General features: G+C 41.8%; 3 protein-coding genes across 3 annotated transcripts; 1 reads left to right on the plus strand and 2 right to left on the minus strand.

The window, feature by feature from the left end:
* The first annotated feature begins 247 nt into the window (after positions 1–247).
* Positions 248–79,756, plus strand: CDC20B (cell division cycle 20B). Its single transcript, XM_089688042.1, has 12 exons — positions 248–310; positions 393–464; positions 38,216–38,435; positions 46,131–46,267; positions 47,369–47,465; positions 64,355–64,450; positions 71,777–71,973; positions 72,053–72,147; positions 73,059–73,284; positions 74,462–74,587; positions 76,617–76,734; positions 79,650–79,756. The coding sequence occupies exons 1-12, from the start codon at positions 248–250 to the stop codon at positions 79,754–79,756; spliced, it is 1,554 nt and encodes a 517-aa protein (XP_089544168.1).
* Positions 5,464–28,832, minus strand: GPX8 (glutathione peroxidase 8 (putative)). The gene is made up of 3 exons (XM_089688085.1): positions 28,542–28,832; positions 25,018–25,279; positions 5,464–12,089 (listed from the first exon to the last, which is right to left on the minus strand). Exons 1-3 carry the CDS (start codon positions 28,746–28,748, stop codon positions 11,926–11,928), a joined length of 633 nt encoding a protein of 210 aa, XP_089544211.1. The 5' UTR covers positions 28,749–28,832; the 3' UTR covers positions 5,464–11,925.
* Positions 79,757–92,848: 13,092 nt separating the features above from the next.
* Positions 92,849–116,681, minus strand: LOC149453691 (granzyme A-like). The gene is made up of 5 exons (XM_089688086.1): positions 116,548–116,681; positions 112,606–112,759; positions 101,184–101,328; positions 99,684–99,947; positions 92,849–93,841 (listed from the first exon to the last, which is right to left on the minus strand). Exons 1-5 carry the CDS (start codon positions 116,600–116,602, stop codon positions 93,689–93,691), a joined length of 771 nt encoding a protein of 256 aa, XP_089544212.1. The 5' UTR covers positions 116,603–116,681; the 3' UTR covers positions 92,849–93,688.
* Between the last annotated feature and the right edge of the window lie 2,443 nt (positions 116,682–119,124).

The raw sequence follows: 119,124 nt of genomic DNA on the forward strand, positions 1-119,124 counted from the left end.
TGCACCAGGCGCCCCTTCCATGTGCCCAACAATGCAGCCGGAGGAGAGGGAATCCCTGTAGTGACGTCACCGATCCAACCTTTCCTCCTCGTGATGGGAACTCGGCCACCAATCAGAGCGCAGGACAGGTGATTCCCGCTGCTGAAGCCGCTTGTTCTCTTCCTTTATATAGAAGAATGGGACCCATGGGAGTATCATAGGGATCAGACAAAGGCAAAGGTAGACCCAGCATAGGAAGATCAGAAGGATGGAGTGGAAGCTGGAGAGGTTGTCAGTTCCTAAAGTCAGGAGAGAGGAGCAGGTGATGTGGGTGAGTGTGCAATGTCCTGCCAGCCTGGGATCATCCAGATTCTTCTGATCAATAATCAATAATGTGACATCATCTCTCCTAGGAAAGTATTATGAAAACGTTTGGAAGAGACTATAAGAGGAGCAGAAAGTCGGATTTACAGAGGATAAGTAAGGTCGGTGATTTCTCTTCATTTAAGTGATCACTGAGATGGATTGATCGATTGATTGATTGATCGATTGATTGCTAGGGTGAAAGTTCATGGATCTGCACAGTTATATGTCCACTTTATTATAAATAAAGGGGTTGGGAAAATATGTCAGATCTGTCATGTATGTCCTTCTAGCCCCTAATTGGAATAAATGTAGCACTTAGTGTTTAATTACCGTAGCAAGACTGATGACATACGGTTGTCTCTGCCGCTAACAGTCCCACCAATAACAATTCGTCCAATTCTCCAGTGTCAGGATCACTAAGGCGGGCCATACATGATACAATTTTCCTTTAGATTCCTTTAGACCAAAACCATATAATATGAGGCCTAACCACTTTCAGTCAGGCAGGCCCTTGCACTACATAATTGATGGTAAATCTAAAGGAAAGTGAATAAGAACATTGTATAATGTATAGCCAGCTTAAGATGCTGCATGTGTTGTCTGTTTATTCAGCTCCTATCACTAGAAATGGAGATTCAGCAGCAGCCGGGTCAGCATACAGAACGCCATCTCGCTGCCAGGGGATGCAGAAGGAGCGATTGCATAGGGACACACAGGCAGCCTCTTTAACGGTCCTGCCACTGGCAGCATTTTATGAAACCCAAAACTAAATATGTACTATATTGCAGCTTACCAGTCCTTAAATGTGATGGCCGCATTCGTTTTTTTTTCTTACACTTTTTTTCCCCTTTATTTTCACCTGGTGATCCAACCAGTAACACAATTCCTGCATTAGGGTGGCTCCACTCTGGATGGAGGAGCAATGGAGACACCCTTGGACAGCAGAATTGTCACTTTGGGGAAAAGGTGGTCTTGATGTAATAGCAGAATAAAGCTGGCTGTACACTACTAGAATTTTGTTTGAATATTTTAATTTTATTTGTATAAGTAAAGGCAAAACATTTTGTTTTTAGTTTTGGATAGAGTGGAGAGGGATGAGAACCCCTGTCAGTTTTTATATCTGTCTGTACCTCTGTACCCTTGTTAGGAGATTCACCATATTTGTCCGTTTACCATTATTAGTTAAAGTAAAGAAAATCCCACATTTTGGATTGTCTGTGGAAAAGTAATAGAGAGGAAATCTTCCAATGGGGACACCAGTTCTGGTTATCTGGGGGTCCCCAAGAGATTACCATTATTTTCAGGGATTTCCTCTCACTTCCTGTTTTGGTTATGGGACAGGACGTGAAGAGAAATCTCCCCAATGGGAAACGGAGGGCAAAAAATAGACTGATGGGGGTTATAACCCTCCTTTACTGGGGAAAAAAGTTTTGTCTGTAGTTCTACTTTAAGAACACATATCCAATTTTCTAACCATTAATGGGGTCAGATTGTTTGTTTTTGATCACAGTGATGAGAAAATTGGAAGGAGCCAGATGGAACTTTTTTTTTAAATAAATAAATTAATAAAGCACAGTAGCTTAATGCTTAGCACTTCTACCTGACAATACAAGGGTCGTTGGTTCAAATTCCATGTTCTCCTGTGCCTGTGTGGGTTTCCTCCCACACTCCAAAGACATGCTGGTAGGTTAATTGGCTCCAGTCTAAATTGTCCCTAGTATGTGTATGTATGAATGTGAGTTAGGCACCTTAGATTGTACGCCCCTTGAGGGTTAGGGACTGATGTGAATGTACAATATATATGTAAAGCGCTGCATAAATTGACGGCGCTATATAAGTACCTGAAATAAACAAATAATAAGGAATATGATTTTTCTTGGGGAAATTACAATCGAATGTTAAAGGCAACAAGAACTTTGTACTTTTGAACAACATGCATCCAGCCATTGGATGTACAAAGAATTTTCGTTTAAAAGTTTGTTTGAAAATCTACCAGTGTATTTGATTAACACATTAAAGCTGAACTCCAGCTAACTTTCTTTAAACTGTTACAGCAACTTTTGGGATAAAGGTTTTACATTAATTAAAAGAAAAAAGCTGACCATTGTAAGCACGCCTGTCAGTGGTAAATGTCTTGTCTCAACCCTCTAACAGCTACTTTGTCTGGAGAGCTTGTTCTGTTAAAGTAAGATGGAAAATAACAGATCTACTGGTCAGATCACTAGGTGTAAAGGATTAAAATGCTAAAAAAGAAGGCTAATGAAGCCACCACATGTAAGAATTGGTAAGCTGCAATATAATACATTTTTGTATTTAGATGCAATCAGGGGCGGACTGACCATTTGGAAATTCAGGCACTGCCCGAGGGCCCGGGGTCAGTAGGGGGCCCCATGAGATGCCCCTGGTACCTTTTTCATAGGCTTTTTTGAGTTTGGGCAAGGACACAGGGGCCCCATGATCCCCTATTGCCCGGGGGCCCCATGAGTTGTCAGTCCACCCCTGGATGCAATACCGTTTAAGATCACCAGAACGGTCCTTTACAATGGATTCAGGTAATCTAACATGGGAAATGGCATACAATGTTTTGAAGAAGGGGAGTATCCTTACAAACTCTATGTCCAGGTCAGTAAGGTCTCCAGTATATCTTTGAGTTAGGATGCTGCATGATGGGCTGGTGAGGCAGTGCATTGCTAGCTGGCTGTTGTCAGCTTAGAAGTGACAGTTGCTAGATGCACTCCACACTGTCCTACTTCCAAGCTGCAATTGAAGGAGCTCTTGCGCCATCTTGTGGAATGTGGTATATCTACAACATAGGAAACAGTAGTGATTTGTAATTGTATATTTAACTGTTAAATATAAATTCATGAAGATTTATATGCACAGAGAGATCCATTTTCAGGTAGGCAGTGTATTTTAGCTGGCTGCTTGTAATCCAGTCCAGCAGTCGCTGATACTTTGCCACCTGCATCTGAGAAGTGACCTCGCTGAACAGCTTCAGTATGCTGGAGTACAGTATGTGAGAAGAAGGCAGTGTAATGTTAGCTGGTCGGCAGATAAAATACATCAGTTAACTCGCATCTGCCATCTTTCTGCATGCACTTTCACCAAATACAGCTGAGTCTCCTAAATATATGTTTAGAATTAATCAGTTTTCCTTGAAAATGGGTATATTATTTGGACAGATCTAAATATACTCATATGTTGTTTTTTAATCCCAGTTATAAACTTAAAGCTGAACTCTGGAAAATAAAATTTTTTGAACATTTGCTTTGTAAAAATGTATTACAACTAACTTTCATTCATTCTGACACCGCTGTAAGTGTCAGACTTCCAGCTCAGAGAATTACACTCCTTGCTGTAGAATACTGCATACAGTGAAGGCTATGTGGGTTGATTGCACTCCACCTCCACCATTCATGAAACCGCTTGTATTCTTTTCACAGAATGCATTAGGGTTGATTTACTAAAACTGGAGAGTGCAAAATCTGGTGCAGCTGTGCATGGCAGCCAATCAGCGTCTGACTTCAGCTTGTTCAATTAGGCTTTGACCAAAAAAAAAAAGGAAGCTGATTGGATTCTATGCAGAGCTGCACCAGATTTTGCACTCTAAAAGTAAATCAATCCCACTGTGTTCTGTGATTGGACAGTTGGAGATCATGACACTAATTCACCCTCGTCCAATGACAGATCACCTTGTATGCCTGTGTGCATGAGCCCTCAATGTTACATATACACATCTGTGCATACATACTCCATGTACATTCACAATATAATACTATATGGTGGACAACTCCACCCAGAAGGAAGTTCTCAGGCTAGAGCTCTCTAAATATGACCTATTACATATCACTGCTGGTCCATCTCACCACATATGTGTCTGCAAATGTATATATGATAATATATAATATCTGTGTGGCCAGCTTCATTCATCAGGGTCACCCTTTGTGTGATCCAGCAAGGAAGTGAATTCAGACTCCCAGCACTGCAACCCCAAAAGGGCTCCAGGAGAATCATGAAACGTATTTGTTTTTTAGTTCTAGAGCAGGGGTGTCAAACTGGCGGCCCTCCAGCTGTTGTGAAACTACAAGTCCCATCATGCCTCTGCCATTGGAAGTCATGCTTGAACTGTCAGTCTTGCAATGCTTCATGGGACTTGTAGTTTGGCAACAGCTGGAGGGCCGCCAGTTTGACACCTGTGCTCTAGAGTATATTATTAAATGAAAAGTGGTTGGTTGCTATGGGCAGCACAAATGTTTGTTCTTCCAGATACTTTCAGCTGTGTGGTCTGTTCTAGCATATGGCATGAAAATATCAAAACAGTGTTTGAGGTTTTTTTTTAACCTATTACTTACATTATTAATACGGGCTGTTTAGCCCTATCAGTTATATCTGTAGTCAGTGCTTTCTGCGTGCTGTCACTGTGATTGTTAACTCTTTGGGGCTTGATCAGTAAAGCAGCGCAAAAAATTGACAGTGATGTGCAGAGTGTGGTGACCCTTGGAAATTGTTTTTAAAGTTTCATTTTCTGTACTAATACCTGTTATCTCATTGCTTTGAGTTACTGGATTCTGCACATCAGCGCTGCCTTATTAGGGTTGATTTACCAAAGGCAAGTAAGGTATTTACTTGGCAAGGGAAGTTGCGCTTTGCAAGGAAATTTTCCCTAGAGCTCAGTGTTGACATTTTACTTGGCAAAGAATACTCAATCATTTGCAAGGAAAAAAAAAAATAAAATGGCATTTTTGCTTGCAAATGATTGGATGATGGAAGTCAACACAGCTTCACCTCATTTACTAAACTCTGGGGAAAAATCCCTTGCAAAGTGAGCTATTTGCCTTTAGTAGATCAACCCCATTGAATCAAGTCTTATAACTTCACACACAGCCAATGAAACACGGTATAGTTTACTATGTGTGGTGATTAGGCAGTGTATCGTTAGTTAGCTGTGATATAAAGATCAGCTACTACCTACACTACCACATCAGCACACGTTATGTCTTCTGGAAATAGGGACATAGGTAATAGGAAAGAGTTGTGATGTTGTCATTGACTAGCCATTTCTAAAAACTGTCATAATTATTACAGGAGAATTTTAAAGACATGCAATAGATAAGCTGGTTTATGCAAAATTATGTTTATTCACTCTTCTAAAAGACGTATTTTGCTTTTTCACAAAATAACAGGCTCAACTGCAAAGATATGCACGTTTGTATTGGTTTATGAAAATATCTGAAATAAGAACTGTTTGTGTTAATACATCAGTCACTAAGTTTCCAGTAATCTATGTGTAGCCATATTGCAGGCTGAACAAGATAAATCACTTGATCCTTCCATCTAGGCTAAACAACATGGGGGAATGTGCAGTGCCGGCTATTGTATACAGACATGTGCAGCATCTGCAGCTGCCTGGATACCCAAACAGTGATTACATTGGTAAGATGTAGTTACTGTTTGTCTGACAATTTTTCACCCAGCTCTTTTAATTTTTCCATCCACTTTTGTGCAGCTGGGTGGTATCAAAAGGGCTACTTACAGTGCGAATTTCAGCTGATTCAGCAGAAAACATCTGAAATTCAAGCCATGTGTAGCAAGCTTGTCATTTAGTGCAGGTTTGAAGAAAAGGAAGTAATGACTGTCCTTTATGGGGAAACTCAAATAAGTCATATTGTAGAAAAAAACAGTTTTCTGTTTTAACAATTTGAATTGTAGTGCACATGTGGGTTCTAGTAAATGCATACCTGTGAATGTCAACAGGAGATCTTTTATATGTGGTCATTTGTATTTTGTTTCCTGGTACTTTAAATGGTATTGCTAGTGCAAATGTTTTCTTTTCTAGTTTTGGATGAGTAATAAATGGGTAAAGCTCGTCTTTCTTGCTATCTTTGTTCCACTGGATAGACTTTCCTTCACTTCCTGACCCAGGGAAATGACAGCGAGTCAGAGACCTCTTAGCCGTCCCATGTGGCGCGTTGCGTGGTTTTGCATGTATTTTGCTTGTTGTTGAGCTTTGTGCAAAGTGCAGCCCAATCATTTTAATGAATGATACAAAGAAGTACCTATTTGAGCTTTGTGCATTTTTTAGCCTTACATTTTGCTGCTTTTGATGCGTTAGTTGTCAGTAGATTTGCAGACATAAATAAAAACCTCAAAAAAATATGTAAGTCTCATTCATATTAAAATTAACTTTGACTGGAGTTAGTCTTTAGCCAAAATGTTTTCTTATTTTTTTACTTGAACCTGGCAGAGTTTAACCAGTCCCTGTCCTTTCTACCATGGTAAAAACACTTTAAAGTAGTAGTTAAAAAAAAAAAATCTATCTATCTATCTATCTATCTGTCTGTCTGTCTGTCTGTCTGTCTGTCTGTCTGTCTGTCTGTCTGTCTGTCTGTCTGTCTGTCTGTCTATCTATCTATCTATCTATCTATCTATCTATCTATCTATCTATCTATCTATCTCAGTGGCGGACTGACAACTCATGGGGCCCCCGGGCAATAGGGGATCATGGGGCCTCTGTGGCCTTTCCCAAACTCAAAAAAGCCTATGAAAAAGGTACCAGGGGCATCTTATGGGGCCCCCTACTGACCCCGGACTCCAGGTTAATGCCGTAACATGCTAGTATGCACTGCATACTAGCACATTGGGGGTTATTTACTAAAGCTGGAGCATGCAGCAACTATACACAGAAACCAATCAGCTTCCAGGTTTCATTGCCAAAGCTTAATTGAACAAGCTAAGTTAAAAGCTGATTGGCTACCATGCATTGCTGCACCAGATTCTGAGTGCATCAATTTTAGTAAATCTACCACATTATGGCAGATTTACCTTTCAAATGAAGCCCCTCCTGCAGTGCACTGTCACTGCTGATGGTGCTTCCATCTTCACCTGGTCTTCCTTTAGGATTTGTGTGCTTTGGCCATTTGAATGTCTGGGCCCGTGATGACGTCACTGTGTGCTGGTAATGTAGAGCGTCATTGTGCATGCACAGATGACATCATCGGCTATTGCCAATGTGAATAGCTCCTAAATAGTGCATGTTTAGCAGTTATTCTTATTCTAATTGTAAGCTTATCTGTAGATACAAGTTTAAAGTTTGAGTTTACTACTGCTTTAAAGCCCAAAAGTAAAGGGGTTATTTTACTCCTTTATAGAGCAGCTACATATTGTGCATCACTAGAACAAGCCAACAAACCCTGAGGGCTGTGTCTCTTGAGTGATATTTTAACATTGCCTGTAGTCAATGAAAGGAATGTTTCACAGGGATTCCAGTGATTTATGGCTTTTTCACTGAGCAATTGACTTTTTGCAGTGGTAAAGATGAACTCCATGTGTGATCTTGGTATGATGTTGGAACTTGGGCTAACGTTAGCATGTACATACAATATCATAGCAGTAATCATTGTGATCTTCTGGATCCTGTGCTAAGCAGCCTCCCTTTAGCACACTGACCACAGGGGGTCACTCATCTAGCACAGTCATCAAGGAGTACTCTGATTGGATGAAATGAAGAGGAGTGGCGGTGACATTATGATCTCCACTTGTGGTGCACCGAAATGAAAAACCGAAATTCCGGATGCCGAAACCAATTCTGGTAACGAAACTGAAATGGACAGTTTTTAAAGATTAATATCTATATTTTGGAAAACAATACACATTAATGATTCAAAAACCCCCACAATATATACCCCATTTTTTTGTAAAATATGAAAGATGATGTTATGGCGAGTAAATAGATACCCAGCATGTCATGCTTTAAAATTGCACATGCTTGTGGAATGGCGTCAAACTACGGTACTTAAAAATCTCCATAAGTGATGCTTTAAAAATTTCTACAGGTTAGCAGTGTAAAGTTACAGAGTAAGTCTAGTGCTAGAATTATTGTTTTTGCTCTGACGTTCATGGCGATACCTCACTTGTGTGGTTTGAACACTATTTTCATATGTGAAAGTGGCCTACGTATGCGTTCACCACTACATGCAAGCACGGGGGGGGATGGGGGCATTTTAAACATTTTTTTTATTTAATTTTTTTTTTTTACTCTGTTCCTTTAAAAAATATGTTAATCACTTCTATTCCTATCACAAGGAATGCATGTATCCCTTGTGATAGAAATAATTAGTGACAGGTTCTCTTTATGGAGACATATGGGGTCAATAAGACCCCACATCTCCCCTCTACAATGTAAAACATGAGATCAAAAAAAGCATTGATCTAGTGCTTAAAAATAAAAAAGGGCCTTGTTTACTAGGCGCTGCAAATGGAAGTGACATCGCTTTGGTCCTCCAAGGGCATAGAGAAGAGTGGAGGCCATCTTTCCTTCACTTATCTCTATGCTCAGCGCCGGGATCGTTCGGTGGTTTCTCAGGAAAAGCTGAAAACCACTGAGAGGCAGTGGGTGACAGCAGCGGTGAGGGGGCGGGGTTTTTTCAGCATTGTATCGGTGCTTATTTTCATATCAGCCAACGGCCGATAGAGGTGTTTTTGTCCGAAACGTTTCGGCCACCAAAATTTTGGTACACCCCTAATCTCCACTCATCTAGCTGGAAAATGCTTAGTATTCATTGAAAAAAAAATTCAAGGCATTCTGTGAATGGCAGCTGTGTGAGCCATCCCTTGTGGCAGAGTAAAGCTGCCTGGTACAGGACCCAGAAAATTGCACCAATCATGGTAGTAGCACCGACTACTTTAGTAATTTCGTCTTCCATAGTGGTCCTTGAGATATGAAATATGCATACTTACATTGTGCCAAACTGGAAGTAAGTATGCAGTTAAAGAGGAGTTCCAGGTATATGGAATATAGATATATATATAGATATTTCATATATAGTTATAATAGTCCAGCTTGGACCAATGTAAGTAGACACCACTAAGACAATGATCTCCACTTTCTTCTGGGTCCTGTGCTGGTGGCTGTCCTGCTGCATTCTGAACACAGGAGGTTGACTGCATTGTCCAACAAATTTCCATCTAGCTACTTCAACAAAAGTCGGTTGAAAATGAACTTTTGTCAAGTTGGGTGGTGCTGACAGGACCACCCATGGCTTGAGTTTCAGATGATCCAGCAGAAACTCTGCCACATTTTGATAAAGCAGTTTCCATGGGGGAAGATTTCCTAAAAGTGGTGCACTCAGAATCTGGCTCAGCTGTGCATGGCAGCCAATCACATTCTTCTTTCAGAACTTCAATTTGTTCAATTAAAGTGTTACTAAACCCACAACAGTTACATCAGTGTGTATATGCAGGAAAGCATGATTGTTATACTCACTGTGGAATCTAAGGGGTTAATCCTCTGCACTGTGTAAAAATGCTGTTTGATCCTGACTTCTCTGATCCTCCCTTTCTTCCATTGTCCCCCTCTTATCTCCTGATAAGACATATCGTGGAGACACTCTGCACATGCTCAGTTTAGTGTGTATTGCTAGAGAGTTTTTTTTTTCTTTTTGAGAGAGTGCATGTGATCAGCACAGGGCCAATCAGCACTATCCAGACAGAAAGTCAGGGGTTCTGCATCCTCCTAGAGCAGAAAGAAAATTCCTCCTGCAAGCTTTAACCAGTAAATAATTGCACTTCCATGTTCTGTGTACTGTAGGAGACCAGATATAGTGAATGCAGGGTCCTGGGTTTAGTAACACTTTAAGCTTTGACAAAATACATACCAATAAAACCTGGAAGCGGATTGGTTTCTAGGCAGAGCTGCACCAGATTTTGCGCTCTCCAGTTTTAGTAAATACCCCCATGTATCTACAGTTCTTTTATGACAGTCGCACCGAACACCTCAAATATTCAAGGGAACAATACTAATGATAAATTGTATATACAAAGTAAAAGCTAATATACTGTATAGTCTTTTCCTTTTTTTTGATAAAGAAATAGTAAAGACAAGCTTTATGTACATAATCTCATCTATGTTTCAGAACCCTTCTATTCTATTTTAAATATACATATCTGGGACCACCATACTCAGTATGTACCCGGGCTCTCCCCAGTCCAGGGGTGGACTGACCGTTTGGAAACTCGGGCACTGCCCGAGGGCCCAGGGTCAGTAGGGGGCCCCATGAGATGCCCCTGCTACCTTTTTAATAGGCTTTTTTGAGTTTGGGCAAGGACACAGGGGCCCCATGATCCCCTATTGCCCGGGGGCCCCATGAGTTGTCAGTCCGCCCCTGCCCCAGTCTATGGGTTTACCGACTTCCTGAAAACAATGCACTCTCTTTATGGCTGCTATCTTATCTCAACAATTGTTAAACAGATGACAGAGTGATTCAATTAACTCAGGGGTATCAAAGTGGCGGCCCCCCAGCTGTTGCAAAAACTACAAGTCCCATTATGCCTCTACCTTTGGGAGTCATGCTTGTAACTGTCAATCTTGCAATGCCTCATGGGACTTGTAGTTTGGCAACAGCTGGAGGGCCACCAGTTTGACACCCGTGAATTAACTCAATGAGTGCGCCCCCTCATGGCTAATTTACAAATCCTTATATTTAATGCAATAACCAAAGTATTGAAGAACAAGCACCACCATAATAACTCAAAACCGTTCTCAATGAAAATGCAGTATACTTTCCCTTTATGACTTTATTGTGAAATTTGTCAGAAAGGAGGAGTTAATGGGTTAGTTCACCTTTTCAGAAAAAGTGAAAAAAGTAAACACGGTACACCCTCCGCATCCCCCTGGTCCCCACTGTACTTACCTCTGGATCCCACATAGCAGTCCAGGGGTTTGAAATCTTCGTTCTTCTCCCTCTTTTTTCTGCAGCGGTTCTGAGACGGATCAGTGCGATGTTTTGTGCCAACACTAACCAGTCAGAATCAATATGATCTGTGCCAGAAGCCCTGCAGAAAGAAGTGGGAGAAGAACAGGGATTTAAAATCCCTGGACTGCTGCAATGACTACATGGGCATTGACAGCTCATCACCCATGGAGGCAAGTACAGCATGGGGGATGGAGAGGCTGTCGGCTGTTAGTTTGCCATTTTGTTTATTTTTTATAAGAAAAGGTGAACTTACACTTTAATGTTTTTCATAAGGAAACATCAATTTGGAAGACAAATGTAATCATGCAAATGTTTTAGGCCCCTTTCACATCTGGTGTTTTGGGATCTTAGGCTGATTCGCTGTGATTCTGCCTGCAATCTCAAGACGACACTGCAATAGTGGTAAAATGTACCACACAAGTGGTATCATTCATTTTCAATGGCATCTAAATGCTGTGAGGTTCTGCTGTGTTTTTTCCACACGATAAACAGTGCGAAAATGTATGTGCGTTTTGCCACTATTGCAGTGTGATTTGAAAACGCAGGCAGAATTGCAGTTATTCTGCCTGATATCCCATAACGCCAGATGTGAACGGGGCCTAATAGCTCCTTGCTTGACTCTCATCAATTGTGCACTATGGGGCAGTAAGTGGTGGGTGTGCACAGACATGGTGAGACCACCCAGAACACTAGACTCTATGTAAGTCACTTTTGGAGTTCATCCTCTTCTTGTCGAGTGCCATCACAAACTGAATTTTTGTAAGTGGATAGAGTTCTCCTGTATAAAACATCACAGATTCCCCTTTCACAGTCCACATTGCTCAGAAATTCAAAGGTCTTCCCTTTTCTTCTTGATAATTTCCCTGACCAGTGCTGCCACATCGCCTTTTATACTGTCAAAATGTTCCTCTGGTCTCCAGATTTTCACTACTTGGCCCTGAGGGTTAACCAGGTACTTCCAAAAATTCCATCGTGGCTCTTTCTTTGTGGAATCTAAATATAAAAGTAAGAATAGTGAGTTTTACATTCACCAGCTACAATTTATGACTCAGAAAATTAGCAAGTGAAAATCAATCTCAGTGCTCTTTGTCTCTTCTATCCCAATCTTGTACTGTATTAGAAGAATATAAAAGAAATCAACTTAGCCATACACAGCTAGAATTCTCTTATTCAGCCTGCAGGCCAAATTAAAGAAAATCAATTGATTCCCTCATCCAAACTAAATTGGGTAAATGGAAGAATCCCTAGTGAGGGATTTTGTATTTAGGCAGCACCCATGGCTGCCAGAATACAGGAACAGTGACTGTATCTGATAGAATACAGTCACTGTTCTTCCAATAATTCTACACATGGATCACTTAATTTTTAAATTGACTGTCATTGAACAGGATGGTGCTTGCAGGACCATTTATGACGCAGATCTCTTCATGAATATGTAAACCCTCGTCTTGCAAAGCAACTCATTTAGTTTAAAATAGAAATGAAAGGCAAAGCTTGTGTGTGTGTATACTGTATATTATATTATATATATATATATATAAATATTATAAATACCTTTTTTCATTCACATAGCCTCTGTTCTCAGCTGCATAAAGGGCTCTGATAGTTGGGGGTGGAGAAACATCAGTACACTGATCTTGTACCAACATAAACCAGCACTAAAAGTTTAAAAATTGTCACATTTGCTAAATTTCTCAGAATCCTTACGGTTCTCACCAGGTGTGTTGACTTCTCACATATGCGCCTCAAAATAAAGCTTGATTGAAACAACCATTGCAATGTTTCTTATTTCTTCATCTTGCGCTGTTCCTCCCAAGTAGTATTTGAAACATCAAAAATACAATATACTGTAGCATATTCAGACTGATCACACCAAAACCCTCAAACGACACAGTCGTGCCCTGGAGCGACTATGGCGCAAAACCAAATCCCAACAAGCCTTCACCCGATACAAATCTGCCTTCCACACCTACACCTCCTCCCTCCACGCAGCCAAACAAGCCTACTTCCTGACCCTCATCAAGGCCCTCTCCTCCAATCCTCGCCGACTCTTCTCCACCTTCAACTCTCTACTCTCGCCACCCCCACCTCTACCCAGCACCTCACTCACTGCCCTTGAGATTGCCAATCACTTCAAAAACAAGATTGACACAATTCGCAAGGACATTGCCGCAACTCACACGCCTTCTCAACCCGTCCCCTCTCACACAGCTACCCCCTCATCCCCCCTCCCCCTCGACATAACCCACAGGGACTTCGTCGCTGCTCAAACTCCCTCCAACCCCCTTCCCCCTCACTCAGCTACCCCCTCTACACCCCTCTCCCATGGCCCCACCACTGCTCTGACCTCCTCTCCCACCCCACCCTACATTCCTCATACTGAAGCTCCCCCAACACTCCGCACCTTTGACCTTACTACCATCGAAGAAGTCTCCAAGATCCTCTCTGATGCCCGCCTCACCACCTGCCCCCTCGACCCTATCCCCTCACAACTCCTACAACCTCCCTCCCCCTCCATCCTACGCTCCCTCACCCACATCTTCAATCTCTCCCTCTCCTCCGGCACTTTCCCTTCCCCTCTGAAACATGCACACATCACCCCCATACTTAAAAAGCCCTCCCTGGACCCCAATGACCCGAACAACCTCAGACCCATCTCCCTGCTCCCATTTACATCTAAACTCCTCGAGCGCCTAGTCTACGCCCGCCTATGCTCTCACCTCAACGACAACAACCTCCTCGATCCCCTACAGTCCGGCTTCCGTCCCCTACACTCCACCGAAACTGCCTTACTCAAACTCTCCAACAACCTGCTAACCGCCAAAGCTAATGGCCACTATTCAGTGCTCCTACTCCTTGACCTCTCTGCGGCCTTTGACACAGTCGACCACCCCCTCCTCCTCAAAAAACTACACTCCCTCGGCCTCAGAGATTCTGCTCTCTCCTGGCTCTCATCCTACCTGTCACAACGCTCTTTCAGCGTTACCTATAATGCAACCACCTCCCTCTCACTCCCCCTCTCTGTTGGGGTCCCTCAAGGCTCTGTCCTCGGGCCCCTTCTCTTCTCCATCTACACCTCCTCCCTTGGCCAACTCATACACTCTCACGGCTTCAACTACCACCTCTATGCCGACGACACACAAATCTATCTCTCAACCCCCCACCTCACCCCCTCGGTCTCCGCCCGAATCACACACCTGGTGAGCGACATATCAGACTGGATGTCGCTCCACTTCCTTAAACTGAACCTCTCCAAAACCGAGTTTCTTGTCTTCCCTCCAGCCCGGACACCACCCCCCATTGACTTCTCCATCATGTCCAACAACGCCACCATCAAACCCGCCCTGCAGGCCAGAGTACTTGGTGTCATTTTGGACTCCAACCTATCCTTCCAGCCCCAAGTCCACTCTTTAACAAACTCGTGCAGACTCCACCTCCACTAAACAGCTCATCCACTCCCTCATCATATCACGACTCGACTACTGCAACTCCCTCCTCACTGGTCTGCCTCGCCGCTGGCTATCCCCGCTTCAGTCCATCCTGAATACGGCTGCCAGACTCATTCACCTTTCCAACCGCTCCATCTCTGCCACCCCCCTCTGCCAATCCCTCCACTGGCTTCCGATTGCGCAACGGATCAAATTCAAAATCCTAACACTGACATACAAAGCCGTCCACCATACTGCCCCGAACTACATCACTGACCTAATATCCAAGTACCGCCCAGCACGCACACTCCGCTCCTCACAAGACCTCCTTCTCTATAGTTCCCTGGTCTCCTCCTCCCATGCCCGCCTCCAGGACTTCTCCAGGGTGTCACCCATCCTCTGGAACTCCCTGCCCCAACCCATCAGATTATCACCTACTCTCCTCTCCTTTAGGCGCACCCTGAAAACCCATCTCTTCAGGGAAGCCTACCCCGCCCCCTGCTAACTTGCCGACCTCCTCCACTCTTCCTACCACTCCATCCCCCACAGCTATCTCCTCCTGTGCCACCATCCCCTCCCTCCTAGATTGTAAGCTTGAAAGAGCAGGGCCCTCGATCCCCTCATGTTTTGCATTGTATTGGTATTGTTCTGTCACATGTTCTCTGTAATGTACAGCGCTGAGCGAACTATTGGCGCTTTATAAATACTGTATAATAATAATAATATTCTCATATGCCAATCTCATGAACCAAAATTAGTTTGTTCACATTCGATCGATGAGTGAGCGCCAAATAACACCCAGTGCTCACGGTTCTTCCTCCTGTCTCAAATACTCTTACCAAACACTGTCTCTTATCATATATTCCCATTCGCTGCAAAAAATGTTATTACTTATTTTATTAAAAAAAAATGTACACTGTATCTTTAATTTTCTTTTGCCTTCTTATTGCTATCATAAGGGATGAACAGCATTTCTTGTGATAGTATGGGTCATGACAGGTCCTTGTTATGGAGAGATCTGGGGCCATATCTCTCCTTTGACCTCCAAAGCATCTGTTCAAAAGAAGATCGGTTTGATCAGATGCTTGTTCAAGCCAGTAACGGCATTGTTTATATGAGACCAAAACCAGAGGGGCCGAAATTCTCGTCACTTCTGGTTTCTGACTTCACACTGTAGGAGGAACAGCATCTGTTTTCTCACTCAAATGCCACTGATTGCATCATTACCAGGCTCCCCGATAGCACAGGAGAGCCTGGTAAAGGTGGTGGGGGGGGGGACCCCCTTCTGCCACCTGTAAAAGTAATCCAGTGGCTTCTTACCTTTACATTGTAGGGAATTGCTGTCCCCCCAAAAACTGATATCTCGATCATAGCTGCAGCTGCAGAGATGACCGAGATATTACCCTTCCAACCCAGTAACGTACCAGGACGTCTCTGGACGGGAAGCGGATATATGATAAGATGATCTATTGTGTTTGGTAAGGGCATTTGAGAAAAGGAAGATTGGCAGTATTGTGAGCACTGGGTGTTATTTGGCACTCACACATCGATCGAATGTGAGTGCACGCATTTTGGCTCATGATATTGGCATATGAGAATATATTACACTAAATTATAATTTTGTTTTTGATGTTTAATCACTTGCCCTCCAAAGGATTTACCCCCCATCTTGACCAGGCCATTTTTTGCGATCTGGTGCTACGTTACTTTAACTGACAATTGCGTGAAATTTATGTCCTTTTTTCCCCACAAATAGATCATTCTTTCAGTGGTATTTGATCACCTGTGTGGTTTTTATTTTTTGCGCTATAAACAAAAAAGCCCGCTAATTTTGCAAAAAAAAAAAAAAAATATTTTTGACTTTTTGCTATAAAATATCCAGTAAAAAAAATGTAAAAATCAAAATTCATCATAAATTATGATGAAATTAGGCCAAAATGTATTCTGCTACAAGTGTTTGCTAAAAAAAATCCCAATATGTGTAAATTAATTGGTTTATGTGAAAGTTATAGCGTGTACAAATGGCAGTATAGATACTGGAATTTTTATTTTTTTTTATACTAGTAATGATGGCGATCAGTGACTTATAGCGGGACTGCAGCGGGCATTCTGACACTGGGTGGGAACTGACTAACTGCCACTGACATCCCAATGACACTAATACAGTGATCAGTGCTAATAAAAAGCACTGACACTGTACTAATGACATCTGGGGCGATCAAAGTGTTAACAGTGTGCTGTGTGTTTTACTAGGGAAATATGCTGTTGTGTATTTCTCTGCAGTGTAGAGAAATACACAGCAGCATGTCCTTGCAGGCAGGAGAGAGATCTGTGTTATTTACACACAGGTCTCTCCCCTGTCAGCATTGCACGGCGATCGCTGGGTACCGGTGGGAAATCTACGGCTGGGAACTGGTAATTGACATGCCTAGCTGCCAATGGTGGTGCGGGTAGGGTGGTGCGCTGCCCCCTACCTGGAAATGCAAATCTTATACATATACGTGATTTTGCTCAGCCCTGCTGCCCTGTAGCAATAGTTCTGCTATAGGCCGGTGGGCAAGCGGTTAAAAATATACAGGGGAGGAAGAACGCAAGATGAAGAAATAAAGAGAAGGCACACTTCGATGGTTGTTTTAATCAAGCTTTGTTTTGACCCATATATGTGAAGGGTCAACAAATCATGCTGTCATGCCTTCAGCATATTTTTATGTTATGTTCATTGTTAGTTTATTATGCTATGGAATGTAAGGTAAAGTGTAATATCGCCATCTAGTAGCTCTTTTGTATTACAGTTTTATAGATTATTTTCTGTAGTTACACATTTTGTTGCTTAAAAGCCACCGTAGTTTTCCCATCATCCTATGGTCTTCACCATGAGGTCTTAGAGACATTTCCTCGCAGCCATCTTACATCTCCTCCAGAGGACTCCACACCTAATCAGCTGCAGTTCTGTTGTCAGCCTATCGGAAACAACGCCGGTATGTTTAAAAACCCTTTCTAGCTAGACTAGTGTGTCAGGACTCTATATGTTGTATATTGTGTACACTGATTGAATGTTATTTCTTTCATTTGTAGTTTTACTCTAACGTCCCTGCAATAAAAGTTGAAAAGAGGATCTAGCGCCTGCATCAATGAGTTGTTAAGGGAGAAGGGTTATCTGTCTGTCTAATTATACCCCCACCACGTATAGCGAGGGCAGAACACATGCGAGAACCCTAAGGATTCAGAAAATTTTAGCAAACGTGCTATTTTATAAACCTTTACCACTGGCTTATGTTAGTACATCTTTGAACTTGGGTGACAATGCAGTTCCAGCTGCTCGCTGTGTGCTGATGTAAGAACTGAGAACACTGACCTTCCCAGTGAATGGCTGGGAAGAGGGACATGTCAGCACAAGTCTTACCACTGGAGGACAGGTAGGCTGTTCTCCCAGTACATTCAGAAAACTGACCACACTGAGATGGATATGCTCTCATGCAGGGGCGGACTGACCAGTTGGGAACTCGGGCACTGCCCGAGGGCCCGGGGTCAGAAGGGGGCCCCATGAGATGCACCGGTACCTTTCATAGGCTTTTTGGGTGTGGTTTAAGTGTGGGCAAGGACACAGGGGCCCCATGATCCCCTATTGCCCAGGGGCCCCATGAGTTGTCAGTCCGCCCCTGCTCTCATGCCTATTGTGGTCATTTTGAAATAGGAAAGTAGGAGGGCTGACAGGATCACCAGGTATTTTACACAATGGAGGCAATACAAAGAAAACAGGATAAGACACATCAGGAACATGAAATGCTGGGGTAACATATTCTGTAACTTTACACCATTGATGGCTCAAATTTCAGCTAATTCCTGCTGAACTGGCCAAAATTCAAGCCATCTGCAGTCTAAAGCCATCTATTAGTCTAACATAAGCCTGTCCTTTACCAAAGCAGTTGGGTGCCTGTGTGCTCATCTACATAGGGATATTATAGGTCTCACTCCTGCTGAAGGGTGGATCTTTCTTTTTTACAGGAGCCTGTAAAAAGTTCAAATGTTTACATATAAATACAAGGGTTATCAAGAAGTGGATGAAGCAACTCAGAGCACTTGAATAGGGGTTTGGCCCCTGTGAATTCCATACAGCTCCATATTAAATTTATTGAAAGGACCGAACTCTTCAACCTCCATATGTGAACATATATGCTATAAAGTTTTGCATATAAGCATACTCTGCATGATGGCTGTTATTAATTTTGCTAATCAGAAAAGTCCTTTTCATTGCCTTTATGTGACTTATGTTCACACAGTTACAGAGGTCTTAAGTAGGCCATAGATGAGTCAAAAACCGAATGAAAATTCTTGGTCATTCATTAATCGCATCATTAACAACCGCTTTTCGTGTCACAATTGAAAGTGCCTGATCCAACATGCTGGATTTTGTTTAGAAAAACAAAACAATGATACAATTGTTTGCCCCACTTTCGTTTTTTCAATTAACAGAATGATTGATTTTTGACTCGTCTATGGCCTGCCTAAAGTGTTACTAAACCCAGGACCCTGCATTCACTATATCCGCTCTCCAACAGTACACAGAACATGGAAATGCAATTATTTTAGTAAATATAAACTGCTAAATACCTTTCCTTGTCAGACGTTAGAGCAGTCTTGTGACTTTTATCAATGTCCAGCAGAGCACTGGTAAAGCTTGCAGGAGGAGTTTTTTTTCTGCTCTACGAGGATGTGAAATCTCTGACACTCTGTCTGAACTGTGCTGATTGGCCTTGTGCTTATCACATGCACCCTCCCAAGAAAAAACCTCTCTAGCAATACATACCAAACCGAGCATGTGGATGTGACCATGGGTTCAGTCTGTATCAGGTGATCATTTCAACAAGAGGAGGGGCAGAGAAGAAAGGATCAAACAGCCTTTTTACACAATGCAGAACATTATCCCCTTAGGTTCCACAGTGAGTATAACAAGCATGCTTTACTGCATATACAGACTGATTTTACTGTTCTGGGTTTAGTAACACTTTAAGCTCCCACCAACTACCATCTTCATGTTTTATTGGAAAAGGCATTGAATGGCATTTGGCAGTGATTGGTCATGTAGTCAGAGAAAATAAAAAATAAAGTAAAACTAAATCAGGATGGCACACAGAAAATGTTTTCCGGTTTTTAAAGATAACTACAGACATCTATGCGTGAACTTGGTCAGACAGGATATCTACATTTGAAATGATAAAATAACTATAAAGACACAAACCATTAAAAATAATAACGCTTCTAGTAATCTGATAGATGTACAAAATGACATTTTATTCACAGTTGTTTGCCTAATGCAATTAGAGCCTTTACCTATATTGATGTAGCCTGAAGGTCAAAGTCTGTCTTTCCTCTGGATCCACATGCTTGACTATGGCTGTGGTTGCACCTTTTATTTAAAGGGCTCATTCTGGTTACTTATTTACAAGGATTATAGTTGCTTTCTAACACCTTCCTATAGAACTAACCTGTATTAGGAATACCATCTGTTTTATTTATAACGAGGGTGAAACTGAGACTAATTACCACTGAATGATTTCAGACACTGAGAAAACATCCGGGACAGAACCAGCTTTTGTTCAGTTCTGAATAATAGAACATTGTTTTTTTTTAGATAAATGGTCTTTTTATTCCACCGAAAACAAAAAACCTGTGGCAAAGTGTACATACTACAAAGGTTTTCATAAACGCACAAAAGAAAACCAGGAGATGTTGTCAGCAGCCCCAAGAGACTCAGTATTCAGAGCAAGTGATTAAAACTTTTCCTGTGTTTTTACCTGCAATTTTTGAAACTGGTGACGGGGTCTTTTTGAAGAGCTTGTGTGAACTTAATCTTTGGAGTACATAGTACCTAGTGTACAGGCCAATGTAATTAAATAGAGGTAAAAATCTTTACAAAGTAATTATAGACCTGTTAGTTTAACTTCTATAGTTAGGAAGATACTGGAGAGTTTAATAAAAGACCACATAGATGAGTTATTGCTGGAAAAAAATATTTTAAACAACAGACAGCATGGATTCATGAAAGACAGAAGTTGTCAAACAAATCTGATTTCTTTTTATGAGGAGGTAGGCAAAACCTTTTACAGAGGGGTGGCAGTGGACGTGGTATACTTGGACAGAGGGGTGGCGGTGGACGTGGTATACTTGGACAGAGGGGTGGCGGTGGACGTGGTATACTTGGACAGAGGGGTGGCGGTGGACGTGGTATACTTGGACAGAGGGGTAGCTGTGGATGTGGTATACTTGGACAGAGGGGTGGCGGTGGACGTGGTATACTTGGACAGAGGGGTGATGGTGGACGTGGTATACTTGGACAGAGGGGTGATGGTGGACGTGGTATACTTGGATTTTGCAAAAGCGTTTGACACAGTTCCCCACACATGGCTAATGTGTAAGGTAAAGTCTACGGGCTTGGAATAATCCGTATGTAAATGGCTAGAAAACTGGCTAAAAGATCGTATTCAGAGAGTAGTGGTTAATGATTCATACTCTGAATGGTCTGGGGTCATGAGTGGTGTACCCCAAGGTTCAGTGTTGGGACCCTTACTTTTTAATACATTCATAAACGATATAGGGTCTGGGATTAAAAATCCCATTTCAGTCTTTGCAGATGACACCAAGCTGTGCAGTGGAATAACGTCCTTACAGGATGTCTTCAATTTACAAGCCGACCTCAATGCACTGTGTAATTGGGTAACTATGTGGCAAATGAGGTTTAATGTTGATAAATGTGAGGTTCTGCACTTGGGGGCTAAGAATATGCATGCATCATACATACTAGGGGGGGTACAACTGGGGGAATCAATGGTGGAGAAGGATCTGGGAGTTCTGGTAGATCACAAGCTTAATAATGGCATGCAATGCCAAGCTGCGACTTCTAAAGTGAGCAAAATCCTCTCTTGTATTAAAAGAGGTATAGACTCCAGAGAGAGAGATATCATATTACCCCTATACGAATCATTAGTAAGACCTCATCTGGAATATGCAGTTCAGTTTTGGGCACCAATTCACAAAAAGAACATTGGGGAACTTGAGAAAGTACAGAGAAGGGCAACCAAACTGATAAGAGGCATGGAGGAGCTCAGCTATGAGGAAAGATTAGAGGAACTGAATGTATTCTTTCTTGAGAAGAGGAGATTAAGGGGGGATATGATCAACATGTATAATACATCACTAGTTCATATAGTGAACTCGGTGTAGAGTTATTCACCCTGAGGTCATCCCCAATCTGCGGACTGGGGAGCATAATGGATCGGAATCCATTATGCTCAATCCCCAGATCCGATCCATCCTGCATGGATCGTCGGCTTGCTTTACAACTTACCTTTTCGTGGCGTGGGTCCGGTGTCACCCTGTTCAGCTCGCACCTGCCTAGGGATGCCCCTGTGCTATACTTTGATTAAAAAGAAGTGTTCCTTTAATTTGTTTTTGAGCAGTGTACAATCACTGGCCACTTTATTGGGTACACTTTGCTGGTGCCAAGAAAATATCCCCCCCACCATTACACCACCGCCAGCAGCCTGAATTGTTGATACAAGGCAGGATGGATCCATGCTTTCATGTTGTTTACACCAAATTCTGACCCTACCATCTGAATGTCGCAGCAGCCAGTCTGCCCATTCTCCTCTGACATCAACAAGGCATTTTCATCCACACAACTGTTGCTCACTGGATATTTTCTCTTTTTCGGACCATTCTCTGTACACCCTAGATATAGTTGTGTTTGAAAATCTCAGTAGATCAGCAGATTTTGAAATACTCAGACCAGCCCATCTGGCAACAACAACCATGCCACGATCAAAGTCACTTAAATCCCCTTTTTTCCCTATTTTGATGCTCAGGTTGAACTTCAGCAATTTGTCTTCACTGCATCTACATGCCTAAATGCATTGAGTTGCTGCCATGAGTTTGGCTGATTAGCAATGTGTTATCAAGCAATTGAACAAGTGTACCTAACAAAGTGGCTGGTGAGTGTATACTCTCCTGAAACAACAAAACCAAGTCATTCAAACATAACAAATATGACAAAACAAAATGATTTACTTAATGAATGAACCTGAAACAAATCTTTCTGTCATGTATATCTCTAGTCACGTGACCCCTCCCTCATACCCGAAATCTTTGAATTTAATGAGGGCTCTAGTGGTGCAGGAAAGTGGCATTACTTCCTTGCCCCTTAATGGGCAAAGTGACAGTCTTTTAGTATGAATATTTATATTTAAAGTGTATTTCCATCTTTCTAGTCAGATTTGACAAACCTCAGCTATTTGTTATGCGTTCCTATACACGCAGCATACCTAAAAATACTTAAACACATTTTTACCTTTCTAGCTGTTTCTTACATAGGATTCTATAGTCAGTTGGAAATGACTAAAAATTAAATTATTAAAAATACCTTAACATACAATGCACTGCTCGAGTCTTGAGATCATTAACCCTTAGTTAGGACAGACAGTGTACACATCTTGATTACATCTCATGAGATCTGCCACCATAGTACAGGTAGGGTTAATTATGGTACCCATAATTCCCCACCCCTCCTTAACATTACATTAGAAAGTATTATTTTGCTAAAAGTAGTTGATGCTTGGAATAGTCTTCCAGCAGAGGTAGTGAGTTAGTTATCAGTAAGTGGATTCAAACATGCTTGGGATAAACATAGATCTAAACTCAAGCAAAAAAGTAAAAAAAATATATATACCTATATAGTATTTATATAAAATTTGAAAATATTTTAAGATGAATGGGAACATGTAACACATATTAAAGTGGTAGTAAACCGCATAAAAAAAAAGAAAAGCACTCCCTGCAAGGCAATGGCATAATGTGCTAGTATGCATCGCATACTAGCACATTATGTGAAACTTACCTTAAAACGAAGCCCTCCAGCGGTGCGCTGTCACTGCTGTAAAGGCTTCCATCTTCACTCGGTCTTCCTTCTGGCTTTGCAAGCTCTGGCCATCTGATTGGCTGAGCCACGATGATGTCACTCCCACGCATGTGCACGGGTGTCATGGGCCACAGTACACTGCTCTGAAGGAATGGCACGAGTATGCCGTTCCTTCAGAGCAGGGGCGGACTGACAACTCATGGGGTCCCCGGCAATAGGGGATCATGGGTCCCCTGTTTCCTTGCCCAAACTCAAAAAAGCCTACTGAAAAAGGTACTAGGGGCATCTCATGGGGCCCCCTACTGACCCCGGGCCCTCGGGCAGTGTCCGAGTTTCCAAATGGTCACTCCGCCCCTGCTTCAGAGTGCATGTGCCAACTAAAAAAGAAAAAGAATTCTTCTAAACGAAAGAAAAGGAATATCTCCTGTATCTTCACCTGGTGTTCCTTCCGGGTTCACGAGCTCCGGCCATCTGACTGGCTGAGCTGTGATGACGTCACTCCCATGCATGCGCACGGGTGTCATGGGCCACAGAACAGTGCTCTGAAGGAACGGCATGAGTATGCCGTTCCTTCAGAGTGCCTGCGCCAACTAAAAAAGAAAAATAATATCTCCTGAAGGAAAGAAAAAGAATATCTCCTATATCTTCACCTGGTCTTCCTTCTGGTTTCACAAGCTCTGGCCATCTGACTGGCTGAGCCGCGATGACGTCACTCCCATGCATTCGCACGGGAGTTATGGGCCACGGCACACTGCTCTGCAGGAATGGCACAGGTATGCTGTTCCTTCAGAGTGCATGCGCCAACTAAAAAAGAAAAAGAATATCTCCTAAACAAAAGAAAAAGAATATCTTATATATCTTCACCTGGTCTTCCTTCTGGTTTCGCAAGCTTTGGCCATATGACTGGCTGAGCCGCGATGACGTCACTCCCATGCATTCGCACGGGAGTCATGGGCCACAGCACACTGCTCTGCAGGAATGGCACAGGTATGCTGTTCCTTCAGAGTGCATGCGCCAACTAAAAAAGAAAAAGAATATCTCCTAAACAAAAGAAAAAGAATATCTCCTATATCTTCAGCTGGTCTTCCTTCCGGGTTCGCGATCTCCGGCCATATGACTGGCTGAGCCGTGATGACGTCACTCCCATGCATGTGCACGGGAGTCATGAGCCACAGCACACTGCTCTAAACGAATGGCACAGGTATGCTGTTCCTTCAGAGTGCATGTGCCAACTGAAAAAGAAAAAGAATAGCTCCTAAACGGCGCACGTTTATGAGATATTAATTTTACCTACAAGTGAGCTTTATTATAGGCTTACCTGTAGGTATACATGAACAAAGTGGGTTTACTACCACTGTAAGTAGGTTTTACCTCAATTAGTCTGCAAAATAGGAAATATACTATAAATTTAAGTATTACTATATATAAGGGCTATCAATAACAAAGAAATTCACTTTCTTTCTGATGATCTGACACTTTTTATTTACTCACCCATGAGTGTTATTGGAACCTCTTCCATAAACCAATGTATCATTTGTGGAAGTCCTCTAAATAACAACGATTGAGAGGCTCATTCACTTACCCACAAGGAAGCGGAATGCAGGTTCAGCTTCACTCCCTAGGATCTTGATTTTGCTGAATATTGGGAATGACACTCCATACTTCCCTTTAGCGAAAGCTTCTATGTCCCGGTTTGAGTCAGGTTCTGACTCTCCAAACTGGTTGCAGGGGAAAGCCAGGACAGTGAAGTGGGAAGGCCCATACTCTCTGTGCAGATCCTGCAGAGCTCTGTAGTTTGCATCTGTGTGCTGGCAGCCGCTCGCCACGTTTACAACAAGAGACGCCTGCAGAGCAAAGACAACCAAAAGTCGTTTGTTTAACCCTCGGAGACATAGTGATGATGCTGATACAGTGCAGGGACTGTACACTTCCCACATTCATTTATCTATAGGTTTGGCTGTTACAGAATTTTGGCCAACAGGATCTGTTGAGTTCTAGTGTTCACATGTCTGTACATGGCCAGGAATTGTCACTGGTAAATGCCCCAGGCCACACAGCTATGAATCCACAGAGATTGCTCTGTGCAACTTCGAAAAGCCTAAGATCCGTCAGCTGTGATAAGAAGGGTGGAGGATTTCTTAGAGGCTCTAGTTTATAATGTTTCTTAATTAAAAATGCTTTATAAAATATTTTACTATGTAAGAGTGTAATTAAATGTTTGGTGCCCATCTCTATGTAAGTGCAATTATATCCTTGGTGTCAATCTCCATTCTAATGAATTACACGTCCTAGCAGTCAATGCATGGTGGGTGTGAATGGGATCAGACCCTCGTTTACCTATTATGTACACCCAATAAACATCATTAGCAACAAATTTGTAAAGGGCACATTAAGTGCGGAGAAACACTTAGCCCCGGTTCACACCAGTACAACCTGTCATGCGACTTAGAAGTAGCATTACAAGTCACATCCCATTATGGCCCCATTCTAATCACTGTGACTCAAGTCTCAGCAATTTTGAAAAAGGTTCCTGCACTATTTTTGTGCGACTTCATTGCAACTTGCACACAGAAAAGTTGGCTGTCAAAGTCACCCAACTTTAAAGCCACATTAATGTGAACTGGGGCTTACACTTAATTATAGAACACTGTTCTTGGTGTCAATCTCTATTCTAATGAACTACAAGTTCTAGCAATCAATGCATGGTGGGTGTGAATGGGATCAGACCCTCCTTTACCTATTATGTACACCCACCGAACATCATTAGCAACAAATTCAAAAAGGGTACATTAACTGTGGAGAAACACTTAGCACCGGTTCACACCAGTGCAACTTATCATGTTGACTTGTGGGTTCAAAGTCGCATGACAAGTCGCATCCCATTACCGGCAGTGGTCCCGTTCTAAACAGTGCGACTGAAGTCTTATTGACTTTGAAAAAGGTTCCTGCACTATTTTTGTGCAACTTCATTGCAACTTGCACTGATATCTGTTAATGAAGTCACACAGAAAAGTTGGCTGTCAAAGTCGCCCGACTTTAAAGCCACATTAATGTGAATCAGGGCTTACAATTAATTATAGAACACTGTTTTAATATTTGTTTTTATGTACATTTGAATACACTGCAGAAGAATTCAATTGTACGGGGAATTCAAGTATTATTATTATTATTATATAGGGTTTATGGAGCACCAAATGTTTGTGCTTTACGAAATAAAGGGAGACAGTGCAGGTACAATACAATACAAGTGGATTAGGAGGGCCCTTCTCAGGAGAGTTTACAATCTAAAAGGGTGGAAGTGAAACCAAGAGACACTGAATGTATAAACAGCTCTATTCATTTTATTTTTTAGTGTTGTTTAGTGATATATATATATATTTATTTGATATATTTGTACATAGAAGGTTTAGTGCTGCACTGAGGTTGGTTTAATTTGATTTATCAACTATTGCTCCCTGTGAGGTCATTTTTATTTATTATGGCTTATCTCCTAGATTGTAAGCTCCAAGGAGCAGGGCCCTCAACTCCCTCTTGTATTGAACTGTATTGTTACTGTATTGTCTCCCACTACAATGTAAAGCGCTGAGGAAACCGTTGGCGCTATATAAATCCTGTATAATAATAATAATAATTATCAGCAGAGATGGATGTAAGCTACAATCTCCCACCTATTGGATCCCTTGCAAAGCTCACATTTTCTCAAAATGTTATTTATTAGAGGTATTTATATAACACCAACAGTTTACACAGCTCTTTTATACTGTACATTCATATCAGTCCCTGCTTTCAAGGCACTTACAATCTAAAGCTGGCCATAGATGATCAAATTTTGGCCATTTCAGCAGGACCAGCCTAATTTTGATCCATGCATGGCCATTCCTGTTCAAACAGAAGTTGATCATTAGATCGACTTCTGTCGACCAGGACTATTGGAAAATGTCCAACAACTGCAGCTGTGTATTCTGACAGCAGAGAATCCTACTGTTGGAATACAATGGTCTGATTGGGAGGATTCCTCTATTCACATGTCATCTCTATATCACAGACACAAGGGCTAATTTAGACATGAACCAATGAACCTGCAAGCATGTTTTAGAAGGATGAGAGGAAAATGGGAGTCCCCAGAGGAAACCTTCTTGGGCACAGGGAGAACATGCAAATTCTATGCAGATAGTACCCTGAACAAGGATTTGAACCGGGGACCCCAGTGCAGCGAGGCAACTGTGCTTCTTCCCAATCTATAAATGATCATGTTGTAGTGGCTCTGAGGAAGTGGCATTGCCTCGAAACGCGTCAGACATTTGGAGGCCTTTAGCCCCCAACCAGACACCTTCCAGGGAGATTGGACCTTGCTGTATTTCTTATGATGTGCCTTTTGACTTTTATTCTTTTGTGAGTATATCACATTTTACACAATAAACCAATTTTTAATGGTAATGCATTGGGCCTATGCGCCCTCTCTTTGTCTTTTTGCATGCACTAGATGGTCAGTGGCTGGTCTGGATGTGAGCTGTAGTTCATCATCGTCTGACTTATGTGTCTTGAGACTAAAAAAAAGTTGCACACATTTTGTGAATTTGGCTGAATATTGTGATGGCTGTGTATGAAAACTTTAAAGTGTTCATGTCAGGAAATGTGATATATATAATATCTATATTGTCAAACTCCCATCCTGATAAGCCTGTAGGTAATTAGCTGACGTAGATAAAACATGCAATGACAATGTCTCTGACCAGAAGACAAAACATACAAGAAGGTCATTGTGCCCATCTTTCCTCCTGCACTGCTGGCAAAAAGTCATCCATTTCTCTTTGTTCGGTGATTGTGATCCACATTCATTACAACAGGCCTTCCTCATCAGAAAATAGCACACTACAGTACAGTATAAAATAATACAGCATACAGGGTAAGACTTATCATACAAACCAGCAAGATCACTCTGCACATACATATAGCAGCAAACCACAGCCTCATTGACATTAATAGCACATTATTTAAAAAAACAAATATCTGTCCCAAAGAGCTTGCAATCTACATCCTACTGCTGAGCAGCTTCTCCTTTCAGTTTGTTCAGTAAAAGCATGCAGGCTCTTGTAATGTACTTACTTTGCCTCTGTACTTGCTCAAAGCAACCGGTCTTCCCTTGGAATCCTTCACTTCATAGGAATAGAAGTCTTTTAGCCTGGGTTTGAAAAACTTTAACTGCAGAATAAATAGGGCCGCTGTACATAACACCATAGAAAAGAACACGAGGAAGACTTTAGTTTTTGGTGAAGAGGACTTCAAGGGGAAAGGAGGAGGGAGAGTCTCCATTTTGGAGATTTAGCAGGGAAGTTTGAGCAAGTCAGTGGAATGTAGCAGGGGAGGAGCAGAGGACGGAACTGGAGGCCAGATGCTTTCACAGCAAGACACAGAGGAAGATCTGAGGATTCGTCACCAGTCAGCTGGAGCTTCATTGTACTATGGGAGTTATGGGAGAAAGATGGAGGATTGCATGTGTCCATTCACCCTTCACATTAAAGACAATAGTATTCATCCAATTGACTCATTGCAGAAGGCATACCCTGGATTTAAGCAACATTCAGGTCTAGAATACAGCCAGATCAGAAATCAGTCTAAGGCTAGGTTCACACCTATGGATTGCCATTTCTGCATTGCATTTTGTGTTGTGTTTTGCTTTTTTTTTCTTGTTGCCAGGCAGATTTAAAATGCAAAACGCATCAAAAACATGGCAAAAACGCATCAAAAATACAGCAAAAACTCACTACCTGCTTTTCTGCAGCATTTCCATTAAAGTCTATAGAACCAAAAACGCAACTTTTTGCATTCAAAAGAGTCCCTGACCCTTTCCAAAAAACGCACCGGGTGAAAACGTGGAGATGTGAACATGTCCCATAGGAAATCATGTTAAATGGAATGTACTGCGTTTCTGTAATACCCTGCAGAAAACACTTAGGTGTGAACCTGGGGTAAAAGAACAAATCATACAGTATAAAATTCTGATCCATTTTTCAGATCCTTATACTATAAACAATAAGTACTGTAGGCCCTAGCAAACACAATATACTGAACTATTAAACAGTGTACCAAGAGTACTAGATGACAATAGCTCAATAATAAATACTTGTAATCAGAAGACAATGGGAAAGAGGAACACTCACAAATAGCAAACTGCCCCAGTACATTGACCAGGATTTTATACTGTATGTATCACACAGTTTCAACCCTGTAATAACTTTTAAGAAAATGTAGGCTGACTTTACTGCTGGTTCAAAAACGCATCAAAAATACAGGAAAAACTCACTACATTGCTTTTCTGCAGCGTTTCCATTAAAGTCTATAGAACCAAAAACGCAACTTTTTGCATTCAAAAGAGTCCCTGACCCTTTCCAAAAACGCACCGGGTGAAAACGCATAGATGTGAACATGCCCCATAGGAAATCATGTTAAATGGACTGTACTGCGTACCTTGGAGCAAATTTGCAGACAATGACTTCTAAAATTTTCCCATAGCTGCCTATTGTCCCTTATTTGAAATCAATTCCCTATTTCCCATTTGTCTCTTTTTAGTGTGATGGTTAGACCTCTATAGAAATTTATTGTGTTATTACAAAAATGGTATACTACATTATTATTATTATACAGGATTTATATAGCACCAACAGTTTTAGCGCTTTACAATATAAGGGAGACAGTACAAATACAATACAGCACAGTGGCTAAGTGGTTAGCACTCCTGCCTGGCAGTACTAGGGTCATTGGTTTGAATCCCAGCCACGGCACCACCTGCCTGGAGTTTGCATGTTCTCCCTGTGCCTGCGTGGGTTTCCTCCAGGTACTCCGGTTTCCTCCCACTCTCCAAAGACATGCTGGTAGGTTAATTGGCTCCTGATTAAATTGTCCCTAGTATGTGTATGTATGAATGTGAGTTAGGGACCTTAGATTGTACACCCTTTGAGTGTTAGGGACTGATGTGAATGTACAATATATATGTAAAGTGCTGCGTAAATTGACAGCGCTATACAAGTACCTGAAATAAATAATACATTTCAGTACAGAAGGAATATGAGGGCCCTGCTTGTGGAGCTTACAATCTAAAGGAAGGTGGAGGTGATAGCTGCGGGGGATGATCTGGTGGAGGTGATTCAAGTACAGTTCTTAGGTAGAGGTGGGGTAGGCTTCCATGAATAAGTGAGTTTTCAAAGACTTCCTAAAGTCAGACAGGGTGGGGGCTGACCGGACATACTGTGGTAGGGACTAGTCACAATATTGTGATGCTGAACTGTGCCAGTTACTGTAATGTGTTACATACAGTGATGCAATTTATTTATTTCAGGTACTTATATAGCACTGTCAATTTTACACAGTGCTTTACATATATATTGTACATTCACATCAGTCCCTAAACCTCAAGGGGTGTACAATTGAAAGTTCCTAACTCACATTCATACATACACATACTAGGGCCAATTTAGACAGGAGCCAATTAACCTACCAGCATGTCTTTGGAGAGTGGGAGGAAACCAGAGTACCTGGAGAAAACCCATGCAGGCACAGGGAGAACATGCAAACTCCAGGCAGGTGGTGCCATGGTTGGGATTTGAACCGGCAACCCTAGTACTGCCAGGTGGAAGTGCTAACCATTTAGCCACGGTGCTGCTCCTGCAATGAGCTGCCATTCATTCTGCAGTGCAATCATTTCTTTCAGCCTCTAATATTGCATATGGTATTTTCAAAAGCTGGTTTAAAGGAAAAGTAGCTGTGAAAAATGTACAAGTTTTGTGTTTCAATTGTTCATGGCATGTGTGACTAGGGGCATGGCAGGGCTGTGTCCTTTGCCTGCACACTTTGTGCTAAACCATGTCCCCTTCAGGAAGTTTGAAAGGATGTTTATCTGATTTTTCTGATCTTCCAAAAGTCTGCATACTTGTTCTGGATTAGTGACTCCGAAAAGGATTGAAACCAGAGAGTCAATATAACAGCAAGTCCCTGACAATCCTCTAGTTGTAGGAAAGGAAATAGACCAGCAACTGTCCTTATCTTTATTCCCAAAAATCCATCCCAATTATCTCATGACAAAGGCATCTTAACCACTTCAAGTCCAGACGCTTTTATCCCTTTCCTGTCCAGGCCAATTTTCAGCTTTCGGTGCTATCACACTTTGAATGACAATTATGCGGTCATGCACCCATATGATTTTTTTAGCATTTTTTTTGAGACAGATAAAACTTTATTTTGGTGGTATTTGTTCACCACTGGGATTTTTATTTTTTTGCTATATAAATGAAAAAGTCCAAACATTTTGAAAAAAAATATTTTTCTTATAAAATTTTGCAAATAAATAATCTTTCTTCAAAAATCTTGGCCAAAATGTATTCATCTATCTTTTTAGTAAAAATAAAATAACCCAAATTAGTTTATAACCAAAAATTATAATTTTTCTAAATTTATTTTTACATTATTATTTAATTTTTTTATATTGTTATTGTTGTTTTGTTTTTTTTCAAAACATACTCTCACTCTAGCAGTACAGTGTCACCACAGTACAATGTCACCATAGTGACACTGTACTACTTGTGGGGGGAGATGAAGATTTTTTTTTTTTTTTTTTTTACAATGATTGCTTTTACACCCATAAAGGCTGTAAAAGCAATAATTTCTCCTTCTCTCTGGCAGCATTCCTGCAGCCATTGAGAAATACTGTGTGAGCTGTGATTGGTCACAGCTTGTCACATGGTACAAGGCTGTTGTGAATAGCCTTGTACCATGTGACCTCTGTGATCACTCACAGAGTTCACACGTAGTAAGCAATGATGTCACAAGCGATATCTTATTTACTACTATTCATGTGATCACTGATTGGCCAATCAGTGATCACATGAATCAGGACCTCACACAGAGGTCCCGTACAGTGATCTGTGTTCTGTGTGCCGCACGCTCCCAGGGAGTGCACACAGGCAATGGATGCGGGGGCACATTTTGAAACGTCACCAGCGCTCCAGTCTGGCCATTTATCGACAATGGGCCGGATGGGAAGAGGTTAAAGTGGATGGGATATTTTAGGCTGTAAGTGAACATGTTGTCCCTAAAGTTGATATGTTGAAAGTAGAAAATATGGGCAAGTGTAAGGATTTGAGTGACTTTGACAAGGACCAAGTTGTAATGGTTAGATGACTGGTTCAGAGCAACTCTAAAACTGCAGCTGAGGTGGGACAGGCCCGGTCTACTGTGGTCAGGACCTCCTAGAAGTGGTCCAAGAAAGGAAAACTGCCAACAGGGTGATGGGCAGCCAAGGCTTTTTGATGCACGTGTGGAGCAAAGGTTGGCCCATGTAATCTGTTCCAGTAGAAGAACTGCTGTAGTTCAGGCTGCTGAAAAAGTTAATGCTGGTTCCAATGGAAACACAATTTGTTGCATAGGGGCTGCATAGTTGTGTACTGGTCAGGGTGCCCATGCTGACCCGTGTCCACAGTTAAAAGTGCCTACAATGGGCACGTGAGGATCAGAAGTAGACCATGGAACAATGGAAGAAGGTGGCCTGGTCTGATGAATCACATTTTCTTTAACATCATGTAGATGTCCGGGTGTGTGTCGCTTATCTGGGGAACAGATGGCACCAGGATGCACTATGGGAAGAAAGCAAGTTGGTGGAGGTAGTGTGATGCTTTGTTGAATGGAGCTGATGCCTCAGTGGGTCAGGGATGTCTTGGTGGCAAAAGGGAGACCTACTCAATATCACACGGGTACTCATAATGTTATGGTGGGTGGTCATAATGTCATGGCTGATTGCTGAATATACTGTAGAAGAACAAAATGGGACAAAGCTTACAGTTACAAATTAAGAACTAGAGATGAGCGAAGTATTTAACAATTCAATTCGGCTGATTCGGCGAATTTCAGGAAGAAATTCGATTCGATGCGAATTTATTCGCTACGAAGATGACTTATAAAAAGGGTTTCTAGGCTTCAGAGAGCCTTTAAATTAGTGCAGAACACTGTACCTTTAATTTAAATGCCCTTGGAGATGAGGAAGGAGAAGGAGAAGGAGAAGGATGAGAAGAAGGAGAAGGAGAAGGACGAGAAGAAGGAGAAGGAGAAGGATGAGAAGAAGGAGAAGGAGAAGGATGAGAAGATGGAGAAGGAGAAGGATGAGAAGAAGGAGAAGGATGAGAAGAAGGAGAAGGATGAGAAGAAGGAGAAGGATGAGAAGAAGGAGAAGGATGAGAAGAAGGAGAAGGAGAAGGATGAGAAGAAGGAGAAGGATGAGAAGAAGGAGAAGGATGAGAAGAAGGATGAGAAGAAGGATGAGAAGAAGGAGAAGGATGAGAAGAAGGATGAGAAGAAGGAGAAGGATGAGAAGAAGGAGAAGGAGAAGGATGAGAAGAAGGAGAAGGATGAGAAGAAGGAGAAGGAGAAGCAGAAGGAGAAGGATGAGAAGAAGGAGAAGGAGAAGGATGAGAAGAAGGAGAAGGATGAGAAGAAGGAGAAGGATGAGAAGAAGGAGAAGGATGAGAAGAAGGAGAAGGATGAGAAGAAGGAGAAGCAGAAGGAGAAGGATGAGAAGAAGGAGAAGGAGAAGGATGAGAAGATGGAGAAGGAGAAGGATGAGAAGAAGGATGAGAAGAAGGAGAAGGAGAAGGATGAGAAGAAGGAGAAGGAGAAGGATGAGAAGAAGGAGAAGGATGAGAAGAAGGAGAAGGAGAAGGATGAGAAGAAGGAGAAGGATGAGAAGAAGGAGAAGGATGAGAAGAAGGAGAAGGATGAGAAGAAGGATGAGAAGAAGGAGAATGATGAGAAGAAGGAGAAGGATGAGAAGAAGGAGAAGGATGAGAAGAAGGAGAAGGATGAGAAGAAGGAGAAGGATGAGAAGAAGGATGAGAAGAAGGAGAAGGATGAGAAGAAGGACAGTTCTGTGACAGTTTCTGTCTATTTCTGACAGTTCTCGGACATTCACTCCATACAGCGGTTTCAACCGCTGTATGGAGGGAATGTCATAGAACTGTCAGAAATAGACGATTTCTGACAGTTCTGGGACATTCACTCCATACAGCGGTTGAAACATTGTATCTATTTGTTTCCATAAATGGATCCATTTATGGAAACAAATAGATACAATGTTTCAACCGCTGTATGGAGTGAATGTCCCAGAACTGTCAGAAATAGACTATTTCTGACAGTTCTGGGACATTCCCTCCATACAGCGGTTTCCGGCAAAAAGTGTATGTGCAGAGTTCCTCTATTCTGCAGATACACTTAGAGGAGCTCTGCAGATACACTTAGAGGAGCTCTGCAGATACACTTAGAGGAGCTCTGCACATACACTTTTTGCCGGCTTGGAATTATTCTTATTTTCATCCTACTTCTTCTTCTTCTTCTTCATCCTCATCCTCGTCCTCTTCTTCTTCTTCTTCTGAGGATGAGGATGAAGAAGAAGAAGAAGAAGTAGGATGAAAATAAGATTAATTCCAAGCCGGCAAAAAGTGTATGTGCAGAACTCCTCTAAGTGTATCTGCAGAGCTCCTCTAAGTGTATCTGCAGAATAGAGGAACTCTGCACATACACTTTTTGCCGGCTTGGAATTATTCTTATTTTCATCCTACTTCTTCTTCTTCTTCTTCTTCATCCTCATCCTCATCCTCTTCTTCTTCTTCTGAGGATGAGGATGAGGATGAAGAAGTAGAAGAAGAAGAAGAAGTAGGATGAAAATAAGAATTCCAAACCGGCAAAAAGTGTATGTGCAGAGTTCCTCTATTTCTGACAGTTCTCTGACAGCTTCTTCACATGTACAGCGGTTGAAACATCTGTATCCTAAATGGAAACTAATAGATACAATGTTTCAACCGCTTTACATGTGTTCCTTCTGTCAGAGAACTGTCAGAAATAGCGGAGCTCACTGCAGGGACACTTTTGCCAGCTGATCGGGAAATATTCGATTCGCGCACCCGAAGTAGGCAAAATTTCGGATTCGACGCGAATCGAATATTTCCTGAAATTCGTATCGAATTCCGGTTCGCCTGGTTCGATTCGCTCATCTCTATTAAGAACCACTAGTCATAAACCCGCTTGTACCACTGCAATCCCAGCAATTATAATAACAATAATTCCTATATACAGTTTTAAATCCACCACTTTGCTTGTTGAAGACATTACTTCTGTGATAAAATGTGCAACACTCTTTTAACCCAATGAATGTTTTATTTATTAGTTGAAAGCCTATAATTAGAATTCTGATGATAGACAATGATGAGTAGCACTTGGGTGACAGAAGGCTGGAGTGGAAAAAAAATTACTGAATACTGAAAGAGCTAAGAGTACAGTATAGGAATCCAGATCAAAGATAGCATAGATTCAAAGTAAAAGAAAAGTATAAATAAAGCACAAAGTATATCAACACTCTTTATGTTTTGTCTTTTTATGTTTTGTTATTATGGTAAAACATTTTTTACTAATTAGTGGAAATTGTACAATGTATCAATGAAAAATTTGACCTGGCCCTCCCCCCTCCCCACTACCACCTGTCGATTCTACTGCGCACCAAGATACTCCAAGTGGCCAAAGAGCTATATCAGATCTATGTCAGAGGTATGTCAATATGTGGACGGTTTCTCCAAAATCTTTTGAATACCCTGGAGCAATGGTAGGCAACATTTGAGAGGTGGAGATCTACCTGTACAACATAAAAGAGATCAAATATCACCAGGGTTTGGATTTTTTTTTAAATAAATTAAATAGTGAGGCCTAGCTAATTAGTAAGGAAAATGTATAAAATATAAGATAAACCAAATGTCACTGTAAAAATATAAATTTAGCCTACCTTAAAAGTGGACAGAACCAGTCAGTAGTGCAGTGGACGGTGTCAGTAGGGCAGTGAATGGCAGCAGTAGAGCAGTGAACGGTGTCAGTAGAGCAGTGGATGGTGTCAGTAGGGCAGTGAATGGTGTGAGTAGAGCAATGGACGGTGGCAGTAGAGTAGAGGATGGTGTCAGTAGAGTAGTGGATGGTGTCAGTAGAGTAGTGGACGGTGTCAGTAGAGCAGTGAACGTGTCAGTAGAGCAGTGGATGCAGTGGATGGTGTCATTAGGGCAGTGAACAGTGTGAGAAGAGCAGTGGATAGTGGCAGTAGAGCAGTGGACGGTGTCAGTAGGGCAGTGGACAGTGTCAGTAGAGCAGTAGACATTGTCATTAGAACAGTAGTCGGTGTCAGTAGGGCAGTGGACGGTGTCAGTAGGGCAGTGGACGGTGTCAGTAGGGCAGTGGATGGTGTCAGTAGGGCAGTGGATGGTGTCAGTAGGGCAGTGAACAGTGTCAGTAGTTTTAAATTTTTTTTTTTTTTTTACCATTTTTTTCTTTTTTTTTTTTACAGATTTGTTAGGAGCCCCATGGGGGATTTGGTGAAATATCACTTTTGAGACAGAGAAAGAAAATTGAGGACACAGCCCTCAATCTCCAGCTCTGCAACCTTAGCTGTACAAAATTAGTGGACAGGAATATCTCTGTACAGAGCTTCCCATTCATTCACAACCGCAGCAACACAGTTTTCTGTGCCTGAGTTATGAATGGACACAGGAACAACGGGTATTGATCACTGTGTTCATTCACAAAACGAAGAGGCCAGTCAATTATATATTGAGTGGCCCTTCCCCGCTCCCAATTCTGAAACACCCAGTGGAAGCTGCAGTGCTGTGGGGGGGGGGGGGGGGACCTGGATAGCAGAAATAAGAGTAAGCTGGATAGGAGGGGTGATGAGGATGGCACATACCGTTACCCTTCATCCTTTCCTTGGCAGCTACATAAAAGGTTGTGTATGGAGATAAAGGGGTGGGGGGGGGGGCTGTGTTGGGGAATGGACTCTTCCTGGAGTAGTCAAATGTAAAGCAAGGAGAGAAGATAGACTCTTTTTCATTCTTTGGGCCTGCCACTTAGGTGTCCGTTTATGGACCAGCGGTAATATATCGCTGCTCAGTTCTCCGGCATTCTCGGAGAACACAGTTCTCCTGTGAATGCAGTTTATGAAGCAGTTCTCCAAACGCTGGAGAACGGTGTACAAACTCTGAAAAACGGCTCATTTTACTATAATCTCACGAGATTACAGTAAAAGATCAGTTTACTAAGCAGAGGTAAATTATCTCTGCTTAGTTTTCGGTCCCTCCGATTCTCCAGCTCTGGGCTGGAGAATCTGGAGGGAGAACACAGATCTCCAGTGAAGGGCTGACATGATCTCCTGAGTGTCATAAACTGTGAATGACCAGAGAATAGCTCAGATCTGTTGAATCGCAGCTATTCTCTGTGTCATAAACGGACACCTTAGTGAGATAAATGTTTATGTCAATCTTGAATTGAATCTTGAATTTCACTTCTAACTGTAATGTTAAATTGATCTATCTAATGCTATATCTGGGCTACCTCTTTTTTTTTTTTTTATTTCTTTCTTTTTTTTGGCTTTTTACCCACTCCAAGAGTCTGATACCACAGAGTTGTGCCTTTGAATTGTTATTTTTTGTGATTTGTATTTGTGCTGAAAACTTAAAATAAAGATGAAAAAAATAGAGCATGATCAAAGGCACTTTGCAAATGAATAAAAAAACAATTTATGAAAAAAGGAAAAGTGAGTATATGAAATACTTGATATTTATGGCTTTTACCTGCAGTTTCTAAGCCTTTGATGCATATGTAACACATGGTGTAACAAAACTGTCATACAATGGATATAAATTTGAATACACATTTGCTAGGTTGTTATTGAATGTTTTCCTAATTGAATCATTTTTTCTTCCTTTCAGACACCAGAATTTGGGAAAAGTTCTTACTCCAGATTCAAAAGGAGCATCTTAAGGCGACGTACATGTCAAGTTCCAGTTGCAAGTAGCCCAATAACCACTAGATGGCACAGCCATCAAACACAAAACTTAGACTGCACATTTTGCCATGGCTCTACTGAATTGTCTTCAATTTCCTCCCAGGACCACTGTGTGACACCAGAGCAGTTGGCGGTATTACCATGTGAGTGTCTTTAGAAACCACCAAATAAATGAACTTTGTTAAATGTCTGTTTTAGAAGCTTTTGGCTTATGTACTTAAAAACTCATAAAAAATGTCCTAGAAACTGTTGTTGAACCATTGAGGCTGATTTACTAAAGAATTTAAAAATGTTCACTAGACATGTGCATGCTAGAAATTTTTGGTTAGTTTCGGATGCATTCGTTAATTGAAGAATTTAATTTCATCATATTCGTTATGTTGAACCGATTCATTTTCAGAATTCCTTTAGTTTAATCTTTGGTCTGGGTGGATTCGAAAAACTCAAAAAATGTAACAGTTTTTCTGGAAGATTGCTATATATTCCACATATAATTGAATCAGACTGATTTGATATTTTCAGATGCTAGTCCAACCCACCAACAAAAATGGCATAAGCTGATTGGACAATATTGACTGGCGTCATGTACATCTGAATTAATGAATAGAACGAAGTTCGGATCCATATGTTATCTGAATCTGAATTTTTGAACGTATATGAAAATGTAATTCCTTTCCCCAAGGAACATACTATTGCATCATGTGATGTCATCTGAAAGAAACAAATTAAACGAATGCATTAGTTAATTTCATCATAACTTTTTTCGGATTCGTTGCCATTTGTTTGTGTCCATTCAGAGATTCGGATAAATCTGAATCTCCGAAAATGAAATTTCCATCCAAATAACGAATCAAAATGAAATGTATCGCACATGTCTAATGTTATAAATTTATGCACTTACATTACCTAATCATCCTTGTTTACTTATTCATCTGCAGCAATAACAAAACTATTTTTTGCATTTTAATTCCTCTTCTTTTATAATATTAAAATGGAAAAAAAGTCTAACTATAACTATTCTTAAAGAAGAACTCCTGGATAGGCAAAACAATCACCCACTAGTACACCCCTACACAAAACACTAAACAGTAAATACAATTTTGAAAATCCTTATTGTTTAGGAGAAAAGTCTCATTTAATTTTCATGAGCTCATCTCTGTAATTCAAAAGACAAAAACATCTGCTCTGCCAAGGAGGAGGTGTAACAGCAAAGATTACATCATATCCGCTCCTCTCTCTCTGCAGCAAAAGGAAACTACAGTTCCCATCAACCACAGGGAATTGGTAGTGAGTGTGGGTGGGTACACAAGGCCTGTTGAATGTGTCAGAGTCTCGGTCCACCCACCACCCAAGTGGGGCTGAAATACATCACTGGTTCCTGGGGAAGGAACTACAAAAGGGATGTGCCAAGACCAGTGGCTGGAGGAATAGGAGGCATAGCAGCAACTGGATTTACAAACAGGAAACTAAAGAGAATTAGTGGTTTGATTTGAAAATAAATAGGCTATTTCAGAGCAACTACTGAGTGAACCAGAAGATGGAGGACATGTTCAATGAAGGTAGGAAATCAGCAACAAGGACATGTAAAGACGATTTTGCCCAGCGTTCTGCTTTAACCACTTGCCGTCCAACATATGCACCAGAATCCAGGTATCAACATTTTCAGCCAGCAATGAGCTCATGTAAAAGTGATCCGAGCAGCTCAACAGCCTCCTAATCATTTTTACAGGATTTGGAATGGCCCCACCTCCCGCCACCATTTCCGAACTCTCCCATTGCTTCAGCAGCCTGGAACTGCTATAGACTGTCATGCTGGCTGCCAACAGAGGAGAAGGAACGTTTGTTCTTTTCCCTCCTCTGTGACAAATGAAGCTGGAAGTAACAAGTATTTTGTCACTTCCAGTTTTATTTATTAGCTGTTACCGGCCAGTGAAACAGCCAATTAAACCGAACTCCATTTGATCGGCTGCTTTGGAGGGCAGAGGAAAAATCAGGGGTCTAATAGACCCCAGATCTCTCCTTAATGAGGACCTGTCTTTGCCCCAGCAAAAGATGTTGTCACAAAAGATGTTGTTTATCCCTTGTAATAGCAATAAAGATGAATTAAAAAAAAAAAGGAAGGGAAAAGTGAAAAATAAAGTTTGTCATCATTTCTCAGGCATGCAAAATTTTAAATCTTGATATGTTTGGCATTTTTTTACTTTACACAACATTATATTTTAACAAAAATAGGTATTATATTGTGTTTGTGTGCAATAAAATGCATTTAAGTGTTTTTTTTCTTGCAAATTTGCATTTGATAAATGGCTGGGCAAATATCGTGTGACAAAAAAAATTGCAACCACCATTTTATTCTCCAGGGCCCCTGCTTTCAAAAATGATATAATGTTTGAAGGTTCTAAGTCATTTTCTAGCAAAATAGTGCTGATATTAACATGTATGTGAAAAATGTCACAATTGGCCCAGACAAGAAGTAGTTGAAAAGGTTGCCTTCCCCTTCCTCCTACCTATCATGCCTACCCTGTATAAAAAAAGATCTGTGTTCTTATCTATTTTTAATTCGCTCCAGTCTGGTCATGTGATCCCACAGCTTTGGCTCCCCTGTGTCAGTGAGTGGCTGCTGCACGGGAAAGGAAAATTCTCTTCTCCTTTTCTAAACCAACCTCAATGTTTGAGTTTATCTAAGCAGCTGTTCAGCAGAGATGTCGGGACACTCCTCATACAAACAGCAAGTAGAGGAAGAAGCTAAATATATGAAATCCATTCATTGTAATATCAAATATTAGGCAAACCTTGAAAGTCACGTGTAAATGTATTTTCAGATAAATGCAATAAAAACTGATGTATACTCATTTAAAGTTGTATTAAACCCAAAACCTTAAAAAAACCATAGTATATTGCAGCTTACCAATCATTAGATGTCATGGCTGTATTAGTTTTCCTCTGATTTCACCTGGTGATCTGGCCTGTAAAACTCTTCATTAGAGTGCCCCCACTCTGGATGAAAGAGCACAGGGGCACCTTTGGACAGCAGCATTGTCAGTCCAGGGGCACCTTTGGATAGCAGCATTGTCAGTCCAGGGGGAGGGAAGTGTGAGATGTACTAGTAGATTTGAATACAATAACAAATTGAAGGCAAACGCCAGCACACAGTGCAGTTACAGCAACAGTTTTTTCTTTTCGGATAAAGGTTTTACATTAATAAATAAAAGCTGATCATTGTAAGCACCCCTGTCAGTGGTAAATGGTTTGTTTCTACAGTGTTAACTGCTAAATCTGCAGGAGAACTTGTTCAGTTGAAAAAGAACAGACTAAATGGCCAGATCACCAGATGACAATAAAAGGAAGAAATCCTAATAAAAAAAAACTAATACAGCCACCACCTCTAAGAATTGGTAAGCTACAATACAATAAATGTTTGCTTTTGGGTTTAATACCACCTTAAATACATTGAAGAATGAACCGTAGATGGATCGGTGGCACTGGCTGAGATTCAAACAATTTATGAACAGGCTGGTTGTACTGAAGTCGATCCTTCAATTGATTTCACTACAACCAGCCTGTCAGATTGTTGGCATGCGATTACTGTCGCTAGCATTAATCGTGTTCTGCGGGCAAGGAAGGCTCCACACCAGCAGAACACAATAGCACAGCCATAGGGACTGACTGTGTTGATGGGGGAATCAAGAAATGTTTTCATAGTTGCAGGAAAGAAAAATCATCTATGGCTTGCCATATGCTGGCCATTCTCATATAGAACATTCATATGCAAATTGTTTGTACATTCAATGAATGGAAGAAAGTCGTTCAAAAATTTCACTTTAAAATGAACGTAACTTCTGAATGAAATCCACATACACTGTTTGACCCCACTAATGATTAGAAAATCGAACGCACGTTCTTCAAATTAAATTTTTTGCATGAAATCCTATACGTGTATGAAAAGCATTAGAATTATTCTTCCTCCCGAAGGCTACTTTGACATTGATCCCAGCAAAAACCTTTTTACAGTACTTGTGACGCAAAAACACACCAAAAACAGTGGCTAAATGGGTAGCACTTCTGCCTGGCAATACTAGGGTCCAAGACTCCAAAGACATGCTGGTAGGTTAATTGGTTCCTGTCTAAATTGGCCCTAGTATGTGTATGTGTGAATGTGAGTTAGGGACCTTAGATTGTACACCGCTTGAGGGTTAGGGACTGATGTGAATGTACAATATATATGTAAAGCGCTGTGTAAATTGATGGTGCTATATAAGTACCTGTAATAAAATGCACCGTGGGTGTGTTTTTGCTGCATTTCCCATTCATTTCAATAGGGAGGTGCATTTTTGGTGCATTTTTTTACCGCACCAAACATACAGCAGGCAGGATTTTAAAAAATGCACCTGACCCACAATGAATCAGTGTGAAGAGTTCCATTGGAATATATGGTCACAAGCTTTTCTCTTGTTTTTTAAACACAAAAGTGGAAGAAAAACAGATCAGTGTGAAGCAGCCTTAACCTGTGACTGGGTGGTGAGAAAAAGAAGCAACACTGGTGAGCTCATCCTGTTGTTACTCTGTTCTCTCCTCCTATCAGAATGTCCCTTGTTAGCACATGGGCACTGCAGCAAAGCTGACTGGCTCCTTGTACTGCTTTTCCTTCCCCCACTCTGAGCTCTGCTGTAGACAGACTGCAAGAGGCTGATATTAGGCTCCATGCACATGAAATACGTTTTTTGAGTGCTTAGAAGCTGTTATTAGCATTTATTCTGCTCCTGGAAGCTGAATAGTGTTATTCTATGTGTCCATGCACACTATTTAGGATAGTAGCATTTTTCAAACTTCAGCATTTAGGAGCAAAAAAAAAATGTTTTTGTAGAGTTTTTGGGAGCATTTTTCTGGCAGACAAAAAAATGCTGAATTCTCCTAAGGCTCCATGCACTCTAGCATTTTTTAAGCACCTAGAAGCTGTTAGCATTTTTTTGGCTCCTAGAAACTAAATAGTGTTATCCTATGTGTTCATGCACACTACTTTAGGCTATTAGCATTTTTTCTATTCAGCGTCTAGGAGCAGAAAAAAAGGTCTTTGTAGAGTTTTTGGAGCTGTTTTCCAGCAGAAAAAAAACCGCTTCAAAATGCTGTTAAATGCTACTAAAATGCTCCTAACAGCTTTTTTCTAGCTTTTTTTCCCCCATTTCCTCTATATGTACTGTAAAAACCCCAGTGTGCATGGAGCCTAAAACTCTCCTAACAGCTTTTTTCTAGCTTTTTTTTTTTACATATATACCGTAAGGGCCAGTTCACACTGTGGAAATGCAGTCCGGATGCGTTTCTGTATGCTCATTTTTTATTTGTTTTTAATGCGGTCTTGATGCGTTCTGATTAAATCCCCCCCTCCTCTCTTTTTATTAAACTTAAATAAGGACATGTGCATTCCAGTGTGTTTTTGGTGTGTTTAGGTGCATTCCAGTGCCTTTTTGGTGCATTTTTGATGCATTTTACTGTGTCCTAGTACAGTTTAGTGCAGAAAAAAATGCAGCGTGTTCTATTTTTTTTTTCTGGAACTGGAACGCACTGGAACTGACCGCACTGGTGTGAACTATACGATTGTAGACCACAGAACCTACTATCAACGATGCAGAAAAAACACACTGGACTGCAGGTGTAGTTCAGTTTGGCCCTTATAACACAAATAAAACACTAACACTCGTACATGCTCCTAAAACGCTACTACAAGCTGGCAAAAAAAAATGCTATTATCAGCATTTTTTTATCGAGCTCTTTTTTCTAGCTTTTTTTTAACTAAAAAATGCTAGTGTGCATGGAGCCTTAAAGTTAGGCACTTACGCTGCTTGCATTTGCATCATACATTTAGACTTTCCTGCCACCCTATAGCAGAAATACTGCCACAGGGTGGCAGGGGTGCACAGAATCACGTATATATATGTGATTTTGCATTTCCGGGTACCTGCACCACCATTGGCGGCCTCACCTGTCGATCACCAGCACCTAGTGATCGCTGTGTATCAGCGACAGGGGAGAGACCTGTATGTAAACAATACAAATCTCTTCCCTGTCAGCTCCTGCACACTGCTTTGTATGGCTCTGCATAGCAGAGCCATGCAAAGCAGTGTGCTTACAGTGAAACACACACACAGTTAACCCTTTGATCGCCAAGATGTTAACCCCTTCCTGCTCAGTGTCTTTAGTACAGTGTCAGTGCTTTTTATTATCACTGATCACTGTATTGGTGTCACTGGGGATGTCAGTAACAGTTAGTCAGCTCCCCCCACTGTCAGAATGCCCACTGCAGTCCCACTATAAGTCGCTGATCGCCGCCATTACTAGTATAAGACAAAAAAATCCCAGTATATATACCGCCAATTGTAGATGCTATAACCTTCATGTAAACCAATTAATTTACGTGTTCTTATCAGTGTCCAGTGGGGGTGCTCCCGGCCATTCTAGCTTTGCGGGGATGGCTGTTGTATAGTACCCTCACTGGTATGATGGGGGTCTGGAAAGCTAGTACCGGGGGGACAGAAACCGGGGAGCGCCACAAGTTAAGCTGGGGCCCTGGGAGTAATTCCCCTGAGAAAACTGGAAGGACCCAGTACCTCCTGATTTGAACGGATCTACCTTGTCTGGCCAGGGGCTGGGAAGGCAGAAAGTCCGCAAACATGGTGCCCCCTGAGTAGTCGCCTCAGGGGTGCTCTGAGTAGCACTTGGGTGTGGGACCCCACGTTGTGAATGAGCATATGGTCACCGCGTTTAAACACTTTTTGCACTGTGCCTCTAGGACCGGGCCTTTTAGCCAAGTCCTGGGCAATTTTTTTGCTACAGGCCTCAGGGCCTGGTCAGTGCACAATTCGGCACAACCACTTTTTTTTATTTTTATAGATTATTTATTTATTTATTTATTCTCACGACACGTTTGTCACTTTTACTTATGTGTGTGTTTTCTTCACATGATGGAGGGTGTGGGTCCTCGGGCCTGCCCTGAAGTCTAGGGGGAGGATGTGTGGCCTTTTGGTTCCTTCCTCCCCTGATCCCTAGGGGGTTTTCTCTTCGGGAGAGCCCCCTGACCAAGTACTGGATGTCCGGCTTCGGCTGGACATAAGGAACGGTGGTCCACCAGGCCTTTTGGCCAGGAGGACCAAATGGGAACCTTGTCCCCGTCAGGAGCTTCGTGCCCCAGGGGATCAGGGTAGTGGTCCAACCCCTTCGGGGGTAGGACAAAGCACACCCCTAAGTGCACTTTTTGTGTGGTGTTTTGCACTTGCACTTTTTTGTGATCACTTACGGGTTTTTCGTTGTAGTTTGCACGTTTGCGGACTTAAAAAAAGAATTAATTTACACGTATTGGGATTTTTTTTAGCAAAGACATGCAACAGAATACATTATGGCCTAAATTTATGACGAAATTAGATTTTTAAAATGTTCTTACTGGACATGTTTAATAGCAAAAAGTAAAAAATATTGTTTTTTTCTCAAAATTGTTAGACTTTTTTTTTTATAGTGCAAAAAATAAAAAACGCAGAGGTGATAAAATACCACCGAAAGAAAGCTCTGTTTGTGGGAAAAAAAGGACATAAATTACATTTGGGTGCAGTGTTGCATGACCGCACAATTGTCAGTTATAGTAAAGCAGCGCCATAATGCCAAAAATGGCCTGGTCAGGAAGGGGGGTAAATCCTCAGGAGGACAAGTGGTTAATGATGTATTAATAATACAATGTTGCATTAATTTGTGTCTTTTACATCTGCCTGGAGTTTGGCTTTAGTTAGTAATATTTGGTATTTGTTCTATTTGTGAAATGTTACTTTCTGTAATAATTTCTGAACATGTTTCAGACTTGACAGACGTGTCCGGCATAGGTGACAGCGACTCCAAACCATCTACATCAGACAATGCTCCTAACCAATCCTTCACCAAAAAATCCATAAGAAAGTGTCTGCATCAAAGCAAGCTGACATTTGTCCATCCCCAGGTATGTAATCAACCTAATATAAATTAACATTGTACAATAAATAGATCAAATGGCTGAAGGATACCACCAATAAACCTCTGACAAACATAAAGGCTGCTTCCAACCAAAATAAAGATTCAAATGAAACTGAAGGAAAAACTTTTTTTTTTTTTTAGTTTTGGATAGAATGGAGGGGATTTTTTATTGCTGGTAACTGTTATCACCAAGAGTGAAAATGAAGAAGCATTCAAATACTTGTTCTGGTGACAACTCACTTTCTGTTAGGACTATAGGGCAGGAAGTGAAGGCAAATCTCCCTATTGTATCCCAGATGTCAAAAAAACTGACAGGGGGTTCACTGTCTCTTATTCTATCCAAGCTAAAAAAGCTTTGGCTTTAAAGTGTATTTCCACTTTTGAAGTCAAATTTGAGAAACCTCCACAATATGTTTGTTATGTGTTTTTTTATTCACACAACTCACCTCAAAATTAATATTTTTTAGGTGTTATGGCAGATTCTAAGACTTTCTAGTCAGTTTCACATTGTCTTTGTCCCCACACTGAGCTATCCTTTATTAACTTACATTACAGGAGGGTGGTTTCTACATTTTTAACTCTTTGTTAGGACAGACAATGTTCAAAGCTAGATTACAGCTGATAAACTCAGTACAGAAAGGGTTAAATATGTTAAACATTACTCCACTGCCCCCTCCTAAACATTACATAGCAGGGAGAGGATGTAAGGATTTTTAGGCAAGCAAAAAGCACTTCAACAGGTAACTATCAATTTTGTTTTGTAATGTATGCTATATTAATGAAAACATTTAACAAATTTGAACTATGTATTACCCCAATTTGGCTGGAAATACACTTTAAGCTTTTGTTTACTGTTTTTTTATCTCATGGAAACTCACACTGACTTCACCACAATACTACAAAAAAAGCCACAATAAAGAGTTTAGTATTTTGAAACCAAAAACCCCCAAAACTCAATGGTTACCAAGGACAGTATAGACACATTTTAAATTGTTGACAATTTACTGTATGTTCTTGCATATGTCAATTTTAACAATGTAAGTCATGTTACATATAAGTCTCGATACCTTAATTATTCCAATTTCAGGCATTGCTTGGATCTGTTGAAGAACATAAGCGTGGATTACCAAAACAACAAGACTCCAGTATCCGAATATGTGAGGGATACACATGTACAGTCAGAGGTATTGCTTTCAGTCCTTGTTCATTGAGATGCTACAGGGGCAATGTACTATTTGTGGTCAGCAAGAAAGGCTTATCTATCTCCTAAGACTGGTCAGTGCTTCACAAATGGCTTTATCGCAGGGTGATCATTTAATATTTCAATGAGTACTTTTCAAATTAATAAAGAATAATCTACATAGTGCAGGGTTTAGGAGTGAGCTACGTACAGAGTGCAGGGTTTAGGAGTGAGCTACGTACAGAGTGCAGGGTTTAGGAGTGAGCTATGTACAGAGTGCAGGGTTTAAGAGTGAGCTATGTACAGAGTGCAGGGTTTAGGAGTGAGCTATGTACAGAGTGCAGGGTTTAGGAGTGAGCTATGTACAAAGTGCAGGGTTTAAGAGTGAGCTACATACAGAGTGCAGGGTTTAGGAGTGAGCTATGTACAGAGTGCAGGGTTTAAGAGTGAGCTACGTACAGAGTGCAGGATTTAGGAGTGAGCTACGTACAGAGTGCAGGATTTAGGAGTGAGCTACGTACAGAGTGCAGGGTTTAAGAGTGAGCTACATACAGAGTGCAGGGTTTAGGAGTGTGCTACGTACAGAGTGCAGGGTTGAGGAGTGAGCTATGTACAGAATGCATAGTTTAGGAATGACCTACGTACAGAGTGCAGGGTTGAGGTGTGAGCTATGTACAGAGTGCAGGATTCTGGACTGTGCTATGTACAGAGTGTAAAGATTAGGAGCCTGCATTTTACAGACAGCAGTGATCAGAAGTGTGTTATGTACAGATTGCAGGGATCAGGAGTGCTTTATGTACAGAGTGCAGGGATCAGGAGTGCACTAAGTACAGAGTGCAGGGATCAGGAGTGCTCTATGTACAGAGTGCAGGGATCAGGAGTGCATTATGTACAGAGTGCAGGGATCAGGAGTGCACTAAGTACAGAGTGCAGGGATCAGGAGTGCTCTATGTACAGAGTGCAGGGATCAGGAGTGCATTATGTACAGAGTGCAGGGATCAGGAGTGCACTAAGTACAGAGTGAAGGGATCAGGAGTGCTCTATGTACAGAGTGCAGGGATCAGGAGTGCGCTATGTACAGAGTTCAGGGACTAGGAGCATGCTATGTACAGAGTTAAGGGTTCAGGAATACCCTATCTACAGAGTGCAGGGTTCATGCATACACTGTGTGCAGAGTGCAGGGACCTGGAGTGCTCTATGTACAGAGTGCAGGGATCAGAGGTGCGATATGTACAGAGTGCAAGGTTTAGTAGTGAGCTACGTACAGAGTGCAGGGTTGAGGAGTGAGCTACGTACAGAGTGCAGGGTTTAGGAGTGAGCTATGTACAGAGTGCAGGATTCTGGAGTGTGCTATGTACAGAGTGTAAAGATTAGGAGCCTGCTTTTTACAGACTGCAGTGATCAGAAGTGTGTTATGTATAGAATGCAGGGATCAGGAGTTTGTTATGTACAAAGTGCAGGGAGCAGGAGTTTGTTATGTACAGAGTGCAGGGATCAGGAGTGCGTTATGTACAGAGTGCAGGGATCAAGAGTGCATTAAGTACAGAGTGCAGGGATCAAGAGTTATAAATAAATAGTGCCGCGCTCCTATTAACTCATATATATATCTCTTACTCCTAGAGGTGCATGAAATTTTATCTATAACAATTCATAAATCTCTGTGACCAATAAATACAGTTATTAAATAAAAATAAAAATAGCAGTAATAAATTAATAGTGAATCACTATGACTAGTGAATCAAGCAAATTATATAAATATAAATAAATCAAGAACCTTCATACATGTGACTGATAACAATTAATCCTAAAATGGTTGTGACTGTGAAAATAAACATATAAATTCAAATCCATATAATCTAAATAAGTGCCCCTCTGATCTACTGTGATCACTCCATTTATATTGTGCAAAAGCATATAAAAGTGTGCACGTGCATATAGTAAAATAATAATATTAAAAGTCTTCCAAAGTAAAGTGCGGTGTGCAGATGGATTCCTTATTCCCTCTCGCCGAGTGCTTAGTGGTCTCCCTATGCGCTCACCTTAATATTTGCCTGAATAAATCCAGGCAAATACGCTTTTAATCCTTCCAGGATTGATGGGATGGGATGATACTCTTATACAGGCTGTTCCAGAAGGTAGGTGTGAATCTATAGGGGTTCTCCTGTTCTCTCCTTTATCCCCTTGTGCAGCTGCTCATGAATAGATATCCTGACCAGCTCTCTAAGGGGTACCCTGCGGTGTGCTTCAGTCAGCTGATCGGTGAGGGTGGTAGACAGCAGGCAGCTGTATTCACGTGGGCTATGCTGGTGGAGGAAACACCATAGAGAGGAGCAGTCAGGACAGATCATACAGGTTATATATATTCATTAAATCGTTACGGTTTGTCAGGCATTTCCAAGCATCTGTCAGTCCTGGTATAAGGAGGATTGGAGAAGGTGATAACCCCAGGAGGGGAATTAGGAGATCCTTAGAGAGCTGGTCAGGATATCTATTCATGAGCAGCTGCACAAGGGGATAAAGGAGAGAACAGGAGAACCCCTATAGATCCACACCTACCTTCTGGAACAGCCTGTATAAGAGTATCATCCCATCCCATCAATCCTGGAAGGATTAAAAGCGTATTTGCCTGGATTTATTCAGGCAAATATTAAGGTGAGCGCATAGGGAGACCACTAAGCACTCGGCGAGAGGGAATAAGGAATCCACCTGCACACCGCACTTTACTTTGGAAGACTTTTGATATTATTATTTTACTATATGCACGTGCACACTTTTATATGCTTTTGCACAATATAAATGGAGTGATCACAGTAGATCAGAGGGGCACTTATTTAGATTATATGGATTTGAATTTATATGTTTATTTTCACAGTCACAACCATTTTAGGATTAATTGTTATCAGTCACATGTATGAAGGTTCTTGATATATTTATATTTATATAATTTGCTTGATTCACTAGTCATAGTGATTCACTATTAATTTATTACTGCTATTTTTATTTTTATTTAATAACTGTATTTATTGGTCACAGAGATTTATGAATTGTTATAGATAAAATTTCATGCACCTCTAGGAGTAAGAGATATATATATGAGTTAATAGGAGCGCGGCACTATTTATTTATAACATTGTATATACACTAGCAAGTGAGTCGGTGCAAGTGCCAGCGCACCAAACACATCATATAAGAGGATAACTATATATTACCCACTGAATACCTCATTTCATAATAGCTCACAAGTATTCACCATTTATATTATTTCACAGGGATCAGGAGTGCTCTATGTACAGAGTGCAGGGATCAGGAGTGTGCTATGTACAGATTGCAGGGACTAGGAGCACGCTATGTACAGAGTTAAGGGTTCAGGAATGCCCTATCTACAGGGTGCAGGGTTCATGAGTACACTATGTGCAGATTGCAGGGACCTGGAGTGCGCTATGTACAGAATGCAGGGATCAGAGGTGCGATATGTACAGAGTGCAAGGTTTAAGAGTGCGCTACATACCGATTGCAGGGTTCAGAAGTGTGCTATGTACAGAGTGCTGAGTTCAAAGGAAAGAGTTAATAATGGACAGTGCAGTCTCCATCCAGTCAGGTTATTTGGAAAAGGGAGGATAAGAGAGGAGCAGGAAAGTGCCTTGTCATCCCAGGCAATGGGGCTATGTGCTTCTATTGATGCACACAGTGTAGGGAGACACAGCTCTAGGCCCTGCATGCAAGGATGGATTTATAGCCTTCATGGCCCTAGCTTAAACTAGAAAATTAGACAAGGATTTAAGGAAAAGAAGTTGTATACGTAGCAAGTAATTACACCAACTGCTGATTCTACTTAAAACACAAGGGTTTAATATCACTCTAATTGTTTATTTTACCATTGACAGTCAGGTAACTAAGCTGGGGTGAAAGCTTTCAGAACGGTGTCCTCATATCTATGTGCCTCTGTCACACAGGCAGTTTGATGCCTAATTTATTCCCACTTTTGGGAGAGAATCTACCAAGTTTTAATGGGGTATCAAGGACTTGGATCTGCAATCCCACCATCAAGGACAATATTCATCCAAGAACAGTGTACTTCTCATTTTGGATAGGGCTGGGAAGAGTTTTTATTACTTTCTGCGTCCCTACTGGGGAGATCTAACCTCACTCTTTGTCTTGGCGATCATAGTTTTAAAATAATTTGCTTTAAAAAAGGCCTGGATTGTTTCTTAGATACACAGAATATAACTGGATACTAACATTTATAGGTAAAGTTCATCCAGGGAATATCTGATTGCCTCTCAGGGGATCAGGAAGGCATTTTTTCCCCTGCAGGAGCAAATTGGATCATGCTTTGCTGTTTTTTTTGCCTTCCTCTGGATCAACTGTGGGTATAGGATTATAACTTTTTTTTTTTAATGGTTGAACTGGATGGATTTTTGTCTTTTTTCAGCCAGACTCACTATGTAAATAAATTAAACTATATAGTTACTGGAAGAAAAGGTGATGGGTTGTCACCAGAACAGGAGTAGAGGCGATATTGTCCAATGAGGAAACCTGTGCTGGTGACAAGGATCAAAAAGTGGGTGTCAGAAGGCTGGCTCTGTGAAATATGTGACACAGCAGTGTCAATCACTAGGGCATAGTGACTACTGTTATCGAATTCTATGAAGTAAATGTGAGGGGATCTTCACAAAGTAAGTTTTCAAACTTTATTATATTACATTTTGACCATTATTTGCTCAAGGCGTTAATGGTTAATGGTTTTATGATGGCAGACTTTCATGACTTTATGATGGCAGTTCCACTTTATGTCCTCCTTCTACCTCCCTCTTTTGAACATTTTTATTTTTTGGGAGAGAGAAGGTTGTAACTAGTTTTGTTTCCAGTTCGATAGCCTAGTTGATTCCACCCGCAGTTTGGTCCCCCCTCCCTGCCTGTAACCATTCTGAGACACGATGCAGGTCCCAGTAGGCTGCAGGACCATTCACACAGCGTTGCTTGTGAATGTCCAGTGGGAAGCCGGCTGTGAAGCCACAAGGAGTCACAGCTGGATTCTTACATTAAAATGATATTAAAGGCTTTTTTTTTTAAAATAGCAAATATATCATACTTGCCTGCCCTGTGGTTTTGCACAGAACAGTAACAATCTTCCTCTTTTCAGGCATCCCGCCGGTGCTCCTGACCCCTCTCTCCTGCCAAGTGCCCCGATAACAAGCAGCTTGCTATGGAGTTACTTGAGCAGGCTCACTCCTGAGCCACTGCTCTGTCTATTCATTCAGACACAGAGCGCAGCTGAGCCCTGCCCCCACTCTCTCCTCATTGGTGCACCAGCTGTGATTGACAGAAGTGGCAGCCAATGGCTCCCACTGCTGTCTCAGCCAATGAGCCAATGAGAAGGGAGAAACCCCATAGAGTCACTGCTGCTGTGCACATTTCTGCATTGAGATGGGGCTCAGGTAAGTATTATGGGGAGGCTGCTGCACAGAATACATAAAGGTAAAAAGCCTTGAGCCTTTACAACCACTTTAAACATGCTGGAGCAGGGGACCTAAAGATGGCAAAGAACCTGCCCAGGTACAGAAAGCACTGGATCCTTGGACAGGTAAGTGTCCTTTTATTAAAAGTCAGCAGCTACAGTATTTGTAGCTGCATGCTGTTTTTTATTTTTTTTTCAAAAAAGCTGAAAAACCTTGTTAAAGAGTAACTCTACTTTTGTTGAGAAAAAAACATTCCCCTCTGGGTGATCTATGTACATTGCAAGGATTTGCTGCAGATTCCTACTTTTTGTTATTGTGAAAAAGTAGCTGTTTGTTTGTCGGTGTCCATGTGGAAAGTGAATCTGTATGGGAGTGATTTTATAATTATCAATCAGCTGCTGCACCTGCAGGGCTCTAATGCAGAAAACTGCAAGGCCTGCATCCTTTTGGATGTGATTTCCCTTTGGGAGTATCTCACCAAAAATGACATATTTGTTGCAGGGATGCCAAAAATCTGATTTGTATCTTGGTGCAGACTTCTAGGAAAACCAGTAAGCCAATCACTCAAGCAGGAAATAACATTTCTGGGGGGCATCTGAGTAGATTTCTGGGGGGCATCTGAGTATGTTTTGTACACCATTCGAGTACAAAATGTCTCCAGGTTGCCATATTGCATTGCATTTTACAGAAAATTACAACACTGCAGATTGAAAAGGAAAAATAATTGTTAATAACATTCAATTGTATATGCTATATTATTATTATCATTTTTTTTTTGCTATTTTTTTTCCCAGGAAAGTAGAACTACCCTTTAAGCTTGACAGCTCATTCATAGAATTCACAGTTACACCATCCTTCTTATCTGCAGTTATCAGCTGGTATAACTTGACTATTCATTCTACAGGAAGATGTAACAGAAAACGAACATACGCCTTCTCATTGCGGTCTGCCTGGGTTACGTGTCTTTGACTCATGAGTCTTTGATGTTTATCTCAGAATCTAATGGCTTCAAGACAGACTCCAGACACGACAAACTAAAAATCAATACAGTACCTAAATTTGATTTGACTTTAGTCTGCTTTTCTTCTGTTCTGCAGCTTTCAGACTAACAGAGGGAGGGCCAGTACTAGGAGTCAAGTTGGTGTGCTGCAGGCACATGTGCTGACCAGGGGCATATTTGCCACAAGGCAGACAAGGAATTTGCCTTGGGCGGCATTTTTCAAGGGGGCCATGCAGGGGAAGAAGGGACGCTGGTTCACCTGGGCATCAGGGCAGGGCTGCAGAACAGAGTGATGGGAAGCAGCCGTGAGACTCTTGGAAGGGAGCCGCTGTGATGTTGAGTCTCTCAGGGGCCGGGGGGGGGTTGACAGCAGGGGGAAGCACAAATTCTAAATACACTCCTAGTGCTGACAAGGAATACACTGACAGGAAGAGAGAGCAGAGAGAGTGGAAGCATGAGCTGCTACTCCTTTACAGTCCAATCAAAGGCTGGGGGGACGGAGGTAACCATTCTGTGCAGTGAGGAAAAGAACAGGCAGGATACCTGGCAAGGCTGGTTAAATCTCAGGACTCTGTATACAGAAATACTAATTTGTTAGCAGGTGAAACAGTGTATATATATATATATATATATATATATATACAGTGGGGCAAAAAAGTGTTTAGTCAGCCACCAATTGTGCAAGTTCTCCCACTTAAAAAGATGAGAGAGGCCTGTAATTGGTATCATAGGTAGACCTCAACTATGAGAGACAAAATGAGAAAAAAAATCCAGACAATCACATTGACTGATTTGGAAAGAATCTATTTGCAAATTATGGTGGAAAATAAGTATTTGGTCACCTACAAACAAGTAAGATTTCTGGCTCTCACAGACCTGTACCTTCTTCTTTAAGAGGCTCCTCTGTCCTGCACTCATTACCTGTATCAATGGCACCTGTTTGAACTTGTTATCAGTATAAAAGACACCTGTCCACAACCTCAAACAGTCACACTCCAAACTCCACTATGGTAAAGACCAAAGAGCTGTCAAAGGACACCAGAAACAAAATTGTAGACCTGCACCAGGCTGGGAAGACTGAATCTGCAATAGGCAAGCAGCTTGGTGTGAACAAATCAACTGTGGGAGCAATAATTAGAAAATGGAAGACATACAAGACCACTTATAATCTCCCTCGATCTGGGGCTCCACGCAAGATCTCACCCCGTGATTACAAGAACGGTGAGCGAACGGTGAGCAAAAATCCCAGGACCACACGGGGGGACCTAGTGAATGACCTGCAGAGAGCTGGGACCAACGTAACAAAGGCTACCATCAGTAACACACTACGCCGCCAGGGACTCAGATCCTGCAGTGCCAGATGTGTCCCCCTGTTTAAGCCAGTACATGTCTGGGCCCATCTGAAGTTTGCTAGAGAGCATTTGGATGATCCAGAAGAGGATTGGGAGAATGTCATATGGTCAGATGAAACCAAAATAGAACTGTTTGGTAGAAACCGAACTCGCCATGTTTGGAGGAGAGAGAATGCTGAGTTGCATCCAAAGAACACTATACCTACTGTGAAGCATGGGGGTGGCAACATCATGCTTTGGGGCTGTTTCTCCACAAAGGGACCAGGACGACTGATCCATGTACAGGACAGATTGAATGGGGCCATGTATCGTGAGATTTTGAGTGCAAACCTCCTTCCATCAGCAAGGGCATTGAAGATGAAATGTGGCTGGGTCTTCCAACATGACAATGATCCCAAACATACCACCTGGGCAACGAAGGAGTGGCTTCGTAAGAAGCATTTCAAGGTCCTGGAGTGGCCTAGCCAGTCTCCAGATCTCAACCCCATAGAAAACCTTTGGAGGGAGTTGAAAGTCTGTGTTGCCCAGCGACAGCCCCAAAACATCACTGCTCTAGAGGAGATCTGCATGGAGGAATGGGCCAACATACCAGCAACAGTGTGTGCCAACCTTGTGAAGATTTACAGGAAACGTTTGACCTCTTTCATTGCCAACAAAGGATATATAACAAAGTATTGAGATGAACTTTTGATATTGACCAAATACTTCTTTTCCACCATAATTTGCAAATAAATTCTTTCCAAATCAGCCAATGTGATTGTCTGGATTTTTTTTCTCATTTTGTCTCTCATAGTTGAAGTCTACCTATGATGCCAATTACAGGCCTCTCTCATCTTTTTAAGTGGGAGAACTTGCACAATTGGTGGCTGACTAAATACTTTTTTGCCCCACTGTATTATACACACTATATCGCCAGAAGTATTGGGGTCCCTGCCTTTACACGCACATGGACTTTAATGGCATCCCAGTCTTAGTCTGTAGGGTTCAATATTGAGTTGGCCCACCCTTTGCAGCTATAACAGCTTCAGCTCTTCCGGGAAGGCTGTCCACGAGGTTTAGGAGGGTGTCTATGGGAATGTTTGACCATTCTTCCAGAAGTGCATTTGTGAGGTTAGGCACTGATGTCGGACGAGAAGGCCTGGCTAACAGTCTCTAATTCATCCCAAAGGTGTTCTGCCGGGTTGAGGTCAGGTCAGTCAAGTTCCTCCACCCCAAACTCGCTCATCTATGTTTTTATGGACCTTGCTTTGTGCACTGGTGCGCAGTCATGTTGGAACAGGAAGGGGCCATCCCCAAACTGTTCACATAAAGTTGGGAGCATGAAATTGTCCAAAATGTCTTGGTATTCTGAAGCCTTAAGTGTTCCCTTCACTGGAACTAAGGGGCCAAGCCCAAGCCCTGAAAAACACCCCCACACCATAATCCCCCCTCCACCAAACTTTACACTTGGCACAATGCAGTCAGGCAAGTACCATCCTCCTGGCAACTGCCAAACCCAGATATGTACATCAGCTTGCGAGACAGAGAAGCTTGGATGCAGCTGCTCGGCCATGGAAACCCATTCCATGAAGCTCTCTACGCACTGTTGTTGTGCTAATCTGAAGGCCACAAAATGTTTGGAGATCTTTAGCTTTTGAGTCTGCAGAGAGTTGGCAACGTCTGCGCACTGTGCGCTTCAGCATACACTGACCCCGCTCTGTCATTTTATGTGGCCTACCACTTTGTTATAATACCACTAACAGTTGACAGTGGAATATTTAGTAGCAAGGAAATGTCACGGATGGACTGATTGCACAGGTGGCAACCTATCACTGTACCATGCTTGAACTCACTGAGCTCCTGAGAGCGACCCATTCTTTCACAAATGTTTGTAGAAGCAGTCTGCATGCCTAGGTGCTTGGTTTTATACACCTGTGGCCATGGAGGTGATTGGACCACCTGAATCCAATGATTTGGAGGGGGGTCCCAGTACTTTTGGCAATATAGTGTGTGTATGTAGTGTCAAGGGTAGCAATGGCAACCCCACCCCATGCTCCAGGGCGGCCCCCTGTCACAATCTGTTTTGCACTTGGACGGTGGGGGAGGCATATACAGGAACTCCTCTCCATTTCACTCCTGCAACCACTGAAATCTGGCTTCTCCTCCTCTCCCTCCTGCCAGCATTCAGTGCCTGCAGGAGGAAAATGCTCATTACAATTTTTAAAATAAAAAAAATTTAATTTTGAACCATTTCATTTTATTGTGGCCCCTGACTGGTTACCAAATCACTTAAAGGATAAGGTACCCTTTCATAACATGTTACATGTTACACCCATATTCAGGGTGTAACATGTAACATGTTGTGAATAGACTGGCCCCTGCTTCCCCCCACTCCCCCGCTTTGACAGCTAGCAGGGGATCTTCTCTACCCGGTAGCTATCAAAATAAAAAAAAAAACACGGCCATGCGGGCTCCGGCCGCGTCACTTATTCACAGTGTTCTTTGAATGATAAACAGCAGCCTTAATGACTTTTGGCTTGAAGTGCTCAATACACTACCACAGCACTGTGGAGCACCGTGGTAGTTCATTGATTCTTCTTGTCAGTATATCTACTTGCCTCTACATCCTGTTCAGGCAAGAAGATATACTGACAGGTCTGCAGGAGACCTGCATGGCACCAGCAGTTTTCTCCTGCAACAAAATATAATAAATGCACATTTTGTTACCTGCAAAAAATGTGCATTTATTATTTTCTAGCAAAAGGTGACTTTATCCTTTACGTGGCCCTCGCTCTTCAAAAGGTTGAGCGTGCCTGGTTTACACAGTTGGCTGTTAGTCTATAGACTTTTTTAACTTTGCTGCAATGTCTATAGACTGACAGCCAACTGTATCTGAAAAAAACTGTAGTAGTGTCTGAGACCCAGGGGAGGACTGACAACTCATGGGGCCTCCGGGCAATAGGGGATCATGGGGCCCCTGTGTCCTTGCCCAAACTCAAAAAAGCCTATGAAAAAGGTACCAGGGGCATCTCATGGGGCCCCCTACTGACCCCGGGCCCTCGGGCAGCGCCTGAGTTTCCAAATGGTCAGTCCGCCCCTGCTGAGACCCATAATACTGACTCTGTGTTTTGGTAAATTTGGTTGATTAGCAGTAAATTGCTGGGCCCAATTTGCACAAATCTTGATTGGATGTCTAATTCTAAATAAGAATGCTTGCTAAAGGTTCCCCCCACCTTCACAACAAGCGAGGATTTATGCTTGCTCAGTGTGAACATTTGCAGTATATTACAAAGATCATTCATTTGTTATATCTTGAATGATCCGGCAACCAATCATCAATCTCTGTCGGTAGCTTTGGTTTACCTCTCTATATATACAGTTGCATGCTTAAAGCCCAACTCCAGGATAAATGCAATGTAGTATACACTGTTACATACCCTGTTTCCCCAAAAATAAGACCTACCCCAAAAATAGGACCTAGTACTATTTTTGGGATTTGCATAAGTATAAGACTTACCCTGAAAATAAGACCTAGTTGTGATCAGAGCTTTTTTCCAGCTGGAACGTGGCGGAACGCGGTTCTGCCGTCTCTGGCACTGGCCCTGTGCACACCAATATCTACTGTCTCTTATAACACAGAAACGCTAGTGACAGTCCCTCGTGTAAGTGACAGCACCATCCGCTCCCACAGAGCCTTCCTACCTCTGTACTCACTGTGGGATAGGGAAGGAACAGATATCTGTGGGCACAGTGTGTTGCGGGGCGGGGCGGGGAATCTCCTCCTGCAGCCTAATGCATGGAAGCTGATGCCCCGGGGGTGATCGCAGGCCAGTGTGGAAGAGGTCTAGAAGTGAGTGAGTGCGCTTGGTGCACTGTGTGGGAAGATAGGATGCAAAGCGGGAGTTACTATAGAGAGGGGCCGGCTGCTGACAGCTGTGTTTTGCAAAGATAGCTAACCATATGAGGGCAGTGGAGGGGGAAGGAGGGATGTGCAAAGGTGAGCTGCAGTCAGGTGTTGCAGAGGTAAATTGACAGGTGAGTTGCAGACAGGGTGCATAGGTGAGCTGCAGCTGGGGGGTGCAGAGCTGAGCTAAGTTGCAACCAACCTCTGCACCCACCGGCCACAGCTTGCCTCTGCACCCCCTGGCCACAGCTCACCTCTGCATCCCCTGTCCGCAGCTTACCCCTGCACCACCTGCACCCTGTCTGTGGCTCATCTCTGCACCTTTTCTGAAACTCACCTGTCAATTCACCTCTGCAACACCTGACTGCAGATCACAACTGTCATCAGCCGGCCCTCTCTATAGTAACCCTCATCCACAACTGTCTGCAGCTCACCTCTGCACCCCCTGTCCACACCTGTACATTAAAAAAATAAGACCTACCCCGAAAATAAGACCTAGTGTGTTTTTTTAAGCCAAAAAAATATAAGACAGTGTCTTATTTTCAGGGAAACGGTATATAGTCCCCTCCTAGGTAGCTAAGGGGAGCTGGAATCCAATGGTTAGAGAGGGGCTGAGCAGCAGCCCAGGTGTAATAGCCAGAGTGGGATCAAATTGTGGTCAGGACTGAGAGGCTCTGCAGGCCAGCCCCTCTAAAACTTCCCCTTGCTCTAAAACTTTGGAGGAAGGCCTGGAAGCAGTGGGTGGATCTGTGAAGTGGTTGGACAATCCTTAAGGTTAGGCTCACACTAGCTTTGTAGGTAGGCGTTTTGCAGGCATTTAAGGGGCGTTTTTAATGCCTCTCAAACGCCTTTGAAAATTATACATATGGCAGCACACAGTGCTGTTCACACTGAATCAATAGCGTTGCATTGTGGCAAAATTGATGCCTTTTGTCAAGTCAGGAGGAGTTGAAGCCTTTCAATGCCTCCCATTTAAGTCTATGGTGACACTCCTCAAATTCCTGGCAGGCGTTTGCTGGGCATTTGCGGAGTGGTTTTAACGCTTGGAAAACATCTATAAAATGCCTCAAAATCCTGCATAGGGCATTTGGGGAGCGTTAAAAATTCTCACCAGAAGTTAAGTGTGAACAAGCCCTTAAAGTAACAGGAGAATGCGGGTGGATGAGGGAGAAGTGAGGTTAAAATGCAAGAGCCTGGGAGGGGCTGGAAGGGGCTTGCGTCCAGGAGAGATGCTGGAAAGGAGGAAAGCTGTGGACTTCACTGTCCCCCTGAGAGAGGACCACCTGGTGGCAGGGAAGGAGCAGCCCAGCTGATAAGACGGGTAGCAGCCACCGACCCAACAGCAGCCCAGGAGAAGGACTCAGTGAGTACACCTAAACCCCCTGGGCCAGAGAGGGGAGAGAACATTTGGGTGGGAAAACTAACTTGCTCTGCAGCTGGGACTATTGCCGTTCTAGTAGTAATTACTACTGGATCCCCTGTCCAGGGATTTCTCCATACAGCCGGATTGATGAGTATCTGGGGTTGGAGAAGTACATTGGGAGATGCTGGCTAACTCTCCAGAAGAGGATTGTTGTGTGCATAAAGGCTTGTAGTATAGTTCAGGAAGTTTGTCCTCAGTTGCCATTCCCTTGGGCACCCCATATACCCTTTACCCCATCCAAGTTCTACATCCCTAATAAAACTTCAAAACAAAGCTCAAGGACTGGTTTTCTGTCTCCTGGTGCAAGTCCTGGTGAAAATGTGTGATGCCTGGTTGTGCAGGACTATAGGGGGACCAAAATCTTTAGCAGCTTCAGCAAGGGGGTAGTGCTACACATAAAACTGGGAGGAGGGGGGCATTCTTTGGCCATGACTTAATGGTGCTGGTCAGTATGGGTACATAGTATTTGGGCAATAGACATTTCCTCCCTGTTTCAGTGGTTATAATAATTTACGTTAAGATATTTCTGTTGTCATTATCAGTATATTCACACATTAGATTGTGGTTGATAACAGAGTTACACTTGCCGCTTTCGTATCAGTTCTTGAGAATTTTCCATGATGATTAAATTATTCGTTGAACAGTATGACAGCCTTTCTGCAACATTTACAAAGATAATCTTTTGTTTTTTATTTGAACTGGGGAAAGCCTAATATACTCTATTATTACTGTAATATATATACAGTTGTGTTCAAAATAATATCAGTCAGACATCACTAACCTGATCAATCACTGTTTTTGGTAGAAATGATATTTCTGCCTGGCAAATAATTTACTAGCAGGTGTAGTAGAGTAATAGAAATCCAACAGACCCAACAGTCATGACATGCATGCTGCTGATTCTGTGTAATTGAATCACTAATTAAAAGGGGCATGTTCAAAATAATAGCAGTGTGGAGTTCTGTTAGTGAGGTCATTCATTCTTTGAAAAACAGGTGGCAATTATTGCCCTTATTTAAGGAAGGAAGGAAGGCAGCAAATGTTGTACATGCTGGTTACAGTGCATTTCTTTCTGAAATTCTGAGGAAAATCGGGCGTTCCAGACATTGTTTAGAAGAACAGCCTACCTTGATTAAAAAAGTTGATTGGAGAGGGGAAAACATATAAAGAAGTGCAGAAAATGATAGGCTGCTCAGCTAAAATGATCGCAAATGCTTTAAAATGGCGACCAAAACCTGAAAGACGTGGAAGAGAGCGAAAAACTACCATTCGAATGGATAGAAGAATAGCCAAAATGGCAAGGACTCAACAATCAGCTCCAGGAAGATCAAAAGAAGGCCTATCGGCAAGAAGCCCCCACAAAGTCCCACTGTTGAAAAAAATACGTGCTGAAGAGGTTACAATTTGCCAAAGAGCACATTGACTGGCCTAAAGAGAAATGGTGCAACATTTTGTGGACTGATGAAAGTAAGGTTGTTCTTTTTGGGTCTAGTGGCCGGAGACAGTTTGTCAGACGATCCCCAAACACTGAATTCAAGCCACAGTACACTGTGAAGACAGTGAAGCATGGTTGCGCAAGCATCGTGATATGAAGATGTTTCTCATAGTACGGTGTTGGACCCATTTATCGCATACCAGGGATCATGGATCCGTTTGAATACATCAGAATACTTGAAGAGGTCATGCTGCCTTATGCTGAAGAGGAAATGCCCTTGAAATGGGTGTTCCAACAAGACAACGACCCCAAACACACCAGTAAACGGGCAACATCTTGGTTCCAGACCAACAAGATTGACGTTATGGAGTGGCCAGCCCAATCCCCGGATCTTAATCCAATAGAAAACTTGTGGGGTGACATCAAAAATGCAGTTTCTGAGGCAAAACCAAGAAATAGAGAAGAACTGTGGAATGTAGTCCAATCATCCTGGGCTGGCATACCTGTTCACAGGTGGCAGAAGTTGGTTGACTCCATGCAACACAGATGTACAGCAGTTCTCAGAAACAGTGCTTATACAACTAAATATTAATTAAGTGATTCAAAGGAAAGCAAAATCTTCAAACATTTTTCAGTTTATATAGTGAATGTTTGAGTTTGTAAAGAAGAATACAAACACTGCTATTTTTTTGAACAGTCCAATATTCACTTTTCTTAAATTTTTTTAGAGGAACAGCACAAATTTTATATATTTTTCTTCATGTTTTGTTTTGGAATAGAATGTGTAGTTTTCCCAATGCATTTGTGTGTATGAAAATAAAAGCTATTAGAAGGATTTTGAGCTTTCTTCACTTTTTTCAACACACTGCTATTATTTTGAACACAACTGTATGTATATATACTCTATTATAAATGTGTTTGTTTCTTTTAAGGCTTACAGAAATCTAAATTATGAGCTATGGGTGGACATGGGACCAGGGGTGGATTGACCATTCGAGCACTCTGGCACTGCCCGAGGGCCCAGGGTCAGTAGGGGGCCGCATGAGATGCCCCTGGTACCTTTCATTGGCTTTTTCATAGGCTTTTTTGGGTGTGGGCAAGGACACGGGGGCCCCATGATCCCCTATTGCCCGGGGGCCCCATGAGTTGTCAGTCCGCCCCTGCATGGGACTATTTAAACACAGCTAGTTAATTGCCTCTGGGGTTCCAGTTCTCAGCAGGAGTTTTGTTTTATTTTTACAGGCAGCTAAGATTGCAGAGATATAGCTTTTCTTTTCTGCAATAAAGAGCTCGCCTGCAATATTTTACTCTTACAGTATATTTCCACTTCAAAGGCTAAGTCCACCTTTCTGGTTGTGTTTTATGTTTCATCCATATTTAGGGTGTGGCATTAAACATGGTCATAGTCTGCACCCCCAAACTACCCCCACCTGCTAATCCATGGTTGTTCTTCTTGCAGTCTTGCAGTCTATGCCCACACAGCTGAATTATTACTTCACTATCATTGAACAGACAGACTACAAGTCCCATCTGCCACCGCAGTGGAGGAACCTGTAGATCTCAGTGAAGCACAAGGGTAGTGGCGTCACCGCACCTGTAGTCCATTGATACTTCCATACCACCACAGCAGATTTGACCTGTACTGTACATCTCAATGGTGCACAAGTGTAGTGACCTCACCTCACTAGTAGTCCATTGATATTTCCATACCACCAAGGCAGAGAGACTTGTAGATCACAATGGAGCACAAGAGTGATGATGTCACTGCAGTTGTAGTCCACTGATTCTTCCATACTACTACAGTCAATTGATACCTCTATACCTTGGCAAGTACCTGTGGCTGAAGGAATAGTCCACAGGAGCCTGTGCACTGCACCCATGATCCATTAATTGCTGTTGCTGTTGCAACGCTCTGCAGGCTTCAATGAAAAAAAATAATAATGCACATTATTTTTGTAATCAATGTGGGGGCCTGTTTTTTAATATGGTGGTATATGCCTTTAATTGTACAAACCAACAAACAAGAAAAAAGAGAGATGGTTTCATGTTTATTGAACTATAACGAGCCTTCTGACTCTCAATATGTTCTGCAAACACTCCCTCCTATAGTTCATTAGCTAAATTTTAACACAAATTTCCAGAGGCGCTAGAGGAGGTATCAAAATAAGAAAAAGCAACTACAGTTGGTAAATCGTCCCTTTTACCCTTCTGCCTTAGGCTGTGGCTTATAGGTGCCATTGCAGTATATACAGCCCTGCAAAGCACTTAGGATTGATACTCGCATTGGCATTTTTGTAAAAAATAAATAAATACATTGCATTTCAATATTCTGTCTCTTTAGGCTGTCAAAACAAGAAGCAAAGATGTGACAATTCTTCTGACACAAATATGCAGGCTGAGATTAAACTGCACGTCACAGGACTACGAAATGATTACTGTAAGTCCCTGTAAGTTGTTTTATTTGTTTTATTTATTTGTTTATCTGTATTATAATTATTCTATGAGTTAATCATAAAATTATGATGCCTATGCATTATTAAAGTGTCAGGTGCAGTGATCTGAAGGGACCCTGGGTGCACTGTAAATAACCAGTTATGAGAAGGAGAAACTTTTCTTTTCTCTTTCAATAATTATGTTGCTTTAAGATCAGAAAAGTCTAAAACATTACATGTACATTCACATGTAGATTTCAGGAATTTAAAAGTTAACTAGCGTTAAGTGTATGAATTGTTAACAAATAATGTCCTGTGGAAGAAGGAAGAGAATAAGTTAAAAAAAAGAAGAGTAGAAGATGATAAGTGCACAATATATCATTTGAATTTCAATTAATTAATTATTGTTATTTGCAAGATATTGTACCCAAGGCTTCCATGTTTCACTGAATCTTGATTAAAACCAAATTGTCATGGGTTGTGATAAACAGAAAATTAAGTGCTATATTGAATAATAACATGACTTTATTCAAATAAGCTTTTTTTTTTTTTTACATGTAAATAGATGTGACTGAAGTTAGGTACAGGCTCATTTCAGCTCATTTTACAATTCCCAATTTAGTAAATTAGCCCAATTGCTTATCATTTGACACTATTTTAATTGTATTTTTTGCTGATCAATTCCTTCTAATGTTCCAGGTTAGAGACTGGTGGGGAATATCAAGACCCTAAAGCCATTAGAGTTGTTTTTTGCTTAAGTACTATCTCAAATTGTTTAGTTAAATGGTGAAGCTGCTGCTTTAACAAGCATTCTATCTAATTTGGGGGTATACTGACTTTCCACTCCCTTAAAGGGCTTGTCTTCCCCATGTACACCATGCTTCTAAAGGTTCTCAGTACTGATATCTTTTATTCATGTTTCCATATCCTCTCCTAGGCTCTGGGTAGTTTAAAGAATTATTGATCAGTTCTTCTCTTGTAGGGTCTGATTCATTCAACTGTGATATGTCATAGTGCATGCTAAAAGTGGCAAAATTTAGTAGCATTATTACATATGATAACTTAAATTTTCATGTGTTATTAACCACTTGAGCTCCAGAGGATTTATCCCCCTTAATGACCAGGCCTTTTTTTGCTACTCGGCGCTGCACTAATTCAACTGATAATTGCGCGGTCATGCAATGCTGCACCCAAACAAAATTTACATCCTTTTTTTCACACAAGTAGAGCTTTCTTTTGGTGGTATTTGATCATCTGTGCGCTTTTATTTTTCACGCTATAAACAAAAAAAGGCCAAAATTTTGAAGAAAAACAATATTTTTTACTTTCAGCTATAAAAAATATATAGTAAACTCAAAGTTGGTTATAAATTTAGGCCAAAATGTATTCTGCTACATGTTTTTGGTAAAAAAAAATCCCAATGAGTGTATATTGATTGCTTTGTGTGGAAGTTATAGCATCTACAAACTATGGTATAAATACTGCAACTTACACCATTTTTCTGCTATACAGCGCTGCACTAGTTTAATGGACAATTGCGAGGTCATGCAATACGGTACATAAATTAAATTTACATCCTTTTTTCCCCACAAATTGAGCTTTCTTTTGGTGGTATTTGATCGCCTGTGCGGTTTTTATTTTTTGTGCTATAAAAAAAAGGCTGACAATTTTGAGGAAAAAAAAATAATATTTTGAACTTTTTGCTATAAAACATGTCCAGTAAAAAAAAAATGCAAAAATCTAATTTAGTCATAAATTTCTGCCAAAATGCATTCTGCGACATGTCTTTGCTAAAAAAAAAAACAATACGTGTAAATTAATTGGTTTATGTGAAAGTTATAGCGTTTACAAATGGCGGGAAAGATACTGGGATTTTTAGTTTTTTTTTTATACTAATAATGGCGGCGATCAGTGAATTATGGCGGTGATCAGTGACTTATGGCAGCGACCAGTGACTTATGGCGGGACTGCGGCAGACATTCTGACATTGGGGGGTACTGACTTGGGGTCACTGATGTCCCCAAAAACACTAATACAGTGATCAGTGCAAAAAGATAAACACTGACACTGTACTAATGGCACTGGGGAGGAAGGGGTTAACTTTATTTTGCAGGGAAGGGTTATCTGAGTGAGGGGAAGGGTTTTACTAGGGGGCGGGGTGTGTGCTGGACAGGACACCGCTGATCGAGAGAGAGAAACTCTTCGGTCTCGATCAGCTCGTCCTCGAGCTGACAAGGAAGTGACAGACAGCACAGCTACTGCAGCTGTGCTCTCTGTCACTGTTTACCGCCGATCGCCGGGAAACAGTTGGCTGTGACCCGGCGACTGACATCTGCGGCGGTGATCGGCGGGACAGATAGGGCGGCGGCGCGCCTCGCGCGCGCCCCCTATCTGTTTACAAAACACACGTTTTAAAACGTGGTTTTGCCTGCCAGTGCCGCCCTGCCGCCGTGTTTCTACAGTGGCAGGGCGGCAAGTGGTTAAAACATGGCCACATGGAAGAAAAATATATTTTAAATATATTTTAAAAATATTCTCCAAAATATATTGACATATATTTGAAATGCTACAATTTTGGCCATATTCAATATATTTCAAAATATTTTTAAAAATAAATAAATAAATAAATATATATATATATATATACACACATATAGACATACTGCATGTTGAAATGCATTTTTATTACAAAATCTGTGAAAAATATTTTTAAAAATAAATGTAAAATATACTGTGTGTCTTTAAAAATACAAATCTACATTTTTGGAAAGCATTTACAAATATATGTAAATATATATGTTAAAATTAATTTTTTATATGTTTAAAAAATCTGAAGAATGTATTTTTTCAGATTTTTTTTACATATAAAAAAGTCATAGGCATAGTCAAAAGGCATTTCAACATGCAGCATGTCTATATGTATATACAGTATATATATATATATATATATATATATATATATATATATATATATTTTTTTTTTTTAATATATTGAATATGGCCAAAACTGTACCATTTCAAGTATATGTCAATATATTTGGGAAGAGTATTTTTAAAATATATTTCAGATATATTTTTCTTCCATATGGGTGACATCTTCCTTTGCAGCTTTAACCACTGATTCACAAAGAGTTTTCTACAAAGTCAAATTATTGATTTTGAGTGTTGTAGCATTTTACCTTCTATAGACAAGCAACATACTCTGTTGCTTGTCTGTATACATAATCACACTGGCGATTCTGCCACTGATGACACCTTACTGAATAGGTGTTGCTCCCTCACTAGCTGTAGAATGGTGATTGAGGGAGCAGCGGCAGAGTGACCTCTTGCTATTCCAGCCAACGAGGAAGTAACACTATAGGTTAAGTAATGCAGCACTGCCCCCATAGGAGTCGCTGAGTTTTCGGTCCCCCGAATGCTCTGCACAGCCAGGCAACACACATTTTCTTCCACACCTGAACGCTGAAGTCAGTAACCAGTCCTTGAGCTTGGTTTTAATGGTTTATTAAGGGGTTTTGCACTTGGATGGGGTTGAGTAATGCAATGGGATGTAATGGGATGCCCAAGGGAAATTCAAACTTGAGGACAAACTCCTTAGCAACTATGTACAGATACGGACAAAATAGTCCCTCCTATGAGAGCATTCCAGCTCTTTTGTGTACCTCCCCAGACCCCAGAAGAATCCTCCTCTTCAACCAGCTGCCTAAGAGGCAAGGGGACCCAGAAACTGCTGCTTTGCAAAACAGCCCCCCTGGTTACCCTCTCACCTTATTCAGCCCAGGGGATGTAGGATTATCCACTTTCTCCCCTGTGAGCTTGGTGTGTTGGTGGCTGCCTTCAGGCCTTCAGTGGGAGGAATAGTGCTCCATCATTATTGTCAGTGGGAAGAATCGTGCCCCATCATTGGTGTCAGTGGGAGGAATCGTGCCCCATCATTGGTGTCAGTGGGTGGAATCGTGCCCCATCATTGGTGTCAGTGGGAGGAATCGTGCCCCATCATTGGTGTCAGTGTTTGGAATCGTGCCCCATCATTGGTGTCAGTGGGAGGAAGTGCCCCACCATTAGTGTCAGTGGGAGGAATCGTGCCCCATCATTGGTGTCAGGGGGACGAATAGTGCCCCATCATTGGTATCAGTGGGAGGAATAGTGCCCCTTCATTGGTGTCAGTGGGAGGAATAGTGCCCCATCTTTGGTGTCAATGGGAGGAAGTGCCCCATCATTAGTGTCAGTAGGAGGAATAGTGCCCCATCTTTGGTGTCAATGGGAGGAAGTGCCCCATCATTGGTATCAGTGGGAAGAATAGTGTCCCATCATTGGTGTATCGGGGCAGCGGGACAGGAGGAGCACAAAGGGACAGGTGAGGGGCAGTGGGACAGGAGGATCGCAGAGGGACAGGTGAGGGGCAGTGGGACAGGAGGAGCGCAGAGTGACAGGTGAGGGGCAGTGGGACAGGAGAAGCATAGAGGGACAGGTGGGGGGCAGCGTGATGGGGGGGCATGGGACAGGATCGGGGCAACTGAACAGGAGTAGCACAGTGGGACAGGAGGAGCGCAGTGGGACAGGGGAGGGGCAGTGGGACAGGAGGAGTACAGAGGGACAGGTGGGGGGCAGCGTGACAGGGGGCATGAGACAGGATCGGGGCAGCAGGACAGGAGGAGTGCAAAGGGACAGGTGAGGGGCAGTGGGACAGGAGGAGCACAGAGGGACAGGTGGGGGGCAGCGTGACAGGGGGCATGGGACAGGATCGGGGCAGCGGGACAGGAGGAGCGCGAAGGGACAGGTGAGGGGCAGTGGGACAGGAGGAGCGCAGAGGGACAGGTAGGGGGCAGCGTGACTGGGGGTCTTGGGATAGGATCGGGGAAGTGGGACAGGAGAAGCGCAGAAGGATAGGTGAGGGGCAGTGGGACAGGAGGAGCGCAGAGGAATAGGTGAGGGGCAGTGGGACAGGAGGAGCGCAGAGGGATAGTTGAGGGGCAGTGGGACAGGAGGAGCGCAGAGGGACAGGTAGGGGGCAGCGTGATGGGGGGGCATGGGACAGGATTGGGGCAGCGGGACAGGAGAAGCGCAGTGGGACAGGAGAAGCACAGAAGGATAGGTGAGGAGCAGTGGGACAGGAGGAGTGCAGAGGGACAGGTGGGGGGCAGCGTGACAGGAGGAGCGCAAAGGGACAGGTGAGGGGCAGGGGGCATGGGACAGGATCGGGGCAGCGGGACAGGAGGAGCGCAAAGGGACAGGTGAGGGGCAATGGGACAGGAGGATCGCAGAGGGACAGGTGAGGGGCAGTGGGACAGGAGGAGCGCAGAGGGACAGGTGAGGGGCAGTGGGACAGGAGAAGCATAGAGGGACTGGTGGGGGCAGCGTGATGGGGGGCATGGGACAGGATCGGGGCAACTGAACAAGAGTAGCGCAGTGGAACAGGAGGAGCGCAGTGGGACAGGTGAGGGGCAGTGGGACAGGAGGAGCACAGAGGGACAGGTGGGGGGCAGCGTGACAGGGGGCATGGGACAGGATCGGGGCAGCAGGATACATATCATATCAGTATAATGGAGTACAGGGAAGGGGGGATATGCATTACTGTATACATGTCATATCACTATAATGGAGTACAGGGGAGGGGGGATATACATTACTGTATACATGTCATATCACTATAATAGAGTACAGGGGAGCTGGGATATACATTACTGTATACATGTCATATCACTATAATGGAGTACAGGGGAGGGGGGATATACATTACTGTATACATGTCATATCACTATAATGGAGTACAGGGGAGGGGGGATATACATTACTGTATACATGTCATATCACTATAATGGAGTACAGGGGAGGGGGGATATACATTACTGTATACATGTCATATCACTATAATAGAGTACAGGGGAGCTGGGATATACATTACTGTATACATGTCATATCACTATAATAGAGTACAGGGGAGGGGGATATACATTACTGTATACATGTCATATCACTATAATGGAGTACAGGGGAGCTGGGATATACATTACTGTATACATGTCCTATCACTATAATGGAGTACAGGGGAGGGGGGATATACATTAATGAGTAATGTATATCCCAGCTCCCCTGTACTCCATTATAGTGATATGACATGTACACAGTACTTACTCCTCGAGTCCCCCGCGGCGGTGGAGAGGGTGTCTCCTCCCAGCGGAGGAGAACGGACCTCTCCTGCACTTGTCCCCTCAGCGGGGGTGCCGCAAAAGCCGTAAACCGGAAGTTTTAAACCGGAACTCGGCTTCACAATAAGGCTAGGAGAGCAGGTGCAGTCACTCCAAGCTTAATCTGTGCTTTCTGCTCGCCACAGAGGAATTTCTCCTTGCATTTGGCGAGTGGGAGAGCGGCTTTTTCAAGCCCTCTATATATATATATATATATATATATATATATATGTATATATATATCAGACATTGATCATCATCATAAAAAGTGCAAATCAGTAAAGTACAGCAGTGTTCAATATGTGCTAAATTTACTGATAAAGTGCAGACCAAAAGTAGGATATTCTCACTGCAGCTCTTCTCCCAGAGACCCCCAGAGATTAACTCACCTTCTGGTTTTAAATACTCTTCCCAAATATATTGACATATACTTGAAATGGTACAGTTTTGGCCATATTCAATATATTAAAAAAAAAATAAAAAAAAATATATATATATATATATATATATATACTGTATATACATATAGACATGCTGCATGTTGAAATGCCTTTTGACTATGCCTATGACTTTTTTATATGTAAAAAAAATCTGAAAAAATACATTCTTCAGATTTTTTAAACATATAAAAAATTTATTTTAACATATATATTTACATATATTTGTAAATGCTTTCCAAAAATGTAGATTTGTATTTTTAAATCAATAAGATGGTCAAGCTAAGCAGATTTTATAAACTCCTCCGGCTGTGCAGCAACTCCACAGGGATGACCAGTGACCACTAATCTCTTTGCAAGGGACATAAAGGCTCATTGTGCAAAACTCTTTATTAAAAAATAATCCAAATCCACGTGAATTAATCCAATAAATCCAACCCAAATCCAAACCCACAAAAAAAACCCTTAAATCTTCTTGTGCTATCAGGTACAAGAGGATCACACTACCCTTTAGTTCAAACTTGTATGGAGGATATGGATTTGTATGATAACTATATATAACAATAGATTCAGTACCCATGTCACTGGATGTTCACTTCAAGGATATCTGCTTTTGAAAGCATTTAATAATCTTTTAGATCAATGCTGTAAATAACACTGACTTTTCTTTATACTTTTTCTGACACGTACATGTTTTTCTTTGCAGATCTGAATCTGCTGGACTGGAGTTCAGAAAATCTTGTTGCCATAGGGTTAAAATCAGCGACATATATCTGGAATGGAGAAAGCAATATTGTGATACAATCACTACATGTAGATTCACCGTCCACATATGTTTCTTCAGTATCATGGATAAATGGTGGGACATGTCTGGCCATTGGGACCAACAATGGAGAAGTTCAGGTACAGTTTTGTACATTTGCTTTATTCATAAGTATTCACAGTTTTCTATTAAATCAATGGCTATGTTATTATTTTAAAGTTGTGGGACATTGAGACCCAGAAAAGGCTCAGGAACATGCTGGGACATATGTCAGTAGTTGGAGCTCTGAGCTGGAATCAGCATATCCTCAGCAGGTAAGGAGTAAAATAAAATAGTACAAACAGAACTGATGCAATTATTTTCTGTTTTTACACATCTGCCTCAGATAATGATCAGTGAGGGAATCTACCAGTCTTGAAGTTCAATGCAAGAAAAGAGGTAGCATGCTAGAGATTTACTATGAAATTATAGTATGCTTTATACCTTCCCTTCTGTATTATTTAAAAGAAAGGTACCTTGACAATAAAATTTAATTCTGTTTTCTAAGTGCATGTATTTCAAAAGAGTTTTACAGTCTCATAGAAATTAGTCTCCATATATCTCTTCGCGTTGATCAGCAGGGGCTCTTCCCCCAATTTCCATGTACACCCCCTGGTCACATCAAGTCCGACTTTGAAATCGTGCGACTTACAGTGAAGTCACACCCTTTCAAAGTCGGGTGACATTCCGATTTCAGGTGCAATTTGCAAGACATCTGTCACAGATGTCTACGCAAATCGCACCAAGAGTAGTGCATGTACTACTTTAGAAATCGGTGCAGCTCTGACCAAGTCGGAACCACACCGATATGACCGCTGTAATTGCGGACATTAGGGTGCAACTTGGCATACAATTTGCAAGTCGCATGGCATGCAAAGCGCATTGGAAGTCACACCCAGTGCAACTGGGGTGGTAATCAGTTTTTTGAACTGCACTGTAGAGCTCCAAGGCTGCCAAAGCTTGGAGTGTCTTGTCCTTTTTTGATGTTGCGCTTTCCATTCTCAGACACTCATAACACCAGAAAACTAGCATTTTGAGAAGGAGGTGATCAAAAGCAACTTCTATATTTCTTTATGACAGTTTTTCTGTTAATATGGAATTATGCTAAGGCATATAAAATGAGAATGATAAAGCTGTTATCAGTTAAAAACATGCTAATTGTGCTTTATTGTCAATTATAATCCAGTGGCTGCAGGCTTGGCCATATACATCACCATGATGTTCGTGTGGCACAACACCAAATGGGAACATTACGTCACCAGCAAGGCATTTGTAGTCTAAAGTGGTCACCATCAGAAAAGCACTTGGCCAGTGGATCAAGCGATGGTCACCTAAATATCTGGCCATATGATCCAGGATCAATCAAGCTAAACACTCCTCTACAGAGCATCCTACACCCTACTGCTGTAAAGGTGAGATTGAGATATATTCTTGTTATCAGTTGACTAAGTAGACCATAATAAAGGACCAAGGACTAGGACTGGATTGAGACCTGGGTTTAAAAACAAATCCCACAGTGCAATTTTTTATGTACACATCCATCACTGTAACATTATTAATCTGCCCACAGTGGTACGATGGAGTAGGTTTTGGAGTAGCTATGATGTGTGCCATAACTACTTAGGTGGACATCATGCTGACAATACAAAATTGGGACACATAAGAAAAGACATATTTTTCTCATAAATATTTTTTTTTTTAACTTCATAGATATTTGGATATTTCTATAGTTTTCTGATTTTTTTTATGGACTATCTTTAAATGTGTGAACAGTTGGTCTCTTTCATCTACAAAACACAACAGATACAGTATGTGTTGTGCCACACAATGATTGCTCTTTTTGAGTATTTATTTTTTTTTATTATCCCCTCTCAAAGAATTTTCAAATTCACTTTAATTACTGAGCACCACAAACTGAAAACACTATTTAATAATTTTTAATATTCAAAGCAAACTCACTTATCCATCTATGTTTCCATGCTTTATGATGTTGAGAAATCACTTTGGAAAAAAAACCACTAACATTTCTAGCTGCAGCCAGCTTGAGTAAGGGCAGATGATTCACGTAGCATTTAGTTTATGGAATCCATCTGCCCTTGGCTCAGGCACACAACCAGGAGGGAGTGCTTAGCTGAGAAAGCCCCTCTTCCCTTCCAGATGAAAGAAAAAATGCTGGTGAAGACTCCTGAGATGTGTGACATAATTTGCATAGGCCAGAAACTAGGAAGAAACTGAAGAAGTGTAAAATGAGTAAATATAATACACCTTCCTTTGTATTTACTAATAATAGCATCATAAGGATTAAACATAGTTAATGTTGATTGAGAGAGTTTAGTTCTGCTTTAAAATGCAGTCATTGGTGCAGCCCTTCCAGTACTGCACATCCTTTCCTCAGTCTTTCTAGATCTACAACTACGCTCCCTGTCCTGAACTCCATTTACTGGACTTCGATAGAAAGCTTTCCTGCAAGTCCATAAACCTGTTGATGGATCTCACATCAAAGTCAAATATTAACACTGAGTGAGGCTCCAAACTTATGAATAATTATAATGAACTGCTCAACATTGAGACCATTATTATCTTCATCAGGCCATGAACTGGTGTCCTTGGCTCTCAGAAACTCTTGCTGTTGGAGGTGGAATGCGTGATGGACAAATACGCATCTGGGACACAAGTAGTGGAAAAAACACCAATTCAATTAATACAAACTCACAGGTAAGACACAAACAAGTTTCAGATTGTATAAATCAAAGGATTTCTTGCATCCTGTTGGGGCTTCACAAAAAAACCTGAATCCCTCCAAAAAGAGCCCACTACTACTGTTTATTTGCTGAGATGATAAAAAGGGAAGCAAAAAAAATTATTATATTTAAAGAAATAGATGGAGACAATAAAAAACGAAATAAATGGTGTTCACCAGACAATGCTTGGGTTCTGAACCCCCTGAATATATCAGAAGGTCAACACAGTGCCTTAGGCTGTTGGGCCTTGCTGGTGTAAATTCTTTCAATCATGAAGGGTCAACATCACATGGGGCATTACCCAGGGCAGTCTGCATATAAATGTATGGAACACTCATTCCTTCAGACTATCACATACCTATAAAGGCATTTTGATATGACATAACTCCTGCAAAGAGCCAACTGACTGCATGCATCAGAGTTAGGATATCTTAAGAGAAGTTCAGAGGAAAGGTCCTGTGATGTTTTCAGTACCCTATGTACAGCACACTTATGGCCTCTCCCCATCCATGATCTGCTCACATTGCAAAGAGAAGCCCAGAGACCTCGTTATGACATCACTGGGCCTAAAATAAGGAATGCAATTAAAATGGAAAGATTTTATTTAACAATGTTATTAGCATGTTGATGAAAGGGAGGAAACATAGAATTCAAAATATAAGCAGATTGAACTTCAGCTTTATGTTTGGTATCAGAAGCAAATCTAGTGCTATATTCTTTCAGGTGTCTCTAAATTTAACTGGTTCCCTGCCGTCCTTTAGCAAAGCTACCGCTATGGGACAGCAGGGTTGCTCAAAATCACATATATACACGTGATTTTGCATTTCTGGCTAAGGGGGCACGAGCGTGCCGCCCTACCTGTGCTACCACTGGCAGCTAGAACTGTCACTGAGTCCAGGCCAGAGATTCCCCACCGGCAACCACCGATCACCAAGGAACAGTGATAGGGGGGAGGTCTGTATGTAAAGAACACAGATCTCTCTGCTGTCAGCACTGACATGCTGCTTTGGATTGCTCTGCATAGCAGAGCAATACAAAGCAGTATGTTTCCGTAGTAAAACACACACAGCACACACAGTAAAACAACACACAGTTAACCCTTTGATCGCCCCAGATGTTAACCCCTTCTTTCCCAGTGCCATTAGTACAGCATGCTTTTTATTAGCACTGATCACTGTATTAGTGTCACTGGGGATGTCAGTGGCAGGTAGTCAGTTCCCACCCAGTGTCAGAATGCCTGCCAAAGTCCCGCTATAAGTCACTGATCGCCGCCATTACTAGTATAAAAAAAAATAAAAATTCCAGTATATATACTGCCATTTGTAGACACACTAACTTTCACTTAAACCAACTAATTTACATGTATTGGGATTTTTTTTTAGCAAAGACATTTAAATAAAAAATTCTAATTTTTTTACTGGATATGTTTTATAGCAAAAAAATATTGTTTTTGTTTTCAAAATTGCTGGTCTTTTTTTGATTATAGCGCAAAAAATAAAAACCGCAGAGGTGATCAGATACCACTGAAAGAAAGCTCTATTTGTGGGGAAAAAAGGCACATAAATTTAATTTGGGTGCAGCAGTGCATGACTGCACAATTGTCAGTTAAAGTAACACAGTGCCGTATCGCAGAAAATGGCCTGGTCAGGAAGGGGGGTAAATCCTCCGGAGGGCAAGTGGTTAATTAAATTGATTCTGAATTACTTAATTTCTCCTTTTTGCATTGCTCAAGCAGTTGCTGGGAGTTGCTTCTAAGGTATTAGGAGCTGTTCTGAGTTTCCAAGAGCTGCTTCTGAGTGATTTCAAATTGCTTCTAATTGATTTTGAATTCATATTATCTGGCATGCAGAAAAAAGTGTTGGTATCGAATGCTCATGTACATTAACCCTAAATATTACCTGGTGCTCCTTTATGTAAGCCAGTTGTAAAGTTAGTATTAACATATGAAAAAATCATTACATACAGTACATATTTTCAAACCTCTGTGACTTTTCTTTGACAAGATCTGTTCCATTCTTTGGCTTCCCGAAACAAGAGAGTTGGCCACCAGTCATGGGACACCGAGGAACCAGGTGACTGTCTGGCAGTATCCAACTTTGCAAAAACTGACAGATATATATGGTGAGTCTATAGTATATTCTATAGTCAATTCCATGAATGTAATGAAAGTATTTTAAAAGCAAATTCCCTTTTTAACTTCATGTATCTTTATTGATAATTTTCTCCACATGACATGCTGACCGAGCTGAGTACCCTGTTTGTGTTTGTTGTTATAAACTAATAAAAGAAAATCTGCATTTTGCATTTTTTAAACATTAATTTCTTCAAACATTTTTAAAAATTTTTGAAATATACGTATGTTTTTTGACAGTGCATTGACAGTGAATTCTTGGAACTAGGAATAGACACAACTGCATGTTTCTAGTTCTACAATATAACGTAGAGGAGTGTAAATCTAGAGATTAAAGTGGTTGTAAAGGCTGAAGGTTTTTCACCTTTATAAATTCTGTGCATGAGAGTAAAAAAACTACTGCTCTCCCCTCAGCCCCTCCGCCCCTCAATGCTTACATGACCTCAATCGCGATCCAGTGATGTGCCTGAGAGCAGTGGTTCCTTTGGGTCTCTTCCTCCTCATTGGTTGAAAGACAGGAGCGGGAGCTCCTGCTGCTGCCAATCACAGCCAGTGAGGAGGGGGCAGGGGGCAGAGCCAAGCCGTGCTCTGTGTATCTAATGGACACACAGAGCAGGGCTCGAGAGCGAGCATGCACGAGTACCTCCATAGCAAGCCTCTTGGCGGGGGGATGAGCCAGAAGTGCTGGTGGGAGAGTAGAGAAAAAGGATCAGGACTGCTCTGTGCAAAACTATTACACAGAGCAGGTAGGTATGACATGTTTGTTATTTTTAAAATATTACATTTTTGCCTTTAGTATCGCTTTAAGCAACAAGGCAGGATGTGGGAATTGCTAATTGGGAGTTTTTTGACCAGGCTTCTAGGAGGGCTCAACTGGCATACAGGTATGACAATAAAGAGCAGTAGGCCTTCTGGGTATACACTCACCGGCCACTTTATTAGGTACACCTGTTCAATTGCTTGGTAACACAAATTGCTAATCAGCCAATCACATGGCAGCAACTCAATGCATTTAGGCATGTAGATGCAGTGAATACGACTTTCTGAAGTTCAAACCAAGCATCAGAATGGGGAAGAAAGAGGATTTAAGTGACTTTGAAAGTGACATGGTTGTTGGTGTCATACAGAATGGTCTGAGTATTTCAAAAACTTCTGATCTACTGGGATCATCTACTGGGATTTTCATACACAGCCATCTCTAGGATTTACAGAGAATGGTCCAAAAAAGAGGAAATATCGAGTGATTGTCAGTTGTGTGGATGAAAATACCTTGTTGAGGTCAGAGGAGAATGGGCAGACTGGTTGCTGTGACATTCAGTTGGTAGGGTCAGAATTTGGCGTGAACAACATGAAAGCTTGGATCCATCCTGCCTTGTATCAGTGGTTCAGGATGCTGGTGGTGGTGTAATGGTGTGGGGGAGATTTTCGTGGCACTAGCAAGGTGTACTCAATAAAGTGGCTGGTGAGTGTAGGTCTAGAGAGAAACTCCATGTGAGGACCCACTGCTGGGGAACTTATGAAAGAGCATTTGGGAAGAATGCTGGACTTTAGGAGTTTGTGTTGGTGGCAATGAAGTGTTCTGCAGTGTAAATGAGAAAAGGTGAAGATGTAAAGCTGTTGTTCTTTGGTAGATTGTTGAAAAAGTATCCTGTGTGTGTGGACATCCTTTATTCAAGAAGGTGAGCTTTGGCCTAGGATGATGTGAGTACTGTAAGGGAAGTGGGCCTTAGGCCTGGCACTGTGTGACACAGTATGATGGAGTTTCTTCTAAAGTCAGGTATGTGTGTACCCTATCTCATGAAGATGTGGGACCCTAGGCCAGCTTGGCAGGAACTGGCAACTAATCCAGGTTGCCAACATGTGTATATCACCTATTGGGACTTAAGCATGTGTTTGTCAGTTGCCAAGGCAAGCCACAAATAGCAGCAACCATATTCCTGCCCTAACAGGTTTCTTTAAAGTGAATGAATTATATTGCCATCATTGGTCTAGCTTAGCATGATGTAATTATCAATCTAATACCTGGAGGGCCTCTGGGGGTGCTGGAAATCACTGTAGTAGCCCAGGCTACATAGTTATAGCTGTGATCTTTCAGGTCCTGCACAAATGGCTTCCCCTCATCACACTGAACAGAGCAGATCACTTGCACAGACCTGCTGCCAGTTTTTTTCAATAACTATACTGCATTTTTCGATTGAATGAGGGTGGATCCTGATGTGCTTTGCCTATCCTTTCCACCTCATTCAGTCAAGGGGACACCTTGTATTCATGGAAAAAACACAAGTTCTCTAAATGGCAGCAATGCCAACCAAACATCCCCTGTGTGCAGTGTGCATAGGAAGCCACTTAAGCAGAACCCGGAAGATCACAGCAAGGGGCGGACTGACCATTTGGAAACTCGGGCACTGCTCGAGGGCCTGGGGTCAGTAGGGGGCCCCATGAGATGCCCCTGGTACCTTATTTATAGGCTTTTTTGAGTTTGGGCAAGGACACAGGGGCCCCATGATCCCCTATTGCCCGGGGGCCCCATGAGTTGTCCGTCCACCCCTGATCACAGCTATCATTGTATGTAGTGCGAGCTACTACAGTGGTTTTCAGCATCCCCAGTAGCCCTCCAGATATAAGACATCGATAATTATATCACACCATGATGGGCCAAGTTAGTTATGGAATAAAGATCATTTCTGGAATTCCTCTTTAAATAAGATTGACTTTATTTCATGACAAGGACACCCCTGGTTTTGCACTTACAGCTGTCTGCTAAGAATTTAGTTTGCTGCAGTTTTATAGAATTAGAAAAACACGAGGCTCAGCATGTGTAGATGTGTGTTGTTATTTTATATTTCTTTAACACAGATTTGATCTGGATGCATTATTTGATCTGTTTGTTATTTTACCCCTACAGATCACAAAGGAAGAGTTTTATATCTTGCATTAAGTCCAGATCAAAAGTGGATCTTTTCTGCAGCTGCAAATGAAACAGCAGTTATATGGAAATACCGGCAAGAATAAGAATATTTATAAACTGGAACTTCTGTAACAAGAATGAATATGTATCGGCTCATGCCTTTAATGCTGAGAGAAGAAAAGGCAATTCATTTTTCAATACTGATACACTGGGTGTAACAGATATTATTTTGTGATAGTGATTGCTGGTAACTGTGCTGTATTTCTAGATGGAAAGATTGCCAGTGCTACAATGGTCCGCACAGATTGTCTACCCTAGAAAGGGTATAATCCTGCCTGAACTGAGTATGTCTTCTCTACATTTTCAAAAACATGGGCCATATTTTCTTTCACCTTCAACTCTCATCAGTCTGAGGACTTCTGATTATTCTACCAGAATAGATCTCTATTCTACTAAACATTTTTTCATTAGACGTACTTCACTGCTGGATGGGGATATGAGAATTCTCATGGAGTCAATTTACCTATTTTTATCAGTAGGAAATAAAGGAAACGCCCGCTAATTTCTACTGTAAGTCCTCATGCACACGGGATGTTTTGATAATGTTAGTAACGTTAGCTGTGTAAAGTCACTTTAATAACGTGAGTTTTTAAGCTTTTTTTTAGCGTTTTTGCATTAGCATTTAGTGGAGTTTTCCCGCAATTACGTTTTTAGAGGTTTTTAGCTTTTTTTTTACCCCCCAATTTTTTTTTCGGTCAAAAAAAGTCCAAAAACACTGGTTTGAGGTGTTTTACCGTGTTTTACCACGTTTTTCAGCATTAGAGTGTTTTTACGTCTAAAAAAACTCCTCTAGAAACCCACTAGTCCTTGTTTTTTTTCCAGCCAAAACAAGTCCCAGGCAAAATACCTTGATTACAGTCTATGTAAGCATGGACACATAGGATAACATGCTGGGGGGTTTACTGGCTGTAAAAAAACGTTCAAAGCCAAAAACAGCAGCTGTAAAAACGTCAAGTGTGCATGAGGACTAAGCCCTCATGCACACGGGACGTTTTGATAACGCTGGTAACGTTTGCTTTGTAAAGTCATGTTAAAAACCTAAGTTTTTCTGCTTTGTTTAGCATTTTTGCATTAGCGTCTAGCCGCGATTAGCAGCATTTTCCCACCTTTTCCCGTGTTTGCGTTTTAGCTTTTTTTTTACCAAAAAATTTTTGTTTTTTTTGTAAAAAAAGTCCAAAAACACCGGTTTGCAGCATTTTACAGCGTTTTGCTGCATTTTCAGCGTTAGAGTGTTTTTACAGCTAAAATACTCCTCTAGAAACCCACTAGTTCTGGGTTTTTTTCCAAACCAAAAAACATCCCAGCCAAAAAATATGTTGATCACAGTCTATGTGTGCATGGACACATAGGATAACATGCAGGGGGATTTACTAGCTGTAGAAAAAAACATCAAAAGCCAAAAACAGCCACTGTAAAAACCTCAGGTGTGCCTGAGGACTAATAGTTTAGCATTCTGGCAGTCAATGCAACTTTATTGTAAATGTAAATTGTCATACAATTATGTCACAGCCATTTGAACCATGTGACAGTTTGTGTTGGTGCATAGGTAGCTTTGGACCAGGAGTGTCAAACTCAGATGATCAGTGGAGTAATTCTTCCAGTGACCTCATTATGTCAATTTATGATCAGTCCTGCTTAACTTTACAAGAGATTATAGCACTTTAGTAATTAATTTTATAGCCATAATTGCAATTTACACCTTTTTATCCTAGATAAAGTGTTCATCAAAATGGAGTAAAATTATGTAAGGAAATGTTTTATCAACTGCTGAACAGTTAGGTCCTCCTTCAGTTTCAAAGTGGAATTCCAGCTGTTTTTGTGTTTATTTAAAGTCAGCAGCTACAAAAGCTGTATCTGCTGACTTAATAAACACACATTTACCTGTCCCAGGGTTCAGCGATGTGCTCACCCACGCCATCCCTTCTCTCCTTCTTCTCTCCCTGGCGCTGGCATCTCAACTGTGGGCACCAGGCTGTGACAGCTTGCGGCTTCAAAGCCGCGTGCCCACTGCGCATGTGCGAGTTGCACTGCGCATCCTAATTGGTCCAGCAGTCTTCTGGAACCTGTGAAAGTTCCCAGGAGACTGCGGGAGGAAGGAAGGGGCTGAACTTCATGCTCACTTCACCGTGGCCAGCTGAGCCAGAAGTGGGAACGGGGACCTGTCAAAAACAGGTACTTGCTCCCCCCCCCAAAAGGTGCCAAATAAGGCAGTGGAGGGGGGGGGGAAGAGGCAAACAAGCAGAGCTTCCACTTTTGGGTGGAACTCCGCTTTAAGTTCTTGAACCACAGAGGGCCAAGATAAAGTTGTGGGAGGGCCTCATGCAAGTTTAAAAACATCAGTTTAATATGCCTACATTATAATGAAACCTTAGAGCGGAATTCCACCCAAAAGTGGAAACTCCGCTTATCTGCCTCCTCCTCTCCTTCACTGCCACATTTGGCACCTTTTTGGGGGGAGCAGATACTTGGTTCGCCACGGCGAATTGAGCCAGAAGTTCGCCCCCCCCCTCCTTCCCCCTGTAGCCTTCTTGGACACTTCACAGGTCCCAGAAGACTGTAGCCCATTCACAAAGCGCAGATCGCTGCACACAGTGCAGTAGGAAACTGGCTGTGAGGCCTCAACGCTTCACTTCTGGATTCCCATAGTCAAGATGGCAGATACAGCACCCGATTGAAGAATCATCTGGGGGTGAGAACACCCCTGGATCCTTTGAGGGGTAAGAGCCCTAATATTAAAAGTCAGCAGCTATAGTATTTGTAGCTGCTGACTTTTCATTTTTTTTGGGGGGGGGCAGAACTCCACTTTACAGGTGAATTCACACTAGAATGGACAGCTGCCGGAGGACTTTACTGTGGTAGGGGGCAGTTTGATGAGTAGTTCAGCACATCACACAGCTCCTCTAATTTTGTTTTTGTACAAACTTTGAAGTGTACAAAGGTACACATCATTCATGTCACTGTACAGCAGCGTGATGCACTGCACTGCTGTACAGTATCATTCAGTTCTATGCAGTGTGCTACCATACAATGCAACATGCTGCATTTATTGCAGCACAGCTCTCAGCTGCGTTATACTGTAGTGTGAATAAAACTTTGGATGACAGGCATTTTACAATATAATGCCTGTCATGGCACTGCGTAAATTAACTTTTAATGGAAAAGGAAGGCTTGTTAAAACATAAAAAGTCAATATTTAGCCAAACAAAAGTACTGTCTGTGATACTTTTTTTTTTGCACTAAGTTAAATATTCAGGACAAGGTATGTGTGTTCCCTTCTTCTCAGTCCAAGCAGTATTGATTACTTGTACTTTCCATCCTTCTGAGATGAATGAGAGGGACATCCTTTAGCAAAGAATACAGTATATAGACAATAGACACACTCCTTACCACACCCCGATGATTTAGTCCATGGCAAAATAAAGTACAAAACTGATCATTTACAGTAAACCCCACGGGGCTTTTTCTCACTTTATTTTATTATTTAAAACGACTATTGCAATAATCTATTCTATAGGATAGTTGAAAACGTTAGTGCAAAAGAAACATGTTTTGCATTTCAATAGTACATTTGTTTTTGGCTTTTATATACTGTAGATCTATACACCAGAGCAAAGAGAAGGACATTGGAGAAAGAAAGAGGGATTTAATTCTAAAAAAAATGGACAGCCCCTTCAAATGAGGGGCTGTTGGGAGTTATTAAGCACTGTTTGGATTAAGAAATAAATTACCGTAGTTTTCTCTCCATAAAACACACTTTTTCCCCCCAAAAAAATGGGGGAAAATGTCAGTCGGAGCGAATATGGAGCGGCCGGCCCGGTATTCCCCCGTGTTAGAATACTGGGCCGGCCGCTAGGCTCTTCTCTGCAGACCTTCAGCGGTCCTACCTGTTCCTCGGTCCAGTGGTGTCCTCAGTCTTCTCTCCCTGGCACCGGCATGGGCACCTGGCTGTGACAGCTTGCGTCTTCACAGCTGGGTGCCCACTGCGCATTGCGCGAGAAGTGCCACGCTTTGTGAATGGCCCTGTAATCTTCTGGGACCTGTCACGTGTCCCAGAAGATTACGGGGAGGGAGGGGGAAGGACAACTCCGTGGAAGTGGGACCGGGTACCTGTCAAATTCAAGTACCCGCTCCCCAAAGGTCCGCAGTCTCCGGTCATCTGTACTATGTCCGCAGTCTCTGGTCATCTATACTATGTCCGCAGTCTCTGGTCATCTGTACTATGTATGCAGTCTCTGGTTATCTTCTGTACTGTGTCAGCAGTCTCTGGTCATCTCTTGTACTATGTCAGCAGTCTCTGGTCATCTCCTGTACTGTGTTCGCAGTCTCTGGTCATCTCCTGTACTATGTCCGCAGTCTCTGGTCATCTCCTGTACTATGTCCACAGTCTCTGGTCATCCCCTGTACTATGTCCACAGTCTCTGGTCATCCCCTGTACTATGCCCGCAGTCTCTGGGCATCTCCTGTACTGTGTCCGCAGTCTCTGGTCATCTCCTGTACTGTGTCCGCAGTCTCTGGGCATCTCCTGTAGTATGTCCGCAGTCTCTGGTCATCTCCTGTACTGTGTCCGCAGTCTCTGGTCATCTCCTGTACTATGTCCGCAGTCTCTGGTCATGTCCTGTACTGTGTCTGCAGTCTCTGGTCATCTTCTGTAATATGTCCGCTGTCTCTGGTCATTTCCAGTACTATGTCCGCAGTCTCTAGTCATCTCCAGTACTATGTCCGCAGTCTCTGGTCATCTCCAGTACTATGTCCGCAGTCTCTGGTCATCTCCTGTACAATGACCGCAGTCTCTGGTCATCCCCAAGGCTGTTTGATCCTGACTTCTCTGATCCTCCCCTTCTTCCAGTGCCCCCCTCTTATCTCCTGATAAGACATATTGAGTGGAGATACTCTGCACATGCTCAGTTTGGTGTGTATTGCTAGAGAGGGTTTTTTTTTCTTGGGAGAGGGCATGTGATCAGTACAGGACCAATCAGCACTGTCCAGACAGAGGTCAGGGGTCCTGCATCCTCCTAGAGCAAAATTAAAACTCTTCCTACAAGCTTCAATCAGTGCTCTTCTGAACACTGATAGAAGTCACAAGACTGCTACATACTGCTGACGAGAAAAGGTATTTAGCAGTTTGTATTTACTAAAATAGTTTTTATAATATTTAATATTTCCATGTTCTGTGTAATGTGTGTCTGTTTTGTGGTAGACCAGCTATAGTGAATTCAGGGTCCTGGGTTTAGTAACACTTTAAGTATTTTATAGAACATGTACTACTCCTCAGAAGAAGAATGTTTTATGTATTTCATGTTCTGAGAACCAATTGTCTCAAGTTACCAATTTTCTTGTAACAGTAAGCTTACTAATTTATAATTTATTCGAATGTATTTATTTGTGCGCTTAAGCTTTGTCTCTGTTTGTAGTTTATTAATGTGTAATATACCAATATTGGCTGTAAGGAATGTATGCAGTATACAAGGCTGTTTTGTGTGATTTTTTTGTTATAGTGCATCAGATATTTTCAGAACACTTATGCATGGCTACCCTGGAAAGAGTATGGTGACATTGTGGTTTACAATTAGCTCTATAATGAAAAGTATACTCATTTTCTTCCTGGCACTTATTGCTGGTGCTCTACTACTTTACTGTGGGGAGCAGAGTGGCTAGCAGCACTAGGGTCATCCGTTCAAATGTTTTTTTCTCACGGATGGTAGGGTGTGGGTCCTCAGGCCTACCCTGAAGTCTAGGGGAAGGATGTGTGGCCTTTTGGTTCCTTCCTCCCCTGTCCCTAGGGGGTCTCTCTTCGGGAGAGCCCCCTGACCTAGTACTTGGTGGCTGGCTTAGGCTAGCAACAAGGAAAGGGGTTTTGGCTAGGTGGACCATGCGGGAACCTTAGTCCCTGTCAGGAGCCTCGTGCCCCGGGGGATCAGGGTAGAGGTCCTATTCCTTCAGGGGGTGGACAAAGCACACCCCTAAGTGCACTTTTTTGTGTTGGTTTTGCACTAGCACATTTTTTGTTCACTTACGGGTTTTTCGTTTTTCGCACTTCCGCAGACTTAAAAAAAAATCTGTTCAAATCCCAACCATGGCACCACCTGCCTGGAGTTTGCATGTTCTCCCTGTGCTTGTGTAGGTTTCCTCTAGGCACTCCGGTTTCCTTCCACACTCCAAAGACATTATAGTAGGTTAATTGGCTCCTGTCTACATTGACCCTAGTATGTGTATGTATGAATGTGAGTTAGGGACCTTAGATTGTATGCTCCTTGGCAGGGACTGATGTGAACGTACAATATATATGTAAAGCGCTGTGTAAACTGACAGCGCTATATAAGTACCTGTAATAAGTTCCTCTGTTTACTGCTATCTTCATTTTCTAACAGCTCTGAATCTAAAGCTGATCATATACTGTAAGAGGACCAAACAAGAGAAATCAATCAATTCCCCCAATCAATTCTACACTAAACAGCATGGATGGATGAATCTTCCCTGCCAGCTACTGTTTTCTAACACCTGGAAACTGCTGTTGTCAGTATCAGAGCCGCCATTAGAAATTATGGGGCCACCACACAGCCTATTTCCTCCCCCATCCCCCACAAGGGTGTAAACATTTGGAGTCACCCTTGTCATACCGAGGAGAAAAATGAGGTAGTAATGTACATAGCGTAGGAGTCAGGAGTATGTAATGTAAATAGGGCACCAAAGAAGAGATGCACAGATACAGTATACTGCAGCCTTTCTCAACCAGGGTGCCCAGGCACCCTGAGGTGCCTTGAGGTTTCTTCAGGGGTGCCTTGGCAAAATGTCTAAAAATTGCCCAAAACTTGTATACAAGCCAGCGTCTGGAACAAGCCTGACTTTTAGTTACACAAAGCCACAGATTTTCATTGTGCACCTATATCGCCTCCTAGCTGCCGGCATCCTGACAACCAATGACATCATCAGTTGATAAGGAGGATGTCAGCTGCCTGCACAGCATCCTAGTTTGACCCTCCCCTGCCCCTCTCCATCAGTGCTGGGGTCACATCAGCTCAGAGATGGAGAAAAACTGAGGGAGAAGAGAAACAATGGAATACTAGTCAGTACCTGTGTGCAAAAGTGTATTTGCTTTGGAAGAATAAATTACTTTTAATGTTGGGTGTCCTTCCTACATGTGTGGATGTTGCTGCCTTATATAAAACTGTTAGAATAGCTTTCACATTTTAGAACGGGGTGCCTGAAGACTGTCCATAATTTACAGGGTTCCTCAGGACTGTCCATAATTTTAATGGGTGCCTTTACTGAAAAAAGGTTGAGAAACACTGGTATACTGTGTATATATATATATATATATATATATATATATATATGTGTATGTGTGTGTGTGTATGAACTATAAATCCACACATAGGGACGCAGTTGGGGCTTCAGTTCTCCAGAGGTTCTAGAAGGGAAAAGAAGCTCCAGCAAAGATCAGGCAGAGGGGCAAACACACCTACTGCAGAAAGCATTGAATAGACAGTCTCCTCTTCCAATCAGTGGCTGGTGGGCTGAGCCCAGATTTTACCATCGTCCTGCAGAGTATCAAGGAAAGTTTCCATCGGATCCCTGTGGCCAAAATAATAAATGACTGGGCCATGGCCTTGTATAACTCTGTTTTGATGCTGCCTGCCCCCCTATTAGTATCCCTGGTCAAAATACCTGAACAGTGCCTGCATCTGATTGGATGCAGCCATGGTTTGACAAACTGCTTTCCACCCAGCTCCTTCAATTTCCAGTTTAAAGGATGTCAGGAGCAAGAATGCCAACAGGTCCACCAACTACTCACAATTTATTCCGTGAATGGCCAGCTTTAGCCAGTGGAAATGTAGGTCAGTGTGTGCTCTGATTCATACACTACCATCTGTCTGAGCCTCATCCACACAAATTGGAGAATGAGAGGGAGGCTGCACAGCACACAATTATGTAAAGTAAAGAACGAGTAGCTCTGGCACACAGGGGTACAGTAGTGTAAGGGTACAAATTATAAACTAAAAGATGATAATGGCAATATTGGCATACAAGTACTTTAAAACAGAGTATGTAAAATGCATTGGTGTACAATAAGTCCTTATAAAAGTCTCTCAGGCAGTCTGTCTGGAATCTTTTCAGCACAAAAAAATGGCAGCCATCCTCGGAGCAATCCAGCTCTGTATGCAAGGACAGAAGAAAAGATACAGGAGGTGCCCATCTGAGTGTAGTAATAACACTGTATTTAATAGCAAAGGATTAAAAACACTCACAAAAGTAATAAAACAAGCTCATCTGTGTATATGAGAGATGACCGTCCTGCAGGCACCACCGGTGGTTAGTGCAATAGCAGCTGGGCTGATGGAGATGGTGGGAGACACTGGAGTGGTCAATCCTGCAGAGTGGTGGTGTTGTAGAGCCGATCCAGTGGTGTTTGTGCAGGAAGGAGCCTAGGAACCAGCCTGGAACACATGGCAGGATGTGACGTCACAGAAAGAGGCGGTGGGGAGGAACAGCACAGACGTGGGAAAGTCAGGCTACGCAGTCAGAGCCTCTAGCTCCTTCTATTGGCCAATAGAAGGAGCTAGAGGCTCCGAGCGCGTAGCATGACTTTCCCGCGTCTGTGCCCTTCCTCCCCACTGAACCTCTGCCTCTTCCTGTGATGTCACATCCTTTGCTATTAACCATTTCCCGCCCGCCCTATGGCCGAATGGCGGCCAGCAAATGTCATCAGCGTTCCGGGTGGACGCCACATGGCATCCTCCCACACATGCGCAGATCTCGCTCCTGCAGAGCCGCGCAGCGGTGCAATCTGTCACAGGCCGCGTACCTCGGACACGGCCGATGACAGATCTGAGTATCGGCCCCTGTTGCCGGTACCATGTGACCTGCTGTGACCAATCACAGCAGGTCACATGACAGTTGTATACAATGGATGGCTTCATTCATGCCATCCATTGTATACTAGTGTCTAGCTGTGAATGGTCACAGCTAATCACATGCACATGTCATGTGATTAGCTGTGGCCAAATCACAGCTAAGCACAAAAAAAAAAAAAAAACCCTGAATGAATCGATGTTATTCAGGTAAATGCTTGCTTATAGCAAAGCAAATTGTGTAAAAAAAAAAAAAAATGCTGATCACTTCCCCAAAGTAGTACAATGTTGCTATGGTAACATTGTACTACTTTGGTAATAGTGAAATATGAAAAAAAAATCTTAAAAAAAGAAAAAACAAAATTAATAAAAAATAAAAAATAATTAAAAAAAAAAATATATATATATATATTTTTTTTTCATACTGTCACCAGTCAGTGTCCCTGATCACCGCCATGCCAGTTATATGATGACGCTGTACTTCACTGGTGACAATATGTAAAAAAAAAAATAGTGAAACTAATTTTTTTAATTTTCCGAAAAATTATGACAAAAAAATACAACTTCAAAAAACTCGCCATGCCTCTTATGAAGTACGTCGGACTGTCTACTTTGCAAAAAGGGGTCATTTGGGGATATCTGTACTGTTCTGACATTCTTGGACCTCAAGAAATTAGATTGGCTGTCAGTACTTCAGGATTGATCAATATTCAGATCTATCCCATAGTTTGTGAACTCTATAACTTTCCTACAAACTAAAAAATACATCCTAATTTGGGTTATTTTCACCAAAGACATGTAGCAGAATACATCTCGGCCTAAATTTATGAAGAACAATTATTTATTTGCAAACTTTTATAACAGAAACAAAGAAAAACGTGTTTTTTTCAAAATGTTTGGTCTTTTTTTGTTAATTTAGAAAAAAATAAAAACCCCAGCGGCGATTAAATACCACCAAAAGAAAGCTCTAATTGTGTGAAGAAAATGATAACATTTTAGTTTGGGTACAATGTTGTCTGACCACGTAATTGTCATTCAAAGTGTGAGAGCGCTGAAACCTGAAAACTGGCCTGGGCAGGAAGGTGTAAAATTGCCCGGTATTGAATTGGTTAATACAGTGTTATTACTACACTCCAAACGGGCGCCTCCTGTCTCTTTTCTTCTGTCCCCACAATTATGTAAAACCTAAAAGCAAAATAAAGCAAGGTGAACTAGGCTGCACCAGAATTACCGTATTTTCCGGCGTATAAGACGACTGGGCGTATAAGACGACCCCCCTACTTTTCCTGTTAAAATGTAGTGTTTGGGCTATACTCACCGTATAAGACTACCCCTCTTCCAATGCACACCAGTGGGAAGAATCGTGCCCCATCATTGGTGTCAGTGGGAGGAATAGTGCCCCATCATTGGTGTCAGTGGGAGGAATAGTGCCCAGTCATTGGTGTCAGTGGCAGGAATAGCACCCCATCATTGGTGTCAGTGGGAGGAATAGTGTCCCATCATTGGTGTCAGTGGGAGGAATAGCACCCCATCATTGGCGTCAGTGGGAGGAATAGTGCCCCATCATTAGTGTCAGTGTGAGGAATCGTGCCCCATCATTGGTGTCAGTGGGAGGAATAGTGCCCCATCATTGGTGTCAGTGGGAGGAATAGTGTCCCATCAGTGGTGTCAGTGGGGGGTGGAATAGTGCCCCATCGTTGGTGTCAGTGGGGGGGGGGAATAGTGACCCATCGTTGGTGTCAGTGGGGGGGAGGAAAAGTGCCCCATCGTCGGTGTCAGTGGGAGGAATAATGCCCCATCATTGGTATCAGTGACACCAATGATGGGGCACTATTCCTCCCACTGACACTTGCTGACCCCTGTTCAGTATGGTGCTGCTGCAGCAAGCATATATGGTTGCAGCAGCACCTGTGCACGGCACACTTACCTTCACTTGATTTTCGCGGGGCCGCTCGGCTCCGCCTCCTCCCCGGTGATTGGCCGCCTGTGTGCCTTTCCTGAGCTACAGTTCTGGCGGCCAATCACCGGTGAGGAGGCGGAGCCGAGCAGCCGCACGAATATCCAGTGGCCGAACTGAAGGAAGGAGCAGCTGCGCTTCCTGGACCGGATCGTCGTGGGACCGGAGCCAGGTAAGAAACAGAAGCCCCTGCCCACCCCTGTACTTAGTTTCACTTCTGTTGGAAGGGGGGGGGGGCGGCGGCGGCACCGCACCGCCCCCCTAAAAAGTGTCAGCATGCTGTATACCGGCGTATAAGACGACCCCCGACTTTTGAGAAGATTTTCAAGGGTCAAAAAGTCGTCTTATACGCCGGAAAATACGGTACATTTTAAAGGGTAAATACTAAAAAATACATATATTAATTTTGTACAGGTATAGATTAGGTCTTATATTCAATCTACACTGAGCGTGAATGTCATTCACATCTGCCTGAATGTTCCAGGTTCCAGGAGATGCAGATTCACTGTGCAAATTGATTTACTAATACAAGCGATATGGTTGGCGTATACCTGTCTTCTTTGATTATGTTATTGTTTTTGTGTCAGAAAAGCAAGGACAATGGAATTGATCATTATCAATCAATCCTAATAATCAGATACTACCTTATATTTTCTATCCTGCACCAGAAGCAAGAATGGCAGAAGCCAATGCATGTGGGCTTCACAGACAGTTCTTGTTAAAGTGTTACATACCCAGGACCCTGCATTCACTCTCCCACAGTACACAAAACATGGAAATGCAATTATTTTAGAAGTTATAAACTACTAAATATCTTTTTTCATCAGCAGTATATAGCAGTCTTGTTACTTCTATCAGTGTCCAGCAGAGCACTGGTTAAAGCTTGTAGGAGGAGTTTTCATTCTCCTCTAGGAGGCTTCAGGACCCCTCCTGACCCTCTGTTTGGACAGTGCTGATTGGCCCTGTACTGATCACATGCCCTCTCCCATGAAAAAAAAAAACTGTCTAGCAATACACATCAAACTAAGCATGTGCAGAGTGACTCCAAACCTCTGTTCTATCAGGAGATATTTAGGGGACAATGGAAGGAGGAGAGGAGAGGGGAGGATCAGAGAAGTCAGGATCAAAAATCCTTTTTACACAATGTGGAGTATTAACCCCTTAGGTTCCATAGTGAGTATAACAAGCATTCTTTACTGCACATACAGACTGATTTTACTGCTGTGGGTTTAGTAACACTTTAACTTCACTTCCCTCCTGTTATTTTCCCCTATTAACTTAACTCCACTGGGTTGTCCACAAACGACATGCTCATCCACAGCGATTCCAACCGTGTTCTGAAGGGATCCACTCCTCCACTGCTGCTCACTTGTTTCCATGCCACCATCCTTTTTTCTGATGCAATCAGCTGTCTCTTCCATATTTTTGCAGCCAGCCCAAGAAAGACACCGACATCCCCTGATGGTGCACCATGGTGCATGTGCATTAAAGTGGTTGTAAACCCTTACATATACCCAGTGAAGTGACTGGTCTCAGGTGATACCCAGAGATGAAACATATCCTCCTATATAAGTTGTACTTGTTTTTTTGCAGTCTTATCTTCTCTACATCCGTTCAAAGTGCTGAATTTGAAAGCTTGTCTAGGAGTTCAGAAAAAAGGGGGCGGAGAGTTGTAGTTATATAAGTTGTACCTGTCTATCTGCAGTCTTATTTATAAAGCTTGTCTTGAGGGTTCATAAAAAAGGGCAGGAAGCAGAACATTACACACTGCGGAGCTCAGTGAGGAGAGTTCTGAGAGCTGATTGGAAGGAAGAGACACACCTCTCTCCACACAGCTCACAGGAACAGAGTCTGTCACTCTGCTGGGGGTCCCTCCCCGTCACCATTTTTCTTTTGGTGTCAAGAAAACTTGTCAGAAGTGACTGATAGCAGAGGAACAAAGCAGCATATAGAAATGACACTTAGTGCTCTGGACTGAGATACGTACACACGTTAAAAAGGTTCCTGCATTACTTTGGTCCCACTTCCATGTGACCTGAGTGCCACAGACTGCAATGTAAACCATCAAAAGTCACACCTGAATCTTTTCCAGGAGACATTTGTGCAACAGTTGTCCATTATTATTGGTCAAAGTCTCACCCATTCAAAGTTGCATCAAAGTTGCACTCCAAATCATGCTACTTTGGAGTCGCACTAGTGAGAATAGAGCCTAAGTGATAAAATTGTGTTATTACTGGTCACCGTAACATGAAATAATAGAATAGTGTGTGCATATTACAAACACAAGTATATACAAAATGTTTGGACTGTGGCAACAACAAAATAGGTAGTTTATGTGAATCTCTAAAATATCTTTATTAACATGGAACATTCTCACGCGAGCAGCACCATAATGCCGGTTTTTGCCAATAAAACAACATGGTTTTATTAGTTGTGCTAGAAATGTTGGATAAAGCAGTCTAAGTTTCTACGTAAGATAACATTTACCAATAAATCAAAGATCTGAATGTGCAAGCATATTGCTAAATGTAAAGGACACTTATAAGAGGAGAAATAAGGAGGCTACCTCTGCTGACCTAGTTCTGAAAATGGGGGATGGATTTTGGATGGGGGGTAGAAAAGATGAAGATTTCCACTGAAAGTAGAAGAATCAGGACAAGGGACACATTATACTAACTTTCAGTTATGTCCCTTGTGCTGATTTTTCTGTTCTTTGTTTTAGCTACATTTAGGCTTTAAAAAGACCCTGTTGTCAGACCTTTAATTTTCTCATAAGAATATATGTGCATTTAACGTATATTAAGAATGTGATGTCAGAAGCTACAGAAGGTGAGAGGAGGGGCATAGAAGCTGGGCCATCACAGACAGTAATTAGACACACCCAGAAGAGGATAGAGGCTATGATGTGGCAAGAGGGAGGAGGAACTGTGGCTGTGTTAGGTAATTGACTGAAGTGGTTGAAGTCTCCAGCAAGTTTACAGTCACCATGCAAATTAATAAAAGCCAAACATGCTGCAAGAAAACATGTAAAATACTTGACATGGTTGCTCTGATGAACCCAAAAAAGGAATAAGGAAAAAAAGGACTCTTTCATAAAGACGTCATTTGATTGATAAAGCATTTGAAAATGGTAGTATAATGATTACATGAATTTTAAAGTGAGTTTAGCACTATTTGTTGATCATGCTATATATCCAGTCAATGTATTCCTGGGTTAGGCGAGTGAAGACAGAGGCCTCGTTAGGTTGTCCACATTGTTTTGGCCCAAATGATGTCACTCCTGAAAACACTCCTTTGCAAATTAAGGGGCCACCTGAATCCCCCTGTAAAACATTTTTGAACAGATTATTTCTTTTTTCTGCAGATTACCACGATTTTGCAGACATTAGTTTACTGAATACACGCAGTACATTTTATACTTCTATTACAGTTATTTACAGCGAAGGAAATAAATATTTGATCCCCTCTTGCTTTGAATGTTTGCCCACTCACAAAGAAATGATCAGTCTAAAAATCGAATGCTAGGTGTATTGTAACACTGAGAGACAGAATAGCAACAAAAATTTAAAAGAAATGTATGTCTAACAAATTACGCACTGATTTGATCCCCTTCACAAAACATGACTTAGTACTTGGTGGCAAATCCCTTGTTGGCAATCACAGAGGTCAGACGTTTCCTGTAGTTGGCCACCAGGTTTGCACACATCTCAGGAGGGATTTTGGCCCACTCCTCTTGGCAGATCCTCTCCAAGTCATTAAGGTTTGGTGGCTGACGTTTGGCAACTCAAACTTTAAGCTCCCGCCACAGATTTTAAATTAAGGTCTGGAGACTGGCTAGGCCACTCCAGGACCTTAATGTGCTTCTTCTTGAGCCACTCCTTTTTTGCCTTGGCCGTGTGTTTTGGGTAATTGTCATGCTGGAACACCCATCCACGACCCATTTTCAATGCCCTGGCTGAGGGAAGAAGGTTCTCACCCAAGATTTGATGGTACATTGCCCCGTCCATTGTCCCTTTGATGCGGTGCAGTTGTCCTGTCCCCTTAGCAGGAAAATATCCCCAAAGCCGAATCTTTCCACCACCATGTTTGACAGTTGGGATCGTGTTCTTGGGGTCATAGGCAGTATTCCTCCTCCTCCAAACACGGCGAGTTGAGTTGATGCCAAAGAGCTCAATTTTGGTCTCATCTGACCACAACACCTTCAACCAGTCCTCCTCTGCATCATTCAGATGTTCAGTGGCAAACTTCAGACAGGCCTGGACATGTGCTTTCTTGAGCAGAGGGACCTTGCGGGTACTGCAGGATTTCAATCCTTGTCGGCGTAGTGTGTTACCAATTGTTTTCTTGGTGACTGTGGTCCCAGCTGCCTGGAGATTATTGACAAGATCCTCACATGTAATTCTGAGATGATTCCTCACTATTCTCCTGATCATTGACTCTCCACGAGGTGAGATCCTGCATGGTGCACCAGACCTAGGGAGAATGACAGTTGTTTTGTGTTGCTTCCATTTGCGAATGATTGCACCTTCTCACCAAGCTGTTTGGCGATAGTTTGGTAGCCCAGTCCAGCCTTGTGTAGGTGTACAATCTTGTCCCTGACATCCTTGGACAGCTGTTTGGTCTTTTCAATGGTGGAGAGTTTGGAATCTGATTGTTTGATTGCTCCTGTGGACAGTTGTCTTTCATACAGGTAACAAAATGAGATTAGCAGCACTCCCTTTAAGAGACTGCTTCTAATCTCAGTTTGTTACCTGTATGAAAGACACCTGGTAGCCAGAAATCCTGCTGATCATTCAGGGGATCAAATGCTTATTTCTCTCATGGACATGCAAATCAGTGCATAATTTGTTAGCCATGCATTTCTTTTGAATTTTTGTTGCTATTCTGTCTCTCAGTGTTACAATACACCTACCATTCGATTTTTAGACTGATCATTTCTTTGTGACTGGGCAAACATTCAAAATCAGCAAGGGATCAAATACTTATTTCCTTCACTGTATATAGCACCATCAATTTATGCAGCCCTTTACATACTGTGCTTTTCCATCTGTCCCTGCCCTCAAGGAAGTTACAATCTAAGGTCCCTGTTTGAAATGCATACACAAGCATAATAGAACCAATTTAGACAAGAGCCAAATAACCTATCAGCATGGCTTTAGTGTGTGGGAGAAAACCCACACAAGCACAGGGAAGATCCGCAAACTCCATGCAGATAGTGTCCTGGTTGGGACCCCATTGGTGTGATGCAGAAATGCTAACCACTAAGCAATTGCCCTGCATACTTATTTAATGTAGCTAATTTTTTTTAGGAGATAATCCTTTAGTGCTCTATTAAACATTAAGAGTTTGTGTATGGGCACCATTGATAATAGATGCCTGTTACCCAGTTTTGCCAGGCAAGACAAGGTAATGATTTTCCTAAACAATAGCTATTTCCCCAATTACTAATGCAGGGGAGCAAGCTGATCCAAACAAACTATTTGCATCTCGAACAAATGCGCCCACTAGGAATGTTGCAGAAACTGTATGTAGCTGCATACAGTATACAGCGCTGTTTTCTGGCAGCAGAATGAGGACTTACCATCCTGTTCCCAGAACAAAATTGAGTTGGGCAGATCTATGTGGTAATCTAGCATAAAACTTTGCCTCTGGGCAGGAGTGAAACATTGTATGGGTCAAGCAGTAGGCTGCTCAGAACCAAGCACTAGGGCATTGGAGGACCATATCTACAAATGCCGTACCCCAACTGATCTCCTGTGTTTTCACCCTGTCATATGTTCTCTGAATAGAGGCTGTATTGTACATGCAATGGCGGTTGGGGGTCAGTAGTAGTGATAAGCTAAAAAGATTTAAAAAAATTTAAATTGTTAAAGGATAAGTTCACCTTACGACTAAAATTAATAAATGCTAATTTTTTTGCCATTAGAAAATGCATTTATTATTTTTGGAACCTGTGAATCATTGCATCAGTGATCAGCAGATCTCTGGTGTCATGCAGGCCTCCTGGAGACCTGTCAGTATATCTGCTTGCCCGTATGGGCTGTACGAACAAGCAGATATACTGACAGGAAGAATCAATTAACATCATTGAGAACTACAAGCCAACGGGGACTTGCAATTGCTTCATTCACAGAACACTGTGAATGAATGATGCCTCCGTGTGGGCGAAGCCCCGCATAGCCGCGCAGTTTTTAAAAAGTGACAGCTAGTACATGGATTTTTGGCTGGCTGCAGCTGCAGCATTCAGAACATGTTTCATGTTCCATCCTGCAGTCCTCATGCACACTAAATATTTTTACAGCTGCTGTTTTTGGCTTTTGACGTTTTTTTCTACAGCTAGTAAACCCCCCAGCACAGGGGCGTCCCTAGGGGTGGTGTCACCCGGTGCGGTAACACTTGGTGTCACCCCTCCGATGAACCACACAGGATGGATTGGATCTGCGGATTGAGCACAATGGATCAAAGTCTGATCCATTATGCTCCTCAGCAACAAAAGAGTGCTTTACGTACGTGTGGTCGTCAATGATGGAAAAGTTGAAGAGAGCGGTGATGAAAGTGAAGGGAAATGGAGGAAAAGGTGTGATGAACATTGAGATATTTTTGGTTGTAAAATATGTGAGTATGTGCGTATGGATTAGCGGGAGAGAGAGTTTGGCAGGATGTATGTTGAGATCTGCGAGTGAAAGTGTGTTGAGAAAGTATAAGTTGTATGAGAGTGATTTGAGGAAGGCGGTAAGTTTAGGTGCACCGTGGTTTTATATGGGAATTGAAAGATGCATGAGGCGGTATGAATTGCAGAAGGTGGTGAAAGAAGTATGGTGTGAAAGTAGGAAGGTGATGAGCATTTTGGAAAAAAGAGAAGGATTGGAGGTGGTAGTTGGTTTGAATGAAGTACAAAGCGGGAAAGTATGGAAGAATGTAAGTAATAGAGAGCTTGTGAATAGACAGAAAGATGTGGCATGGATGTTTATTCACAGGTGTCTGCCTACGAGAGGATTTCAGAGCAGAAGGTTGGTGGATAGTGAGATATGTCCGTGAGAGGGGTGTAGATTTGTGGAGAATGTGTTTTGGGAATGTGGATATGCAAGAGGAGTATGGAAGTGTTTGACGAAAATGGTGAAGGGATTGTCTGGAGTGGAGCAGATGACTTTTGAGATTGTAAAGTTTGGATTGTGTAAAGTGGGGAAAGTTGAAGAACAAGTGTTGTGGATGTTGGTATATGGTGTTAAGGAGAGTTTGTGGGATGTGCGGAATATTCTGATTTTTAGGAAAGAAGAACTAAGTATAAGGGAGTGCGTTTCCATGCTCTGTGGAAGGCTCTACGTATATGCATACTGTGATTGTAGGAAATATGGTTTGAAGGAAGCGCAAAAGGTCTGGAAATTGAGTAGGTGGAGGGAGTGGAGTGGGTGATGTATAATAATGATAGTGGGCGTGGATGGGGGTGGAGTTATGCATATTACGTTATTGGTGGAGGATGTTGGGAGTCTATATATGGTAATGTAATGGTATGATGTTTTGTGTAATGGAGGGTGGTTTGGATGGGGAAGAAATAATGTGAATTTTGTTATATTATGGTGGAGGGGGTTGTTATTTTGAGTTTTGGAGGGTGTTGGGAGGTGTAGGTGGTGAAGGTTTTTTTTTGGGGGTTTGGTGGTTTGTGTGATATTAATCTGTTCTTTTTTTTTCTTTTTAGAGTGATACAACGTTGAAGGGACAGTGGTGGAGGGAAAGCACAGTGTTGTTATTGTATATATGAAGAGAAAGGTGTTGAGGGAAAGTGTTTTTTGATTTTGTGGGAGGGAGGATTTTGTATTTTTGGAATTGTGTGGAATTGTAAGTTATTGTTGTTTGGAAATTTTTGTTTTATATGTAAATATTTTTAAGACCTTTTAAATAAAAGAATTAAAAAAAAATTATGCTCCCCAATCCGCAGATATGATCCATCTTGCAGGGATCATTGGCTTGCTTTAAAACATTCCTCTTTGTGGAGCTCGTGGAGAGGGTCTGGTGTCTCCCCCTGTGATAGGTGTCACCGGGAGCAACGTGCACCCCCTGCACCTGCCTAGGGATACCACTGCCCCAGCATGTTATCCCATGTGTCCATGCACACATAGACTGCAATCAACGTTTTTTGGCTGGAAAAAAACCCAGGACTAGTGGGTTTCTAAAGGAGCTCTAACGCTGAAAAACACAGTAAAACAACGCAAACTGGTGTTTTTGGTCTTTTTTTGACCAAAAAAAAATTTATTTTGGTAAAAAAAAGCTAAAATGCGGGAAAACAACGCTAAACATGGCAAAACACTGCTAAACCCCAATTAAATACGCTAAAAAACCTCACGTTTTTAACGTGATTTTACACAGCTACGTTACCAGCGTTATCAAAATGTCCCGTGTGCATGAGGACTAAAACAGGTGGAACATGTAACATGTTCCCAAAGGTGATCTTATCCTTTAAAGCGGAACTAAATGCTTTCAATCAGCATGAACTATTTTTAACTTTTCTATTTGTATTCCTTACACTGCTAGCATTGATAAATAGATAGGAAGGTATATATTTTTTACTTGTTTTAAACTTTTTATTTTCTTTACATTTCCCAGTTGCTTCCTGGTTCCTGGCCTAGGCCAAAATGATGTTGTGAATCCCAGGAGTCTTCATGGGCATTTTATTTCTTTTATCTTTTTTTTTTTTGGGGGGGGGGACTTTCTCAGCTAAGCACTCCCTTATGCCTACATGCCTGAGGCAAGGACACATGAATCATCTGCCCTTGCTCAAGATGGCTATGGCTAGATATGCTAAAGGGGTGGTTTTCAAAGCACCAGAATAAAACATGGAGACATGGATGGATGGGAAATATAGTTTTGAATATTAAAATGAATTAAATGGTGTTTTCAGTTTGTGATGCTCAGATACAATTTAGTTCCGCTTTAATGATACACAGTGCTTTAGCAAACTGTATGTCATTCATTTAGGGTTTATGTTTACTTTTTGATGTTTTACTGAAGCATTAGGTAAGTAACAGTTTGAGACATATACAATTTATCCTTTAAATCCTTCAGATTTGGAGGTGTGTGAATACCAAAAGGCTGCAGTTTGGTAATAGCGCACATTCGTTCATTCTGTAGAGCACATATTATTGGCTGAGAAAGAGACACTATACTTACACTACAGGTATCCTGTCCTCGAGGTCCCACCTTAGTACACATCATATTTTCTGTTATTTTGTATTCTTTACTTATATAGTGTTTAGCACATTGTTTTCTGTTTAGGACAGTGACATTAACTTCCAGCAGATATCCTGAGTCATCGTTAAACTCTGTCTTTCCCCATCCTGCTGCTTCACATACAGTCCCCTTCTCTAGGTCATCAAATGTTTCTGGCAGAGGTAGAAGTTGAACAGCTTTTCCCAGTTTAGCTGCAGACGATAACTGTAATGCACATGACAGAGTTTAATCAATAAAATGAAGAGAAAAGCTTTCTGTAGTTAAGAAAATATGGTTGTAGGGACATTATTATGGTATTAGGTACATTTATCTAATTCTTTGATCATTGAATTCAGTTATGAATTCATTCTAAATCATTAAAGTGATTGTAAACCCTTACATATACCCAGTGAAGTGACTAGCCTCAGGTGATACATAGATATGAAACACATCCTCCTACATACTGTAAGTGTTATTCCAGATCTGTTCAAAGTACACAGGTCAACGGCTATTTCTCAGATCCAGAAGGCAGGGGGCAGGGATCTGACTTCACACACTGCACAGCTAGAGCACAGTGCTTCAGTGTAATCTGAGACCTGAATAAAGGGAATGGACACACACCCTTTCTACACAGCATCATAGGGAAACATGACCAACTGGGGCTGTCAGTCACCTGCTGTGTGCTGGGGAAGGGGAATTCACCAAGGATGCTGTGGAGTGGGCACGTACTAATATCAGTGACTCATGCAGATAGCAGAGGGAAGAGGCATCAGAAAAATTACACTTGGTGCTTTCTATTGAGGCAAGTATGCACTATAGAGGCATATGCTTTGTTCATTTATCATGTTAGAGATTTACAAAAACTTTAAACATGTTAATACTGCTACTGTAATTACCTGAAATCTAACATTTATAGAGTCCTTCAAGTTCAGTCTTTTAAAAAATTATTTTATGTTGGTTTACAGGAAGGCAAAACTCCCACTCCATTGAAAACTATTGACAACTGTGGGTATAATAAGTCATATCAGTAATGGCTTCCTCCTACTTTACAGCTGGCAACAGTACTTGGTTCCATGTGGGTATGGCAGTGCATATACTCTGGCAAAACCAGTTCAGACATTAGCTCATGTTGAACATATTCTGGTGTTAGCTATCCTTTGTCCCATGTCTAATAGCTAGTTTTTTACCCATATACAAAACATCCACCTCTACTCCTGGAATGATGGCTGGCCATACTTGGCACGTGTCAGCAATAGGTGGGCTAGTGGTGGTAGTGGTGGGGCTCAGTAACCAAAGTGATGGCTAAGAATTGTATTCATTTCTATGGATGATTGCCTGCTCACTGGCTCAGTAACCTGTTTTAGTGATCCTACCCACACATCTTCTCTGGTCTTCTTATGTTCATTAATATATAATAATGCAATAATAATTTAATAATAAAGTGTGTATCCAGTATCTTACCCTATATAGTTTAAGATCATTAAAATAACTGGTGTTGTTATAGAGAGGGTGCGTATAACTCTTGGAATATCGAAATACTTGCTGCTCTTTTTCCTTTTTGTCCTTGGCATGAGCACCAAGAATAACAGTTGTAATGCTTCCAGGTCTAAAAGACAGATAATTAATATGGCAGTCATTATATCATACACATCACATTATATTATCATTTTTTTCCATACTTGAGTGACTTGTTCATAACTAGTTTGATTTTTTGTCATTCTGCCTAATAAAGATAAGCTTACAGTTCGGTCTGAACCTGTGTTCATCAGTGTCAGTCTTTTTGCTCATTTGATGGGACCTGAATGTTATATATAGTAATGGCTTTTCTTTTGCTATGATAAATGACAGCTTCCAGTCAATGGTTGTTAAGGAAGCAGTGGGTGCTGCGGCATCTTTAGTATCAAGCGACTAGAGATGAGCGAATCGAACTAGGCGAACCGGAATTCGAGTCGAATTTCAGGAAATATTCGATTCGTGTCGAAACCGAAATTTTGCCTACTTCGGGTGCGCGAATCGAACATTTCCCGATCAGCCGGCAAAAGTGTCCCTGCAGTGAGCTCCGCTATTTCTGACAGTTCTCTGACAGAAGGAACACATGTTTAGCGGTTGAAACATTGTATCTATTAGTTTACATTTAGGATACAGATGTTTCAACCACTGTACATGTGAAGAAGTTGTGAGAGAACTGTCAGAAATAGAGGAACTCTGCACATACACTTTTTGCCGGCTTGGAATTATTCTTCTTTTCATCCTACTTCTTCTTCTTCTTCATCCTCAGAAGAAGAGGATGAGGATGAGGATGAAGAAGAAGAAGAAGAAGAAGAAGAAGAAGAAGAAGTAGGATGAAAAGAAGAATAATTCCAAGCCGGCAAAAAGTGTATGTGCAGAGTTCCTCTATTTCTGACAGTTCTCTCACAGCTTCTTCACATGTACAGCGGTTGAAACATCTGTATCCTAAATGGAAACTAATAGATACAATTTGTATCTATTAGTTTCCATTTAGGATACAGATATTTCAACCGCTGTACATGTGAAGAAGCTGTGAGAGAACTGTCAGAAATAGAGGAACTCTGCACATACACTTTTTGCCGGCATGGAATTATTCTTCTTTTCATTATACTTCTTCTTCTTCTTCTTCTTCTTCTTCTTCTTCTTCTTCTTCTTCTTCTTCCTCATCCTCATCTTCTGAGGATGAGGATGAAGAAAAAGAAGAAGAAGAAGTAGGATGAAAAGAAGAATAATTCCAAGCCGGCAAAAAGTGTATGTGCAGAGTTCCTCTATTCTGCAGATACACTTAGAGGAGCTCTGCAGATACACTTAGAGGAGCTCTGCACATACACTTTTTGCCGGCTTGGAATTAATCTTATTTTCATCCTACTTCTTCTTCTTCTTCTTCTTCTTCATCCTCATCCTCATCCTCAGAAGAAGAAGAGGATGAGGATGAGGATGAAGAAGAAGAAGAAGAAGTAGGATGAAAATAAGAATAATTCCAAACCGGAAAAAAGTGTATGTGCAGAGCTCCTCTAAGTGTATCTGCAGAGCTCCTCTAAGTGTATCTGCAGAATAGAGGAACTCTGCACATACACTTTTTGCCGGAAACCGCTGTATGGAGTGAATGTCCCAGAACTGTCAGAAATAGACTATTTATGACAGTTCTGGGACATTCACTGCATACAGCTGTTTTAACCGCTGTATGGAGGGAATGTCATGGAACTGTCAGAAATAGACTATTAATGACAGTTGTGGGACTGTCCTTCCATACAGCGGTTGAAACATTGTATGTATTTGTTTCCATAAATGGATCCATTTATGGAAACAAATACATACAATGTTTCAACCGCTGTATGGAAGGACAGTCCCAGAACTGTCATTAATAGTCTATTTCTGACAGTTCCATGACATTCCCTCCATACAGCGGTTAAAACAGCTGTATGGAGTGAATGTCCCAGATCTGTCAGAAATAGACTATTTATGACAGTTCTGGGACATTCACTGCATACAGCTGTTTTAACCGCTGTATGGAGGGAATGTCATGGAACTGTCAGAAATAGACTATTAATGACAGTTGTGGGACTGTCCTTCCATACAGCGGTTGAAACATTGTATGTATTTGTTTCCATAAATGGATCCATTTATGGAAACAAATACATACAATGTTTCAACCGCTGCATGGAAGGACAGTCCCAGAACTGTCATTAATAGTCTATTTCTGACAGTTCCATGACATTCCCTCCATACAGCGGTTAAAACAGCTGTATGGAGTGAATGTCCCAGATCTGTCAGAAATAGACTATTTATGACAGTTCTGGGACATTCACTCCATACAGCTGTTTTAACCGCTGTATGGAGGGAATGTCATGGAACTGTCAGAAATAGACTATTAATGACAGTTGTGGGACTGTCCTTCCATACAGCGGTTGAAACATTGTATGTATTTGTTTCCATAAATGGATCCATTTATGGAAACAAATACATACAATGTTTCAACCGCTGCATGGAAGGACAGTCCCACAACTGTCATTAATAGTCTATTTCTGACAGTTCCATGACATTCCCTCCATACAGCGGTTAAAACAGCTGTATGGAGTGAATGTCCCAGATCTGTCAGAAATAGACTATTTATGACAGTTCTGGGACATTCACTGCATACAGCTGTTTTAACCGCTGTATGGAGGGAATGTCATGGAACTGTCAGAAATAGACTATTAATGACAGTTCTGGGACTGTCCTTCAATGCAGCGGTTGAAACATTGTATGTATTTGTTTCCATAAATGGATCCATTTATGGAAACAAATACATACAATGTTTCAACCGCTGTATGGAAGGACAGTCCCACAACTGTCATTAATAGTCTATTTCTGACAGTTCCATGACATTCCCTCCATACAGCGGTTAAAACAGCTGTATGGAGTGAATGTCCCAGATCTGTCAGAAATAGACTATTTATGACAGTTCTGGGACATTCACTGCATACAGCTGTTTTAACCGCTGTATGGAGGGAATGTCATGGAACTGTCAGAAATAGACTATTAATGACAGTTCTGGGACTGTCCTTCAATGCAGCGGTTGAAACATTGTATGTATTTGTTTCCATAAATGGATCCATTTATGGAAACAAATACATACAATGTTTCAACCGCTGTATGGAAGGACAGTCCCACAACTGTCATTAATAGTCTATTTCTGACAGTTCCATGACATTCCCTCCATACAGCGGTTAAAACAGCTGTATGGAGTGAATGTCCCAGATCTGTCAGAAATAGACTATTTATGACAGTTCTGGGACATTCACTCCATACAGCTGTTTTAACCGCTGTATGGAGGGAATGTCATGGAACTGTCAGAAATAGACTATTAATGACAGTTGTGGGACTGTCCTTCCATACAGCGGTTGAAACATTGTATGTATTTGTTTCCGTATGTATTTGTTTCCATAAATGGATCCATTTATGGAAACAAATACATACAATGTTTCAACCGCTGTATGGAAGGACAGTCCCACAACTGTCATTAATAGTCTATTTCTGACAGTTCCATGACATTCCCTCCATACAGCGGTTAAAACAGCTGTATGGAGTGAATGTCCCAGATCTGTCAGAAATAGACTATTTATGACAGTTCTGGGACATTCACTCCATACAGCTGTTTTAACCGCTGTATGGAGGGAATGTCATGGAACTGTCAGAAATAGACTATTAATGACAGTTGTGGGACTGTCCTTCCATACAGCGGTTGAAACATTGTATGTATTTGTTTCCGTATGTATTTGTTTCCATAAATGGATCCATTTATGGAAACAAATACATACAATGTTTCAACCGCTGTATGGAAGGACAGTCCCACAACTGTCATTAATAGTCTATTTCTGACAGTTCCATGACATTCCCTCCATACAGCGGTTAAAACAGCTGTATGGAGTGAATGTCCCAGATCTGTCAGAAATAGACTATTTATGACAGTTCTGGGACATTCACTGCATACAGCTGTTTTAACCGCTGTATGGAGGGAATGTCATGGAACTGTCAGAAATAGACTATTAATGACAGTTGTGGGACTGTCCTTCCATACAGCGGTTGAAACATTGTATGTATTTGTTTCCATAAATGGATCCATTTATGGAAACAAATACATACAATGTTTCAACCGCTGCATGGAAGGACAGTCCCAGAACTGTCATTAATAGTCTATTTCTGACAGTTCCATGACATTCCCTCCATACAGCGGTTAAAACAGCTGTATGGAGTGAATGTCCCAGATCTGTCAGAAATAGACTATTTATGACAGTTCTGGGACATTCACTGCATACAGCTGTTTTAACCGCTGTATGGAGGGAATGTCATGGAACTGTCAGAAATAGACTATTAATGACAGTTCTGGGACTGTCCTTCAATGCAGCGGTTGAAACATTGTATGTATTTGTTTCCATAAATGGATCCATTTATGGAAACAAATACATACAATGTTTCAACCGCTGTATGGAAGGACAGTCCCACAACTGTCATTAATAGTCTATTTCTGACAGTTCCATGACATTCCCTCCATACAGCGGTTAAAACAGCTGTATGGAGTGAATGTCCCAGATCTGTCAGAAATAGACTATTTATGACAGTTCTGGGACATTCACTCCATACAGCTGTTTTAACCGCTGTATGGAGGGAATGTCATGGAACTGTCAGAAATAGACTATTAATGACAGTTGTGGGACTGTCCTTCCATACAGCGGTTGAAACATTGTATGTATTTGTTTCCGTATGTATTTGTTTCCATAAATGGATCCATTTATGGAAACAAATACATACAATGTTTCAACCGCTGTATGGAAGGACAGTCCCACAACTGTCATTAATAGTCTATTTCTGACAGTTCCATGACATTCCCTCCATACAGCGGTTAAAACAGCTGTATGGAGTGAATGTCCCAGATCTGTCAGAAATAGACTATTTATGACAGTTCTGGGACATTCACTGCATACAGCTGTTTTAACCGCTGTATGGAGGGAATGTCATGGAACTGTCAGAAATAGACTATTAATGACAGTTGTGGGACTGTCCTTCCATACAGCGGTTGAAACATTGTATGTATTTGTTTCCATAAATGGATCCATTTATGGAAACAAATACATACAATGTTTCAACCGCTGCATGGAAGGACAGTCCCAGAACTGTCATTAATAGTCTATTTCTGACAGTTCCATGACATTCCCTCCATACAGCGGTTAAAACAGCTGTATGGAGTGAATGTCCCAGATCTGTCAGAAATAGACTATTTATGACAGTTCTGGGACATTCACTGCATACAGCTGTTTTAACCGCTGTATGGAGGGAATGTCATGGAACTGTCAGAAATAGACTATTAATGACAGTTGTGGGACTGTCCTTCCATACAGCGGTTGAAACATTGTATGTATTTGTTTCCATAAATGGATCCATTTATGGAAACAAATACATACAATGTTTCAACCGCTGCATGGAAGGACAGTCCCACAACTGTCATTAATAGTCTATTTCTGACAGTTCCATGACATTCCCTCCATACAGCGGTTAAAACAGCTGTATGGAGTGAATGTCCCAGATCTGTCAGAAATAGACTATTTATGACAGTTCTGGGACATTCACTGCATACAGCTGTTTTAACCGCTGTATGGAGGGAATGTCATGGAACTGTCAGAAATAGACTATTAATGACAGTTCTGGGACTGTCCTTCAATGCAGCGGTTGAAACATTGTATGTATTTGTTTCCATAAATGGATCCATTTATGGAAACAAATACATACAATGTTTCAACCGCTGTATGGAAGGACAGTCCCACAACTGTCATTAATAGTCTATTTCTGACAGTTCCATGACATTCCCTCCATACAGCGGTTAAAACAGCTGTATGGAGTGAATGTCCCAGATCTGTCAGAAATAGACTATTTATGACAGTTCTGGGACATTCACTCCATACAGCTGTTTTAACCGCTGTATGGAGGGAATGTCATGGAACTGTCAGAAATAGACTATTAATGACAGTTCTGGGACTGTCCTTCCATGCAGCGGTTGAAACATTGTATGTATTTGTTTCCATAAATGGATCCATTTATGGAAACAAATACATACAATGTTTCAACCGCTGCATGGAAGGACAGTCCCAGAACTGTCATTAATAGTCTATTTCTGACAGTTCTATGACATTCCCTCCATACAGCGGTTGAAACCGCTGTATGGAGTGAATGTCCCAGAACTGTCAGAAATAGACAGAAACTGTCACAGAACTGTCCTTCTTCTCATCCTTCTCCTTCTTCTCATCCTTCTTCTCATCCTTCTTCTCATCCTTCTCCTTCTTCTCATCCTTCTCCTTCTTCTCATCCTTCTCCTTCTGCTCATCCTTCTTCTCATCCTTCTCCTTCTTCTCATCCTTCTCCTTCTCCTTCTTCTCATCCTTCTCCTTCTCCTTCTTCTCATCCTTCTTCTTCTGCTTCTCCTTCTCCTTCTTCTCATCCTTCTCCTTCTTCTCATCCTTCTCCTTCTTCTCATCCTTCTCCTTCTCCTTCTTCTCATCCTTCTCCTTCTCCTTCTCATCCTTCTCCTTCTTCTCATCCTTCTCCTTCTCCTTCTTCTCATCCTTTTTCTTCTCATCCTTCTCCTTCTCCTTCTTCTCATCCTTCTCCTTCTTCTCATCCTTCTCCTTCTTCTCATCCTTCTCCTTCTTCTCATCCTTCTCCTTCTTCTCATCATTCTCCTTCTTCTCATCCTTCTCCTTCTTCTCATCCTTCTTCTTCTCATCCTTCTCCTCCTTCTTCTCATCCTTCTTCTCATCCTTCTTCTTCTCATCCTTCTCCTTCTTCTCATCCTTCTCCTTCTCCTTCTTCTCATCCTTCTCCTTCTTCTCATCCTTCTCCTTCTTCTCATCCTTCTCCTTCTCCTTCTTCTCTTCCTTCTCCTTCTTATCATCCTTCTCCTTCTTCTCATCATTCTCCTTCTTCTCATCCTTCTCCTTCTTCTCATCCTTCTTCTTCTCATCCTTTTCCTTCTTCTCATCCTTCTTCTTCTCATCCTTCTCCTTCTTCTCATCCTTCTTCTTCTCATCCTTCTCTTTCTTCTCATCCTTCTCCTTCTCCTTCTTCTCATCCTTCTCCTTCTCCTTCTTCTCATCCTTCTCCTTCTTCTCATCCTTCTTCTTCTCATCCTTCTCCTTCTCATCCTTCTCCTTCTTCTCATCCTTCTCCTTCTCCTTCTTCTCATCCTTCTCCTTCTCCTTCTTCTCATCCTTCTCCTTCTCCTTCTCCTTCTTCTCATCCTTCTCCTTCTTCTCATCCTTCTCCTTCTTCTCATCCTTCTCCTTCTCCTTCTTCTCATCCTTCTCCTTCTCCTTCGTCTCATCCTTCTCCTTCTCCTTCTCCTTCCTCATCTCCAAGGGCATTTAAATTAAAGGTACAGTGTTCTGCACTAATTTAAAGGCTCTCTGAAGCCTAGAAACCCTTTAAATAAGTCATCTTCGTAGCGGAGAAATTCGCATCGAATCGAATTTCACACTGGAATTCGCCGAATCAGCCGAATCGAATTTTTCATTTCTTCGCTCATCTCTACAAGCGACGTCACCCTTTGTCAATGGTTGTTAAGGAAGCAGTGGGTGTTGGCACCCCCTGTATCCTTAACAAGTTGAGACATCACCTGGTCCCATTCATTTACAAAGGAACAGCCGACCAAATATGACCACATGGGGGCTTGCTCATTCCGATAAACTCCCTGCCCGCATACCCCCCAAACCATCCAGGGTCAAGATCTTTATTAAATATTTTAGGTAACTCTGCCACTGTTCCAAGTTCAGAAAGTGCTTGAAGGTTACATACAACATCCTCATATACTGCCCAATCTCTATCAGAACATTTAATGCACTTAACCCATTTGCAGAATGTAACCTATTAAAGGGAACCTGGAATATAGCATGTAGCAATGAATTTAAAGTAGTGTTTCTCAAACTTTTTTCAGTCAAGGCACCCTTTAAAATTCTGCACCTCATTTGGGGGCCTGGGCACCCTGGTTAAAAAAGGCTGATGTAAAGCAGGCCATAGGCGGAGCGAACCACGGGTTGCAGTAAAGAAATTTGCTTGATTCCCCCATCAACATCAGACAGTGTTGATGGGGGAATCCCTTCCTCAAAGCCAGTGTGTTCTCCCGGCAGGGAGCTAATGGCTATAACAGCCGCTATTAATAATCTCATGTAAAATCTGGTGGACTAGTTGTACCCAAGCTGGTCGATTGTTCAGCTTGGGTACATTCAGCCTGTCCATACATGGCTTGAATTTCTGCCGGTTCCTACTGAACTATACTGCTGTTTACTATACTGCTGTATATGGCTGGCCTAACAAAACTGCTTTTTTGTTTATAGCTTTGACTGGATTTTGCATATGCTTTAGATAAGAACTTTGGTTGTGTATATTTAGAGCATGGTCATGTATATTGCATTTTTGGGTAAATCTAAAGTTCTTACCTAAAGCCAAACTCCAGCCTATTTATTTTTAACATATGCAAAGTCCAGTCATAGTTGAACAGCTTACCTACCACCCTATAGCAGATATACTGCTACAGGGCAGCCGCTCTGTGCAAAATCACATATATATACCTGATTTTGCATTTCTGGGTAGGGGGTGCATGCCACCCTACCTGCGCTGCCATGGCTGCATCAGATTTCAATCATTAGGTTCCAGCTGCCGATTCTCAGCCAGCACACGGTGATCGCCTCTAAAGCTGAGAGGGGAGAGATCTGTATGTAAACAACACAGATCTTTCTTCTGTCAGCATGGACATGCTGCTTTCTCTCTCTCTCTGCACAGCATGTCTCCCTGGTAAAACAGCACACAGCACACAGTGTAAGCACAACACAGTACACAGTTAACCCTTTGATTGCCCCAGATGTTAACCCCTTCCTGCCCAGTGTCATTAGTACAGTGTCAGTGCTTTTTATTAGCACTGATCACTGTATTAGTGTCACTGGAGATGTCAGTGGCCGTTAGTCAGTTCCCTCCCAGTGTCAGAATGCCCTCCGCAATCCCGCAGTCGCGCAATAAGTCGCTGATTGCGACTAGTATAAAAAATTAAAAAATACAAATTCCAGTATATATACCATTTGTAAACGCTATAACTTTCACGTAAACCAATTACTTTACACGTATTGGGATTCTTTTTAGACTAAATTTATGAAGAAATTATATGTTCTAAATGTTTTTATTGGATATGTTTACAGCAAAAAGTCAAATATATTGGTTTTTTTTTCAAAAGTGGACCTGCCACATCACCATGGAGAACAAGTGTTGTAGAGAGCTGCACTACTTCCTCTGCACTGCTAGAGAAAATCCGAAGCAGAAGAGGAGTCGGTATGTTACCTAACTAGCCTTAAGACATTTGGTAAAGGTAAGTATAAAAATTATATAAAACGTAGCTGGAAGACCTCTGAAGGTTGTAAGTGAGTAGGAGAAACATGGAGGCTTCGTGTATGCTTCGTGTTCATATCAAGGCAGGGAGAAGTGATACTTCTGGAGGGATATGTGTATAGGTTCTGATTGTTGCTCGTTGGGAAAGATTGGGCTGCAAGGTGTGCAAGATTAAAGGGAAAACAAATACCCCCCCCCCACACACACATATATATACAGTCATGGCCGAAATTGTTGGCACCCTTGATATTTTTCCTGAAAATCAAGTATTTCACACAAAAAAGGTATTGCATTAACACATGTTTTGCTATACACATGTTTATTCCCTTTGTATGTATTGGAACAAATATAAAACAGAGGCAGAAAAGCAAATATGACATAATGTCACACAAAACCCCAAAAATGGGCTGGACAAAAGTATTGGCACCCTTAACTTAATATTTGGTTGCACACCCTTTGGAAAACATAACTGAAATCAGTCGCTTCCTATAACCATCAATAAGCTTCTGACACCTCTCACCCGGAATTTTGGACCACTCTTCCTTTGCAAACAGCTCCAGGTCTCTCTTATTGGAAGGACACCTTTTCCCAACAGCAATTTTAAGATCTCTCCACAGGTGTTCAATGGGATTTAGATCTGGGCTCATTGCTGGCCACTTCAGAACTCTCCAGCGCTTCTTTGCCATCCATTTCTGAGTGCTTTTTGACGTATGTTTGGGGTCATTGTCCTGCTGGAAGACCCAGGATCTTGGACGCAAACCCAGCTTTCTGACACTGGGCCCTACAGTGCGACCCAAAATCCTTTGGTAATCCTCAGATTTCATGATGCCTTGCACACAGTCAAGGCACCCAGTGCCAGAGGCAGCAAAACAACCCCAAAACATCATTGAACCTCCACCATATTTTACCGTAGGTACTGTGTTTTGTTCTTTGTAGGCCTCATTCCGTTTTCGGTAAACAGTAGAATGATGTGCTTTACCGAAAAGCTCTATCTTGGTCTCATCTGTCCACAAGACGTTTTCCCAGAAGGCTTTTGGCTTACTCAAGTACATTTTGGCAAACTGTAGTCTTGCTTTTTTATGTCTCTGTGTCAGCAGTGGGGTCCTCCTGGGTCTCCTGCCATAGCGTTTCATTTCATTTAAATGTCGACGGATAGTTCGCGCTGACACTGATGCTCCCTGAGCCTGCAGGACAGCTTGAATGTCTTTGGAACATGTTTGGGGCTGCTTATCCACCATCCGGACTATTCTGCGTTGCAATCTTTCATCAATTTTCCTCATCCGTCCACGACCAGGGAGATTAGCTACAGTGCCATGGGTTGCAAACTTCTTGATAATGTTGCGCACTGTGGACAAAGGCAAATCTAGTTCTCTGGAGATGGACTTGTAACCTTGAGATTGTTGATATTTTGCCACAATTTTGGTTCTCAGGTCCTCAGACAGTTCTCGTCTCCTCTTTCTGTTGTCCATGCTTAGTGTGGCACAGACAGACACACAATGCAAAGGTTAAGTGAACGTCTCTCCTTTTTATCTGCTTTCAGGTGTGATTTCTATATTGCCCACACCTGTTACTTGCCCCAGGTGAGTTTACAGGAGCATCACATGCTTGTAACATTCTTATTTATCCGCAGTTGTGAAAGGGTGCCAATACTTTTGTCCAGCCCATTTTTGGAGGTTTGTGTGACATTATGTCGAATTTGCTTTCTTTCCTCCCTTTTTTTGTTTTGTCCCAATACACACAAAGGGAATAAACATGTGTATAGCAAAACATGTGTTAATGCAATACGTTTCGTGAGAAATACATGATTTCCTGGAGAAATATCAAGGGTGCCAACAATTTCGGCCATGACTGTATATATATATTCCTACAATTTTACTACAAGCATGGCTGAAAAAAAGTCCATTCCCTTTCTTTTTTTTTTATTTTAAGGATTTGCTGAATATTATGCTATGAAAGCAGATGTACTTACCGGTGACAGTGACCAGCAGTCAGCACCCATCTGGGGTGTATTAAACTTCCTCCACATATCATTTCTTCATACTTTGTTTCAAAATGTATCAGAGCCATGTACGGTCTGGAATGTGGTTTAGCTATATCTCCGTTTATGATTTTTATCCTGGCACCTGTGTGAATGAACATAGAAGTCTTATACCAAAAAACAACACCATACCATGAAACACATGAAATATTTACCAGAATATTAGATTGTGAAGTCATATGGGCAGCACAGTGGCTAAATGGTTAGCACTTTTGCCTGGCAGTACTAGGGTCATCGGTTCAAATCCCAGCTACGGCACCACTTGCCTGGAGTTTGCATGTTCTCCCTGTGCCTGAGTGGGTTTCCTCCAGTTTCCTCCCACTCACCAAAGGCATGCTGGTAGGTTAATTGGCTCCTGTCTACATTGGCCCTAGTATGTGTATGTATGATTGTGAGCTACGGACTTTAGATTGTATGTTCCTTGAGGGTTAGGGACAGATGTGAATGTACAATATATATGTAAAGCGCCGTATAAATTGACAGAGCTATATAAGTACCTCTAATAAATAAATATATGGGAAGTTCAAATCCAAGTGAACAAATCATGGGGATTCTACAATATTTCCTCTTCTAAATGCAATTAGGAAGAAAACTATTGAAAGCAACCAGCTTCACTCCCCAGCCCTAAATGAGAAAATGGCTGTAGAAATGGTACAGATTTTCTAAACAGCAGATGGAGCTCATAAAAGCTTCCTGCATTACCCGTTTACATAGTAAATTGTAGAATGAGCTATAGAAGCTGTGCCCATACACATGCAGGTTGAGGGAGAAGGTCTAGTTGTCAGTGATGGCTGTGGTCTCCATTCCCCGTTACTGATTTACCATGCCTGGTTTAGCCATGTGTCTCTGAATGGAGGTGACTATCTTGGTACAGGTTTTATTCCAATAAGAAGAACAGTGAGGAGCTGAATAGAGGCATCAACAAATCTTATGCCAAATTCATGAGAGTAGTAGTCAGAGACAGCGGTTGTAAATCTCAAACATGAAATATGAACAAAGCATGTCACTCTATAATCTGTACTCTCAATTTAGAGCACTAAGTGTCATCTTTGTCTGTTGCTTCATACCTCTGCCATCAGCATGAATCACTTCTGACAAGTTTTCCTGACACCAAGATAAAAATGGTGACTGGGAGGGAGTTCCAGCTGATTGACAGCCTCAGCTCTGTTCCTGTGAGCTATGTGGGGGGGGGGGGGTGTTTCTTCCCTCCAATCAGCTCTTAGAGCTCTCCACACCAAGCTCTGCAGATTGTAACTGCAACTCTCCACCCCCTTTTTTCTCAACTCCTAGACAAGCTGTAAAATTCAGCACTTTGAATAGAAGTAGAGAAGAGAAGACTGCACATAGACAGGTACAATTTATGTAGGAGGATATGTTTCATCCCTGTGTATCACCTGAGAGCAGTCACTTCACTAGGTATATATAAGGGTTTACAACCACGTTAAGCTGACCATAGATGGATCGAAATTCACATCCTGCTCAGAAGGGAGACTTAGTAAAGCTGACTTCGATAGCCTTACTTCCCCCACCCAGTGTGGACAAATGTGGTTTCTTTACATACAGTATATATATTTTTAAAAAAGCTTTCATAGCCAGTAACATCCAGCAACTACAAGGGTGCAAAAACCATTTTGATGTACCTACAAAGGCAAAAAACCCCAGATCACAGGCTCACCAGTAAGTAATTACAAAATCAATCAGGAAATATGAAATGTGAAAAGCGCTATGGTTTATACCCTATTAAGAGCTATGCAAGAGCTGAAGAGGTTAATATTTGCACTTGATGGCTGTGGGTGGGGCAGATATTAACTTCATAGTTGTGCATTACTACAGTTAGACGCTCCAAGGTTGTTGCCTCTATTTTCAGATGTCAGGCATAGAAACATACCAAGATGCCAAGCAGAAAAACATCACAATGCTAATACTACAGTAAAAAAATCTTAAAAAAGGAGTTCCACTCAAAAGCGGAAGCTCTGCTTATTTTCCTCCTCCCCTCCTCCACTGCAATATTTGGCACCTTTTGGGGGGGAGCGGATACCTGTTTTTGAGTTCGGCCCCCTCCTCCCTCCTGCATTCTCTTGTGAACTTTCACAGGTCCCAGAAGACTGCTTGACCAATTAGGAGGCACAACGCGACTTGCACAAGCGCATGCACAGTGGGCTCCAGGCTGTGAAGCCACAAGCTGTCACAGCCTGGTGCCCACAGTTGAGATGCCGGCACCGTGGAGGAGAGAAGGGGAGAAGGGACGGCACGGGTGAATACATCGCTGGACTCTGGGACAGGTAAGTGTGTTTATTAAAAGTCAAGAGCTACAGTTTTTGTAGCTGCTGACTTTTAATAAACACAAAAACGGCTAGAATTCCACTTTAGATGCAAACAAATTTGTTGTAAAGCTGAGCAAATGTTATCTTGAGAGATGTGCATTGACATGGTTGGATGCACCACGCATGTGCCTTGTTTTCAGATAACAAATATACATACATATCAAAATTCCAAACACAAAAACATTACAATGCAATTACTGCAGTAACAATAATACAGCCTAAACATACGATAATCATATTTGATCTCCTAATATTTGTCACAAACAAAAGCACATTTCGAAATAGCATTTTTGAAATTAGATAACAGATATTTCTGCTTTCAAAGCTGTTGGTTTCAGGATTACAACTGATCTCCAGCTAAGCAGAGACGTTTTGGAATATCAGTTTGGTATTTACTGCTGCCTACATTGTTCTGGTGGTTTCTACTTACTTCCTACTGTATCACTATAACCATCAGTGAGGGGCAGTATTTGTAAGAGGGACATAGACAGTAATAAACCAATGGGGAAAGTGATGGCAAAAGAGGAATTTTTAAAAAGATTTTTGCCTGCAGATAGACATATTTTTATCCCAAGCTTGTTTGAATCTGCTTATTGGCTAATTTGTTGGAACCCCTTCTTAGTTTTTATTCCTGCAATACAAATCTGACCCTTCCTCACTTAAAAAAAGACAATTCCCCCCTTACAGATACCTAAATGGGTTAATAGGGTCAATAGGAACTTATCTGAGAGGAAGAAGTTTCTCATTGCTCAAGGAACTCCTAGAAACCTCTAGAGGAAACCTAGGGTTCCATGGAACCATGGTTGAGAAAGCCTGACCTACACTAACAAACAAAGGAAGTGGTGTATCTACTATGATTACTAATGTCAGGAGACTTCATAATTTTAACTGTCTGCATTTTTTCCCTGTTATTATGATTAATTTAATTTTAAGATTATTACTAATGTTGTACAAAGCAAATATTTGTCCAGGATGTCAAATATGTTAGGTAAGCCATATTATTTATCCGTATATATAATGTATAATTGTAGAATGTAAAACATTCTACAATTCTACAATTACAGCAAATTGTGTTCCCAGAGACCTGAAAATATATTTCAAGAGTTCCTTCAGGGTAAAAAGGTTGAGAAAGGCTGTATATGACAGAACTAGAAATATCCCTTAACTTTCTGAGATGAGAAAGAGTGACACATTTTAATTAAAAAGTATGTTGGCAAAGGCACAATGAACACACCCCAAGTTACATGGACCATGGGAAATTAATACACAAAAATTAATTGGTTGAACCCTCAAGGCCCACAAGACATTTGGCATTTGTATATATATATATATATATATATATATATATATATATATCTATATCCCGCAGTTCAGACTAAAAAGAGGCACAACTGAGAAGGAAAGAGAGATTTGGTTTTGAATGAGGGATAGTCCCTGTAAATGAGGCACAGTTGGTAGATATGGAGCTTGGCAATTACATTTTTTATAACAGTTTATTTCCCAGAAAACAATCACATTATCCATAGATAAAGATATAAAAAGATCTTACCATCAGAACAGAGTAGGTGAAGTGCAAAGAGAGACAAAATAAGTTGCAGTCTCATGGTTGAGAGTCAGACATCACCAGTGTGAATGGTATGGACGAAGAATGTATAAATACCCCATAAAATCTTATCGCAACAATCTCATACTACATGCTGATAAAGGTTTATCACTCCTAGAGCAAATATACCACAGAAAATGCTTCATATCTGTCATTATCATCACCAGTTCTCAAAGTTAACTTCTTTAAAAATTCCATGCCAGACTTGACTAAAATTTTAAATATTATTAAGATTACCTTTCATGAAAGATATACAGCCAATGGCTGTCATTGCCAATCTGCTTCTGACATTTTTTTTTTGTAATCATATATTTATTGATATTTTACAGTACAGAGAAGAAAAAACTGTATAGAATCAATTATCACAAATAAGAGAATATTGCAATGTGATCTAGGATACAAAACGTGATCAGCAAGTTAACAATTGAACAAAACTCGTATGTATGTCAGCCCAATCACATTTGACGTGGGATAGAGCCACCTTATACAGTTCAGAACATAAAAAGAAAAAAGAAAAAACTAAATGTACAATGCACTCATATACCTGAGAAATATGTCCACAGCAAATATAGGGGATCACATCTAGGTGTGCAAGATGAATTGGGTTGCACAATAGGAAAGCCAATAAATCTATACATGACAAAACAATTACAGAGTCCAATCAAATCTAACATGTTGAGGGGACCGTAGAAACTGGTGGGCCCCGTAGGTAATGAGGGCTCAATTGTCTGGGACTTCCTCAGAACAATGCATCCAGTCCAACCACACATCCCAGAACTTATCCAACTGATTTTTTTTTTAATAATATTTAATTTTATTGATATTACATATAAATACATCTTACAAACAACTTCAGATACTATCTCCCACACATATAGAAGAAGGGATAAAGAAAACAAATTACTAAGGAGCATATCCATATAGTACATATTGACTCTAAACAGGGGCGTATTTACCACAATGCAAACAAGGCATTTGCCTAGGGTGGCATTTTTTAGGGGGCAGCACTGCCCCCTGGAAGAAGGGATACATGCAGCATTGGGACCAGCAGGAATCCAAGAGAGGCTGCAGGCTGCTTGATGGTGCATGCAGAGCCCAACTGTCGTTCCTGGGGATGTCCAGAGCTGTGATGTGATCCAGAGCAGGGATGTCACAGTACATGTTGGCATCCATGCTTCCCTCAATGTACTGTAGCTCTCCAGTGCCAGCAGCACTCATGCAGCCCCAGACCATGATACTCCCACCACCATGCTTGACTGTAGGCAAGACACACTTGTCTTTGCACTCCTCACCTGTTGCCATGGGGAAGGGGGGGGATGTTAGTGGAAGGCTCTCTCAGATGGGGGGGGGGGGGGCAGATGGGGCAGGGGTGTTGTTGGTCACCGTCAGGCTCTCTCCGCTGGGTGGGGGTGTCTGGTGTTGATCGGTGTGAGGGCCTTGAGGTGTCTGATTTTTGCGTTGCTTAGGGCAGCACAAAATCTAAATACACTACTGACTATAACCAATGTACAATCTGACTTACAGTATCTCACATTTTTGTAAATATTTTATTGTATCTTTTCATGTGACAACACTGAAGAAATGACACTTTGCTACAATGTAAAGTAGTGAGTGTACAGAATGTATAACAGTGTAAGTTTGCTGTCCCCTCAAAATAACTCAACACACAGCCATTAATGTCTAAACCACTGACAACAAAAGTGAGTACACCCCTAAGTGAGAATGTCCAAATTGGGCCCAGAGTGTCAAAACAGGTGCACCTCACCATACGCCTCGGGTTAATGTAATTTTTGGTTTACGAATGAAAATCCATTGAAAATAATAAATCGGTTTATGAATTTTTGCAAATTATTTTCACACTACGAAGTGTGTGTAACTCAGGGAAAAAAACTAAAAGGAAACTTTCTTTTAGCTGGGGGGAAAGTGACAGCTGAATCTCTGAGCTATAGGGAAGAAAAAAAAAAGCAGTAATTGCATTTAAAAACCTGCACCATAATAAATAAAAAAACTATGTGGGGTCCCCCCTCCCATCATTACCAAGCCCTTCAAGTCTGGTATGGATTTTCAGGGGAACTCCCACACCAAAATGTAAAAAAAAATGGTGTGGGGGTCCCCTCCCAAAATCCATACCAGACCCTTATCCGAGCATGCAGCCTGGCAGATCAGGAAAGGAAGGGGATGAGCTAGCACCCCCCCCTCCTGAACCATACCAGGCCAAATGCCCTCAACATGGGGGGTTGCTTTGGGGCGGGGGGGCCCCCCAAAGCACCTTGTTCCCATGTTGATGGGGACAAGTCCTCTTCCCCACAACCCTGGCCAGTGGTTGTGGGGGCCTGCAGGCAGGGGGCTTATTGGAATCTGAAAGCCCCCTTTAACAAGGGGGGCCCCAGATCCCGCCCCCCCCATGTGAATAAGTATGGGGTTCATGGTACTGCTACTCATTCACAAAAAAACAAAAAGTGTAGTGTGAAAAAACACAGGACACGGTCTTTGACAAGTCCTTTATTAAAAGAAAAAACTAAA

Source organism: Staurois parvus, unplaced genomic scaffold, assembly GCF_062004578.1.
Source record: "Staurois parvus isolate SC_StPar_1 unplaced genomic scaffold, SC_StPar_1.0 ptg000445l, whole genome shotgun sequence".
Taxonomy (NCBI): domain Eukaryota; kingdom Metazoa; phylum Chordata; class Amphibia; order Anura; family Ranidae; genus Staurois; species Staurois parvus.

Bases quoted from the DNA above. Each gene is read 5' to 3' on its own strand.
- GPX8 (XM_089688085.1), bottom strand. From the start codon at position 28,748: ATGGAGACTCTCCCTCCTCCTTTCCCCTTGAAGTCCTCTTCACCAAAA. The intron at 25,280-28,541 runs GTAAGTACATTA...TTTGCTCTGCAG, and splicing joins TGAGCAAGTACAGAGGCAAA to GCGTCTCTTGTTGTAAACGT. The intron at 12,090-25,017 runs GTAAGTGAATGA...TTTTATATTTAG, and splicing joins TGCATTCCGCTTCCTTGTGG to ATTCCACAAAGAAAGAGCCA.
- CDC20B (XM_089688042.1), top strand. From the start codon at position 248: ATGGAGTGGAAGCTGGAGAGGTTGTCAGTTCCTAAAGTCAGGAGAGAG. The intron at 47,466-64,354 runs GTATTGCTTTCA...CTGTCTCTTTAG, and splicing joins ATACACATGTACAGTCAGAG to GCTGTCAAAACAAGAAGCAA. The intron at 74,588-76,616 runs GTAAGACACAAA...TTCTTTGACAAG, and splicing joins CAATTAATACAAACTCACAG to ATCTGTTCCATTCTTTGGCT.
- LOC149453691 (XM_089688086.1), bottom strand. From the start codon at position 116,602: ATGAGACTGCAACTTATTTTGTCTCTCTTTGCACTTCACCTACTCTGT. The intron at 112,760-116,547 runs GTAAGATCTTTT...TCATTCACACAG, and splicing joins TCACCTACTCTGTTCTGATG to GTGCCAGGATAAAAATCATA. The intron at 93,842-99,683 runs GTAAGTATAGTG...AATGTTTTACAG, and splicing joins GAGGACAGGATACCTGTAGT to GGGGATTCAGGTGGCCCCTT.